The sequence below is a fragment of the Coregonus lavaretus genome, assembly GCF_964263955.1.
Source record: "Coregonus lavaretus genome assembly, chromosome: 35".
In the NCBI taxonomy this organism is placed as follows: Eukaryota; Metazoa; Chordata; class Actinopteri; order Salmoniformes; family Salmonidae; genus Coregonus; species Coregonus lavaretus.
Window position 1 is genome coordinate 2,270,156 of NC_140022.1, and position 134,014 is coordinate 2,404,169.

General features: G+C 44.9%; 6 protein-coding genes across 8 annotated transcripts; 5 read left to right on the top strand and 1 right to left on the bottom strand.

Annotated features, from left to right (window-relative positions):
• Nucleotides 1–4,781: 4,781 nt before the first annotated feature.
• On the top strand, nucleotides 4,782–12,697 carry LOC311109576 (uncharacterized protein). The gene is made up of 10 exons (XM_084152499.1): nucleotides 4,782–6,011; nucleotides 6,788–6,841; nucleotides 7,199–7,297; nucleotides 7,401–7,508; nucleotides 7,734–9,795; nucleotides 9,924–10,013; nucleotides 10,102–10,173; nucleotides 10,317–10,406; nucleotides 10,495–10,566; nucleotides 11,118–12,697. The coding sequence occupies exons 1-10, from the start codon at nucleotides 5,925–5,927 to the stop codon at nucleotides 11,324–11,326; spliced, it is 2,943 nt and encodes a 980-aa protein (XP_084008625.1). The 5' UTR covers nucleotides 4,782–5,924; the 3' UTR covers nucleotides 11,327–12,697.
• A 35,494-nt stretch (nucleotides 12,698–48,191) lies between these two features.
• On the bottom strand, nucleotides 48,192–73,243 carry LOC311109659 (coiled-coil domain-containing protein 81-like; the record flags this gene model as incomplete). Its single annotated transcript, XM_084152615.1, is given in 15 exon segments — nucleotides 48,192–48,330; nucleotides 52,479–52,604; nucleotides 52,856–53,082; nucleotides 57,946–58,024; nucleotides 58,265–58,434; nucleotides 58,891–58,998; nucleotides 59,796–59,942; nucleotides 60,194–60,305; nucleotides 64,607–64,724; nucleotides 65,262–65,307; nucleotides 65,309–65,437; nucleotides 65,701–65,960; nucleotides 67,545–67,698; nucleotides 72,864–72,925; nucleotides 73,168–73,243. Coding segments are annotated over 15 exon segments (1,953 nt in total).
• Nucleotides 73,244–73,661: 418 nt separating this feature from the next.
• On the top strand, nucleotides 73,662–79,803 carry LOC311109508 (sperm microtubule associated protein 1-like; the record flags this gene model as incomplete). The annotated part of the gene is made up of 2 exons (XM_084152427.1): nucleotides 73,662–73,956; nucleotides 79,646–79,803. The coding sequence occupies 2 exons, from the start codon at nucleotides 73,662–73,664 to the stop codon at nucleotides 79,801–79,803; spliced, it is 453 nt and encodes a 150-aa protein (XP_084008553.1).
• A 6,728-nt stretch (nucleotides 79,804–86,531) lies between these two features.
• LOC311109509 (interleukin-18 receptor 1-like) lies at nucleotides 86,532–94,044 on the top strand (the record flags this gene model as incomplete). The annotated part of the gene is made up of 10 exons (XM_084152428.1): nucleotides 86,532–86,719; nucleotides 86,950–87,136; nucleotides 87,833–88,001; nucleotides 88,728–88,793; nucleotides 89,737–89,863; nucleotides 90,240–90,370; nucleotides 90,760–90,909; nucleotides 91,572–91,724; nucleotides 92,847–93,031; nucleotides 93,801–94,044. 10 exons carry the CDS (start codon nucleotides 86,532–86,534, stop codon nucleotides 93,981–93,983), a joined length of 1,539 nt encoding a protein of 512 aa, XP_084008554.1. The 3' UTR covers nucleotides 93,984–94,044.
• A 9,204-nt stretch (nucleotides 94,045–103,248) lies between these two features.
• LOC311109510 (sperm microtubule associated protein 1-like) lies at nucleotides 103,249–104,444 on the top strand (the record flags this gene model as incomplete). The annotated part of the gene is made up of 2 exons (XM_084152429.1): nucleotides 103,249–103,543; nucleotides 104,287–104,444. 2 exons carry the CDS (start codon nucleotides 103,249–103,251, stop codon nucleotides 104,442–104,444), a joined length of 453 nt encoding a protein of 150 aa, XP_084008555.1.
• Nucleotides 104,445–107,664: 3,220 nt separating this feature from the next.
• On the top strand, nucleotides 107,665–117,696 carry LOC311109705 (interleukin-18 receptor 1-like). Of its 3 annotated transcripts, none has more exons than XM_084152669.1 (12): nucleotides 107,665–107,970; nucleotides 108,259–108,310; nucleotides 108,871–109,096; nucleotides 109,326–109,512; nucleotides 110,530–110,698; nucleotides 111,324–111,389; nucleotides 112,121–112,247; nucleotides 112,626–112,756; nucleotides 113,146–113,295; nucleotides 113,830–113,982; nucleotides 114,913–115,097; nucleotides 115,868–117,696. In XM_084152669.1, exons 2-12 carry the CDS (start codon nucleotides 108,268–108,270, stop codon nucleotides 116,048–116,050), a joined length of 1,620 nt encoding a protein of 539 aa, XP_084008795.1. In that variant the 5' UTR covers nucleotides 107,665–107,970; nucleotides 108,259–108,267; the 3' UTR covers nucleotides 116,051–117,696. The 3 variants fall into 3 exon arrangements, with proteins under 3 accessions (XP_084008795.1, XP_084008797.1, XP_084008796.1); XM_084152671.1 differs by having other exon boundaries at nucleotides 107,685–107,970; nucleotides 108,256–108,310; nucleotides 108,818–109,096; XM_084152670.1 differs by having other exon boundaries at nucleotides 107,685–107,970; nucleotides 108,256–108,310.
• Nucleotides 117,697–134,014: the final 16,318 nt, after the last annotated feature.

Consider the following 134,014-nt stretch of genomic DNA (forward strand, 5'->3'; position numbering starts at 1 on the left):
CTATGGACAGATACTCCAATCTCCGCTGTGGAGCTTTGCAGCTCCTTCAGGGTTATCTTTGGTCTCTTCGTTGCCTCTCTGATTAATGCCCTCCTTGCCTGGTCCGTGAGTTTTGGCTTGTCAGGTTTGTTGTGGTGCCAGGTTCTTTCAAAAAAAAAAAAAATGGATTTAATGGTGCTCCGTGGGATGTTCAAAGTTTGAGATATTTTTGTATAACCCAACCCTGATCTGTACTTCTCCACAACTTTGTCTCTGACCTGTTTGGAGAGCTCCTTGGTCTTGCATGGTGGTGCCACTTGCTTAGTGGTGTTGCAGACTCTGGGGCCTTTCAGAACAGGTTTATATATACTGAGATCATGTGACAGATCATGTGACACTTAGATTGCACACAGGGTGACTTTATTTAACTAATTATGTGACTTCTGAAGGTAATTGGTTGCACCAGATCTTATTTAGGGGCTTCATAGCAAAGGGGGTGAAAATATATGCACGCACCACTTTTCCAAATGTTTTATTTTTTTTCACTTTACCAATTTGGACAATTTAGTGTATGTCCATTCCATGCAATCCAAATAAAAATCGATTTAAATGACAGGTTGTTCTATGACGATGAGGGGAGATGCATATGTGAGTCTCGAGCTAATCGGACCATGGATATAAGAAGGCTTTCCCCTGAACACAACTTAATTGCACTCCTGACATCATACTTGAGTATTGAGCCAATAGCAGCATCTATATACACTGCTCAAAAAAATAAAGGGAACACTAAAATAACACATCCTAGATCTGAATGAATGAAATAATCTTATTAAATACATAGTTGAATGTACTGACAACTAAATCACACAAAAATTATCAATGGAAATCAAATGTATCAACCCATGGAGGTCTAGATTTGGAATCACACTCAAAATTAAAGTGGAAAACCACACTACAGGCTGATCCAACTTTGATGTAATGTCCTTAAAACAAGTCAAAATGAGGCTCAGTAATGTGTGTGGCCTCCACGTGCCTGTATGACCTCCCTACAACGCCTGGGCATGCTCCTGATGAGGTGACGGATGGTCTCCTGAGGGATCTCCTCCCAGACCTGGACTAAAGCATCCGCCAACTCCTGGACAGTCTGTGGTGCAACGTGGCGTTGGTGGATGGAGCGAGACATGATGTCCCAGATGTGCTCAATTGGATTCAGGTATGGGGAACGGGCGGGCCAGTCCATAGCATCAATGCCTTCCTCTTGCAGGAACTGCTGACACACTCCAGCCACATGAGGTTTAGCATTGTCTTGCATTAGGAGGAACCCAGGGCCAACCGCACCAGCATATGGTCTCACAAGGGGTCTGAGGATCTCATCTCGGTACCTAATGGCAGTCAGGCTACCTCTGGCGAGCACATGGAGGGCTGTGCGGCCCCCCAAATAAATGCCACCCCACACCATGACTGACCCACCGCCAAACCGGTCATCATGGAGGATGTTGCAGGCAGCAGAACGTTCTCCACGGCGTCTCCAGACTCTGTCACATCTGTCACATGTGCTCAGTGTGAACCTGCTTACATCTGTGAAGAGCACAGGGCGCCAGTGGCGAATTTGCCAATCTTGGTGTTCTCTGGCAAATGCCAAACGTCCTGCACGGTGTTGGGCTGTAAGCACAACCCCCACCTGTGGACGTCGGGCCCTCATACCACCCTCATGGAGTCTGTTTCTGACCGTTTGAGCAGACACATGCACATTTGTGGCCTGCTGGAGGTCATTTTGCAGGGCTCTGGCAGTGCTCCTCCTGCTCCTCCTTGCACAAAGGCGGAGGTAGCGGTCCTGCTGCTGGGTTGTTGCCCTCCTACGGCCTCCTCCACGTCTCCTGATGTACTGGCCTGTCTCCTGGTAGCGCCTCCATGCTCTGGACACTACGCTGACAGACACAGCAAACCTTCTTGCCACAGCTCGCATTGATGTGCCATCCTGGATGAGCTGCACTACCTGAGCCACTTGTGTGGGTTGTAGACTCCGTCTCATGCTACCACTAGAGTGAAAGCACCGTCAGCATTCAAACGTGACCAAAACATCAGCCAGGAAGCATAGGAACTGAGAAGTGGTCTGTGGTCACCACCTGCAAAACCAGTCCTTTATTGGGGGTGTCTTGCTAATTGCCTATAATTTCCACCTGTTGTCTATACCATTTGCACAACAGCATGTGAAATTTATTGTCAATCAGTGTTGCATCCTAAGTGGACAGTTTGATTTCACAGAAGTGTGATTGACTTGGAGTTACATTGTGTTGTTTAAGTGTTCCCTTTATTTTGTTGAGCAGTGTATTAAGAATGGGCTTAGGCCCCATAAAGTTCATAAACAAGATGGGCTTGGCCACCCCACCATCATACTTGAGTCTTTAGCCAACCGCAATATATATATTAGTGTTGGTCTTAGGCACTTATAAAGTCTGTAAGTCACAGCTCTAGGATCAGTTCAAATCAAATCAAATCAAATCAAATTGTATTGGTCACATGCGCCGAATACAACAGGTGCAGACATTACAGTGAAATGCTTACTTACAGCCCTTAACCAACAGTGCATTTATTTTAACAAAAAAGTAAAAATAAAACAACAACAAAAAAAGTGTAGAGAAAAAAAGAGCAGAGGTAAAATAAAATAACAGTAGGGAGGCTATATATACAGGGGGGTACCGGTGCAGAGTCAATGTGCGGGGGCACCGGCTAGTTGAGATAGTTGAAGTAATATGTACATGTGGGTATAGTTAAAGTGACTATGCATAAATAATTAACAGAGTAGCAGCAGCGTAAAAAGGATGGGGTGGGGGGGCAGTGCAAATAGTCCGGGTAGCCATGATTAGCTGTTCAGGAGTCTTATGGCTTGGGGGTAAAAGCTGTTGAGAAGTCTTTTGGACCTAGACTTGGCACTCCGGTACCGCTTGCTGTGCGGTAGCAGGGAGAACAGTCTATGACTAGGGTGGCTGGAGTCTTTGACAATTTTGAGGGCCTTCCTCTGACACCGCCTGGTATAGAGGTCCTGGATGGCAGGAAGCTTGGCCCCAGTGATGTACTGGGCAGTACGCACTACCCTCTGTAGTGCCTTGCGGTCGGAGGCCAAGCAGTTGCCATACCAGGCGGTGATGCAACCAGTCAGGATGCTCTCGATGGTGCAGCTGTAGAATTTTTTGAGGATCTGAGGACCCATGCCAAATCTTTTCAGTCTCCTGAGGGGGAATAGGCTTTGTCGTGCCCTCTTCACGACTGTCTTGGTTTGTTTGGACCATGATAGTTCGTTGGTGATGTGGACACCAAGGAACTCCATATCGTGTTAACATTAGTCACAAATATCTGACTTCAGTATAGTCTATAGCGGTTTCTTCATTAAGACTTATACAGTGGGGAGAACAAGTATTTGATACACTGCCGATTTTGCAGGTTTTCCTACTTACAAAGCATGTAGAGGTCTGTAATTTTTATCATAGGTACCCTTCAACTGTGAGAGACGGAATCTAAAACAAAAATCAAGAAAATCACAAAGTATGATTTTTAAATAATTAATTTGCATTTTATTGCATGACATAAGTAACATAAGATCACCTACCAGCCAGGAAGAATTCCGGCTCTCACAGACCTGTTAGTTTTCTTTAAGAAGCCCTCCTGTTCTCCACTCATTACCTGTATTAACTGCACCTGTTTGAACTCGTTACCTGTAAAAAAGACACCTGTCCACACACTCAATCAAACAGACTCCAACCTCTCCACAATGGCCAAGACCAGAGAGCTGTGTAAGGACATCAGGGATAAAATTGTAGACTTGCACAAGGCTGGGATGGGCTACAGGACAATTGGCAAGCAGCTTGGTGAGAAGGCAACAACTGTTGGCACAATTATTAGAAAATGGAAGAAGTTCAAGATGACGGTCAATCACCCTCGGTCTGGGGCTCCATGCAAGATCTCACCTCGTGGGGCATCAATGATCATGAGGAAGGTGAGGGATCAGCCCAGAACTACACGGCAGGACCTGGTCAATGACCTGAAGAGAGCTGGGACCACAGTCTCAAAGAAAACCATTAGTAACACACTACGCCATCATGGATTAAAATCCTACAGCGCACGCAAGGTCCCCCTGCTCAAGCCAGCGCATGTCCAGGATGCTTTTCTGCAAAGGGGACAGGACGACTGCACCGTATTGAGGGGAGGATGGATGGGGCCATGTATCGCAAGATCTTGGCCAACAACCTCCTTCCCTCAGTAAGAGCATTGAAGATGGGTCGTGGCTGGGTCTTCCAGCATGACAACGACCAGAAACACACAGCCAGGGCAACTAAGGAGTGGCTCCTTAAAAAGCCTCTCAAGGTCCTGGAGTGGCCTAGCCAGTCTGCAGACCTGAACCCAATAGAAAATCTTTGGATCTTTGGAGGGAGCTGAAAGTCCGTATTGCCCAGCGACAGCCCCGAAACCTGAAGGATCTGGAGAAGGTCTGTATGGAGGAGTGGGCCAAAATCCCTGCTGCAGTGTGTGCAAACCTGGTCAAGACCTACAGGAAACATATGATCTCTGTAATTGCAAACAAAGGTTTCTGTACCAAATATTAAGTTCTGCTTTTCTGATGTATCAAATACTTATGTCATGCAATAAAATGCAAATTAATTACTTAAAAATAATACAATGTGATTTTCTGGATTTTTGTTTTAGATTCTGTCTCTCACAGTTGAAGTGTACCTATGATAAAAAATTACAGACCTCTACATGCTTTGTAAGTAGAAAAACCTGCAAAATTGGCAGTGTATCAGATACTTGTTCTCCCCACTGTAGTTGGCTTATATGTTTGACTTGGTGGAGTGGAGCAGAGAGGGGGATGGGAGGCTGATCATTGATTGGCTGTAGTGTAGAGTGTGTCATACAATGTATCAAAATTCCAACTGCTAGCTCAAATTCTCACTCAAATGTACCACTAATATGAAAATCTTCCACAGACTGTCTTGCAGACTACTATGCACTGACAAAACATTTAGTGTTACAAATCATAGCTTAACATTAAAATATGTGATTTCAAATGACTAAATTAAGTTCAGACAGGCCTGTAATGTGCTCTCTAACATAAACATAAACTGTGTTGTTGCTGTAGACCTTTTCACAGATATAGGAGCAGTTGATCTCCACAGAATGTTAGCAGCCACTAATATCTGACTTCTGTATAGTCTATAGCGGTTTCTTCATTAAAACTTCTATTTGGCTTTAATGTATGACTTGGTGGAGTGGAGCAGAGTGGGGGAAGGGAGCAGAGAAGGGGATGGGAGGCTGATCATTGATTGGCTGTAGTGTAGGGTGTGTCATACAATGTATCAAATTTCCAACTGCTAGCTCAAATTCTCACTCAAATGTACCACTAATATGAAAATGTTCCACAGACTGTCTTGCAGACTACTATGCACTGACAAAACATTTAGTGTTACAAATCAAAGCTTAACATTAAAATATGTGATTTCAAATGACTAAATTAAGTTCAGACAGGCCTGTTATGTGCTCTCTAACACAAACATAAACTGTGTTGTTGTCAACCATTTCACAGATCTAGGATCAGTTGACCTCCACAGAATGTTAACATTAGCCACAAATATCTGACTTCTGCAGAGTGCACAAAAGTACCAAACTACCAAAAGTTTCACAGGTCAACACATCTCTGCCCAGGGTTGCCATGTATGCATTTTTTTGTTGTTTATTGAGGTACTTTGGAAACTTTGCCGCAGGTGAAAAGTTTTGGTCGCTGGGTGCAAGTTTTTATACTACTTCTATATTGCAACTACCAACATGGCATTTAAAAAAATCTATTAATTTCCCTGTAATCTGCTGAAATTGTGCTAGTTTTCAGGCTTTGAAGGCAGGTTTTGCGTTGACTTCCTAGAAATTCGTAATTGATCTGGCAAGCCTGTCTCTGCATGAGCACAATCACCTCTAAAGTAGCTGTGCAGCACATTTTTAAGGAACAGGAGGATGGTTGCAGATGTTTGAATTCATGCAAGAAGGTAAGCTATTAACTAAACTGCTAACCAATAGTTTAGCTAAAATTGAATTTGTATTTGGTGTATTGGCAAGCAATGCATGTTCCCGTTGTCTTTATTATTAATTAGTTAATGTTAGCTCACATATGTCTTTCGGTGGAATCCAACATGCATTGACAATGTTGTGTCAGATGTACTGCGTCATGACAGATTGAAATTGGTAGGCTTATCCAAACAATTCATACATATGCAATTGTTACTTTGCATGTTTCTACCTTATACTTATTTACTGCTTGCTAAGGGTTAGCGTGCTAGCTAACGGTTAGCGTGCTAGCGATGCTAACGATGCTAGCTTCTTTTTTTTTGTATGATGCTAGCTATGGTGGCAAGCTAGCTAATAAGTTTAGCATAATTGGTAAACATGTCTTTGATTCAGAATACATCAATACATTGTGGTTAACCCAATGTTACATGCATTGGAAAATAAAATTGCTAATGTAACTTGAATTGGTTTACAAGCTAGCTAGAAAAGCCAGTTCATTTTCATCTGTTTTGTCAAGCTATAAGCCTGCATGTGTGCTAAAATATTTAATTAAATCCCCTCATTAAATTAATATATTTAAGTTGCACCTGTTTTTTATAGCCCTTACCCAAAGACCATTTTTTCCGTTGGAATAATTTGGATGAAAATAAGAAATATGTGAAAGAAAATAAGAAATAAGTGACCAGATTGTGTTATTGAAAAGCATGGACATTCACATATTCACATATCTCCTTATTCCCTACACTCATTTTTAAAGATCGAAAACAAAATGGAAGATAAGAGTCCAGGAACATACAAAGCAACCAATGCGGTATGTTTTAAGGCTTAGCCTAGTTTTTTCTGCTTCGCCTAGTATTTAGAGTATGCTTGCCTTGCTTTAGCCAAACCACTCAAACTGATTCTCTTTTAGTCTATCCATAAAAGCAGATTCAGTTTCAGTTGTATCCAGGAACTTGCATAATCTGCTTATGTTATGCTTATGCTTGCTGTTTTACCTTGAAAGTAGTCTTAAAAAAGGAAATTGTAACAGATGTTTGTTGGACCTCTATTAGTCAATGATATCAGTCATTGGTGTCCCCCAGCCCATCCCCGATGTTGTGTGCAGAGCAATCATGTCATTCTATTAAGTCTCAACTATTCTTTTTGTAACTTGTCTTCCTTTACAAAGGCACTGCAGAGGCTAAGAAGACGCATGGAAACTCTAAAGAAACATCATTCAACTTGTGAGGCCAGATTTGAAAAGGAAATTATAAATCCAGAAGCTCAGGTTTGTCAATTGTTTAGAGTGAGGATACTGGGGATGGTTGAATCGTTATAATATCCTATTGCCTAATTTGCACATGACTAATATCATTTTATTGTATCCTTAGATGTCAGACACTGAGGTTGCCAGTACCTCTGAGGCTGCCAGTACCGCTGGGTCGAAAGTCCATGTGTTGGATGATGCACCGCCATTGATCAGAACAGACAGCATATTCGTAAGTTAAAGTGTCATTCAACACCAGCACATACTGTAAGTTCTTGTGAATCAGCTTTGTAAATCAAAGATGGGCAAGTCTGCACTTTCATCCTATATTCATTGTATTATAACAAAATCTAAATTAGAGGAGCACAGAGCCATAACTAATCAAAATGTGCCGGTGTCCAAATACTTTCTGTGTTATCTGTCTAGTTATCCAATATACTTTTTTTCTTCAATACAGTTGACCAAAGCTATGCTTGGATACAAGACTGATGACTCAATAACCAGCATTGACAACAGTGAAGATGATTATGTCCCAAGGTCATCAGAGGAAGACGATTCCGCTGAATTTTCAGAACCAAAGACAAGGGTGGACAGCAGTAAACACGATGATCTAGTCTCAGAGGGAGACAGTTCAGATAAATTAGCGGGTGTCAAGAGAAAGAAGCAATACAAGAAGACTATCAAGAGATGCAGAAGTTCCTCAGAAGAAAACAGCTCAAATGGAGAATCAGAACTCAAGAGAATGAAGCGATACGAAAATACTTATAAGAGATGTACTAGTTCCCCAAAGTCGAACACTAGCAGTGAATCATTGCTTGTAATGAATGTCTCAGAAGTAGATGGATCCAAAAAGTACCACCAAAAAAAGCACTTCTGTCTGTTTTGTGAGCAACCGCAATCCAAAATCGCCCGTCATTTAGAACATAAACATGGGGATGAAATGGAAGTAGCTACTGCACTTCAGTTTGCAAAGAAGTCAAAAGCTAGGAGACTTCAGCTGAATCTCCTTCGCAAGAAGGGGAATCGGGCACACAACATTCAGGCACTTAAAGAAGGAAAGGGGGTTTTGGTACCATGTAAGCAAACAAGTGATGACAAGAGCAATCACCAGGACTATCAGCATTGTTTTGCCTGCCATGGGCTCTTTAAACGCAAATCTATGTGGAGGCATGTGGCAAGGTGCACACTAGCACAAAATGTTCGTAAGGAGATGCCTGGCAAAACCAGAATCCAGGCACTCTGTGCTAGTGCTCAACCGGTTGCTAAAGGAGTCAGCGAGAAGGTCTGGAAACTTGTGAGTAACATGGCTCAAGATGATGTAGCCCATGCAGTAAAAGAAGACAGATACATCTTGGCATTGGGTGAAAAAATGTACAACAAGAAAGGGGAGAACCCCTCACAACACCAGCACATTCGTCAAACTTTGCGAGAACTAGGGAGACTCGTGATTAAAGGTAGAAAGGTGACACCACTGAAAAAGATGAAGGATTATATCAACCCACAACACTTCCACCACATCATAAAAGCTGTCAAAGAAGTGACTGGCTTTGATGAAAAGACAAACAAATTTGAAAAAGCAACCTTGGCCACAAAGCTTGGGCAAAGCATCCAGAAAATTGCAGACGTCATGGAGGGTGAAGCTCTTATTACCCAGAATGAAGAAAAGTTGAAGCTAGTCCGAGACTTCCAAGGCATCTACCGTCTTCGCTGGAATGAAATGATCTCTTCTGCTGCATATCGTACACTTGAACAGAGGAAATGGAACGCACCGCAGCTTATTCCATTAGCAGATGATGTTAAAAAAATGCACATGTACTTAGATGAAAAGCAGAAACAATACTACAACCAACTGTGCGATGAGAAAACCTCAAGAAAATGGTGCAATCTAGCAAAAGTGATACTGGCTCAGATTATTATCTTCAACAGGAAAAGAGAGGGAGAGGTGTCAAAGATGTCTGTGGCAACATTTCACTCCAGGGACAAATCCCCACTTAACAAAGATGTTGCAGTGGCGCTAACAGAGGTTGAGAGACTGCTCTGTGCGCATTTTGAACGCATCGAAACCTGTGGGAAGCGTGGCAGGAAGGTGCCTGTAATCCTCACTCCAGTGATGGTGGAATCTTTAGAGCTGCTTATCAAAGAGCGGTGCTCATGTGGAGTGAGCGAAGGTAATATCTACTTATTTGCCAGGCCAGGATATGATACACATTTTCGAGGGAATGACTGCATCCGCGTCTATGCCAAACAATGTGGTGCCAAGTTACCTGAAGCATTGTCATCAACTAAACTACGAAAACAGGTTGCCACCCTCTCCAGAGTGTTAAATCTCAATGATACAGAACAGGACCAGTTTGCTGACTTCTTGGGTCACGACATTCGGATTCATCGAAAGTTCTACCGTCTTCCAGAGGGAACGCTTCAGTTGGCAAAAATAAGTAAAATACTGATGGCGTGTGAACAGGGCAGATTGGCAGAGTTCAAGGGGAAAACTCTGGATCAAATAACCATCAGTCCCAGTGGTAAGTTTACCCCCAGTGTTTAGTTTAATGGCAAAATGTTTACACTTTGATTTGTTTTGCGCAGATTTAGCTTGCCTCAATTTATCATTCTTCCTTTGGCTGTCTTTTACAAACTGTTATGTCTGAAGAAATGGATGCTGCAGCCACTGATTGCGCATCAGAGAGTGACTCTGAGAGAGAGGAGTCGTCTGAAAAATCCTATGAAGGAAATCTGACAGGTATGCCTATACCTTATATACACATGGACCTATTCTTAATTACAATGTACTGTTCAAAAATGACATGTTTTCCACTGATATTTTCCAGGAGAGATGTCAGCAATTCAGGCCAAAAGGCCAATGACCAAGGGAAAGCTGGGACAAAAGAGAGGCCCACACGGTAAGCATGTTTCCTGCTGCCTTCATTCAGTGCATTTTCACTCTGGCAAAAAATGCTGACTCTTATTTGTTATGCACTGATTTAACTTGCCTCAATTTACCATTCTTCTTTTGGCTGTCTTTTACAAACTGTTATGTCTGAAGAAATGGATGCTGCAGCCACTGATTGCGCATCAGAGAGTGACTCTGAGAGAGAGGAGTCGTCTGAAAAATCCTATGAAGGAAATCTGACAGGTATGCCTATACCTTATATACACATGGACCTATTCTTAATTACAATGTACTGTTCAAAAATGACATGTTTTCCACTGATATTTTCCAGGAGAGATGTCAGCAATTCGGGCCAAACAGCCAATGACCAAGGGAAAGCTGGGACAAAAGAGAGGCTCACACGGTAAGCATGTTTCCTGCTACCTTCATTCAGTGCATTTTCACTCTGTAGTGTCAACTTATGGCTGTACTGTGCTGGTCCAGATCAATTCTGTCTTCATCAGTTAGTGTATTTCCAACCATGCCAGCACAGAACGGTTGAGTTTGGATTGTACACAAGTCAAGACATTAGATCTGGAATTAGTGTGTCAGGATAGATGATAACACAGAAGGATTACCACACTTTAGATTGATTTTCTTGGAGGTAGGGAACTTGATTGAATACGTATTGCTTTTATTAGAAGGTTTACATTGCAAACAGATTGTTGGGTTTAGATTCCATACAGATTGAGTCTGCCTTGATGTCAGCATTGCACATTCTTCTCTCACACGCTTATCTATGTAGTTATTTAGTTAGGATTGTTAGCTTAACTTCATCACACTCTGAATATATATCTGCAACCTTGTAGAGTTAATAGAAAGAGAGGTTCAAGTTCATTGTAGTCAACCTTTTAATAAAAAATAAAAAAATGTGTGGCATAATGTAGTCATGTATAATGCAATCTCTTTCCAAAGGTGCCAAAGGAACAAAAAGGTATTGGTCGACAATAGAGGTGGATGCAGTTGAAGATTCCTTGATGAATTTTATCAGAATGGGAAAAACGCCTGGAAAACAAGACTGTGAGAAATGCATTGCTGCTTCTCCCCAAGCACTAGTAAACAGGGACTGGAGAGCGGTGAAGTTCTATGTACACAACAGAATAATTGCAGATCAGAGAAAATAAGTGTAGACTAGGGTTCTGCTCTATCCAAATTTTCATTTCTTATATAGTAGCTAGCAACTGAATGTCACTTTTGTTTTCTTTGGGTTTCTTAGCTTGTATTACATTGGAGAAATTAAGGTTCTTAAATGGTTATTCCTTAGTTCTTAAGGTTCCTGAGAGAACTCGGTTCTGCTTTATTTTAAGTTCTTATGAATGTTTCATATTTACAGTTGAAGTCGGAAGTTTAAATACCCCTTAGCCAAATACATTTAAACTCAGTTTTTCACAATTCTTGACATTTAATCCTAGTAAAAATTCCCTGTCTTAGGTCAGTTAGGATCACCACTTTATTTTAAGAATGTGAAATGTCAGAATAATAGTTGAGAGAATGATTTATTTCAGCTTTCATTTCTTTCATCACATTCCCAGTGGGTCAGAAGTTTAGATCCTACCAAAAATGAATTGAGTGTATTGCCTTTAAATTGTTTAACATTTCGGGTAGCCTTCCACAAGCTTCCCACAATAATTTGGGTGAATTTTGGCCCATTCCTCCTGACAGAGCTGGTGTAACTGAGTCAGGTTTGTAGGCCTCCTTGCTCGCACACGCCTTTTCAGTTCTGCCCACAAATATTCTATAGGATTGAGGTCAGGGCTTTGTGATGGCCACTCCAATACCTTGACATTGTTGTCCTTAAGCCATTTTGCCACAACTTTGGAAGTATGCTTGGGGTCATTGTCCATTTGGAAGACCCATTTGCGACCAAGCTTTAACTTCTTGACTGATGTCTTGAGATGTTGTTGGTGTTCTTCGGCTTGCAAGCGTCCCCCTTTTTCCTCCAAACATAACGATGGTCATTATGGCCAAACAGTTATATTTTTGTTTCATCAGACCAGAGGGCATTTCTCCAAAAAGTACGATCTTTGTCCCCATGTGCAGTTGCAAACCGTAGTCTGACTTTTTTATGGTAGTTTTGGAGCAGTGGCTTCTTCCTTGCTGAGCGGCCTTTCAGGTTATGTCGATATAGGACTCGTTTTACTGTGGATATAGATACTTGTGTACCTGTTTCCTCCAAAATCTTCACAAGGTCCTTTGCTGTTCTTCTGGGATTGATTTGCAATTTCCGCACCAAAGTACGTTCATCTCTAGAAGACAGAACGCGTCTCCTTCCTGAGCGGTATGACGATTGCGTGGTCCCATAGTGTTAATACTTGCATACTATTGTTTGTACAGATGAACGTGGTACCTTCAGGCGTTTGAATATTGCTCCCAAGGATGAACCAGACTTGTGGAGGTCAATTTTATTTTCTTCTGAGGTCTTGGCTGATTTATTTTGATTTTCCCATGATGTCAAGCAAAGAGGCACTGAGTTTGAAGGTAGGCCTTGAAATACATCCACAGGTACACCTCCAATTGACTCAAATGATGTCAATTAGCCTATCAGAAGCTTCTAAAGCCATGACATCATTTTCTGGAATTTTCCAAGCTGTTTAAAGGCACAGTCAACTTAGTGTATGTAAACTTCTGACCCACTGGAATTGTGATACAGTGAATTATAAGTGAAATAATCTGTCTGTAAACAATTGTTGGAAAAATTACTTGTGTCATGCACAAAGTAGATGTCCTAACCGACTTGCCAAAACTATAGTTTGTTATCAAGACATTTGTGGAGTGGTTGAAAAACAAGTTCACCTTTGGAGTGACTAAGGTTCTCCTGAATACTTCAAGGGTTTTTCAAGTTTGGAAGCCTGCTGATGACTTTGAATGTTAGACAAAAATAAAAAACATTTTCCTAAACTATTCATCTGTTACTTGGATATATTGAATCCATTACTGAAATGGTTGTTCCAGTTTAAATACTTTACAGAAAAACTACACTAGAGCCGTTGCGTTGCCATCCGTGTCGCATCATTGTGGCATTCTACCTGCTACACTAGAAACAAACCAAAATCGATTTAAATTTAAACTTGTTACAGTTTTTCTCAATTGCTTACAAACAAATACTTGTACTTGAGACACAATGACCACAACATGTAACTCATGCACCAACCCCCTGAACCAATTCTGCTAAACTACAAGCACAATTCCTGCTTTACACTCAAATTGCAGTTCTACAACACACTTTTTTCAAAACACTACACACAAATCTTTGCATTTGGCACAATTTTCATACAGAAAATCTATTGTTTTCACAATGAACACACTGCCATTCAAATATGCACACTGACTCATCACATGGGCAAACACCCGTCACACAGTTTTACAATTAGCAATCAGAGATTTAGCATAAAAGGGCAACAGGTGAGCTCTTCTGTTTTGGAGCAATGGATGCCAATATTGGAAACAGCGGCAGAGCCAGAGGAGTGCGAGTATGAGGAGGAGGACGGGGAGGACGAGGACGAGGACGAGGAAGGCCAAGGACCGTAATCTCTGATGAGATCCGAGCCACTTTGGTTGATCATGTGGTCAACCATGGTCTAACAATGAGGGAGGCTGGGCAAAGAGTACAGCCAACTTTGAGCAGGTGCAGTGGAGCACCGGTTCATCTTCATTGATGAGGTTGGATTCAACCTCACAAAAAGAAGAAAGAGGGGAAGGAATATCATCGGCCAGCGTGCCATTGTTCAAGTCCCTGGCCAGCGCGGAGGGAACATCACAATGTGTGCAGCGATTACCCACCACGGCGTCATCCATCACCATGCTACCCTTGGCCCCTACAACACCGCCCATCTGATCACATTCCTACACAACACACTCATTCCACCAGATCAGGTAGATGGCCCAGAGCAGCTCAGGTACGTTGTCATTTGGGACAACGTAAGTTTCCACAGGGCTGCTCTGGTTCGTAACTGGTTCACTGCCCACCCACGCTTTTTAGTTGTTTATCTCCCTCCATATTTTTTTCTGCCTGGAGATGGAAAGTGTATGACCGAAATCCACAAACGCGTATACCTCTTCTCCAAGCTATGGAAGACGCATGTGGAGATATAGCAGCTGATGCTTTTCATTGCTGGAATCGCCATGCTAGGCGATATATCCCCCGCTGCTTGGCCAGGGAAAACATTGCTTGTGATGTGGATGAGGTGCTGTGGCCAGACCGCAACAGAAGAGAGGATGCAGCATATTTATTTTGTAATTTTGTAATTTATTTTTAACTGTAACTGTATACATTAAATTATTCTGTTTTGTATGTAAACCACTGTATGTATAACTTTGTGTTGGTTGGGAATGGGATGTACACTGTGTACATTGTTTTTGTGGGAAAAATGAAATATATTTGTTACCGTGTATTTGTGTGTTCTGAGTATAAAAACAATATTCTCAAATATTTTACAACACACTTATGTATGTACTGTCTGTAGTAATGGCAACACTGAACCAAAAAAAGGCCTAAGTCATTATGATGAATGGAGAAGAAGTGTTTTCCATTCATCATAGTGTTTTACATTGAGCACATCAGTGTTCAACTGGTTCTTATAAATGTCTATTCATATGATGGTTTGTGTGTGTCATTTGAAAACAAAATACAATTTTGATAAGAAATAACATGGTTTTGAATGTAAAGTTTCATTTTGCTGGAGAATTGATGGGTTTTTCCCATTGTGTGTGTGTTTTTTGATTTGTGTGTAGAGTTCTGAGAATATGAGGCATGCTTTCAGAAAATGTGTGTAAACAATCGAGAAAAACTGTAATTATTGTACGCTTCCTTTAGGCGCAACGCAGGCAGTTGGATGCTTTCATAGATTTCATAGGCGGCATTCCCTTCATGGCTGATGGCAATGCATTATAATGCAATGTACGGTCTCAATTAGGTGGTAAAATTTCAAGTGTACTTTTTTCAAGGAGTAAGTCACTTTAAGTGATTTCCTGATTATAGATTTTTTTTCAAACTCATGAGTGTAATTTCTGTGCTCCTATGATGTCTGGAAAGCATAGCCCTCAAAAGGTAGGTATTTAAGAGGGGTCCTTAATTGGTTACAAATACAAGACTGTGTGTGTGTGTGTGTGTGTGTGTGTGTGTGTGTGTGTGTGTGTGTGTGTGTGTGTGTGTGTGTGTTTATCTGTGTGCTCAGTCTCAGAGCTCTCTCTGGCACAGCTAGACTTCCAGCATAGTTTGTCCATAAACAGGCATGAGACGCATCATCATCATCATCACCATCATCATCAGGAGACCCAGACGCTGCTCTTCTCTTTAATCATCCCTTATGACTCACTCACTTGTTTATGACCTCTTTATGTGGTCTTTATTTTCATAGGTAGTCGTCGTTGCCCTTCAATACCTGGACTAAAGACATACACAACAGTTTTTAAGGAACACATTTCTGATATTCAAATCAGTGAGTCTTTAGATTAGATTTGTAATGTTGGACACTCAGTTGTTTCTGCCAGAACCAGCACCTTGTTGTCTAGGAGACACCCTGCTGCCTTTGCACAGGGCCACGCCCACATGACATGTTGTGGATAGGAATGTGAGAAATGAAATGGTTCAAATCAAATCAAATTTTATTTGCCACATGCGCCGAATACAACAGGTGTAGACCTTACAGTGAAATGCTTACTTACAAGCCCTTAACCAACAATGCAGTTTTAAGAAAAAAAGTGTTAAGTAAAAAATAGATAAGTAAAAAATAAAAAATAAAAATAATTAAAGAGCAGCAGTAAAATAAAATAACAGTAGGGAGGCTATATCCGGGGGTACCGGTACAGAGTCAATGTGCGGGGGCACCGGTTAGTCGAGGTAATTGAGGTAATATGTACATGTGGGTAGAGTTAAAGTGACTATGCATAGATAATAAACAGAGTAGCAGCAGCGTAAAAGAGGGGGGACAATGCAAATAGTCCGGTAGCCATGATTAGCTGTTCAGGAGTCTTATGGCTTGGGGGTAGAAGCTGTTAAGAAACCTTTTGGACCTAGACTTGGCGCTCCGGTACCGCTTGCCGTGCAGTAGCAGAGAGAACAGTCTATGACTAGGGTGGCTGGAGTCTTTGACAATTTTTAGGGCCATCCTCTGACACCGCTTGGTATAGAGGTCCTGGATGGCAGGAAGCTTGGCCCCAGTGATGTACTGGGCCGTACGCACTACCCTCTGTAGTGCCTTACGGTCGGAGGCCGAGCAGTTGCCATACCAGGCGGTGATGCAACCAGTCAGGATGCTCTCGATGGTGCAGCTGTAGAACTTTTTGAGGATCTGAGGACCCATGCCAAATCCTTTCAGTCTCCTGAGGGGGAATATGCTTTGTCATGCCCTCTTCACGACTGTCTTGGTGTGTTTGGACCATGATAGTTTGTTGGTGATGTGGACACAAAGGAACTTGAAGCTCTCAACCTGTTCCACTACAGCCCTGTCGATGAGAATGGGGGCGTGCTCAGTCCTCTTTTTTTTCCTGTAGTCCACAAACATCTCCTTTGTCTTGATCATGTTGAGGGAGAGGTTGTTATCCTGGCACCACACGGCCAGGTCTCTGACCTCCTCCCTATAGGCTGTCTCATCGTTGTCTGTGATCAGGCCTACCACTGTTGTGTCATCGGCAAACTTAATGATGGTGTTGGAGTCGTGCCTGGCCATGCAGTCATGGGTGAACAGGGAGTACAGGAGGGGACTGAGCACGCACCCCTGAGGGGCCCCCGTGCTGAGGATCAGCGTGGCAGATGTGTTGTTACCTACCCTTACCACCTGGGGGCGGCCTGTCAGGAAGTCCAGGATCCAGTTGCAGAGGGAGGTGTTTAGTCCCAGGGTCCTTAGCTTAGTGATGAGCTTTGAGGGAACTATGGTGTTGAACGCTGAGCTGTAGTCAATGAATAGCATTCTCACGTAGGTGTTCCTCTTGTCCAGGTGGGAAAGGGCAGTGTGGAGTGCAATAGAGATCATCTGTGGATCTGTTGGGGCGGGATGCAAATTGGAGTGGGTCTAGGGTTTCTGGGATAATGGTGTTGATGTGAGCCATGACCAGCCTTTCAAAGCACTTCATGGCTACAGACGTGAGTGCTACGGGTCGGTATTCATTTAGGCAGGTTATCTTAGTGTTCTTGGGCACAGGGACTATGGTGGTCTGCTTGAAACATGTTGGTTTTACAGACTCAGTCAGGGACATGTTGAAAATGTCAGTGAAGACAATTGCCAGTTGGTCAGCGCATGCTCAGAGTACACATCCTGGTAATCCGTCTGGCCCTGCGGCCTTGTGAATGTTGATCTGCTTAAAAGTCTTACTCACATCTGGATGAGCGTTTTCCTGTTTGCTTATGGCCTTATACAGCTCATTGAGTGCAATCTTTGTGCCAGCATCGGTTTGTGGTGGTAAATAGACAGCTACGAAAAATATAGATGAAAACTCTCTTGGTAAATAGTGTGGTCTACAGCTTATCATGAGATACTCTACCTCAGACTAGTGTTGTATCGCGTCGATGCTGGTACTTATTGCTGTCAAACAAAGAGTCCGCTTAGGCTGCACTTTGATTATAAGTTTTATTTATATCACAAGATTTCAGCATAAGTTTACAGACCTGCAGTGTCTGGAGAAACAGTGTCCCAAATTAATCTGTCTGTTCCAACCCCCTCTGCCTCCAGCATATACTTATAAACAATGCAAAAATATGGGTTGCTCCCTCTGCTGTCCAATCACCTGTCTCCCCTGGGGCGTCACCCTACAAATGGCTACTTTTGAACTAAAATAAACATCCTTTCAGTTCCGCTAAAAAACATTAACAAAGACATAATCCTAATACACTACATTCCCCCCTTCGAGACGAACTAAAAGTCTCGAAAACAAACAAAACAGGATTATGACAAGTAACAATTTATCTTATTGAGTATCTTTAACATTAAACCAAAAAACATTTTTCTCTAGAGTGTAAATACCTTTCTATGAAATATGAACAAATCTTTATGGAGTGTGAGAGCGAAAAACTGTCTGGCAGCCATCTTTCCAGATTTCCATCCATCAATCAAGACAGTAAAATTCTCTCACGGTCCCTCTGCCCCAGGCAACCACCTAGGTACTCCCGATGTATTCATAAATCTTTATCAATGCATTTGAAACTATGATGCAATTAAATACACATGAAAGCCCCAGCAAACAAAATACTATCCAAAATGTCCACTCTAAGGCTGGTCAACCCATCGGACCCTACAGTGGATCTCTCCCTGCCTAGACTCCCTGTCCCTAAGCATTCACGAAATAAACAAAAACATCTAAGATCCCCACATGTATCCAATAATCATCAAATATCATTCTACAAAAATTAATACCTAAGAAAATGACACACATTATGTATTACACATGCAAATATGTCTATATTTCATTGCAGACACTGGAATGTAGTCCACTACACTTAATCTCCTCCGTAGTCTCCTCTTCCAATGCATCTTCGATGATGGAATCGGAATCTTTCCACACCTTCCTTGTTCCATCTCCTCCAGTCATTCTCCTTTCATATTGTCCCTTCATATTGTCCTTGTTTGAGTATTTCAATCTCTACATATTCCCCCAAATGCTTCTGGAAGAAAAGAAAAGACCAAACAGTATCTTTTGCAAAACAAACACTTTCAAATTAAAACATCAATATCAACTAAGAATATAAAAATTATATATGTCAACTAAGAATATAAAAAATGAAATATCAACTAAGAATATAAAAATGATATATAAATGATGTATGAATCACATTATCCTATTTCCCCCCCTTTGATTCATAACATCATACTAAAATCACACTAATATTGAAAAAAAAATTGAAAAATGATCAAATAATCAAAAAGGATATTTATCCATTAATACTCCATCCAGACCCCCTTGTCCATCTTCATCCAGATCAGGAACAGTCAACAACGGCATCTGAGTGTTGTCTCCCGGCATCACTACTCCAACCCATCTTAATATCATAGCTTTCGCAAAGGTCAGTAACAAAGTACAAAAGCAAAACATCACACACAGCGCTATCAGAGCTGCAACTAAAATCTGAACCATCACTGCTCCTACTGGGCCTAACTGATCTTGCAACCAACTCTTCGCTGACCATCCAGCTCCTTCAGATCTACCAAACGCATCCCTTATATTCTTCAACGCATCTATAACACTCGTGATATTATCGGAACTATCTGGGATCTAAGTATAACAATCATCCCCCGTCAGATTCATAGCCAAACATAAGCCACCTTGTTTTGCTAAAATATAGTCAAGAGCCATGTCATGTTTCAACAGCGTCAGTCTGTGACTTCTTTGAGTATTTGACAGAAGGTTAAACCCTCTTATTGTTTCATTCGCAAACCCCTGCAAAGTATAGGTAATATTATCAATATGATCTGCCAAAAATGTTACACCATACCATGGAAAAAGTCCCAGTCCCCACTTCTCTCCTAGACTTATCCTCCAATGGTAGGCTTCAAGACTATGAAATGTCGCCATGTCTCTTTTCACCCTATTTTCAACCCTAGCTTCAGATTTATCTGTGTCCGGTGCTACCCCTCTTTTAATGGTAAAAGCCTCATATGGAAGCTTCAACGTTGACATGTAACAACATCCTGTCCATCCATAGGGTAATAATATATATGCTTTATCACTACAAACCCACCAAATATCTCTAAAATTCCCAATAGTCACATTGCCAGGCAAAAGCTGATCTTTCACCATCAAAGTCCTGCTCTTCTTACTAACTGGTAAATAAAAAGTTACATTATATTTGTCATCTCTAACCTTATGTTCATGCTTACCCAAAGTCATCATATAATCATCACAATCTGATATTCCCATGAACATACCCTTTCCATCATATGTTTTATTAGAACAAAAACAACTTTTAGATCTCACTGTCACACCCTGGCTCTGGGACTCTATATGTTGAGCCAGGGTGTGTGCATTTCTATGTGTTCATTTTCTTTGTTTGGGTTTCTAGGTTGTCTATGTCTATGTTTGCATGTGTGACTCCCAATCAGAGGCAACGAGTGTCAGCTGTCGGCTGGTTGTCTCTGATTGGGAGCCATATTTAAACTGTGTGTTTTCCCTTGGGTGTTGTGGGTTTTTGTTCCTTTACGGTCATTGTTACTGTGGACTTCACGAGTCGTCTATTGTTTTGGTTTTTGTGCGTTATTAAAATAAAGTCAATCATGTTCGCTCAACACGCTGCGTATTGGTCTACTTCACTACAAGACGACCGTGACACTCACTGCTTTCACCTCCAATGCTTCAGGGTTCGCTGTTACCTGATTTTCCTTACCATCTTACAAATTCACATAGGGTAATTCATTTAACCAAGAACACCTAAACCTAGGCCTAAACAAATGTTTTGACAATGACATTACTTTATCTGTTCTGGAATTCTCAACAGACATGGACCCTCAAGATTCCTCACTGATCTTACAGAATGAGCTAGCTGCTGGAACCAAAGATTCCTACCTGCCCATCCATCTTTAATTTTCACAACAGAAGAATCAAACCCATATGCCTTCCATTTAGTTTCTCTCTTCCCTAACGAGCGGTACTGATCAGATACCTCTCCTTGTCTGTCATTAAAATCAAAGACCTCATCCTGTACCTCCATGATAGTATCCTTCACTATTTCAGATGAATCTATATTGTTCTCTACCACTATCTGCTCTCCTATTTTAACCCTATCCTTACTACCATTGACAGCACTCTCCATCCGTATCATTTCAGAAAAGTTGTTGTTTGTGTCTGTGTCATACTTCCTACATTTGTTATTGCCGTCGTACCATTAATCCCTTTCAAAGTTACCATTAAAGTAGTTGATTTAGTTGATGTATTAACACCCTTAACTACTTCTAGTGGGAAAGCTACCGATATCCTCTGTGTATTATTTACTGTTGGAGTGACTACTGTAATATACTTCTCCTGAACTCCTTTGGTGACTGTGGAAGCTTCAACAGACTTCAACTCTTCCATTATAAGCGTCACTTTACGAATTACATAGCCTTTTAACCAATAATTCTTAACCGGAACAAATTTTAATGCTTGCACTAGATAAGTACACATATATTCTCCCTGATCTTTCTCTGTAACATTACACAAAATAAGTGAACAATCACTCATAACCCTCTTCCACTTCATATTGTTGTACCAAATATACTTCCTTTGACTAGGTTCAACAGCTTCTACATCTGGTCCTGATAACAATACTTCTTCTCCATAATTATCTCTCCATGTGGGAGGAACGTCCCCTCTCCACTCCATCTCTCACATCTACAATGAAGATGAGCTGGATCACTCATCCTAACCCTAATAACAGTCTTTTCCTCTAAAATTGGTGCTGGAGCTATTGGTTCCCTTGTAATCAAATGCGATATATTTATGGCTTTAATAACTATCAATGTTGAAAGAGTTAAATTGCTTCTCACTGTTGTTATAATAGACTGAAGTGTTAATGCCCTTGTTGTTACTTCATCCATTCTCCCTAAGACTTTTAACTCCTTACTTGTATTTCCATCTATCACCACTAGTTCTCTCTCTCTTCCTACTAACTAACATTGAAACTTAGCTTACTCTCCTAGAGTTCTTTCAACCCTAGTTTTTCTTAACTTTTTAATCTAATCTTTTCTCCTAACTTTTAAAAACCTTTTTCCACTGATTTATTCACAAAATCCCTTTACCACCAATTTTAGAATATGTGATTGGGAAGTCCCCACCTGCTTCTGACTTCTTCACACACAGACTTGGCAAACGACTAAACATCTTTTAGCCTAGTCTGAAATTTCCTTCCCCTCTTGGTGTGGGAATGTAACCAAGAATAACAGTCACCCCTTTTAACTTTATTTTTGAGACAGATTGTCTAATAGGCAGTCTAATAGATTATCATCCTTCCTATGATATTATCTTCAAGCAAATATGATTCCCAAAAACCCTATTCTTTTAAAATCTTCTACCAGACAGCCGTTTAGTGTACATCTTATTGTACAGTTCAATTTACACCATGCATCTCTTCCCAACAATGCAATAGGTATATGTTCTAATATTAGTATGTCTATTTTAATTTGTCTTTGATTTTTATAGCAGAGCCCAATTGGTTCCTTAAGAGTAATCAGCTGTTTTACTACCTCAAATCCCTATCCTAATTAGTTAATTTTACATAATGAGATGTTTAACCTCTTTAGGCTCAACACAGATACAAGCTTTTCCACTATTCACCTCTCCTAGTCCTTTGTTTTTACTTCAATTGTTAGATATTTTCTCTTCTTCTCTAATCGGTGCTATCAGCTGACACCCCCCTTCGTATCTTCTAGGCACTCTAGAATCCTTTAAGGGTTCACCTAGAGAACAGGTGATCTTCACTTGCTCTTTTATCTTCCTCAGAAATGTCCTCTGTTGTTTTCTCCTTGCGCATTGCATTAACAGGTAAAGTGACCAACCTGTCCATAATTATAACAGTCTTCTGGAGATTGCTGGAAGTATGGCTTAACTCTTCCTCCTCCTAAGCCTTCTCGTCCTCTTCCTCTCCAATTCTGTGTCTGTCCAGAAACTGGCTGTGGATATGAAACAACTGGTACCGCCATTGGTGGCTGATACAATTGCATTTGACCTTGTTCAGTTGAAGCTATGGCAGTGATTGTTGATTTGGTTCACTCTGATTCTTCATAACCAAAGCTTGTTTCTTCTCCACCAGTTGTATTTGATTGAGTTTTCTGAGAGTTTCTTGGTCCTGCTCTTTCTTGTTGTTGACATATCAGTATTCTTCAAAAGGTTATATTCTAAGTTCTGTCCTCGAAATATCATCTTCCATCATCTTCTTACTTTTCTTCAGCTTCTTGGCCTCAATGTATTCTTCTCCTCCAATTCTTGGCATCCTTTTCTCAGCAGTTTTCCTTCTCTTCTGTATCTTCATCTTTATCTTCCCGAACCTCATTCTTCTCTTAGTTTCCAGACATCTCGGTTTTTCTTACTTCTGGAGTTTTGGATTCATTTTTATTGTCATTTCTGCTTGTCCTCTATCTATTATTCGCTCATCTTCATCTCTGATGCAATAATCACCCTCCTGGCTGATCACTGGAAGCTGAGGATAAACATCCCCAAGCTCTACTTCCTTCTCATAAGGTGGCGGTCTTTTTGCTGAATCCGTATGTGAGAAAGGTGTACTAACTTCTGCCATTAGTTTTTCTGTCGCCTTTCCTTGTTTCACAATTTTCTCTATACCTTTGTTTATCTTATCGCTGGAATCTTTTATCAGTTTTTGTTTGAGAATGAAGGACAACTTAAGAACACCCAGCTCTCTGTCTCTTTTCTTTACGTAGTTCCCTTTTTTCCCCTTCTTTTGAGCTGCTTTATGAATTGACAGAAGCACTTTCATTATGTTGATGACGTCAGGGTTAAGATTCCCTCTACTAGCTATGGTTTGTTCAATGTCAGGCCAACTTTTGTTTCATTTGCTGGATAACCTAGCAATACTTTAGTTAAAGGATTACTATTTTGTACTATATCAACAGGTGTAATTACCTTCATAGCCTTGATGTCGTTTTTCCCCATTGTACCAACCCTTTTATATTCCTTTATTGTGAATTATTTTATTTCAGACTATATAGCCTATGGCTTCCCCCCTTTAATTATTAATATAAACTAAATCAATCAACAAAAATATGAATATTAAAAATTCTATTAAAAAATATATATATATATTTTTTTTTTTAAATTAAAATAAATCAATTAAAAATTCAATAAAAAAATTATGAATAATGAAAAACAGCTAGATTTTTTATTTCAAATCCTATTTTACCAATTTATCAATTAGTGGCTATTTTACCACAACCCATCCGGAAAGTAAATGCAAGTAGTCAACTTCAGACTACAATACCCATAAACCCCCTTGCTTTATAAGCACCCAATTATCTTAATTTTACAGAATAATGTCAGTCCTCGATTCCCAACACAACTCCAATCAATCCAAGTGATGCACAGAAACTCCAAAATGCAAATTTTATTCAAATTGATCAGTCTGTTGCCAAGCCTCTGTGAAATTGTCATAACATCAAATATCCTGTAGGGGAAGATTTTGTAAACAGAACAGTACCAAAACCTTTTTGACTCGATCCTCGGTCGCGTCACCCCTTGTCACGTGACGTACACGCCAGCCCCTCCTCTCTTTCTCTCTCTCTCTCTCCTCTCGTCCTATCGTTCCTTTTTCCTCTCATATGACAAAAGAGCATAGAAACAGACAAGAATTTAAAGTTTATACATTCACTGAGTTATTTCCAGCATTCAATATTCCACTCACATTCGCTCCAATAATTAACTCAGGAATAAATAGCTCAGTAACATTTTTATTTATTTTAATCCGTCATTTTATTTTATTTATTTTAATCCGTCAACATATATCTAATTTATAAATTCAATAGATCTCAACAAATAGTTTCATTTTCAAACAACAGCCGACGTAACACCCAGACCATTCCATTCATTTCCAAATCTCTACGTCGCCTGTGTTCGTTTCTCCCCGCAGCACCCCAGTGTAACAGAAGTATGACCCATTTACCCAAAATCCCCCGTGTTGTAGTTTTAGTAAACAACGTGTTGTAGTCTAGTGCCGTAAAACAAACGTGTCATAATCTAGTGCCGTAAACTCCAACGTGTTGTAGTGTAGTGTCGTAAAATTAAACGCATGCGCAATACATTCAACGATACGATTTCCAGACAACAGAACGTTAGCATTCTGCTACAGCTCCTCTCTTTTACCCCTTATAGTCAAACAATAACACTTAACAGAGCTCACAACGCATAGAACCTGAATTCTACACACACAAACATAATTTAAGAGGCTTTATTCCATCGCAATGGCCCTCTAAGGTCACACGTTAGCATGCAACACAATTAGCATTTAGCATTAGCATTTAGCCTTAGCATGTATCTACCCTGTGGCATGTGACAATGTAACCTGCATTGTGCCTAAATTATTTTTCCTTTACCACTAACTTTATGCTGCCGTGAGTTCATGGAAATCCTATGAGAGGTTACATCAAACAAAATGCTTCGTCAACCACCCGCTGAGCGGTAACATGCAATAGAATATATTCCAAAAACCCCAGTCCCAGACTGACCTCAAACACCTAATGCGTTAGAGGATTTTATGGCCCATCCTATGATGGCCTCGTTTCGAGGTCTTTTCAGATTCACAATGCCCTAATTTTGTATATGTATATCTGCCTTTAATATCTGCCTTTAATATCTGCCTTTTTATATCTGCCTTTTACTACCATCGATTGCTCTAGACTTCCTATTGAAGCCTATTTCTTCTCCTTTTGCGCCGTTCACCAATGTAACCCAAATTTAGAATAATTATTACAGACCCCTTAGTCGACAGCAACAAAACCACATCTACCCAAGTAATTTACATGGTACACCTTCACTAGCGCACATCCATAAGCCAGCCAACCAACTAACGCCCAATAATTTGTGAGAAATCTCACCTTAGCCGGCTTGAGCGGTAGTCACCCCGCTGCTCATGAATGAAACAAAGGGAAGATGCAGACCAATCCCGGACGAGCCCCCATTTGTCGTATCGCGTCGATGCTGGTACTTATTGCTGTCAAACAAAGAGTCCGCTTAGGCTGCACTTTGATTATAAGTTTTATTTATATCACAAGATTTCAGCATAAGTTTACAGACCTGCAGTGTCTGGAGAAACAGTGTCCCAAATTAATCTGTCTGTTCCAACCCCCTCTGCCTCCAGCATATACTTATAAACAATGCAAAAATATGGGTTGCTCCCTCTGCTGTCCAATCACCTGTCTCCCCTGGGGCGTCACCCTACAAATGGCTACTTTTGAACTAAAATAAACATCCTTTCAGTTCCGCTAAAAAACATTAACAAAGACATAATCCTAATACACTACACTAGCAAAACCTCGAGACTTCCTTAGTATTAGATTTTATGCACCAGCTGTTGTTTACAAATATACACAGACCGCCACCCCTTGTCTTACCGGAGTCAGCCGTTCTATCCTGCCGATGTAGCGTATATCCCGCAAGCTGTATGTTATCCATGTCGTCGTTCAGCCACGACTCGGTGAAACATAAGATATTACAGTTTTTAATGTCCCGTTGGTAGGATATTCTTGATCTTAGGTGTCCATTTTGTTTCCCAATGATTGTACGTTGGCTAATAGGATTGATGGAGAGGCAGATTACTCGCTCGCCGTCGGATCCTTACAGGGCACCCCAACCTACGTCCACGATATCTCAGTCTCTTTTTCATGCAAATGACGGGGATTTGGGCCTTGTCGGGTGTCTGTAGAATATCCTTCGCGTCTGACTCATTGAAGAAAAAATATTCTTCCAATACGAGGTGAGTAATCGCTGTCCTGATATCCAGAAGCTATTTTTGGTCATAAACATTATGTACAGAATAATTTACAAATAACGTGAAAAAACACACATAATAGCACAATTGGTTAGAGGGCCGTAAAACGCCAGCCATCTCCTCTGGCGCCATCTTGTTGAAGCAGCAACATGAACATACAGAGATGCGGCTGAGTCCGTGACAAGAGCACTGACGCTGCAAGGTGATGGAAGACATCATGAACACACAACTCTTCTCTGCCAATGATCTCCCGTGGCTTCAGCTGTTGTCCTGTCTATTTAAATGATCTGATGTGGGGCCTCCCGAGTGGCGCAGCGGTCTAAGGCACTGCATCGCTGTGCTAGAGGCGTCACTACAGACCCGGGTTCATTCCTGGGCTGTGCCACAACCGGCCGTAGCCAGGAGTCCTATAGGACGGCACACAATTGGCCCAGCGTCGTCCGGGTTAGGGGAGGGTTTGGCAGGGGTGGCTTTACTTGGCTCATCGCGCTCTAGCGACTCCTTGTGGCGGGCCGGGTGCCTGCAGGCTGACCCCGGTCGGCAGTTGAACGGCGTTTCCTCCGACACATTGGTGCGGCTGGCTTCCGGGTTAAGCTGGCGGGTGTTAAGGAGCGGGGTTAGGCGGGTCATGTTTTGGAGGACGCATGACTCCACCTTCACCTCTCCCGAGCTCGTTGGGGAGTTGCAGTGATGAGACAAGATTAAAATTGGGGAGAAAAAGGGGGGTAAAATACAATGAAATAAATAAATTAATGATATGATGTGATCTCCCCTGGGTTCAGCTGTTGTTCTGTCTGTTTAAATGATATGATGTGATCTCCCCTGGGTTCAGCTGTTGTTCTGTCTGTTTAAATTAAGACGTGGGAAGCAAGCCCATGAGCAGGAACTCCCTGATACACTGGACGGAGAAAGAGAACAGGGAGGAGGAGAGGGAAGGAGGCCATGATCACCCCTCACAGGAGACAGAACAGTGAGGATGAAGGAGGTATAGTTGATTGTGTGTGTGTGTGTGTGTGTGTGTGTTTTGATAGGTAGGTTGTGGACTGGAGCGGGGGCCACAGACAGGAAAGGTGTTGTCTGTTTGTGTATATCCATTAGGGTGTTCTGTATATCCCACCATTAGGATCTCAGGAAGTGTATTTCCATGTGGAACTGGAAGTGTTTGCTTCTATAACTGACATTACATCCCAAATGGCATCCTATTACCTATATAGTGCACTACTTTTGACCTGAGCCCTGTGCCCTGGTCAAAAGTAGTGCACTATATAGGGAATAGGGTACCATTTGGAATGCAGACTGTTTCTGACACTGTTGTAGCCACGGGGAGTGTTGAGGCACACCGTTAGGGAGCTCTGGGAACAGGGACCCCGGCTCCGGCCCCTGGCCCTAGGCTCTCAGATCTGTTAGACTATGGGGACCTGATACACACACACACACAGATCTCTGAGGGATTTTACAGGGACCTGACAGCTCATGGATCTGTAACAGCTGTTCTCAGAACTGTGTTCACAACACTAATAGAACACAGATGATACTGTAATATGATTGGAGGATAACATGTTGGCTTGATACACTGTTGGTTCTGTTTCAAATCAGGCCATTTCTTCAGAACTTGGAACTTGGAATTTGGAATCCACTTACATGGGAATGGAATGGAACAGAGTGTGTTAATTACTGTAATCAATGATTAGCCTAAGCTTCCAACATGGTATCCTCTGAATGACAGTTGTTTGTCTATTGATGTTACAATGAACCCTATAAGGGCTTCTTCCCAGCATTCTACTGTAAAGGTCAAGCGAGGAGAAATGTCCGAGTGGAGCTTTCATAAGCTTTGAGAACTTAAGCTGAGACAAGCGGTCTTTTACAAGCTGAGACAAGAAGTTGTTGTTGGGAAAGAAGTCAAAGTAGAGCTTTATAAAGTTGAGACAATAGTTTGTTGTTATTCTTTTAATGTTTAGAGGAGAAGTGCATCAGTGATTGGTGTTTACATAGTTCAGAGTGATTTGCTGTTACACTTAGTGCAGTTCGCAGTCTGTCATAATGTTTACATTCTGTCATATTGTTTACATTCTGTCATATTGTTTACATTCTATCATATTGTTTACAGTCTGTCATATTGTTTACAGTCTGTCATATTGTTTACAGTCTGTCATATTGTTTACAGTCTGTCATAATGTGTCACGATCGTCAGGGTAAGGAGTAGACCAAGGAGCAGCGTGATGAACAAACATGACTTTAATTAGTTAAAGCACGAAACAAAACAAGAAACGACTCGTGACGTCCACGGTATCAATGACCGAACACGGAACAAAAACCCACAACCACAAAGGGAAAACATACAGTTAAATATGGCTCCCAATCAGAGACAACCAGCCAACAGCTGACACTCGTTGCCTCTGATTGGGAGTCACTCAGGCAAACATAGAATACAACAAACTAGAATGAACACCAACACAGAAATACACACATAGAAATGAACACACCCTGGCTCAACATAATGAGTCCCAGAGCCAGGGTGTGACAGTACCCCCCCCCTAAAGGCGCAGACTGCGACCGCGCCTCAACTAAACAAACCAGGGGAGGGCTGGGCGGGCATACCTCCTCGGCGGCGGTTCTGGCTCCGGCCTTGACCACCACCCTCCAATACACCCCCCATAGTGCCCCTGGTCCAGTCTGGCCCCGCCGGCTGGAGCAGGACTGGACTTAACAGGAGCGATCCTTACCAGGCTGTCGACTCGCACCCCTGGCTTGGTGCGTGGAGGAGGAACGGGCCTTACCAGGCTGACGACGCGCACCCCTGGCTTGGTGCGTGGAGGAGGAACGGGCCTTACCAGGCTGACGACTCGCACCCCTGGCTTGGTGCGTGGAGAAGGAACGGGCCTTACCAGGCTGACGACGTGCACCCCTGGCTTGGTGCGTGGAGGAGGAACGGGCCTTACCAGGCTGACGACTCGCACCCCTGGCTTGGTGCGTGGAGAAGGAACGGGCCTTACCAGGCTGACTTCACGCACCCCTGGCTTAGTGCGAGTGGCAGGAACAGGCCGGACCGGGCTGGCGACGCGCACCGTAGGTTTGGTGCGAGTGGCAGGAACAGGCCGGGTCGGGCTGGCGACGCGCACCGTAGACTTGGTGCGGGTGGCAGGAACAGGCCGGACCGGGCTGGCGACGCGCACCGTAGGTTTGGTGCGAGTGGCAGGAACAGGCCGGGTCGGGCTGGCGACGCGCACCGTAGACTTGGTGCGGGTGGCAGGAACAGGCCGGGTCGGGCTGGCGACGCGCACCGTAGACTTGGTGCGGGTGGCAGGAACAGGCCGGACCGGGCTGGCGACGCGCACCGTAGGTTTGGTGCGAGTGGCAGGAACAGGCCGGGTCGGGCTGGCGACGCGCACCGTAGACTTGGTGCGGGTGGCAGGAACAGGCCGGACCGGGCTGGCGACGCGCACCGTAGGTTTGGTGCGAGTGGCAGGAACAGGCCGGGTCGGGCTGGCGACGCACACCGTAGGCTTGGTGCGTGGAGCAGGAACAGGCCGGGCTGGGCTGTCGACGCACACCGTAGGCTTGGTGCGTGGAGCAGGGACAGGCCGGACTGGGCTGGCGACGCACACCGTAGGCTTGGTGCGTGGAGCAGAGACAGGCCGGGCTGGGCTGGCGACGCACACCGTAGGCTTGGTGCGTGGAGCAGGGACAGGCCGAACCGGGCTGTGGAGACGGATAGGAGGCCTGGAGTGAAGAGCGGCCACCACCCGTCCTGGCTGAATGCCTACCCTCACACACTCTGTGTGAGGCATCCGCTCAGGACGTACAGTGCGGTGAACCCCTGGCCTGGTGGCCTTCTGGATCTGCCCCCTTTTCTCCTCCGTCAGCCCCGTCGTCCATGCCGTGTGCCCCCCCCTAAAAAATTTCTGGGGTTGCCTCACGACCGTCCGACGACGACCCTGATCACGCCGTTGCTCCTCTCTCCGTCGCCTTTCCACTGTCTCACTCCATGGCCGGCGATCCATCCCGGCCAGGATTTCCCCCCAAGTCCAGGACCCTTTACCGTCCAATATCTCCTCCCATGTCCAGGCTGCCTGCTCCTGGACACGCTGCTCCTCTTTCGCCAGGGCCTTTCCCGGCGCTTCCTCCCATGTCCACCCCAAGGGCTGCCCCTGGACACGCTGCTTGGTCGTTGCATGGTGGGTTTTTCTGTCACGATCGTCAGGGTAAGGAGTAGACCAAGGCGCAGCGTGATGAACAAACATGACTTTAATTAGTTAAAGCACGAAACAAAACAAGAAACGACTCGTGACGTCCACGGTATCAATGACCGAACACGGAACAAAAACCCACAACCACAAAGGGAAAACATACAGTTAAATATGGCTCCCAATCAGAGACAACCAGCCAACAGCTGACACTCGTTGCCTCTGATTGGGAGTCACTCAGGCAAACATAGAATACAACAAACTAGAATGAACACCAACACAGAAATACACACATAGAAATGAACACACCCTGGCTCAACATAATGAGTCCCAGAGCCAGGGTGTGACATAATGTTTACAGTCTGTCATATTGTTTACAGTCTGTCATATTGTTTACAGTCTGTCATAATGTTTACATTCTGTCATATTGTTTACAGTCTGTCATATTGTTTACAGTCTGTCATATTGTTTACAGTCTGTCATATTGTTTACAGTCTGTCATATTGTTTACATTCTGTATTATTGTTTACAGTCTGTCATATTGTTTACTGTCACACCCTGGCTCTGGGACTCTATATGTTGAGCCAGGGTGTGTTCCTTCTATGTGTTCTATTTCTATGTTGGGGGTTCTAGGTTGTGTATTTCTATGTTGGCCTGAGTGACTCCCAATCAGAGGCAACGAGTGTCAGCTGTTGGCTGGTTGTCTCTGATTGGGAGCCATATTTATACTGTCTGTTTTCCTTTTGTGTTTGTGGGTTCTTGTTCCGTGTCGGTCATTGTTACCGTGGACTTCACGAGTCGTTTATTGTTTTGTTGTTTCGTGTGTGCACTCTAATTAAATAAAGTAAACATGTTCGTTCATCACGCTGCGCATTGGTCTACTCCTTACGATGATCGTGACAGAAGAACCCACCAAGACAGGACCAAGCAGCGTGAAGAGGAGAGAGGATGGACCTGGGATCAGTGGAGTAGGAGTCTCGACTGGGCCCAGCCAAGTGAAGAGCAGAGAGGCTGGTCTATGGAGCAATGGATGAAGAGTCTCGACTGGGTCAAGCCGGGTGAGCAAGAGAGGGGCTTGACGTGGAAGGAGAAGGGCGAAAGGCTGGCGAAGAGTATGGAGACCTGGTCCACGGGTAGGAAAGAACCCCAGAACATTTTTAGGGGGGGGCTCACGACGTCGGGGAAGCAGGAGGCCGCGATAGAGCGGTCCAGCGGGTTGGCAGAGGAGGCCGCCAGGTTACGGGGGCCACTGGTCGAAGAGGGGATGGAAGGTGTAGAGGCACGGCGAGAGGTACTGGGGTGTGTTACCAGTCCGGTCCGGCCCGTTCCAGATCCCGGTGTAGGGCCAGTGGTGTGTGTCCCCAGTACGGTCCGGTCTGTTCCTGCTCCCCGCACCAAGTGTATGGTGCGCGTCGCCAGCCCAGCCCGGCCTGTTCCTGCCCCTCGCACCAAGCCTACGGTGCGCTTCGCCAGCCCGGCTCGGCCCGTTCCTGCCCCTCGCACCAAGCCTACGGTGCGCTTCGCCAGCCCGGCTCGGCCCGTTCCTGCCCCTCGCACCAAGCCTACGGTGCGCTTCGCCAGCCCGGCTCGGCCCGTTCCTGCTCCCCGCACCAAGTCAGTGGTGCGCTTCGTCAGCCCGGCTCGGCCCGTTCCTGCTCCCCGCACCAAGTCAGTGGTGCGCTTCGTCAGCCCGGCTCGGCCCATTCCTGCTCCCCGCACCAAGTCAGTGGTGCGTTTCGTCAGCCCGGTTCGGCCCGCTCCTGCTCCCCGCACCAAGTCAGGGGTGCGTTTCGTCAGCCCGGTTCGGCCCGCTCCTGCTCCCCGCACCAAGTCAGGGGTGCGTTTCGTCAGCCCGGCTCGGGCCGTTCCTGCTCCCCGCACCAAGTCAGTGGTGCGTTTCGTCAGCCCGGCTCGGGCCGTTCCTGCTCCCCACACCAAGCCAGTGATGTGCGTCGTCAGTCCGGCACAGCCCATGCCTGTTCCACTGGTGCCTGGTTCAGCACGGGTCAGCTGCTTCACGCCGGAGCTAGAGCAATCCGCTCCACCAGTGTGCAGTCCAGCTCCGGTCAGCAGGGCCAGACCGGACCAGGGGTACTTTGGGGGGTTAGAGAGGGAGTGGGGAGCATGCCCGGAGCCGGATCCGCCGCCAAGGCGGAGTGCCCACCCGGTCCCTCCCCTGTGGTATTTAGTTGGCGCGGTCGGAGTCCGCGCCTTTAGGGGGGGGTACTGTCACACCCTGGCTCTGGGACTCTATATGTTGAGCCAGGGTGTGTTCATTCTATGTGTTCTATTTCTATGTTGGGGGTTCTAGGTTGTGTATTTCTATGTTGGCCTGAGTGACTCCCAATCAGAGGCAACGAGTGTCAGCTGTTGGCTGGTTGTCTCTGATTGGGAGCCATATTTATACTGTCTGTTTTCCTTTTGTGTTTGTGGGTTCTTGTTCCGTGTCGGTCATTGTTACCGTGGACTTCACGAGTCGTTTATTGTTTTGTTGTTTCGTGTGTGCACTCTAATTAAATAAAGTAAACATGTTCGTTCATCACGCTGCGCATTGGTCTACTCTTTACGACGATCGTGACATTTACAGTCTGTCATATTGTTTACAGTCTGTCATTGTTTACAGTCTGTCATATTGTTTACAGTCTGTCATAATGTTTACAGTCTGTCATAATGTTTACAGTCTGTCATATTGTTTACAGTCTGTCATATTGTTTACAGTCTGTCATGTTGTTTACAGTCTGTATTATTGTTTACAGTCTGTCATATTGTTTACAGTCTGCCATATTGTTTACAGTCTGTCATATTGTTTACAGTCTGTCATAATGTTTACAGTCTGTCATATTGTTTACAGTCTGTCATATTGTTTACAGTCTGTCATATTGTTTACAGTCTGTATTATTGTTTACAGTCTGTATTATTGTTTACAGTCTGTCATAATGTTTACAGTCTGTCATAATGTTTACAGTCTGTCATATATGTAGTCCTCTGTAGCTCAGCTGGTAGAGCACGGCGCTTGTAACGCCAAGGTAGTGGGTTCGATCCCCGGGACCACCCATACACAAAAAAAATTATGCACGCATGACTGTAAGTCGCTTTGGATAAAAGCGTCTGCTAAATGATATATTATTATATTGTTTACAGTCTGTCATATTGTTTACAGTCTGTCATAATGTTTACAGTCTGTCATATTGTTTACAGTCTGTCATATTGTTTACAGTCTGTCATATTGTTTACAGTCTGTTATATTGTTTACAGTCTGTCATAATGTTTACAGTCTGTCATAATGTTTACAGTCTGTCATATTGTTTACGGTCTGTCATATTGTTTACAGTCTGTCATAATGTTTACAGTCTGTCATATTGTTTACATTGTATTATGTTGTGTCTGTGTCACACCGTGCTCAGCTCTAATCAAGTGGGTTAGAGTGATGCCTCTGACCATTGCTGCTTGAGTAACTGATCGGATATCGAACCCGGTTCATCTGCGCGCCACAAGACTATCTTAAGGGGAAAGGGGGATACCTAGTCAGTACCACTGAATGCATTCAACTGAAATGTGTCTTCCGCGTTTAACCCAATCCCAAAGGTGCGAGGGGCTGCCTTAATCGACATCCACATCATCGGCACCCGGGGAACATTGGGTTAACTGCCTTGCTCAGGGGCAGAAACGACAGATTTTTACCCTGTCAGTTCGGGGATTCTCATAACCAACTAAGCTAAAGCCTAGGAATTATCTCAGCGGGTTATCACAAGTCTTTAGGTCTCAGACAAGGTTACTCATCATGCGAGAGTGGGTTCACCAAACCACTTCCGTTACCCTTGGTCATGTCCAGGTCAGGGCAAGACAAGGCAGGACAGGACAGGGGTGGAAGGTTGATGGTGGGCTGACGGTAGGTGTTGTATGGCGTGTGTGTGTAGTGAACTGTGTGTTCTGCTGTCGTTGTGGTGAAACATCTGGAGTCCTTAATAAACTAACAGCCAAACAGAGTCTGTACTGCCAGGAAAGCTGGAACATCGATTTGATCTGCTGCCCTGGGAAACTGGAACTGCACACACCTCTCTCTCTCTCTCTCTCTCTCTCTCTCTCTCTCTCTCTCTCTCTCTCTCTCTCTGTCTCTCTGTCTCTCTCTCTCTCTCTCTCTCTCTCTCTCTCTCTCTCTCTCTCTCCTCCTTGTAACTCCCTCCTGACTGGCTGACTTACTGCAAATTGAGAAATTATGTGAGTAAACTCAAGAAAAAGAAGAAGAAACTGTATTATGAAGCCAAGATCAATGATATAAAGAATAGCCACTCCTATCTGTCATATCTTTAATCTGGGCCTAGAGGAAAGTCTTTGTCCTCAGGCCTGGAGGGAAGCCAAAGTCATTCCGCTACCCAAGACTGGTAAAGAGGCCTTTACTGGTTCAAACAGCAGACCTACAGTGAGGGAAAAAAGTATTTGATCCCCTGCTGATTTTGTACGTTTGCCCACTGACAAAGAAATGATCAGTCTATAATTTTAATGGTAGGTTTATTTGAACAGTGAGAGACAGAATAACAACAAAGAAATCCAGAAAAACGCATGTCAAAAATGTTATAAATTGATTTGCATTTTAATGAGGGAAAAAAGTATTTGACCCCTCTGCAAAACATGACTTAGTACTTGGTGGCAAAACCCTTGTTGGCAATCACAGAGGTCAGACGTTTCTTGTAGTTGGCCACCAGGTTTGCACACATCTCAGGAGGGATTTTGTCCCACTCCTCTTTGCAGATCTTCTCCAAGTCATTAAGGTTTTGAGGCTGACGTTTGGCAACTCGAACCTTCAGCTCCCTCCACAGATTTTCTATGGGATTAAGGTCTGAAGACTGGCTAGGCCACTCCAGGACCTTAATGTGCTTCTTCTTGAGCCACTCCTTTGTTGCCTTGGCCGTGTGTTTTGGGTCATTGTCATGCCGGAATACCCATCCACAACCCATTTTCAATGCCCTGGCTGAGGGAAGGAGGCTCTCACCCAAGATTTGACGGTACATGGCCCCGTCCATCGTCCCTTTGATGCGGTGAAGTTGTCCTGTCCCCTTAGCAGAAAAACACCCCCAAAGCATAATGTTTCCACCTCCATGTTTGATGGTGGGGATGGTGTTCTTGGGGTCATAGGCAGCATTCCTCCTCCTCCAAACACGGCGAGTTGAGTTGATGCCAAAGAGCTCGATTTTGGTCTCATCTGACCACAACACTTTCACCCAGTTCTCCTCTGAATCATTCAGATGTTCATTGACAAACTTCAGATGGGCCTGTATATGTGCTTTCTTGAGCAGGGGGACCTTGCGGGCGCTGCAGGATTTCAGTCCTTCACTGCGTAGTGTGTTACCAATTGTTTTCTTGGTGACTATGGTCCCAGCTGCCTTGAGATCATTGACAAGATCCTCCTGTGTAGTTCTGGGCTGATTCCTCACCGTTCTTATGATCATTGCAACTCCACAATGTGAGATCTTGCATGGAGCCCCAGGCCGAGGGAGATTGACAGTTCTTTTGTGTTTCTTCCATTTGCGAATAATCACACCAACTGTTGTCACCTTCTCACCAAGCTGCTTGGCGATGGTCTTGTAGTCCATTCCAGCCATGTGTAGGTCTACAATCTTGTCCCTGACATCCTTGGAGAGCTCTTTGGTCTTGGCCATGGTGGAGAGTTTGAAATCTGATTGATTGATTGCTTCTGTGGACAGGTGTCTTTTATACAGGTAACAAGCTGAGATTAGGAGCACTCCCTTTAAGAGTGTGCTCCAAATCTCAGCTCATTACCTGTATAAAAGACACCTGGGAGCCAGAAATCTTTCTGATTGAGAGGGGGTCAAATGCTTATTTCCCTCATTAAAATGCAAATCAATTTATAACATTTTTGACATGCGTTTTTCTGGATTTTTGTTGTTGTTATTCTGTCTCTCACTGTTCAAATAAACCTACCATTAAAATTATAGACTGATAATGTCTTTGTCAGTGGGCAAACGTACAAAATCAGCAGGGGATCAAATACTTTTTTCCCTCACTGTATCAGCTTGCTGCAAGCTCTTAGCAAACTGTTGGAAAAAATTGTGTTTGACCAAATACAATGCTAATTCTCTGTAAACATATTAACAACAGACATGTACTGCATTGACAAAAATGACTGATGATTGGTTGAAATAAATTGATAATAATAAGATTTTGGGAGCTGTACTGTTAGATTTCAGTGCAGCCTTTGATATTATTGACCATAACCTGTTGTTGAGAAAACGTACGTGTTATGGCTTTTTAACCTCTGCCATATCGTGTATTCAGAGCTATCTAATCTAATAGAACTCAGATGGTTTTCTTTAATGGAAACTTCTCTAATTTCAAACATGTAAAGTGTGGTGTACCACAGGGCAGCTCTCTAGACCTTCTACTCTTTTCTATTTCTACCAATGACCTGCCACTGGCATTAAACAAAGCATGTGTGTCCATGTATGTTGATGATTCAACCATATACGTCTCAGCAACTACAGCTAGTGAAGTCACTGAAACCCTTAACAAAGAGTTGCAGTCTGTTTTGGAATGGGTGGCCAGTAATAATCTGGCCCTGAACATCTAAAACTAAGAGCATCGTATTTGGTACAAATCATTCCCAAAGCTCTAGACCTCCGCTGAATCTGGTAATGAATGGTGTGGCTGTTGAACAAGTTGAGGAGACTAAATTACTTGGTGTTACCTTAGAATGTAAACTGTCATGGTCAAAACATATAGATTCAATGGTTGTAAAGATGGGGAGAGGTCTGTCCGTAATTGATGCTCTGCTTTTTTGACACCACACTCCACAAAGCAAGTCCTGCAGGCTCTGGTTTTATCTTGATTATTGTCCAGCCATGTGGTCCAGTGCTGCAAAGAAAGACCTAGTTAAGCTGCATCTGGCCAGAATAGAGCCACACCTCTTGCTCTTCCTTGTAATCAGAGGGATAATATTAATATTATGCATGCCATAGTATTTTTCTTGTTTTTATAAGAAATATGAATGTGTTGGAAATTCCAAATTGTTTGCATAGTTAACTTACACACAGCACTGACACACACACTTACCCCACCATACATGCCACAAGGGGTCTTTCACAGTCCCCAAGTCCAGAACAAATTCAAGGAAACGTACAGTATTATACAGAGCCATGAGCGCATGAAACTCCCTTCCATTTTATATAGCGCAAGTGAACAGCAAACCTGATTTCAAAAAACAAATAAAGCAACACCTCACGGCACCACGCCTCTCCCCCATGTGACCTACTTGTAGTGTGTACAGTGCCTTGCAAAAGTATTCATCCCCTGTCACGATCGTCAGAGTGAGTGGACCAAGGCGCAGCGTGATGAACGAACATACTTCTTTATTTAATGAATGCACGAACAACAAAACAATAAACGATACCGTGACGTCCTATGTTGAACACAACAAACACGGAACACACCGAAAGGAACACGATCCCACAACTATTGTGGGAAAACAGCCTGTATAAATATGGCTCCCAATCAGAGACAACCAGCAACAGCTGACACTCGTTGCCTCTGATTGGGAACCACTCTGGCCAACACAGAAATATTGTATTTCTGTGTTGGCCAGAGTGGTTCCCAATCAGAGGCAACGAGTGTCAGCTGTTGCTGGTTGTAGAATATCGACATAGAAACACAACACATAGAAAATACACACCCTGGCTCAACATATAGAGTCCCAGAGCCAGGGTGTGACAGTACCCCCCCCTAAAGGCGCGGACTGCGACCGCGCCTCAACTTAGACCAAACAGGGGAGGGCTGGGTGGGCATTCCTCCTCGGAGGCGGTTCCGGCTCCGGGCTCGCCCACCACCCTCCAATAATCCCCCCGTAGCGCCCCTGGTCCGGTCTGGCCCCGCTGGCTGGAGCTGGACTGGACATCGTAGGAGCGGATTGCTTAAGCTCCGGTGTGGAGCAGCTGACCAGTACCTGACCAGGCACCGGTGACCCAGGCACGGGTTGTGCCGGACTGACGACGCGCACCCCTGGCTTGGTGCGTGGAGTAGGAACGGGCCGGACCGGGCTGACGATGCGCACCCCTGGCTTGGTGCGTGGAGCAGCAACGGGCCGGACCGGGCTGACGATGCGCACCCCTGGCTTGGTGCGTGGAGCAGGAACGGGCCGGACCGGGCTGACGATGCGCACCCCTGGCTTGGTGCGTGGAGCAGGAACGGGCCGGACCGGGCTGACGACGCGCACCCCTGGCTTGTTGCGTGGAGCAGGAACGGGCCGGACCGGGCTGACGACTCGCACCCCTGGCTTGGTGCGTGGAGCAGGAACGGGCCGGACCGGGCTGGCGACGCGCACCATAGGCTTGGTGCGAGTGGCAGGAACAGGCCGGGCCAGGCTGACGACGCGCACCGTAGGCTTGGTGCGAGGAGCAGGAACAGGCCGGGCCGGGCTGGCGACGCACACCGTAGGCTTGGTGCGAGGAGCAGGAACAGGCCGGGCCGGGCTGGCGACGCACACCGTAGGCTTGGTGCGAGGAGCAGGAACAGGCCGGGCCGGGCTGGCGACGCACACCGTAGGCTTGGTGCGAAGGGCAGGAACAGGCCGGGCCGGGCTGGCGACACGCACCGTAGGCTTGGTGCGAGGAGCAGGAACAGGCCGGGCTGGCGACGCACACCGTAGGCTTGGTGCGAGGAGCAGGAACAGGCCGGGCCGGGCTGGCGACGCACACCGTAGGCTTGGTGCGAGGAGCAGGGACAGGCCGGGCCGGGCTGGCGACGCACACCGTAGGCTTGGTGCGAGGAGCAGGAACAGGCCGGGCCGGGCTGGCGACGCACACCGTAGGCTTGGTGCGAGGAGCAGGAACAGGCCGGACCGGGCTGACGACTCGCACCGTAGGCTTGGTGCGAGGGGCAGGAACAGGCCGAGCCGGGCTGGCGACGCACACCGTAGGCTTGGTGCGAGGAACAGGAACAGGAACAGGAACAGGCCGGACCGTACTGGGAACACACACCACTGGCCTTAAACGGGGATCAGGAACGGGCCGGACCGGACTGGCAATACACCTCAGTACCTCTCGCCGTGCCTCTACAACTTCCTTCCCTCCTCTCGCCAATGGCTCCCGTAACCCGGTGGCCTTCTCTCTTCGTCTCCCATTTCGCCCTGTGGCAGCCTCCTGCTGCCCAGTCGCCCATGCCGTGTGCCCCCCCCTAAAAAATTTCTGGGGTTGCCTCTCGTCCGTCCGACGACGACACTGTTGACGCCGTTGCTCCTCTCTCGCCAGGGCCTTAATCCTCGCCCATGGCCCTTTGCCCCCGAGCATGTCCTTCCAGGACCACGATTTGCCCACCTGGGCCATCGCCAACCTCTCCAGCTCCTTTCCCGGCGCTTCCTCCCATGTCCAGGCCGCCTGCTCCTGGACACGCTGCTTGGTCCTGGTATGGTGGGATCTTCTGTCACGATCGTCAGAGTGAGTGGACCAAGGCGCAGCGTGATGAACGAACATACTTCTTTATTTAATGAATGCATGAACAACAAAACAATAAACGATACCGTGACGTCCTATGTTGAACACAACAAACACGGAACACACCGAAAGGAACACGATCCCACAACTATTGTGGGAAAACAGCCTGTATAAATATGGCTCCCAATCAGAGACAACCAGCAACAGCTGACACTCGTTGCCTCTGATTGGGAACCACTCTGGCCAACACAGAAATACAATACATAGAATATCGACATAGAAACACAACACATAGAATATACACACCCTGGCTCAACATATAGAGTCCCAGAGCCAGGGTGTGACATCCCCCTTGGTATTCTTCCTGTTTTGTTGCATTACAACCTGTAATTTAAATGGATTTTTATTTGGATTTCATGTAATGGACATACACAAAGTAGTCCAAATTGGTGAAGTGAAATGAAAATAATAACTTGTTTCAAAAAATTAGAACAAATAAATAACGGAAAAGTGGTGCGTGCATATGTATTCACCCCCTTTGCTATGAAGCCCCTAAATAAGATCTGGTGCAACCAATTACCTTCAGAAGTCACATAATTAGTTAAATAAAATCCAGCTGTGTGCAATCTAAGTGTCACATGATCTGTCACATGATCTCAGTATATACTGTATACACCTGTTCTGAAAGGCCCCAGAGTCTGCAACACCCCTAAGCAAGGGGCACCACCAAGCAAGCGGCACCATGAAGACCAAGGAGCTCTCCAAACAGGTCAGGGACAAAGTTGTGGAGAAGTACAGATCAGGGTTCGGTTATAAAAAAATATCTGAAACTTTGAACATCCCACGGAGCACCATTAAATCCATTATTAAAAAATTGAAAGAATATGGCACTACAACAAACCTGCCAAGAGAGGGCCGCCCACCAAAACTCACGGCCCTTGGCAAGGAGGGCATTAATCAGAGAGGCAACAAAGAGACCAAAGGTAACCCTGAAGGAGCTGCAAAGCTCCACAGCGGAGATTGAAGTATCTGTCCATAGGACCACTTTAAGCCATGCACTCCACAGAGCTGGGCTTTACGGAAGAGTGGCGAGAAAAAAGCCATTGCTTAAAGAAAAAAATAAGCTAACACGTTTAGTGTTCGCCAAAAGGCATGTGGGAGACTCCCCAAACATATGGAAGAAGGTACTCTGCTCAGTTGAGACTAAAATCGTGCTTTTTGACCATCAAGGAAAACGCTATGTCTGGCGCAAACCCAACACCTCTCATCACCCCGAGAACACCATCCCCACAGTGAAGCATGGTGGTGGCATCATCATGCTGTGGGGATGTTTTTCATCGGCAGGGACTGGGAAACTGGTCCGAATTGAAGGAATGATGGATGGCGCTAAATACAGGGAAATTCTTGAGGGAAACCTGTTTTAGTCTTCCAGAGATTTGAGACTGGGACAGAGGTTCACCTTCCAGCAGGACAATGACCCTAAGCATACTGCTAAAGCAACACTCGAGTGGTTTAAGGGGAAACATTTAAATGTCTTGGAATGGCCTAGTCAAAGCCCAGACATCAATCCAATTGAGAATCTGTGGTATGACTTAAAGATTGCTGTACACCAGCGGAACCCATCCAACTTGAAGGAGCTGGAGCAGTTTTGCCTTGAAGAATGGGAAAAAATCCCAGTGGCTAGATGTGCCAAGCTCATAGAGACATACCCCAAGAGACTTCCAACTGTAATTGCTGCAAAAGGTGGCTCTACAAAGTATTGATTTTTGGGGGGGGGGGTGAATAGTTATGCACACTCAAGTTTTCTGTTTTTTTGTCTTATTTCTTGTTTGTTTCACAATACAAAATATTTGTCATCTTCAAAGTGGTAGGCATGTTGTGTAAATCAAATGATACAAACCCCCAAAAATTGTAACCCCCTCCTGTCTCCTCCTTGTCACCCCCTCCTGTCTCCTCCTTGTAACTCCCTCCTGTCTCCTCTTTATAACTACCTCCTGTCTCCTCCTTGTAACCCCCTCCTGTCTCCTCCTTGTAACCCCCTCCTGTCTCCTCCTTGTAACTCCCTCCTGTCTCCTCCTTGTAACTCCCTCCTGTCTCCTCCTTGTAACTCCCTCCTGTCTCCTCCTTGTAACTCCCTCCTGTCTCCCTCTTGTAACTCCTTCCTGTCTCCTCCTTGTAACTCCCTCCTGGCTCCTCCTTGTAACTCCCTCCTGTCTCCTCCTTGTAACTCCCTCCTGTCTCCTCTTTATAACTACCTCCTGTCTCCTCCTTGTAACCCCCTCCTGTCTCCTCCTTGTAACCCCCTCCTGTCTCCTCCTTGTAACTCCCTCCTGTCTCCTCCTTGTAACTCCCTCCTGTCTCCTCCTTGTAACTCCCTCCTGTCTCCTCCTTGTAACTCCCTCCTGTCTCCTCCTTGTAACCCCCTCCTGTCTCCCTCTTGTAACTCCCTCCTGTCTCCTCCTTGTAACTCCCTCCTGTCTCCTCCTTGTAACTCCCTCCTGTCTCCTCCTTGTAACTCCCTCCTGTCTCCCTCTTGTAACTCCTTCTTGTCTCCTCCTTGTAACTCCCTCCTGGCTCCTCCTTGTAACTCCCTCCTGGCTCCTCCTTGTAACTCCCTACTGTCTCCACCTCATATCCCCCTCCTCTATCACCCATGTTCTCCCTCCTCCTCCTCTCTGCCCCTCATACTCCCTTACTTTCTGAGTGGAGTGACCTGATGCAATGCTAGAGAGAGAGAGAGAGAGAGAGAGAGAGAGAGAGAGAGAGAGAGAGAGAGAGAGAGAGAGAGAGAGAGAGAGAGAGAGAGAGAGAGAGAGAGAGAGAGAGAGAGAGAGAGAGAGAGAGAGAGAGAGAGAGAGAGAGAGAGAGAGAGAGAGAGAGAGAGAGAGAGAGAGAGAGAGAGAGAGAGAGAGAGAGAGAGAGAGAGAGAGAGAGAGAGAGAGAGAGAGAGAACCCTACTGCCAGACTTTCCCTGACTTGTCAATAATTGTTGTGTTTGGCCATGTAGGGTAACTGTCATTGTATATACAAAGTCACTGGAGAGTTAGTGGAGAGTGTGGGGTTTGATCATATGAAAAGCATATGGCGGGTTTTCAGTTTGACTTCATATTGAGGTTGCCTGTGTTTATTCACCAGCCAGTGCATAACGAGATGGCTTAATTGGAACGTCAAAGTAGTCCTCCTTATTCTGATGACACACGCGCGTGCATGCACTCACTCACCAACTCACACACACACACACCTCATGATTCAGTTCGAGGAGGGCTTTTGTTATTCCACCAATTATATACTGTATCCATGTACTGTTCCTCTTATACGATGTATAGAGATATGAGCATCTGGAAAATATGCATCCAATATATAAATCTAACCCATTATTACAGTATAATATTTAATGTACAGCATACATCACCTCCCAAGCCTTCAACAGCATTTCAGAGGGCTGCCTTCAACAGAGTTTCAGAGGGCTGCCTTCAACAGAGTTTCAGAGGGCTGCCTTCAACAGGGTTTCAGAGGGCTGCATTCAACAGGGTTTCAGGGGACTGCCTTCAACAGGGTTTCAGAGGGTTAACTTCAACAGGGTTTTAGGGGGCTGTCTTCATCAGGGTTTCAGAGGGCTGTCTTCAACAGGGTTTCAGTGGGCTGGTTTCAACAGGGTTTCAGTGGGCTGGTTTCAACAGGGTTTCAGTGGGCTGGTTTCAACAGGGTTTCAGAGGGCTGTTTTCAACAGGGTTTCAGAGGGCTGTCTTCATCAGGGTTTCAGGGGGCTGTTGCAGTGCAGTCAGGATGAAAGGAATATAGTGATACAACATGTCCATGGGTCGACTGGATCATATGACTAATGATTGTGTTTACTGGTCTCAGAGCACACAGGAAAAGAGATCAGTGATTTAAGCGGGGGAGAAGGGGGTTATCCCCATGTCTCATACTGATGTAGGATCTTAATTTGAACCAGTTTGCTACAGCAGGAAAATAATCCTGCAGCAACAGGAAATGTGAATTATTATGTAGATGACAATTAATGGAAATGTATGTAGGGGCTGATACATTTTTTATTAGGCCAAATCAAGTCTGAAATTGTAACGTATATGTCGGGAGTCAGATAGCAGGTGCAGAAGGTGAGTTTTAATACAGAAAAGATACAAAAGAACAAACATAGGACGCGTACTGAACGTGAGAGAAAAACCAATAACACCTAAGCTCTGATGACAACTGAGGGCTAAATAAAGGGGAGTAATCAGGGAGGTGATGAAGTCCAGGTGTGCGTAATGATGGGTTGCCAGGACCGGTGGTTAGAAGACAGGCGACGTTGAGCGCCGGAGAGGGGGAGTGGGAGTAGATGTAACAGAAATGGCAAAGTGGAAATGGCAAACTTTATAAGCCTTTTTCACACTCAAATACACTAGATGTTTGCATTTCCTGCTAAAATTCTCAGCAACAAAATAGTGATCAAATGAAGATCCTACATCTGTAGATAGGGCGCTGCCCTGCGGCTGCCTTCTGCTCCAGCCTGTCCAGCCTGTTGTATACAGTTGAAGTCGGAAGTTTACATACACCTTAGCCAAATACATTTAAACTTAGGTCAGTTAGGATCACCACTTTATTTTAAGAATGTGAAATGTCAGTATAATAGTAGAGATAATGATTTATTTCAGCTTTTATTTCCTTCATCACATTCCCAGTGGGTCAGAAGTTTACATACACTCAATTAGTATTTGGTAGCATTGCCTTTAAATTGTTTAACTTGGGTCAAACGTTTCGGGTAGCCTTCCACAAGCTCCCCACAATAAGTTGGGTGAATTTTGGCCCATTCCTCCTGACAGAGCTGGTGTAACTGAGTCAGGTTTGTAGGCCTCCTTGCTCGCACACGCTTTTTCAGTTCTGCCCACACATTTTCTATAGGATTGAGGTCAGGGCTTTGGGATGGCCACTCCAATACCTTGACTTTGTTGTCCTTAAGCCATTTTGCCACAACTTTGGAAGTATGCTTGGGGTCATTGTCCATTTGGAAGACCCATTTGCGACCAAGCTTTAACTTCCCGACTGATATCTTGAGATGTTGCTTCAATATATCCACCTAATTTTCCTTCCTCATGATGCCATCTATTTTGTGAAGTGCACCAGTCCCTCCTGCAGCAAAGCACCCCCACAGCATGATGCTGCCACCCCCATGCTTCACGGTTGGGATGGTGTTCTTCGGCTTGCAAGCCTTCCCCTTTTTCCTCCAAACATAACGATGGTCATTATGGCCAAACAGTTCTATTTTTGTTTAATCAGACCAGAGGACATTTCTCCAAAAAGTACGATCTTTGTCCCCATGTGCAGTTGCAAACCGTAGTCTGGCTTTTTTATGGCGGTTTTGGAGCAGTGGCTGAGCAAGGATGAACCAGACATGTGAAGGTCTACAATTTTTTTCTGAGGTCTTGGCTGATTTCTTTTGATTTTCCCATGATGTCAAGCAAAGAGGCACTGAGTTTGAAGGTAGGCCTTGAAATACATCCACAGGTACACCTCCAATTGACTCAAATGATGTAAATTAGTTTCTAAAGCCATGACATCATTTTCTGGAATTTTCCAAGCTGTTCAAAGGCACAGTGTATGTAAACTTCTGACCCACTGGAATTGTGATACAGTAAATTATAAGTGAAATAATCTGTCTGTAAACAATTGTTGGAAAAATTACTTGTGTCATGCACAAAGTAGATGTCCTAACCAACTTGCCAAAACTATAGTTTGTTAACAAGAAATGTGTGGAGTGGTTGAAAAACAAGTTTTAATGACTCCAACCTGAGTGTTTGTAAACTTCCGACTTCAACTGTATGTGTGAGTGTTTATCGGAGGGGTTGGGAAAAAAGCAGAACACCAATTTCCATCCCATATGGACTAATAAAGTATATCGTATGTCTCAGTGTAACTAGCTATAGTTCTGGTGAGTGCCGTGGGCCTGGGACCAGAGACGCATGTTTCAGGGAGGATCTCCGTCTTGTTCTATTAGTCCTAGGGGATGAGGCAGGAAGCAAACACGTGCACACAATCAATCAACTATACGGACACTACCACAAGCGCACACATACTTTCTGTTTATTTTTCATGCACATACTATAGGTTCCACACAACTCCTAGTGTGTGTAAAGATAGCTGGGAGTGTGAGAGGACTGGGAAAGAAGAGACTGATACAGAGAGTCCACTAACTAACAAGCTAAAATAAACTCTTCTTGAACTTCAGCAGAACATCCATCATAGAGTACGTCCCAAATGAAACCCTATTCTCTTTTATAGTGCACTACTTTTGACCAGGACCCACACTGCGCTGGTCAAAAGTAGTGCACTATGTCGGGAATAGGGTGCCATTTGGGATGCAGCCATACTCTGTGTAAAGGAGCCGATACATGCACTTCTCTCCCTCATTCACTCCCTGCAGTCTTTTATCCTCCCTCTCTCCCTTCTGCACCTCTCCTCCTTAACTTTACTCCATCCCTCCATCCCTCCCTCCCTCCATCTCTCCATCCCTCCATCCCTCCACCCCTCCATCCCTCCATCCCTCCATCCCTCCCTCCATCCCTCCATCCCTCCATCCCTCCATCCATCCCTCCATCCCTCCATCCCTCCCTCCCTCCCTCCCTCCCTCCATCCCTCCATCCCTCTATATATCTTCTATTATCTCTCGTTAACAGTCGTCCTCTAGATCTTCTGCTCTATCACGCCCCCTAGTGTTTGTTGTACGTCATCACAGACTGGTTGGCCAGTTTGTTCACCAGAGAGAAGGGTAACCAGGTAAGAGATGAGTCCACAGCCAAAGTGTCATTTTGTTGACCGACAGGATTGGTCAAGCTGCTTTGCAATCAATCAAAGGTGACAAAACACACACACATAGCAAAACACACACACATAGCAAAACACACACACACATAGCAAAACACACACATGATCGGGGTGAAAAATACAGAAGTGCAGAAGAATACACTCATGAAGGCTACAAGTGTTGTACACACCATGACGATTAACACATGCACTCAAGTAGCCTACAAGCACAAACATATTCAAGTATTATCCTTCACAGATTGGTGTTTATTTTATAGGAGTAAGTCTAAGATTTGTAGACTTCTGAGGATTGTTCAAGTCCGAGTGGGCTTGGTGGTCATCCACCATCAGGTAAGACCCAGGTGGTTTGTGGTCTTGTGGTTCAGGGTTGGGGTCAATTCTATTTCTATGAAGTACACTGAAATTCCAACTCCAATTATCTTCAATGCTTTTCAATTAGGAACATTTTGGATTTGGAATTTGGTTTACTTTCCGAATTGACTGGAATTTAAATGGAATTGACACCAAGCCTGTTGCGGTTACACCATGAGGTCTACATCATGAGATCTACCAGCCTGGTCTCAGAACAAAATGTATTATATTTCACTAAAATCCGTGCCACTCCAATAAAACATCTCTCTCTTTTTTACATATATTTTTCTGATATGTTACTTTACGTTAGGTTACATTAAATTGGCATACGTTACGTTTGGTATGACAGTAGGTTACTTAAGGCAACGCAAATGTCTAGCAACCCAAAGGTTGCGTGTTTGAATCTAATCACGGACAACTTTAGCATTTGAGCTAATTAGCAACTTTGCAACGACTTACTACTTTTTTGCTACTTTTCAACTACTTAACATGTTAGCTATCCCTTCCCCTAACCCTAATCCTAACCTTAACCCTTTAATCTAACTCCTAACCCTCACCTTAACCCCTAACCTAATGTAGCAGGTTATGCTAAAGCAGTCAAATGTAATATATCATACTAAACGGGGCAAAGGAAACTGGTGCGATCAAGACGTAGGATACTATACGTCCTACTATTCGTATTATATTGTACGACCACTATTACGTTGGTAAGCCAATGTAATGTAACCTAACGTATCATACTAAATGGAGTGGCATGGATTGTAATACGTTTGCTCTGAGACCAGGTTGCAGCGGTCTACACCATGAGGCGAGAGCCAGGCATGTAGTGAGACTCTTTCCAGATGTTTGTCTCTCCACAGTTCTCTGTCTTCCTCTTGCACTGGTAACAGCGGCGGTACTGCTCACACTGGTCAATCAGCAGACTGCTCCCAGACCTGACAGAGACATTAGAGATCAACATCAGAATGTGGTGGTACAGACAGCAGATGTCAACTACAGTGCATTCGGAAAGTATTCAGACCCCTTGACTTTTTCCAAATTTTGTTACGTTACAGCCTTATTCTAAAATGGATTAAATTATTTTTTCCCTCATCAATCTACACACAATACCCCATAATGACAAAGTGAAAACATGTTTTTAGAAATTTTTGCAAAAAACTGAAATACCTTACTTACAGAAGCATTCAGACCCCTTGCTATGAGACTTGAAATTGAGCTCAGGTGCATCCTGTTTCCATTGATCATCCTTGAGATGTTTCTACAACTTGATTGAAGTCCACCTGTGTTCAATTGATTGGACATGATTTGGAAAGGCACACACCTGTCTATATAAGGTCCCACAGTTGAGAGCTCCGAGACAGGATTGTGTTGAGGCACAGATCTGGGGAGGCGACCAAAAAATGTCTGCAGCATTGAAGGTCCCCAAGAACACAGTGGCCTCCATCATTCTTAAATGGAAGAAGTTTGGAACCACCAAGACTCTTCCTAGAGCTGGCTTCCCGGCCAAACTCAGCAATCGGGGGAGAAGGGCCTTGGTCAGGGAGGTGACCAAGAACCCGATGGTCACTCTGACAGAGCTCCAGAGTTCCAATGTGGAGATGGGAGAACCTTCCAGAAGGACGGAAGCCACTCCTCAGTAAAAGGCACATGACAGCCCGCTTGGAGTTTGCCAAAAGTCACCGAAAGGACTCTCAGACCATGAGAAACAAGATTCTCTGGTCTGGTGAAAACCAAGATTGAACTCTTTGGCCTGAATGCCAAGCGTCACATCTGGAGGAACCCTGGCACCATCCCTACTGTGAAGCATGGTGGTGGCAGCATCATGCTGTGGGGATGTTTTTCAGCAGGAGGGACTGGGAGACTAGTCAGGATCGAGGGAAAGATGAACAGAGCAAAGTACAGAGAGATCCTTGATAAAAACCTGCTCCAGAGCGCACAGGACCTCCGACTGGGGTAAAGGTTCACCTTCCAACAGGACAACGACCCTAAGCACACAGCCAAGACAACGCAGGAGTGGCTTCGGGACAAGTCTCTGAATGTCCTTGAGTGGCCCAGCCAGAGCCTGGACTTGAACCCGATCAAACATCTCTGGAGAGACCTGAAAATAGCTGTCCAGCGATGCTCCCCATCCAACCTGACAGAGCTTGAGAGGATCTGCAGAGAAGAATGGGAGAAACTCCCAAATACAGGTGTGCCAAGCTTGTAGCGTCATACCCAAGAAGACTCGTGGCTGTAATCGCTGCCAAAATTGCTGCAACAAAGTACTGAGTAAAGGGTCTGAATACTTATGTAAATGTGATAGTTCTGGGGTTTTTTTAAAGAAAGTTGCAAAAAATAAAATAAAAACTGTTTTTGCTTTGTCATTATGGGGTATTGTGTGGATTGATGAGGGGAAAAAACAATTTAATCCATTTTATAATAAGGCTGTAACGTAACAAAATGTTGAAAAATAAAAGGGTCTGAATACTTTCCGAATGCTATTATGATAGTGATCGACTCAATCAGCCGGTCCCAAATCACTACCCTTTTCTCCCTCTTGACCCTAACCCCCGATGCTAGCATGTCTGAAGGGTCTATCTAAACAGTGTAGTGGTGTATCTGAAGGGTGTCAGTGGGTGCTGTAGGTGGGTGTGGTGCAGGAATCAGATGCAGGACGCAGAAAAATAAGTCCAATAGACTTTAGTGAAAAGCACACTCAAAATAACGAGTCAAACGCCCGGAGGCGAGAAAGTCCGCACACAGGCGAAAACCAAAAGGCGCACAAAACAGTGCGTAAATAACCTCCTAACACAGAGGAGGAAAATACGAAATGCACAAGGCAACAGTAGCGCACAAACACGACAGCGAAACAATCACACACAAACACAGACACACACAACGAGAACTAAATAGAACACTAACGAGGACTAACTAGACACAGGTGTACAACATCAAGACCAAACCAAACGAACATGAAACATAGATCGGTGGCAGCTAGTACTCCGGAGACGACGACCGCCGAAGCCTGCCCGAACCAGGAGGAGGAGCAGCCTCGGCCGAAACCGTGACAAAGGGTCTGTCTAAACAGTGTAGTGGTGTATCTGAAGGGTCTGTCTAAACATTGTAGTGGTGTATCTGAAGGGTCTGGATAGATATAAACAGTGTAGTGGTATATCTGAAGGGTCTGGATAGATATAAACAGTGTAGTGGTGTATCTGAAGGGTCTGGATAGATATAAACAGTGTAGTGGTGATATGAAGGGTCTGGATAGATATAAACAGTGTAGTGGTGTATCTGAAGGGTCTGGATAGATATAAACAGTGTAGTGGTGTATCTGAAGGGTCTGGATAGATATAAACAGTGTAGTGGTATGTCTGAAGGGTCTGGATAGATATAAACAGTGTAGTGGTATATCTGAAGGGTCTGGATAGATATAAACAGTGTAGTGGTATATCTGAAGGGTCTGGATAGATATAAACAGTGTAGTGGTGTATCTGAAGGGTCTGGATAGATATAAACAGTGTAGTGGTGTATCTGAAGGGTCTGTCTAAACAGTGTAGTAGTGTATCTGAAGGGTCTGTCTAAACAGTGTAGTGGTGTATATGAAGGGTCTGGATAGATATAAACAGTGTAGTGGTGTATCTGAAGGGTCTGTCTAAACAGTGTAGTGGTGTATCTGAAGGGTCTGGATAGATATAAACAGTGTAGTGGTATATCTGAAGGGTCTGGATAGATATAAACCGTGTAGTGGTGTATCTGAAGGGTCTGGATAGATATAAACAGTGTAGTGGTGTATCTGAAGGGTCTGTCTAAACAGTGTAGTGGTGTATCTGAAGGGTCTGGATAGATATAAACAGTGTAGTGGTGTATCTGAAGGGTCTGGATAGGTATAAACAGTGTAGTGGTGTATCTGAAGGGTCTGGATAGATATAAACAGTGTAGTGGTGTATCTGAAGGGTCTGGATAGGTATAAACAGTGTAGTGGTGTATCTGAAGGGTCTGGATAGGTATAAACAGTGTAGTGGTGTATCTGAAGGGTCTGGATAGGTATAAACAGTGTAGTGGTGTATCTGAAGGGTCTGGATAGATATAAACAGTGTAGTGGTATATCTGAAGGGTCTGGATAGGTATAAACAGTGTAGTGGTGTATCTGAAGGGTCTGGATAGATATAAACAGTGTAGTGGTGTATCTGAAGGGTCTGGATAGATATAAACAGTGTAGTGGTGTATCTGAAGGGTCTGGATATATATAAACAGTGTAGTGGTGTCCCTGAAGGGTCTGTCTAAACAGTGTAGTTGTGTATCTGAAGGGTCTGGATAGATATAAACAGTGTAGTGGTGTATCTGAAGGGTCTGGATAGGTATAAACAGTGTAGTGGTGTCTCTGAAGGGTCTGGATAGGTATAAACAGTGTAGTGGTGATATGAAGGGTCTGGATAGATATAAACAGTGTAGTGGTGATATGAAGGGTCTGGATAGGTATAAACAGTGTAGTGGTGTATCTGAAGGGTCTGGATAGATATAAACAGTGTAGTGGTGTATCTGAAGGGTCTGGATAGATATAAACAGTGTAGTGGTGTATCTGAAGGGTCTGGATAGGTATAAACAGTGTAGTGGTGTATCTGAAGGGTCTGGATAGATATAAACAGTGTAGTGGTGTATCTGAAGGGTCTGGATAGATATAAACAGTGTAGTGGTGTATCTGAAGGGTCTGGATAGATATAAACAGTGTAGTGGTGTTTCTGAAGGGTCTGGATAGATATAAACAGTGTAGTGGTGTATCTGAAGGGTCTGGATAGATATAAACAGTGTAGTGGTGATATGAAGGGTCTGGATATATATAAACAGTGTAGTGGTGTATCTGAAGGGTCTGGATAGATATAAACAGTGTAGTGGTATATCTGAAGGGTCTGGATAGATATAAACAGTGTAGTGGTGTATCTGAAGGGTCTGGATAGGTATAAACAGTGTAGTGGTGTATCTGAAGGGTCTGGATAGGTATAAACAGTGTAGTGGGAAAGCTTCCACCATATTGTTTCCACCTTACAGATCTGTAAACATGGAAGGGTTAGGGCTAACCCAGGTTGGGATTTGAGTACATTACCTGATGAATTCCTTCTCCTCTCGGTCTCGGTGGCGTTTCAGGTCAGCGCTGTGTCTCCAGGTCTCCTCCAGCGAGGCCCGCAGGTTATGTAGCTTCTCAAAGCGGTTGATATGGTCGTTTATCAGTCTGCCAGGAGAGAGAGGGAGGGGAAATATAGAAACAGAACATATGTAAAAGACATCTCATATAAAATGGCCTTTAACCTTTAACCTTGAACCATTGCACATAACACTTTTTTCTGCCTTCTCATTTTATTCACTCACTTTCTGAATTTCAAGTGGAGAATTTCACCCTCCCCACTCCCCCGTCTCTCCATTACTCCCTCTCTCTCCCTTTCCCCACACCTCTCTCCCCCCCTGCCTCCCCCTTCCACTCACTCCTTCCTGTTCCTGTTGAGCATCTCTCTCTCGTTCTTCTGTTTGGTGCAGCGGTTAAGGAGCTGCTCTTTTCTCTTGTTATTAGCCGTGGTCAGCTGTTCCTGGTAGACCTTCTCCGCCCGCTGCCTCTGCTCTGACAGCCCAGCAGGGGTACAGTCCAGCTGGCCGAACACAGGGCCGTCCGAGTCGGGCTGGTGCGCTGGGAGGCCCGTGCCCTGGCACTCCACCTGGTAGATACGTTAGTTAAATAACATCAGTTAGATTTGTGGAGCATCAAGATCATCAGATTACCTTTCTACTCAACCTGGGTGAAGATTACAATCACGGAGGAGCTCACAACTACTGGAAACTCATCTGTCATCTAAAACTACTGGAATCTCTCCTTTCATCTCAACTATGCCTCCCTGTTCTCGGTTAAGATCCATTAGATTAGCAGAGCATGAAGATCACCAGTGTGCTGGGATTGTTTTCTACTCAACCTGGACTAGAAATAGACACCACAGAGGAGCTGGACTACTGTTCAACCTGGACTAGACATAGACACCACAGAGGAGCTGGACTACTGTTCAACCTGGACTAGACATAGACACCACAGAGGAGCTGGACTACTGTTCAACCTGGACTAGACATAGACACCACAGAGGAGCTTGACTACTGTTCAACCTGGACTAGAAATAGACACCACAGAGGAGCTGGACTACTGTTCAACCTGGACTAGACATAGACACCACAGAGGAGCTGGACTACTGTTCAACCTGGACTAGAAATAGACACCACAGAGGAGCTGGAGTACTGTTCAACCTGGATTAGATATATACACCACAGAGGAGCTGGACTACTGTTCAACCTGGACTAGAAAAAGATACCACAGAGGAGCTTGACTACTGTTCAACCTGGACTAGAAATAGACACCACAGAGGAGCTGGACTACTATTCAACCTGGATTAGACATAGACACCACAGAGGAGCTGGACTACTGTTCAACCTGGACTAGAAATAGACACCACAGACGAGCTGGACTACTGTTCAACCTGGACTAGAAATAGACACCACAGAGGAGCTGGACTACTGTTCAACCTGGACTAGAAATAGACACCACAGACGAGCTGGACTACTGTTCAACCTGGACTAGAAATAGACACCACAGAGGAGCTGGACTACTGTTCAACCTGGACTAGAAATAGACACCACAGAGGAGCTGGACTACTGTTCAACCTGGACTAGAAATAGACACCACAGAGGAGCTTGACTACTGTTCAACCTGGACTAGAAATAGACACCACAGGGGAGCTGGACTACTGTTCAACCTGGACTAGACATAGACACCACAGATGAGCTGGATTACTGTTCAACCTGGACTAGAAATAGACACCACAGAGGAGCTTGACTACTGTTCAACCTGGACTAGACATAGACACCACAGAGGAGCTTGACTACTGTTCAACCTGGACTAGAAATAGACACCACAGAGGAGCTGGACTACTGTTCAACCTGGACTAGACATAGACACCACAGAGGAGCTGGACTACTGTTCAACCTGGACTAGAAATAGACACCACAGAGGAGCTGGACTACTGTTCAACCTGGATTAGATATATACACCACAGAGGAGCTGGACTACTGTTCAACCTGGACTAGAAAAAGATACCACAGAGGAGCTTGACTACTGTTCAACCTGGACTAGAAATAGACACCACAGAGGAGCTGGACTACTGTTCAACCTGGACTAGACATAGACACCACAGAGGAGCTGGACTACTGTTCAACCTGGACTAGAAATAGACACCACAGAGGAGCTGGAGTACTGTTCAACCTGGATTAGATATATACACCACAGAGGAGCTGGACTACTGTTCAACCTGGACTAGAAAAAGATACCACAGAGGAGCTTGACTACTGTTCAACCTGGACTAGAAATAGACACCACAGAGGAGCTGGACTACTATTCAACCTGGATTAGACATAGACACCACAGAGGAGCTGGACTACTGTTCAACCTGGACTAGAAATAGACACCACAGACGAGCTGGACTACTGTTCAACCTGGACTAGAAATAGACACCACAGAGGAGCTGGACTACTGTTCAACCTGGACTAGAAATAGACACCACAGACGAGCTGGACTACTGTTCAACCTGGACTAGAAATAGACACCACAGAGGAGCTGGACTACTGTTCAACCTGGACTAGAAATAGACACCACAGAGGAGCTGGACTACTGTTCAACCTGGACTAGAAATAGACACCACAGAGGAGCTTGACTACTGTTCAACCTGGACTAGAAATAGACACCACAGGGGAGCTGGACTACTGTTCAACCTGGACTAGACATAGACACCACAGATGAGCTGGATTACTGTTCAACCTGGACTAGAAATAGACACCACAGAGGAGCTTGACTACTGTTCAACCTGGACTAGAAATAGACACCACAGAGGAGCTGGACTACTGTTCAACCTGGACTAGACATAGACACCACAGAGGAGCTGGACTACTGTTCAACCTGGACTAGACATAGACACCACAGAGGAGCTGGACTACTGTTCATCCTGGACTAGACATAGACACCACAGAGGAGCTGGACTACTGTTCAACCTGGACTAGAAATAGACACCACAGAGGAGCTGGACTACTGTTCAACCTGGATTAGACATAGACACCACAGAGGAGCTGGACTACTGTTCAACCTGGACTAGAAATAGACACCACAGAGGAGCTGGACTACTATTCAACCTGGACTAGAAATAGACACCACAGAGGAGCTGGACTACTGTTCAACCTGGATTAGACATAGACACCACAGAGGAGCTGGACTACTGTTCAACCTGGACTAGAAATAGACACCACAGAGGACCTGGAGTACTGTTCAACCTGGATTAGATATAGACACCACAGAGGAGCTGGACTACTGTTCAACCTGGACTAGAAAAAGATACCACAGAGGAGCTTGACTACTGTTCAACCTGGACTAGACATAGACACCACAGAGGAGCTGGACTACTGTTCAACCTGGACTAGAAATAGACACCACAGAGGAGCTGGACTACTGTTCAACCTGGACTAGACATAGACACCACAGAGGAGCTGGACTACTGTTCAACCTGGACTAGACATAGACACCACAGAGGAGCTGGACTACTGTTCAACCTGGACTAGAAATAGACACCACAGAGGAGCTGGACTACTGTTCAACCTGGACTAGAAATAGACACCACAGAGGAGCTGGACTACTGTTCAACCTGGACTAGAAATAGACACCACAGAGGAGCTGGACTACTGTTCAACCTGGATTAGACATAGACACCACAGAGGAGCTGGACTACTGTTCAAACTGGACTAGAAATAGACACCACAGAGGAGCTGGACTACTGTTCAACCTGGACTAGACATAGACACCACAGACGAGCTGGACTACTGTTCAACCTGGACTAGAAATAGACACCACAGAGGAGCTGGTGTCAAGGTGTGCTGGATGTGGAAGGTGCGGGAATCAGGCGCAAGACACAGAAGCTTCGTACAACAGTCTTTAGTGATTAAATACGAGCAAAAGTGCCCGGAGACGAGCGATACGCACACAGGCGTAAACAAACAGGAAAAATACATAAGCGCACACAAAGTGCGAAAACCTCTCCTAACACACAAGGAGGGAAAACCAATACCGACACGTAGACAGGACGCTCAATAACACACAACACATGACTAACAAAACGAGAACTTATAGGACACATAATCAACGCTAACTAACCACAGGTGTACAACAATCAGACAAAAGCAAACGAACATAGAAACATACAACGGTGGCAGCTAGTACTCCGGGGACGACGACCGCCGAAACCTGCCCGAGCAAGGAGGAGGAGCAGCCTCGGCAGATTCCGTGACAGCTGGACTACTGTTCAACCTGGACTAGAAATAGACACCACAGAGGAGCTGGACTACTGTTCAACCTGGACTAGAAATAGACACCACAGAGGAGCTGGACTACTGTTCAACCTGGACTAGAAATAGACACCACAGAGGAGCTGGACTACTGTTCAACCTGGACTAGACATAGACACCACAGAGGAGCTGGACTACTGTTCAACCTGGACTAGAAATAGACACCACAGAGGAGCTGGACTACTGTTCAACCTGGACTAGAAATAGACACCACAGAGGAGCTGGACTACTGTTCAACCTGGACTAGAAATAGACACCACAGAGGAGCTGGACTACTGTTCAACCTGGACTAGACATAGACACCACAGAGGAGCTGGACTACTGTTCAACCTGGACTAGAAATAGACACCACAGAGGAGCTGTTCTGCATGTTGTTCCTCCTCTCCTCCTTTATCTCTCTGTTGTTCGTCTTTATGTAGTTCATGTCTAGCTCGACTATCCTTCTTTACCATGCATTTTACCTCCTCTTCCTCCCCATTTCTCCTTCCTCTTTCCCTCCCTCTCTATCCCTTCCCTTCTTTATCTTAAACCTCTCCATCTGTCTCCCCTCCCCTCCCCTCCCTGATCTGGTAGGTCTGGTAGGTCTGGTCTGGTAGGTCTGGTATGGTAGGTGTGGTCTGGTAGGTCTGTTTTGATAGGTATGGTCTGGTAGGTGTGGTCTGTTCTGGTAGGTATGGTATGGTAGGCGTGGTCTGGTAGGTCTGGTTTGGTAGGTCTGGTCTGGTAGGTCTGGTAGGTCTGGTCTGGTAGGTCTGGTCTGGTAGGTATGGTCTTGTAGGTATGGTCTGGTCTGGTAGGTCTGGTAAGTATGGTCTGGTAAGTCTGGTCTGGTGGGTCTGATCTGGTAGGTCTGGTCTGGTAGGGTCTGTTATGTTTGGTCTGGTAGGTCTGGTCTGGTAGGTCTGGTAGGTAGGGTCTGTTAGGTCTGGTGTGGTAGGTCTGGTAGGTAGGGTCTGGTAGGTATGGTCTGGTAGGTCTGGTAGGTAGGGTCTGTTAGGTCTGGTCTGGTAGATCTGGTAGGTAGGGTCTGGTAGGTCTGGTCTGGTAGGTATGGTCTGGTAGGTCTGGTCTGGTCTGGTAGGTCTGGTAGGTCTGGTCTGGTAGGTATGGTCTGGTAGGTTTGCTATAGAATATATGGTAGGATAGCCTCTTACCTGTATATCCAGGGCTTTCTTGTAGCAGCTAGTGTTCTTCTGTTTCAGGTGGAGTTGCTGGGACTTATGCAAGGTGATTCTGTGACACACAACAGCTATTCACACACTGTAGAAACTGAGCAATAGGCTGTACAATGACCACAGCCTTCTGTATGTACAGCAGAGACCACAGGCCTGTTTACATGGCTGCATGGCAACAAGTGCACTTCCTCTTAGACAAACATATTGATGTGGCACCCTACTCCCTTTATAGTGCACTGAAGAGCCCTGGAGAAAACAGAGTAGTGCACTACACAGGGAATGGGGTGCCATCACCTACTCCTGTGCCAGCTGGACCTGGTGTAGCAGGTCGATGAGCTCCTGATCCTGCTGAGTCATGCTGACCTGGTCCTCCCTCCACTCCACCTGGGCCCGCAGATCCTTCATGTAGCCGCGCTGCTTATGGACCCTGGGAGGGGTGAGGGGACGGCCCCCGAAGATGTACGAACCCTGTGGGGGGGAGGAGGTGTGTGTGAGTGGGGGGGTTCAACATCATCACAACATCATTAATTGATTAGTTTACACCAGGGCTGCCCAACCCTCTTCCTGTACATCTACCGTCCTGTGGGTTTTCAGTCCAACCCTCTTCCTGGAGATCTACCATCCTGTGGGTTTTCAGTCCAACCCTAATTTAACACACCTGATTCTACTTATTAGCTGCTCAACAAGACCTTAACTAGCTGAATCAGATATGCTAAATTAGGGTTGGACTGAAAACCTACAGGACAGTAGATCTCCAGGAAGAGGGTTGGGCAGCCCTGCTTTAGACCATTGGCTAAGTGTTGCAACTGTGCATAGACCTATGCATGCTAAATGCAGCAACTGAAAAGCCGTGAACCATTTGAACTCTAGAACATTTAAACCCCCTGAGGAAGAGTGTGCTGATTGGACAAGGCCTGGGCTCACATGGAAGTGGGAGGAGCGAGCAACCTTCTTCTCCTTCATGGCTTCAGACACTCCCAGGTTGAACGCTGCCACCTTCTGGTTGTTCTCACGTTTCTCCAGACGGTCCGCCTAACACACACACACACACCACATCACAGATACACACACACACCACATCACAGATACACACATCACCACACCATATTTTTTTACATTTACATTTTTAGTCATTTAGCAGACGCTCTTATCCAGAGCGACTTACAGGAGCAATTAGGGTTAAGTGCCTTGCTCAAGGGCACATCGACAGATTTTTCACCTAGTCGGCTCGGGGATTAGAACCAGCGACCTTTCGGTTACTGGGACAATGCTCTTAACCACTAAGCTACCTGCCGCCCATATCACAGATACACACACACACACGCCACATCACAGATACACACACACACGCCACATCACAGATACACACACCACAACACCACATCACAGATACACACACCACAACACCACATCACAGATACACACACACACACGCCACATCACAGATACACACACACACACACCACATCACAGATACACACACCACCACACCACATCACAGATACACACACACACACACGCCACATCACAGATACACACACCACCACACCACATCACAAATACACACACACACACACACACACAGAGGGACCACACACAGGCTCAGTGTCACCTCACTACTGAGTTTAATCTGACTACTGAGTTTAATCTGACTACTGAGTTTAATCTGACTGCAGGACTAAAACAGAAGTACAAATGCAGACTTTCCCTTGGTTTGTAGTCCAGGACTATTCTGTCTATTTATCATTCCAAGACACAGAATAAAAGACAACATGTAACATGTTCCTCATCTCATGGTCAGAGCATCATCAGAGTGGTGTTGGCCTCACCTGCTCCCTCTGCAGGTAGCACTGGTCTCTGCGCTGCTCGTTGAGCAGTAACACCCTCTCCTCCTCCTGCTGTTCCCTCAGCCTCTCTTCTGCCAGGTAATGGGGGATGTTACGCTGGGCACGCTGCATGCACAGGTAACACAACTCCTATAGGAAGGATAGGGGATGTTATATACACAGGTAACACAACTCCTATAGGAAGGATAGGGGATGTTATACTGTATACACAGTTAACAACTCCTATAGGGAAGGATAGGTGATGTTATACTGTATACACAGGTAACAACTCCTATAGGGAAACACACAGTTATTGATTGATTGATGAATTGATTGATTGATTTATACCCCTCACACACACTCACAAAAGCAGAGTGTCCGGCACACACACACACACACACCTGTCCAGCCCGGTTGTGGTCGACACAGGGAACGTCCAGGTGAGAGTCCCCCCTCTTCACCTTCCCCTGCTTCAGAGCAGCGCCCTGCAGTGGTAGGATAGACACTGTGGACCTACAGGACAGCAGGTTGGAAACAGATAGCAGTCCTGGGTTATCTTTCAGCTCAGGGGCTATTCGACCGCAGTCCTGGGTTATCTATTCCCATAGTGCACTACGTTTGACCAAAAGTAGTGCACTATATAGGGAAAAGGGTGCCATTTGGGATGCAGACAGTGTCTGTATGGACGGAGGAACGTCCAGAGGGGTTTAGTTTCAGAGCCCAGGGCCACGGGGCCGCTGTGGGGGGTACAGGGCAGGCCAAACCTCAGGGCCCTCAGCTCAGGGCTCACTGGCTGAATGATCAGGTGGTGACAGGTGAGGGACTGTCCCACACAGGGAGCGCTGCATCATTCATGGAGCTACTGCCCCAGGACAGTAACACAAGTACCCTCTCCTAGACTCCTGCAGATTGCCCAGGGGTGCGTTCCAATAATAGCTCCTGCGAAACTTGTTCACTACCCATAAATCTAAAAGCATTGAGTTGGAGGCATGGGGCTAGTGGGAGTTTCCACCATATTTCGTACACCAGTCTTTTCCTTTCAAATCAGTGAAGGGAAGTGAACAAGTGCACACTTTGGGAGGAAGGAGAGATCATTTGGACATAGCCTAGGTATTGGGTCAGAGAGCTAACACAAGTCTTCAGGTCTTAGTCAAGGCTACTCATTGAATTTAACTTATTTTTGGGTCATAGAGCTAATGCAATTCTTCAGGTCTCATACCAGGTTACTCACTGAATTTAACTTATTATTGGGAAAAACATATACAACTAGATATACAGTTGAAGTCGTAAGTTTACATACACTTGGGTTGGAGTCATTAAAACTCGTTTTTCAACCACTCCACAAATTTCTTGTTAACAAACTATAGTTTTGGCAAGTCGGTTAGGACATCTACTTTGTGCATGACACAAGTAATTTTTCCAACAATTGTTTAGAGACAGATTATTTCACTTATAATTCACTGTATCACAATTCCAGTGGGTCAGAAGTTTACATACACTAAGTTGACTGTGCCTTTAAACAGCTTGGAAAATTCCAGGAAATGATGTCATGGCTTTAGAAACTTCTGATAGGCTAATTGACATCATTTGAGTCAATTGGAGGTGTACCTGTGGATGTATTTCAAGGCCTACCTTCAAACTCATTGCCTCTTTGCTTGACATCATGGGAATATCAAAATAAATAAGCCAATACCTCAGAAAAAGAATTGTAGAGCTCCACAAGTCTGGTTCATACATGGGACAAAGATCTTACTTTTTGGAGAAATGTCCTCTGGTCTGATGAAACAAAAATATAACTGTTTGGCCATAATGACCATCGTTATGTTTGGAGGAAAAAGGGGGAGCTTGCAAGCCGAAGAACACCATCCCAACCGTGAAGCACGGGGGTGGCAGCATCATGCTGTGGGGGTGCTTTGCTGCAGGAGGGCCTGGTGCACTTCACAAAATAGATGGCATCATGAGGAAGGAAAATTATGTGGATATATTGAAGCAACATCTCAAGACATCAGTCAGGAAGTTAAAGCTTGGTCGCAAATGGGTCTTCCAAATGGATAATGACCCCAAGCATACTTCCAAAGTTGTGGCAAAATGGCTTAAGGACAACAAAGTCAAGGTATTGGAGTGGCCATCACAAAGCCCTGACCTCAATCCTATAGAACATTTGAGGGCAGAACTGAAAAAGCGTGTGTGAGCAAGGAGGCCTACAAACCTGACTCAGTTACACCAGCTCTGTCAGGAGGAATGGGCAAAAATTCACCCAATTTATTGTGGGAAGCTTGTGGAAGGCTACCCGAAATGTTTGACCCAAGTTAAACAATTTAAAGGCAATGCTACCAAATACTAATTGAGTGTATGTAAACTTCTGACCCACTGGGAATTTGATGAAATAAATAAAAGCTTAAATAAATAATTATATCTACTATTATGGTGGTCCTCTGTAGCTCAATTGGTAGTGAATGGCACTTGTAACGCCAGGGTAGTGGGTTCGATCCCCGGTACCACCCATACGTAAAAAGGTATGCAAACATGACTGTAAGTCGCTTTGGATAAAAGCTAAAACAGGGAATTTTTACTAGGATTAAATGTCAGTAATTGTGAAAAACTGAGTTTAAATGTATTTGGCTAAGGTGTAAGTACATTTCTGACTTCAACTGTACATTGGATCCCTAGAGGATAGCACTTAGAAGTGCTGATTAAAACACTTGTTTCCAAACTGGTTTTCTGTTACATTATGCAATCCGCCGTAGGCTGGGAGTGGGGTGTTGTGATACTGTCCTGGATTAACAGGTTTAGAGGAGAGACCAACCAGGGTGTTGTGATACTGTCCTGGATTAACAGGTTTAGAGGAGAGACCAACCAGGGTTTTGTGTTACTGTCCTGGATTAACAGGTTTAGTGGAGAGAACAACCAGGGTTTTGTGTTACTGTCCTGGATTAACAGGTTTAGAGGAGAGATCAAGCAGGGTTTTGTGTTACTGTCTTGGATTAACATGTTTAAAGGAGAGACCAACCAGGGTGTTATATTACTGTCTTGGATTAACAGGTTTAGAGGAGAGACCAACCAGGGTTTTGTGTTACTGTCCTGGATTAACAGGTTTAGAGGAGAGACCAAGCAGGGTTTTGTGTTACTGTCTTGGATTAACAGGTTTAAAGGAGAGACCAAGCAGGGTTTTGTGTTACTGTCTTGGATTAACAGGTTTAGAGGAGAGACCAACCAGGGTTTTGTGTTACTGTCCTGGATTAACAGGTTAAGAGGAGAGACCAACCAGGGTTTTGTGTTACTGTCTTGGATTAACAGGTTTAGAGGAGAGACCAACCAGGGTTTTGTGTTACTGTCTTGGATTAACAGGTTTAGAGGAGAGACCAACCAGGGTTTTGTGTTACTGTCTTGGATTAACAGGTTTAGTGGAGAGAGCAACCAGGGTTTTGTGTTACTGTCCTGGATTAACAGCTTTAGAGGAGAGACCAACCAGGGTCTTGTGTTACTGTCTTGGATTAACAGGTTTAGAGGAGAGACCAACCAGGGTTTTGTGTTACTGTCTTGGATTAACAGGTTTAGAGGAGAGACCAACCAGGGTTTTGTGTTACTGTCTTGGATTAACAGGTTTAGAGGAGAGACCAACCAGGGTTTTGTGTTACTGTCTTGGATTAACAGGTTTAGAGGAGAGACCAACCAGGGTTTTGTGTTACTGTCTTGGATTAACAGGTTTAGAGGAGAGACCAACCAGGGTTTTGTGTTACTGTCTTGGATTAACAGGTTTAGAGGAGAGACCACCCAGGGTTTTGTGTTACTGTCTTGGATTAACAGGTTTAGAGGAGAGACCAACCAGGGTCTTGTGTCACTCACTATCCTGGGACATGTCCCAAATGGCACGCTATACCCTGTGTAGTGCACTACTTTTGACGAGGGCCCTACATAACATATGGAATAGGGTGCCATTTGGGATGCAACCTATTTATGTGTGGTGATCTCGTTCATTCACCATGGTCAGTAGGAGATGAGGTTAGCAGTGAGGCGACAATAGCTGGGGTTAGCATTGAGACCAACAATAGCTGGGGTTAGCAGTAAGGCCTACAATAGCTGGGGTTAGCATTGAGGCCGACAATAGCTGGGGTTAGCATTGAAGCCGACAATAGCTGGGGTTAGCAGTAAGGCCTACAATAGCTCGGGTTAGCAGTGAGGCCGACAATAGCTGGGGTTAGCATTGAAGCCGACAATAGCTGGGGTTAGCATTGAGGCCGACAATAGCTGGGGTTAGCATTGAGGCCGACAATAGCTGGGGTTAGCAGTAAGGCCTACAATAGCTGGGGTTAGCATTGAGGCCGACAATAGCTGGGGTTAGCAGTGAGGCCGACAATAGCTCGGGTTAGCAGTGAGGCCGACAATAGCTGGGGTTAGCATTGAGGCCGACAATAGCTCGGGTTAGCATTGAGGCCGACAATAGCTGCGGTTAGCAGTGAGGCCGACAATAGCTGGGGTTAGCATTGAGGCTGACAATAGCTGGGGTTAGCATTGAAGCCGACAATAGCTGGGGTTAGCATTGAGGCCGACAATAGCTGGGGTTAGCATTGAGGCCGACAATAGCTGGGGTTAGCATTGGGGCTGACAATAGCTGGGGTTAGCATTGAGGCTGACAATAGCTGGGGTTAGCATTGAGGCCGACAATAGCTGGGGTTAGCATTGAAGCCGACAATAGCTGGGGTTAGCATTGAGGCTGACAATAGCTGGGGTTAGCATTGAGGCCGACAATAGCTGCGGTTAGCAGTGAGGCCTACAATAGCTGCGGTTAGCAGTGAGGCCGACAGTTACAGTACCTGTCAGTGTTGGTCTCTGCTGGAGGTCTGGGCTCAAGGTCATCAGTGAGAATGATCCCGTTAACCTTGGCTGGGCCCAGGGTTTGTCTGGATCTGGACCGCGGAGTCACCGGGGATTCTGGGTACACATGGTAACATAACAATAGGGGAGAGAAATAGATGTTCTGGGATACGCCCCTAAATCTAGATCATGTTATATTAGTTTATCTTTGTCTCCAACACAGGGTTATCAAGGTCAAGGGAGCCCAACACAGGGTTATCAAGGTCAAGGGAGCCCAACACAGGGTTATCAAGGTCAAGGGAGCCCAACACAGGGTTATCAAGGTCAAGGGAGCCCAACACAGGGTTATCAAGGTCAAGGGAGCCCAACACAGGGTTATCAAGGTCAAGGGAGCCCAACACAGGGTTATCAAGGTCAAGGGAGCCCAACACAGGGTTATCAAGGTCAAGGGAGCCCAACACAGGGTTATCAAGGTCAAGGGAGCCCAACACATATCTCTCACCAGAGACGTTATGCCCATTTAAACCCCTCAATCTGATCAAGATATACACTGAATTCATCCAAAGCAATTGAATAAGGCCATCAGTTGAATTTGGCCATAAAAACCCTTTAAGGTTTTAAGAGGACCAGATTACACCACTGTCTCTCCCTCACCACCATTCTCCTGCTTCCTGTCTGAGTTTGTCTGAACCTGGGCTAGGGGCCTCCTCTCCCCAGTCCTTCCCCCGCTGCTCGGAGGAGATCTTAGGGAGGATGATGGTGTTGCTGGTCCCTGGTCCCTGTATACTGGATCCTCTCCCAAACAGGAGAGAGTTGCTGGTGCCAGGTCTCTGGGATAGAGAGTGGAGTAGGGAGGATTGACATCAACACAAATACAAACGCAGATGCACTTGTACAATCATACACACCTGCTCTCTCTCTGTGTTTCTCGCATGCACGCACACACACACAGACAAACACACACAAACACACACATACTGTACACACACACACATACTGTACACACACACACACACACACACCCTACCGCCACCCAATCCCCATCCCCCACACACACACTATCTACATTACATATCTAATCCACCCTACTGACATTGGAGAGAGCCCGGAGCAGCTTCCCGCTGCCGTCCATGGCGGTGACAAAGTCGTGGTAGAACTTCATCTTGACTTTGCTCTGGCAGAACGACAGCTCTCCGATGGCGTGGACGGTGAAGAGGACTGAGCGTCCGGCGGCAACGGCTCTCAGCAACACCAGCAGAGTCTCTCTCACACAGCCCTCCACCACGTGACGCTCAAACGGGCTCTCCACAGACAGGGCTGTGAAGTTGAGCTGGACCACTGGCACGTCCCCTGCTGTGATGACAGATGGATGGCACACATTCCTAGTGCTAGTGTAATGGGCGGCAGGTAGCTTAGTGGTTAAGAGCGTTGTGCCAGTAAACGAAAGGTCGCTGGTTCTAATCCCCGAGCCGACTAGGTGAAAAATCTGTCGATGTGCCCTTGAGCAAGGCACTTAACCCTAATTGCTCATGTAAGTCGCTCTGGATAAGAGCGTCTGCTAAATGACAAAAAAAAATAAGAAATAATAATAATTAACCCGCTTGTCTGAGACCTGAAGAGTTGTGTTAGTTATCCAAGTTAAAGCTATAGGCTTTAGCTCATCGGGCTAACACAGTCGTTCATAGACAGACAACCTGGGTTGGATATGGATCAGGCACACCAAGATGTCTATCTCTATTCCATTCCCAACAGGCTCTCCACAGACAGACACATTAACACCAAGATATCTATCTCTATTCCATTCCCAACAGGCTCTCCACAGACAGGGCTGTATAGTTGAGCTGGACCCTGCAGTGATGATGGATGGCACAGGCACACACACGGAAATGCAATGACTAGAACGGACGGACGGTTATTGTGTTGTTCCTGCTAAAAGCAACACCTGGATCTAGACACACAGGGTTTTCTCATTCATTCCCTTTCATCATACTGTTTCTATGGGACACATTGCTGGTCTCAGTGTAACATACTGTTTCTATGGGACACATTATACCAGTGTAACATACTGTTTCTATGGGACACATTGCTGGTCTCAGTGTAACATACTGTTTCTATGGGACACATTATACCAGTGTAACATACTGTTTCTATGGGACACATTGCTGGTCTCAGTGTAACATACTGTTTCTATGGGACACATTATACCAGTGTAACATACTGTTTCTATGGGACACATTGCTGGTCTCAGTGTAACATACTGTTTCTATGGGACACATTATACCAGTGTAACATACTGTTTCTATGGGACACATTGCTGGTCTCAGTGTAACATACTGTTTCTATGGGACACATTATACCAGTGTAACATACTGTTTCTATGGGACACATTGCTGGTCTCAGTGTAACATACTGTTTCTATGGGACACATTGCTGGTCTCAGTGTAACATACTGTTTCTATGGGACACATTGCTGGTCTCAGTGTAACATACTGTTTCTATGGGACACATTGCTGGTCTCAGTGTAACATACTGGAAGTGGTTCATTAAACAAACCACATTTATGGGATGATTAACATTTAAACCGCTTTCCTGGGACCTGAAGAATTGCATTCGTTCCCCAAGTTAATGCCTAGGCTTTAGCTCAGCGGGCTATCAGAACAATATTGTATAGCACACAGACACACAACTCAGGCTTGATATCTGCGGTCGCTCACATAAGCGCGCCAGCATTGACAGAAGATGTCTTGTGTGTGTCTGTGTGTGTTTGCGTGTCTGTGTGTCTGTGTGTCCGTGTGTGTGTGTGTGTCTGTGTGTCTGTGTGTCTATGTGTCTATGTGTGTGTGTGTATTGTATGAGTGTGTATTGTGTATGTGTGTGTGTGTCTGTGTGCGTACTCATGTGTGTGTGTGTGTGTGTGCTTGGCCCATCGCCACTCACCTGCAGACAGCGGTTTGACCTGCTTGAGGCCGTGTGACTGGGACAGCTTCTCAGAGAGCAGGAAGATGGGTCGCTGGATCAAAACAAACTTGTTGCCTACGTCCAGCTTCTGCTGAGAGAAGGTGAAGGTTCCCAGGCCTGGGATGTAGACCCCCTGGACAGACAGACAGACAGACAGACAGACAGACAGACAGACACAAACAACAAGTTCTCAACCAGTTCTCCTAGACCTGATGATGACTATAGCTGAAGGACGTCATGGTAACGCCTCTACTATTTATGATATGTCATGTTCACTTTCCTAATGCCTAGCCTAACTTTCCTCAGAGCTGAAAGATTTCTTAATCTCACTGAAAATCAGGCCATAGAATAGTTGCCAGCTTCAAATCTATGTTACATGTAAAATAGTCCAATTTCAGAGTTTATAGTCATCCTCTATGACCAGGGGAGTCGCCACACACAATACACACACACACACACACACACAATACACACTCACACACAATACACACACATAATATACACACACAATACACACACACACAATACACACACACACAATACACACATAATACACACACACACATTATACACACACACAATACACACTCACACAATACACACACACACATAATACACACACACACACAATACACACACACATACACACACACACACATAATACACACACACACACACACACATAATACACACACACACAATATACACACACACACACAATACACACACACAATACACACACACACAATACACACACACATACAATACACACACACACACACACACACATAATACACATACACACACACACATAATACACACACACACAATACACACACACACACACACACACATATTACACACACACAATACACACTCACACAATACACACTCACACAATACACACTCACATAATACACACACACACACAATACACACTCACACAATACACACACACACACACAATACAAGACCAAAAATGTAAAGTAAGCAACAACAAAAAGAGTTGACTGAAATCATTCCAATCCCAATTAAAATGCAACAGCTGTTTACCGTATTGGCTGACTGGCTGGCTTTACTGGCTGACTGGCATCGCTCAGAGAGCAGCTGGCACCCTGTGCCCTTTTCCTCTCACTTTCAGAAAGCAGAGACAGTGCCCGTTTTCTTTGCCAGTCAGCCGTTTAGGCAGTGCGCCGATTGCTTTGAGATTGATGTCGGCATTTGAACTCGGCCTTGTAAGCCTTGTTGTAATCTGATAGCCAGGGGTTAATTGAATTGGGAATTGGGAGGTGAGGGAGCCGTCGTTTTTTTGGTGACCATTCGAAATCAAAAGCTATTTTATTGCTATTAAAATATAGGCTGTGATAGTTGTAGGCCTAATTGATATTTGTATTCATTTGCCCTGTAGGCTAGTGCAATTTTGGTTTCATGTATTGCTATGAAAATAAACACAACTGAACAACTTGTTATTTAGAGCATTTCCCTAAAATACATGTCCTGTTATTGGCTTCAAAGACAATAACAATTGTAGGCTATAACAAATGTACATTGTCATACAGTGAGTGAATGATAATTGACATAACGTCTTGCTGTAGACCTACTTCATCGTCCCTTCCTGTAGCCTACCTGCCTCTGGCATCATGCATTTCCACCTCTCACTCTATCAATCTTGCTTGTCCATCTTCCTCAATTAAAATGAGATATTTTTACAGATCCATCTTGTTGGCAAAACGTCATTAAATATTGCTAACTTATTTAGCTTTAGTGAAGATGTAAGGTTGTTTTTTAACTATAATAAACACCCAGATAATCCAACTGCTCAAGCAACATAATAGTTCACGGGAGGGAAAATGCGGGAGCGGCCCCTTCTTTGGCTACTACGTTGCAATCAATATTCTCGGAGCCCCCTTGTTGATACAATGTTTCAATATTCGCAGAATGTTTCCCTTCCCTGGCGATGAATTAAAATGCAAAAATGAACTGGGCGCACACATGAGGAACATCTCTGAATGCAACGCAACGAGACAATGTTGGTGGGAAACACACGAGACAATGACACTGTCATGGTACACTGTAGGCCTCGCCGTTCCACAAGGGTGGCTTCATACAGCCTATAGCGGGGATCGGCAAACCTTTTTCATGTGGAGCGCCAATTTACAATTGATCCTACCATTTCTAAAGATCTGCGTACCAGTTATGATTTTCATATATGCATTGTAGGCTATCTAACTGTGCCCAAAACACTTCGAACTGCCCACAAACGAAATAATTACATTCAGTGCATTCGGAAAGTATTCAGACCTGTTCCAGATTTTGTTACATTACAGCCTTATTCTAAAATTGATTACATTTCCCTCATCAATCCACACACAATACCCCATAATGACAAAGCAAAAACAGGTTTTTAGAAATGTTTGCCAATTTATATATGTTTTACTGAAATATTACATTTACATAAGTATTCAGACCCTTCACTCAGTACTTTGTTGAAGCACCTTTGGCAGCGATTACAGCCTCGAGTCTTCTTGGGTATGATGCTAGAAGCTTGGTACACCTGTATTTGGGGAGTTTCTCCCATTCTTCTCTGCAGATCCTCTCAAGCTCGGTCAGGTTGGATGGGGAGCGTCACTGCACAGCTATTTTTAGGTCTCTCCAGAGATGTTCGATCGGGTTCAAGTCAGGGCTCTGGCTGAATCACTCAAGGACATTCAGTCACTTGTCCCGAAGCCACTCCTGCGTTGTCTTGGCTGTGTACTTATGGTAGTTGTCCTGTTGGAAGGTGAACCTTCGCCCCAGTCTGAGGTCCAGAGCGCACTGGAACAGGTTTTCATCAAGGATCTTTCTGAACTTTGCTCCGTTCATCTTTCCCTCGATCCTGACTAGTCTCCCAGAAAAACATCCCCACAGCATGATGCTGCCACCACCATGCTTCACCGTAGGGATGGTGCCAGGTTTCCTCCAGACGTGACGCTTGGTATTCAGGCCAAAATGTTCAATCTTGGTTTCATCAGACCAGAGAATCTTATTTCTCATGGTCTGAGAGTCCTTTAGGTGCCTTTTGGCAAACTCCAAGCGGGCTGTCATGTGTATTTTACTGAGGAGTGGCTTCCCTCTGGCCACTATACCATAAAGGCCTGATTGGTGGAGTGCTGCAGAGATAGTTGTCCTTCTGGAAGGTTCTCCCATCTCTACAGAGGAACTCTGGAGCTCTGTCAGAGTGACCATCGGGTTCTTGGTCACCTCCCTGACCAAGGCCCTTCTCCCCCAATTGCTCAGTTTGGCTGGGCGGCCAGCTCTAGGAAGAGTCTTGGTGGTTCCAAACTTCTTCCATTTAGGAATGATGGAGGCCACTGTGTTCTTGGGGACCTTCAATGCTGCAGAAATTTTTTGGTACCCTTCCCCAGATCTGTGCCTAGACACAATCCTGTCTCGGAGCTCTACGGACAATTCCTTCGACCTCATGGCTTGGTTTTTGCTCTGACATGCACTGTCAACTGTGGGACCTTATATGGACAGGTGTGTGCCTTTCCAAATCATGTCCAATCAATTTAATTTACCACAGGTGGACTCCAATCAAGTTGTAGAAACATCTCAAGGATCATCAATGGAAACAGGATGCACCTGAGCTCAATTTCGAGTCTCATAGCAAAGTTTCTGAATTCATATGTAAATAAGATATTTCTGTTTTTGCTTTGTCATTATGGGGTATTGTGTGTAGACTGATGAGAAAAAAAATATCTAATCCATTTTAGATTAAGGCTGTAATGTAACAAAATGTGGAAAAAGGGAAGGGGTCTGAATACGTTCCGAATGCACTGTAGCTGGCTGCTAGACAGAGGCGCTGTCCATTCATCACTCCGTCACGGAGCTCCACAATGCCTGTACCGAGGCGCTGTCCATTCAGCGGTGCTGAATCACGGGCGTGGCCTTAGCACCCTTTAAAAAGGCATGTGTAGATTTTCCTTTTGTATTTCGTGATTTTCGTCATTCTTTAGTCGAGTTTCTCTTCATGCGTCCCTGTCGATTGTAAGCCTACTGTGAGTAAGTCTGATGTAGGCTATGCCTTTTATTTCAATGCCAGTGGAGTAAAGTACTTAAGTAAAAATACTTTAAAGTAGTACTTAAGTCGTTTTTGGGGGGTATCTGAACTTTACTTTACTATTCATATTTTTGACTACTTTTACTTTTACTCCACTACATTCCTAAAGAAAATAATGTACTTTTTACTCCATACATTTTCCCTGACACCCAAAAGTACTAGTTACATTTCGAATGCTTAGCAGGACAGACATTTTTTCCAATTCACACACTTATTAAGAGAACATCCCTGGTCATCCCAACTGTCTCTGATCTGGCGGACTCACTAAACACAAATGCTTCAATTGTAAATTATGTCTGAGTGTTGGAGTGTGCCCCTGGCTATCCGTAAAATAATAAAACAAGAAAATGGTGCCCTCTGGTTTGCTTAATATAAGGAATGTAAAATGAGTTATACTTTTACTTTTACTTTTGATACTTAAGTATATTTTAGCAATTACATTTACTTTTCATACTTAACTGTATTTAAAACCAAATATTTTAGACTTTTACTCAAGTAGTATTTTACTGGGTGACTTTCACTTTTACTTGAGACCTTTAAACCTGATATTGCAGTGATAATTAATGGTGTTCCACAGACCTTTAACCCTGATATTGCTGTGATAATTAATGGCGTTCCACAGACCTTTAACCCTGATATTGCTGTGATAATTAATGGCCGTTCCACAGACCTTTAAACCTGATATTGCTGTGATAATTAATGGCCGTTCCACAGACCTTTAAACCTGATATTGCTGTGATAATGAATGGCCATTCCACAGATCTTTAAACCTGATATTGCTGTGATAATTAATGGCCATTCCACAGACCTTTAAACCTGATATTGCAGTGATAATTAATGGCCTTTCCACAGACCTTTAAACCTGATATTGTGGTGATAATTAATGGCCGTTCCACAGACCTTTAAACCTGATATTGCTGTGATAATTAATGGCCATTCCACAGACCTTTAAACCTGATATTGCGGTGATAATTAATGGCCTTCCACAGACCTTCAAACCTGATATTGTGGTGATAATTAATGTCTGATGTCATTTAGTTTGTTTTTGCTATTCTTCAATTAGCATTTTAGAGTTTTTAAATGAAATGCAGTAAATGTGCTTCAACCTCCTAAAAAAATCCTACTTTGCCATACCCTAGGTTTAGCTGAACGGACTGACCACTGACTATGGCTATGGCTACTTTCTGAAGTGCTCTCACCTTTTGCAAGGTCATCTGTCTCTCCACGAAAGATGACACGTTTGACCAAATGCTGTCAACGTCTGGAATAAAGGGGAACATTTTCAGACTGATTTTCAGAAAATAAAAATTGCTTATATAGCTAAATGCTTAAAAAATGTAGCATAAATCAAATGACATGCACACCTTGATTGTAAATTGCACAAAGTTTGCAAACAAATGCGCATAGCCTAGGTGTTGTTATGATGCTGCAAGGTGGGCTATATATTAGCGTATATTTTCTACAGTACAATAAAATAGGCTAGAAAGTGGGTTCTGTCCTGACCGTTTTCTGAGAGCTGAGAGATGGTTGGAAAGGAGTTCCTCTCCGCCTCCGACACCACGGACAGCAAGTCGGTCATCTTGACAATTAGAGGAAGTGTTGCAAAAGATCTTTAAAAAAAAGAAAAGAGAACTAGAATTGTTTCAGCTCAATCCACGGACTTCCAGATTCGGCTCAATCCACCCATTTCCAGACAGCACATTACAGTGCGTCTCCTCGGGTGATAAATCTCGATGGGAAATACACCCGTGCGCGCAACTCCAACACTGACCTTGTTGCTACGAGCGACGTCACAATAGACCCACTTGCACCCCCCGCAGCGACAGGCGCTGGGGCCAAAGTTTAGCCCTGCAGATTAGAAACACCGTTTATTTTTACTTTAGCATGTATTCTAAAAGCAAATAGGTCTAATTCTAAAAGGCTCTATGCCTAATTTTTATATATTGAATGTGGACTAATTGTATATATTTTGTAATTGCAGAGTTGCATTGCCTAAAATGAATCACTCCGGGCCTGAGAAGCGCGAGCAGATGTTCGTGCTCGACTGCATCGCCGTCAGTTCGGTTGCGCTCGGATACGAACACATGCGCCCCCGGCTCTGGTCGGTGCTCCCCCAGTACGACGCACGCAACGACCCCCACGCTGCGCGCTACACGACCATCCCGTCCGTGCAGAGGGTCCTGCAGAAGACCATCCCGTCGGTGCAGAGGGTCCCGCAGAAGACCGAGAACAAGGAACCGAAGAGCGCCGCTGCCCAAAAGTCCCTAGACCTGAGGAACACTTCCGGAGCAGGTAGGCTATTCTATTCTATTCTAGTATATTCTATTCTATTCTAGGCTATTCTATTCTATTCTAGGATATTCTAGGATATTCTATTCTATTCTATTTGATTGTATTATATAGGCTGTTCTATTCTATTTCATTTTTTATTTGCATTCAATGGGATTCATAATATGTCCTGTTTGACATCAAATTGTCACGGATTCTGCCGAGGCTGCTCCTCCTCCTTGTTCGGGCAGGCTTCGGCGTTCGTCGTCCCCGGAGTACTAGCTGCCACCGTTGAATGTTTCTATGTTTGATTGCTTTTGTCTGTCTGTTGCACCTGTGTCCGTTTGTGTCTATTGTGTGTCCTATAAGTTGCCTGTTTGGTGTTGGTTAGTTTGTGTGTTGTTATCCGCCTGTCCGTTAGTGCTGCGTGTTTTTCTCTGTTTATTGTTTTATTGGTTTACGCACAGTTTGCGTAATCGCTTGCCTCTGTTTATTGTTGAGGCCGTTCATTGTATTGTGCTTTGGTTTGCACTAGTAAACTTTGTTGGACTAAGCTTCGGTGTCCTGCGCCTGACTCCCACACCACATTAACCTCAGCCATTGACAGAACAACTCACCATCATGGAGTCAGCAGGAGCAGCGGCGGCCCCCAAGTCGCTGGAGGATCGGATCAGCGACCAAGACACCATGATCCGGCAACTTGGGGCCGCCATGAACGAGGTGTCCAACACGCTGCGCCGATTGGTTACGGGAGAGGTGCCCACGCCTTCGCACACCTTACCATCACCATCGGCCAGTCCTCCTCTCCCAGCACCGGAACCCAGTGGCATTCGGCTCTCGCTCCCGAGGGCATATGATGGTTCTGCAGCCGGGTGTCAGGGGTTCCTCCTGCAGGTGGAACTCTACCTGGCCACCATACACCCGGCGCCCTCGGGATACGAGAGCGTCTCCGCCCTCATCTCCTGTCTATCCGGCAAGGCGTTGGAGTGGGCCAACGCCGAATGGAGGGGAATAGACGCCGCCACCATCACCTACGCGGAGTTCTCCCGCCGCTTCAGGGCTGTGTTCGATCATCCACCTGAGGGGAAGGCGGCGGGGGAGCGTCTGTTCCACCTCCGACAGGGGAAGAGGAGTGCACAGGAGTTCGCCCTGGAGTTCCGGACTCTAGCGGCGGATGCGGGGTGGAATGAGAGGGCCCTCATCGACCATTACCAGTGTAGCCTACGAGAGGACGTTCGTCGTGAGCTGGCCTGCAGGGACACCAACCTATCCTTCGACCAGTTGGTGGACATTTCCATCCGTCTCGACACCCTGCTGGCTACCCGCAGACGTCCCGAGTGGGGGTCGTCCATTCCACCCTCCAGCACCTCCGAGCCGGTTCCCATGGAGCTCGGGGGTGCTGGCGCTAGGGAGAGGAGGAGAGAGAACCCGAGGGGGGCCGTCCCCTGCACCAACTGTGGCCGTGGAGGACACACTGCGGCTAGGTGCTGGGGAGGGTCTCCTGGGAGAGGGGACAACAGGTCACGCACTGGGGAGTCATTTCAGGTGAGTAGGCGTCCCACTTACCCAGAGCTCTCTGTTGGTCACTTGTGTATACCTGTGCGATTTCCACAGGTGGCACCTCATTCCCAGCATAAGGCGCTAGTAGATTCAGGCGCAGCTGGGAACTTTGTTGATCGTGAATTTTGTTATAGGTTAGGAATTCCCCTTCGGCCGGTAGAAGCCCCCTTTCCTGTTCATGCCCTAGACAGCCGGCCGCTGGGGTCGGGGTTGATCAGAGAAGTCACAGCACCACTTAAGATGACGACGCAGGGGGGTCATGAGGAGATCATTCAGTTTTATCTGATCGACTCTCCTGCGTATCCCGTGGTGCTGGGGCTTCCCTGGTTAAGCGCCCATGATCCTACCATTGCGTGGCAACAGAGGGCTCTTATGGAGTGGTCTGCCCAGTGTGTAGGGAGATGTCTAGGTGTTTCCTTAGGGGCGACCTCGGTGGAGAGTCCGAACCAAGTGCCCGCAATGCGCATTCCCCCTGAATATGAGGATTTAGCACTTGTGTTCAGCAAAACGAGGGCAACACGGCTACCACCTCATAGACAGGGGGATTGTGCGATAGATCTCCAAACAGGAGCGGCACTTCCGCGGAGCCGTGTGTATCCCCTGTCTCAAGAGGAGACCGCGGCTATGGAGACTTACACAGGGACACGCGGCTATGGAGTCCTTGGCACAGGGATACATACGGTCCTCCACTTCCCCGGTTTCCTCGAGTTTCTTCTTTGTGAAGAAGAAGGACGGGGGTTTGCGCCCGTGTATTGATTACCGTAGTCTCAATCAGATCACGGTTAAGTACAGTTACCCTCTTCCTCTGATTGCGACTATGTCATTACGCGGAGCGCGGTTCTTCACAAAGATAGATCTCAGGAGCACGTACAATCTGGTGCGCATTAGGGAGGGGGATGAATGGAAAACAGCATTTAGCACCACCTCGGGTCATTACGAGTATCTCGTCATGCCATACGGGTTAATGAATGCTCCTTCAGTCTTCCAATCCTTTGTTGACGAGATTTTCCGGGACATGCATGGGCAGGGTGTGGTAGTATACATCGACGACATCCTAGTGTACTCTTCTACACGAGCCGAGCATGTAGCCCTGGTGCGCCGAGTGTTGAGGAGGCTGTTGGAGCATGACTTGTATGTCAAGGCAGAGAAATGCTTGTTTTTCCAGGAGTCCGTCTCCTTTTTGGGTTATCGATTGTCCGCGTCTGGTGTGAAGATAGAGGTTGACCGTGTGTCGGCCGTGCGTAATTGGCAAACTCCAACCACTGTAAAAGAGGTGCAGCAGTTTTTGGGTTTTGCTAATTACTACCGGAGGTTTATCCGGGGCTTTGGACAGGTGGCAGCTCCCATTACGTCCCTGCTAAAGGGGGGTCCGGTGCGTTTGCAGTGGTCAGCTGAGGCGGACAGGGCATTTGTTAAACTAAAGAACCTGTTCACTTCGGCTCCGGTGCTGGCGCATCCGGATCCCGCTTTACCATTCCAAGTTGAGGTAGACGCGTCCGAGGCCGGTATTGGGGCAGTCCTATCGCAACGGTCCGGCACGCCACCTAAACTCCGCCCCTGTGCGTTCTATTCTAAGAAGCTCAGCTCGGCGGAGCGTAATTATGACGTAGGGGACAGGGAGCTGTTAGCTGTAGTCCAGGCCCTAAAGGTGTGGAGGCATTGGCTTGAGGGGGCTCAACACCCTTTCCTCATTCTGACTGACCACCGTAACCTGGAGTACATCCGGGCAGCTAGGAGACTAAACCCTCGTCAGGCTAGGTGGAACATGTTCCTAACCCGGTTTGTTTTTAAGATCACATACATCCCAGGGTCCCAGAACGGTAAGGCAGATGCCCTGTCCCGGCGGTATGACACAGAGGAGAGGTCCATTGAGCCTACTCCCATACTGCCGGAGTCTTGTTTGGTGGCTCCGGTGGTGTGGGAGGTAGATGCGGAGATCGAGCGGGCACTGCGTACCGACCCTACTCCCCCAGAGTGTCCGGTGGGGCGGACGTATGTTCCGCTCGAGGTTCGTGACCGCCTTATTTATTGGGCTCATACATCACCCTCCTCTGGACATCCAGGTATTGGCCGGACAGTGCACTGCCTTAGCGTGAAATACTGGTGGCCAACGTTAGCTAGGGATGTGAGGGTGTATGTCTCCTCCTGCTCGGTGTGCGCCCAGTGTAAGGCGCCTAGACATTTGCCCAGGGGAAAGTTACATCCCCTGCCCGTTCCACAACGACCATGGTCCCACCTCTCGGTGGATTTTGTGACAGACCTTCCCCCCTCCCAGGGGAATACCACTATTTTGGTCGTTGTGGATCGGTTTTCCAAGGCCTGTCGTCTCCTCCCAATGCTGGGTCTCCCTACTGCCCTACAGACCGCTGAGGCCCTATTTACCCACGTTTTCAGGCACTATGGGGTGCCCGAGGATATAGTGTCTGACCGAGGTCCCCAGTTCACCTCCAGAGTCTGGGGGGCGTTCATGGAACGCTTGGGGGTCTCGGTGAGCCTTACCTCGGGTTACCACCCAGAGAGCAATGGGCCGGTAGAACGAGTCAACCAGGATGTGGGTAGGTTTCTGAGGTCCTATTGCCAGGGCCGGCCGGAGGAGTGGTCAAGGTATATCCCATGGGCAGAGATGGCACAGAACTCTCTCCGCCACTCCTCCACCAATCTAACACCTTTCCAGTGTGTTTTAGGGTATCAGCCGGTTCTGGCACCATGGCACGAGAGCCAGATCGAGGCTCCTGCGGTGGATGAGTGGATTCGGCGCTCGGAGGAGACGTGGGACGCTGCACATGTCCATCTGCAGCGGGCCATCCGTCGACAGAAGGCGAGCGCCGATCGCCACCGCAGTGAGGGACCGGTATACGCACCGGGAGATCGAGTCTGGCTCTCGACTCGAAACCTGCCCCTCCGCCTGCCCTGCCGGAAGCTGGGTCGGCGGTTTGTGGGACCCTTTAAAGTCCTGAGAAGATTGAACGAGGTGTGTTACAGGTTACAACTGCCTATTGATTATAAGAATATTAACCCCTTGTTCCATGTGTCTCTTCTCAGGCCGGTGGTAGCTGGTCCACTCCAGGAAGATGAGATAGGAGAGACACCTCCGCCCCCATTGGACATCGAGGGGGCTCTGGCGTACAGGGTCCGGACCATCTTGGACTCGAGACGCCGGATGAGTGGTCTCCAGTATCTCGTGGAGTGGGAGGGGTACGGTCCGGAGGAACGGTGCTGGGTGCCTAGGAGGGACATCCTAGATCCATCCCTCCTGACTGAGTTCCACCGTGGTCATCCCACGCGCCCGGGTCCGCGTCCTCCTGGCCGTCCCCGAGGCCGGGGTCGGCGCACGGCTGGAGCCGCGCGTCAAGGGGTGGGTACTGTCACGGATTCTGCCGAGGCTGCTCCTCCTCCTTGTTCGGGCAGGCTTCGGCGTTCGTCGTCCCCGGAGTACTAGCTGCCACCGTTGAATGTTTCTATGTTTGATTGCTTTTGTCTGTCTGTTGCACCTGTGTCCGTTTGTGTCTATTGTGTGTCCTATAAGTTGCCTGTTTGGTGTTGGTTAGTTTGTGTGTTGTTATTCGCCTGTCCGTTAGTGCTGCGTGTTTTTCTCTGTTTATTGTTTTATTGGTTTACGCACAGTTTGCGTAATCGCTTGCCTCTGTTTATTGTTGAGGCCGTTCATTGTATTGTGCTTTGGTTTGCACTAGTAAACTTTGTTGGACTAAGCTTCGGTGTCCTGCGCCTGACATCACATTAACCTCAGCCATTGACACAAATTAGATCCACAGAATCAGAGAAATAAGTTTACATTTACATTGTATATTTTGGTCATTTAGCAGACTCTCTTATCCACAGCGACTGTATATACAGATTGTGGCTTTTCTGGCCACCGTGGGGAAATAATCAATGCATGCCATTGCTTTCTTTGACCTATCGAATTAAGGATGGGGGAGATAGGCCTATAGGCTATGTGAAGTGACAAACAGTTGGAGGACACTGAGGAATAGGTTACAGTTATATTCTGAAGAAACTATTCTATTCTATTCAATAAATCAAGGTACTTTTATTTAGCCGTAGACCTACATGGGATTCATAATCTATCCTGTTTTACATAATCATCATTGCTCAGAGTCACTGGTATAGGCTATCTTGTCTCTGCACCGGACAGGTCATTCCCGAGAGCAGGTGAGCAACCACAGTGGTCTCATGTCGGACATCAAGCCGCTGATAGGCTACAACGGGCGGTTTGGGTTTCGGCGCAACACGCCCAACCTCCGGCGGAACCCGTCCAGCTTCGGAGAGGTGACCACGTTTCAACTCTATTGAGTCCAACGGCCGAAAAGGCATCATCATCATGTGAAGTTCCAATGAGCAAAAATAAATGCGTCCACAGAATGCCACCCTCTAACTTTATGTCATTATTTATGCCTTTATATCTCAGCCTAACCCTAGGGTGATAGCTAATAAAACAATAATCATATTTTGTTCAAAGACTGCTATAGCCTACATTCACAGACAATGGATTTCAGGTAGCACCATTGATGTACATTATATATACAAAAGTATGTGGACACACCTTCAAATTAGTGGATTTGGCTATTTCAGCCACACCCGTTGCTGACAGGTGTATAAAATCGAGCCATGCGATCTCCATAGACAAACATTAGCAGTAGAGTGGCCATACTGAAGAGCTCAGTGACTTTCAACGTGGCACCGTCATAGGATGCCACCTTTTCAACAAATCAGTTTGTCCAATTTCTATACTGCAAGAGCTGCCGCAGTCAACTGTAAGTGCTGTTATTGTGAAGTGGAAACGTCTAGGAGCAAAAACAGCTCAGCCTCGAAGTGATAGGCCACACAAGCTCACAGAACGGGACCGCCGACCGCTGAAGTGCATAGTGCATAAAAATAATCTGTCCTCGGTTGCAACACTCACTACCGAGTTCCAAACTGCCTCTGGAAGCAACGTCAGCACAATAATTGTTCATTGGGAGCTTCATGAAATGGCAGAGCAGCTGCATAAAAGCCTACGATCACTATGCACAATGCCAAGTGTCGGCTGGAGTGGTGTAATACTTGCTGCCATTGGACTCAGGAGCAGTGGAAACACGTTCTCTGGAGTGATGAATCACGTTTCACCATCTGGCAGTCTGACGGACGAATCTGGGTTTGGTGGATGTCAGGAGAACGCTACCTGCGCCAATGCATAGGGCCAACTGTAAAGTTTGGTGGAAGAGGAATAATGGTCTGGAGCTGTTTTTCATGGTTCGGGCTAGGCCCCTTAGTTCCAGTGAAGGGAAATCTTAATGCTAAAGCATACAATGACATTCTAGATCAGGGGTGTCAAACGTACGGCCTGCGGGCCGGATCAGGCCCGCAAACGGGTTTAATCCGGCCCGCGAGATGATAAAAAAATAAATAATAATAATAAATAAAAATAAAAATTTTTTTTTTTTTTTTTTTGTAAAGTATAAAAATGCGCTGCAATTTTTCTATAAAATAAACTGCTGTTCCAATTGCGTCCACTGGATGGCGCAATAGCAATTGTGTTAAGCAAGCAAATTGTTTATACCGGGGCGGAGCAAGTAGGTCAAGCACGTGCAGCCAATGAGCTACTTTGTTTTGCCCGCGATATTTATTACGGCTTCTACTTTTAACATTATGTGCTTTGGCACCCTCATTGCCCCAATATGTCTCTGTCAAAAAAGAGAAAAGTGGACGCAGAGTGCAGAGTGTTCCAAGAAAAATGGTCATCCTATTTATTCACGGAATTGAATGGGAAAGCTGTATGTTTGGTGTGTTCAGAGCATGTTGCAGTGCTGAAAGAATATAACCTTCGTCGTCACTATGTGAGTCTTCATGCCGACAAATATGACAACTTTCAAGGACAGCGGAGATGAGAGAAGGTGAATGAACTGTTGGCGGGTCTGAAGAAACAGCAGTCTGTGTTTACTCACAGCCGAGACATCAGTGACGCTGCAGTGAAAGCTAGCTACCTCATTGCTAATGAAATCGCAGTGGCTTCAAAACCATTTAGTGAGGGTGAATTTGTAAAAACATGCATGATGAAGGCAGCGGAGATTGTGTGCCCTGAAAAGCGGCAGGCTTTTGCAAATATCAGCCTGACAAGAAACACAGTTGCAGACAGGATTTCCGATCTTTCAGTGGATTTGGACAGCCAGTTGAAGCAAAAAGTAAAGTCATTTATTGCGTTTTTGGTTGCAATTGATGAAAGCACGGACATTACAGATGTTGCACAACTGGCCATTTTCATCCGCGGAGTTGATGACACATTGACCGTCACCGAGGAGTTCGTGGAGTTGGTGCCGATGACAGATACAACGACAGCAGCTGATATTTTTACCGCACTCGTCGGCGCGCTGGACAGGGTGGACTGGTCCCGCGCTGTCAGCCTGGCTACAGATGGTGCGCCCTCAATGATCGGGAAAAAAGCAGGCGTTGTGACAAAGTTCAGAGAGAAAGTGCAATCTGCAAATGGAGGACGTGATTTTTTGACTTTTCACTGTATTTTGCACCAGGAGGCTTTGTGTTGCAAGTCATTAAAGATGGATAACGTCATGAAGGTGGTCATCCAAACTGTTAATTTCATCCGATCCAGAAGCCTGAATCACCGTCAGTTTGACAGCCTTCTCAGAGAGAAAGACCACATCTATGGCCTGCCATACCACACTGAGGTAAGATGGTTAAGCCGAGGTGCTGTGCTGAGGCGTTTCTTTGATTTACGAGAAGAAATTGAACAGTTCATGGAAGAAAAGGGCAAACCAGTGTTAGAATTTCATTCCGCAGAATGGATGCAGGACCTTGCATTTATGGTGGATGTTACAGAGCACCTGAATAACTTGAACAAACAGCTGCAAGGGCGCAACAAAGTTGTCACGCAGTATTATGACAGCATACGTTCTTTCAAGTTGAAGCTGTCATTGTGGGAGACGCAACTTGCCGGTGGTGATGCAGCTCACTTCCCCTGTCTGAAAAATGTGTGCGCGACCCAACATGTGGCAGACATGAAGCGGTTCAAAGATAAAATAACGGGACTGTTACGGGAGTTTGAGCAACGCTTTCAGATTTATGTTTATGTTTTTATGTTGATATGCTATTGTTTTTAATTGATTTTATTTGTATATTTAATCTATTCTTGACTCTGTGGTTCTTGCACTTGTTTGGGGAACAGGATTTCATTATTTTTATCTACATTTCTGCCTGAGAAATGACACCCTGATATAGTTCTGTGATCTGTGATATACTTCTGTGAATCACTGAGGCATTGTGTGTTTGTGTGTTCTTTGTCCTCAGAACTTTCAAATAACTTGAGGTGTTTTATGATTAATATTGATGTTGTGCTTTTGGACACTGTCCTCAGGCTCCAGCTTTATGTTTATATGTTTTTATGTTGATGTGCTATTGTTTTTAATTGATTTTATTTTATTTGTATATTTAACCTATTCTTGACTCTGTGGTTCTTGCACTTGTTTGGGGAACAGGATTTCATTATTTTTATCTACATTTCTGCCTGAGAAATGACACCCTGATATAGTTCTGTGATCTGTGAAACAGTTCTGTTAATCACTGAGGCATTGTGTGTTTGTGTGTTCTTTTTCTTTAGAATTTTCAAATAAACTTGACGTGTTTTATGATTAATAGTGATGTTGTGCTTGTACTATTTTGGACACACTGTCCTCAGGCTCCAGCTTTATGTTGTATGTTGATCGTATTAAAACAAAGAAAACAATCTGAAGTTGTTGTTTTTAAGTTATATATACCATGATTTTTCCGGTCCGGCCCACTTGGGAATAGATTTTCCTCCATGTGGCCCCTGAGCTAAAATGAGTTTGACACCCCTGTTCTAGATTATTCTGTGCTTCCAACTTTGTGGCAACAGTTTGGGCTAGGTCCTTCCCTGTTTCAGCATGACAATGCCCCAGTGCACAAAGTGAGGTCCATACAGAAATGGTTTGTCGAGATCGGTGTGGAAGAACTTGACTGGCCTGCACAGAGCCCTGACCTCAACCCCATCGAACACCTTTGGGATGAATTGGAACACCGACTGCGAGCCAGGCCTAATAGCCCAACATCAGTGCCCAACGTCACTAATGCTATTGTGGCTGAATGGAAGCAAGTCCCTGCAGCAATGTTCCAAAATCTAGTGGAAAGCCTTCCCAGAAGAGTGGAGGCTGTTATAGCAGCAAAGGGGGACCAACTCCATATTAATGCCCATGATTTTGGAATGAGATGTTGAACGAGCAGGTGTCCACATACTTTTGGTAATGTAGGGTATTAGTTTACTATCACTAACAAGGTTTCCATCCAAACTTTTTATGCCAGTAAAGTAGGCAACAACAAAAAAGGACAGGCCTGATGGAAACAGATTTTTTTTTGGTAAACTTTCCAAATGCCCACAAAACAAAATATGCTAGACAAGGTGGGATCTTTTTGTGTCAGTAAAATGAATTATGCGAGAAATGTCATGGGGACGCTTTTATGAGCAAATATTGATATAATAACCATCATGTCAAAATAAATGGAGTCAGCTATGACATGTTGTGTGGTCCTCCCATTATGACTAGTTGGGAAAGCATGCAATTTATTAGGCTACAGATGAAATAAGTTATGATTAATTTCTTGCTTTTATCCATAATGATCTCATCATTTAGCCTACCTGCCCAGCCTACCCCATCTGTTGGCTAGAGCGCACGTGCCAAGACCAGAGTAGGTACATTTGCTATTTAACTCAACAGTTTTTGTGACAAAACTATCTGTAGAGTTGAAAATGTGATGGAAACACATTGAACTTCAGATTTTAATTAGATACATGAAAACGCACTGCTTTTCATCCAGAAGTCTGTTTGGTGGAAACACCACTGGTGGGGTACTGTGCAAACAGTACGGATTTTTATGGGGATTTTTTTATTATGCTAATTAAAGGTAACTCTCGATCCACGATATAGCAGGGGATGAAAAGCCATAACACATACATTTTTGATCGATAATGTCCAAAACTGCAGTGAAGTCTAACCAAACATGATGATCGATGCTTGACTGCTGTTTGACAAATAACACTTTTATCTGCGAACTGTTGGCTAGAGCGCATGTGCCAAACACCGAGTAGGCACATTTGCTATTTTATGCAACAGTTTTTGGCAAATCTATTGGTAGAGTTGAAAATGCGATGCAAACACATTGAACTCTAGAATTTTTTTCAGTACCTTCAAACTTGAGGGAAAAACATTTTATGTGCACTACGTCATCACATACTGATTTTTATCCTAAACAAGACAGTTTGGTGGAAATACACCACTGGTGGGGAAAGGCGCATGTTTTCTTTATGTTTCTTTATGCCTAGACACCAGCATTTCTGGGAAATCACGAAAGTATTACGTCAAGCCTGGGCAAGTCTCCATAAAGCACTTGCAATTTCACTAGAATCAGAGTGTTTCACTTTGATATCTTCCAGTCAGTAGGCTAAATCTTCGTCAGCGTGTAGCATGCAAATAGGCCACTAAATTGAGTCAATAGCTTTATTCACTCGGTCTATTTGACTGTAGATTATAGGAGGAGCAATGTGAAATATAATATAACATTAATATAGATATTCCAATTCATACCGAGAACGAAATTGATATTCTAAAGTGAAAAGGGAAGTAGCCTAGAACAGAAAGCGTGACTTGAGTTTCTGTTAATGGTCTGCGAAAATACACAGTACTCGGAATCTTGGAATTTACCTCCACACTCGCAGCTGAGTAAGTTATTAATTGTTGTATTGTAGGCTAGTCTTATTCTATATATAGTCATACGACCTGCTATAACATAATACTATTATGCTGATCTGGTAGTACCTGTTTATATTTTTGTAAATACTATTATGAAAAGTTCTCTTAAGTTTCTCCGCAATATACAGGCTGTCTTTAAATAAATATATATATATATATATATTGCCTGCCATTCATGGGGCTTTTTCCCCAATGACTTTCTCTCACTGTGTCTGTTTGTCTGTTTGTCTGTGTGTGAATTAAGAAGATGGTGAAGATGAACCCACTGTTTATGATCCTCCTCCTCTCCACATCCTTAGGTATGTTAGAATGAGCAGGTTACACATGTTTTATAAGTAACATTTGATGAGAATCCTGCCCTAGAAACTGGTGATAGCCAACCAAAGGACAATTTTTACAACAAACCTTTCACCATTAATTGTTGTACTATTGAGCACCCTCTAACAATTTGAAGGTTGTTGTGAAATGTTTATTTGTACCGCATAAAATATTTGTACAGTACATTTAGGCTACCCTATATAGTGCACTACTTTTGACCAGGGACCATGGCACCCTGTTCCCTACATAGTGCCCAATGGGGAGCCCTGGTCAACAGTAGTGCACTATATAGGGAATAGGCTGCCATGGACCCTGGTCAAAAGTAGTGCCCTATATAGGGAATAGGGTGTCATGGACCCTGGTCAAAAGTAGTGCACTATATAGGGAATAGGGTGTCATGGACCCTGGTCAAAAGTAGTGCCCTATATAGGGAATAGGCTGCCATGGACCCTGGTCAAAAGTAGTGCCCTATATAGGGAATAGGGTGCCATGGACCCTGGTCAAAAGTAGTGCCCTATATAGGGAATAGGGTGCCATGGACCCTGGTCAAAAGTAGTGCCCTATATAGGGAATAGGGTGCCATGGACCCTGGTCAAAAGTAGTGCTCTATATAGGGAATAGGGTGCCATGGACCCTGGTCAAAAGTAGTGCCCTATATAGGGAATAGGCTGCCATGGACCCTGGTCAGAAGTAGTGCTCTATATAGGGAATAGGGTGCCATGGACCCTGGTCAAAAGTAGTGCTCTATATAGGGAATAGGGTGCCATGGACCCTGGTCAAAAGTAGTGCCCTATATAGGGAATAGGGTGCCCTCCGTCCTCCACTGAGATGGTCTATCTTGGATGTTCTTCCACAGAGCTGGTCAGAGGAGGCTGTTCGTCATGTGACGCTCCTCCATCTCCATGTAAGTTGTGTGTCCAACGTCCTGTTTATGTCCGGGAGGGAGAAATGGCAGTGCTGCAGTGCCCGCTGCGGACCACCAGTGCAGGGCACAGGGAGGGGAACCTGACCCTGGCATGGCGCAACCACTCTGGGCCTGGGGAGCTGCAGGAGCCTGTGGTGTGGAGGTCTGAAGACACTCTCATCATCTTGAGGGTCTCCCCCAACGAACAGGGGTCCTACTCCTGCTCACTGCTGTATGTCTGTCACTTACACATCTAGATGGCCTTTTATTGTCCGTTTTATCAATCATACTTTTGTTCTTCAATTGTCTTCTCCTTCCGTCTGATGTATTTTATTTTATTTTATTTTATTCTGTTGATTGATTGATTGAATTAATGGTTGATGGTTTGATTGATTGGTTGATTGAATGATCAATTGCTTGATTGATTGATTGATTGTCATATCTTTCTCTGGACCGTTGCAGCAATGCCAGTGGCCAGCCCCTGAGGACAGCGTGGTTTAACATCACATTGTTCTCTGGCCAGTGCTACACAGACATGGATGTGTATCCATCAACTTGCTATCTGGGAGAGTCCTGCGGAAAGTATACATGCACGTCGGACCACAGCATCCCACAAAACTTCACCAAACTGAAATATACGTGGTACAAGGTATGGCTTCTTCTTTTCTTTGTCCCCCTCCTCCACTAGTTGGCAAAGTAGTAGTAAATATTCAGTGATGGTGAGTTTCCACTAGTTCTACTTACTTGCCTTTGGTTAAAACGAAAGACATATGTCATTACGTCTGCTTGAGGAGGTGTGTTTTCCCCCTAGCCGTTGGCAAAGTATTATTGAATAGTCTGTTGAAGGTGATTTATTCCACTAGACAAAAAGCCACAGGGTATTTCCCTGTTATATCATGTTTTCCCCTAGCCTGGGTGGCTGTCCTAGCTAGCGTAGGGGCCAGCATCAATGTTTTAGTTCACCAGTCAGTTTTGCGACTAGCGTCAATAGACAGGCTTTGAATTACCAGTTTATTACCAGTTTATTACCAGTTTATTGCCCGTTTATTACCTGTTTAGTACCTGTTTATTACCTGTTTAGTACCTGTTTATTACCTGTTTATTACCTATTTATAACATGTGTATTAATCACATTAATTTATAAAGTCACTAAGTGCTTATACAGAAACCCAGCCTAAAACCCCAACCAGCAAGCAATGCAGATGTAGAAGCACGGTGGCTAGGACAAACTCCCTATGTAAAACATGTGTATTACCTGTTTATTGCCTGTTATTACCTGTTTATTACATGTTTATTGCCTGTTTATTACCTGTTTATTACCTGTGTATTGATTAATGTATTGTAGAACTGTGACACAGAGTTACCCTCTGACTTTGGCGATGGATACCTGGAAAGTGCTACTGAGAGTGACAGTGGTTACTATACCTGCACTTCATACTATACATACAACTCAAACCTCCATGCTGGACAGGTGTTTACCTTGTCCAAAACCATGGAGCGGACAATTAAACAAGGTAGGAAGCTACTGTACAGTACTGTATATCAGGGTTGGGGTCAATTCATTTCAATTCCAGTCAATTCAGAAAGTAAACCAAATTTCAATTCCAATTCAAAAATGTTACTCATTGTAAAGCATTGAAGAGAATTTGAATTTGAATTTCAGTGCAATTCCTAAATCGACTGGAATTTAAATGGAATTGACTCCAACCCTGCTGTATGGTTTTGGACTTTCTGACCTTTTGCAAAGATACCTTGAAATGTATTTGTCAATTAAGATTTATTCAATGTTTGGTTGATCTGAATCTGGATTCTAGGGGAAAGCTAAAGTCAATGCAAGAACAAGGATCTGTAACTTTTGCCCATAGTTATGGTTTATTTTGTTCAAAACAATTGATAGAAAGTGAATGTATTGTTCCCTTTTAACTACATTCATGTTTGTGTTTTAACTACATTCATGTTTGTGTTTTAACTGCAGTGCTATTTCTGTTTTAACTACAGTGATATTTCTGTTTTAACTACAGGGATATTTCTGTTTTAACTACAGTGATATTTCTGTTTTAACTAGTGATATTTCTGTTTTAACTACAGGGATATTTCTGTTTTAACTACAGTGATATTTCTGTTTTAACTACAGGGATATTTCTGTTTTAACTAGTGATATTTCTGTTTTAACTAGTGATATTTCTGTTTTAACTACAGGGATATTTCTGTTTTAACTAGTGATATTATTGTTTGTACAGGAAGTTCCCATTTAAAGCCAAAGATCATTAGCCCTCAGGATGGGGAGTTTATTGAAGTACATATGGGTGAGTTCCTCTACCTATCTGTATGGGTGTAAATCAGCGTTTTCAGTCAAGTGTGTGTGCGTGTGTGTGTGCGCGTGCGCGTGCGTGTGTGTGTGTATGTGTACCTGCATGTGTGTGTATGCAATATCCATGTGAATTATGTTTTGTGTTTGATCTACATTCTAGAATGTTCAGTAACACTTTACTGAAGGTGTACAGGTCTAATGCTTTATGATTAATTCATAAGGCGTTGTAAGCCTTGTTACAACAAGTAAAATACATTATAAGTAACTGTATGCTCTAAGTCAGGGATGGGCAACTTGTGGCCCGGGCCCAAGGATCAACCCCCCCCCCCCCCCCCCCCCCTCACACACACCTTTTGGGGGACTCAGTCGGGGTCTCAACTTACTGTTGCGAGATAGAACAGTAGAATATACAAAAAGCAATTTCAAAATGTGGTTGTGCATCAACAGTTTTTATCTTGTTATGCCAGTCACTGATAGTCACTCAGTTAGCCCATGTCAGCTAACATTTTATAGATTGGTAAATTAGTCTAACGGCCAACTATCTTATCTAAACTTAGTAATCATGGTTCAGATAAGTTCAGATTATTTGTAGCCTTCACCCCCATCAGAGTTTCCCATCCCTGTGGCCTTCACCCCCATCAGAGTTGCCCATCCCTGTAGCCTCCACCCCTATCAGAGTTTCCCATCCCTGTGGCCTTCACCCCCATCAGAGTTGCCCATCCCTGTAGCCTCCACCCCCATCAGAGTTTCCCATCCCTGTGGCCTCCACCCCCATCAGAGTTTCCCATCCCTGTGGCCTTCACCCCCATCAGAGTTGCCCATCCCTGTGGCCTTCACCCCCATCAGAGTTGCCCATCCCTGTGGCCTTCACCCCCATCAGAGTTGCCCATCCCTGCTCTAAGTAAAGTGTTAGTGAATGTTGTGTGTGTTTTCTCCAGGATCCACTGTGGTGGTGGTCTGCAGGGCTGTCCTGTCCTCTGAATTTGACTCCTTCCACTGGATGGAAAACATATCTTTTGTGGAGGAGAACATGGAGGCCCTACCAGTGTTTTACAATACTTCACAGTGAGCATGTACAGTCACTACAGAAACGACCTGGGTTCAAATACTATTTAAAATCTTTCAAATACTTTGAGCGCTTCCTTCAGCCTGCCTGGAGCACTTTTGTGACTATTCTATTGGTTCCGTTGTGCAAGGAAAGCCCAATCAAGCCCAGATAAAGGATGTGAAATATGCATTTACAGCAAACGGCATAGTCGCTGAACAGTAGACAAGTATACTATCATGAGATTGATTGATCATTTGATATGATGACATCAGCTTTTTTTTCCTTCTGAAGACTATTTCCCTGGTTTATCAGCCCAGTTACTCATCCCTCTAAAACGAGTAAAGAAACGCGGTTCTCCACAGTTAACGCAACACACTTGACTGTTTCCTCCAGAGAGAATGGCCATCACCTGGTATCGCTGGTGATCAGGCAGGTGTCCGAGGAGCAGCTGTGGAACAGATACACCTGTAAATTGGAGTCTCCATCTGGGACCTCCAACGTCTCTATCACCTTCAAACAGAGGAGTAAGTCAAGCATCCTCTTAAAGGGACATTTCAACACTTATCTACTGAATAATGAGTATGAGGTAGATTATTATTTTATGTCCCATTAAAAGGCACAGTCTTTGCTTTCCAATCATTACAAATATTACAGAGTCTGCCTTTATCAAACTCTACTGGCCATTTCACAGAACCCTCTCTTCTGCTCTTAGGTTACCATGACCTTTAATCAAGAAGAGTTTATTATCACTTCTGTGTGAAATTCTAATGATTATCTCAGATTTCTTTCCTCCAGTTTCTCTTTCCGCTGTACAGTAACAGCTGTTTGATATTATCAGGTTTATTTGTGTGTATGTGCGTGTGTGCGTGCGTGGCCGTGTGTGTGTTCATGTGTATTTCATGGCCTCCTTTAGGTCCACCCCAGTTTCACTTCCTGGTGCTGGGTATAGTAGGGGTCTTTGCCGTGACGGTGGTGGTGGTGACTGTTGTCTATGTCAAGCTGAAGGTGGACATCATTCTGTTTCTCAGAGATGATCTGGGTTGGCATCATCACAACACCGCTGGTGAGAATAATGCCTTGCACCAAACATGCCAATGTCACATTGAAACAGTCTTGTTGTAGATCGTGTTTCACCACATGATTTTGATTAATTGTGTTATTTCAGATGGGATGTGTTATGACGCCTATGTGCTGTGCTATAAGGTCTATGTCCTGTGCTATAATGCCTATGTCCTGTGGTATGTCTGTCCTGTGTTTATAATGTCTATGTCCTGTGTTATAATGCCTATGTCCTGTGTTATAATGTCTATGTCCTGTGTTATAATGTCTATGTCCTGTGTTATAATGTCTATGTCCTGTGTTATAATGCCTATGTCCTGTGTTATAATGCCTATGTCCTGTGTTATAATGTCTATGTCCTGTGTTATAATGCCTATGTCCTGTGTTATAATGTCTATGTCCTGTGTTATAATGTCTATGTCCTGTGTTATAATGCCTATGTCCTGTGTTATAATGTCTATGTCCTGTGTTATAATGCCTATGTCCTTAGTTATAATGCCTATGTCCTGTGTTATAATGTCTATGTCCTGTGTTATAATGTCTATGTCCTGTGTTATAATGTCTATGTCCTGTGTTATAATGCCTATGTCCTGTGTTATAATGTCTATGTCCTGTGTTATAATGTCTATGTCCTGTGTTATACTGTGTCTGAATGGTGTGTTTCAGATGGGAAGCGTTACGATGCCTATGTGTTGTGTTATAAGAGTGACTCAGAGTCAGGCGTCAGTGAGGAGGACAGGCGTCAGGTGGAGGAGGTGCTGGAGGAGGAGTATGGCTACAGCCTGTGTCTCTACGACCGTGACGTGCTCCCTGGGGAGGGTGAGTCAGTCCACTGTCCTCACATCGGTCCTCATACTGGTGTGTGTGTGTGTGTGTGTGTGTATGCACTGTTCTTGTACCTATTCCTGTTTCTGCTCCTTTATCTGTACCCGTTCCTGTTCCTGTTCCTGTTCCTATACCATTTCCTGTTCATGTTTCTGTTCCTGTACCTGTTCCTGTACCTGTTCCTGTTTCTGTTCCTGTTCCTGTACCCATATCCGTACCTGTTCCTGTTCCTGTTCCTGTTCCTGTTCCTGTACCTTTACCTGTTCCTGTTCCTGTACCTGTATCCGTTCCTTTACCTGTACCTGTTCCTGTACCTGTTCCTGTACCATTTCCTGTTCCTGTTCCTGTACCCGTTCCTGTTCCTGTTTCTGTTCCTGTTCCTGTTCCTGTTCCTGTTCCCATTCCCGTACCCGTTCCTGTTCCTTTATCTGTTCCTGTACCCATTCCTGTTCCTGTACCTGTTCCTGTTCCTGTTTCTGTTCCTGTACCATTTCCTGTGTCTGTTCCTGTTCCTGTACCCATATCCGTACCTGTTCCTGTACCCGTTCCCATTCCCATTCCCGTACCCGTTCCTGTTCCTGTTCCTGTTCCTGTACCTGTTCCTGTTTCTGTTCCTGTACCATTTCCTGTTTCTGTTCCTTTTCCTGTACCCATATCCGTACCTGTTCCTGTTCCTGTTCTTGTTCCTGTACCTTTACCTGTTCCTGTTCCTGTTCCTGTTCCTGTACCCGTATCCGTTCCTTTACCTGTACCTGTTCCTGTACCTGTTCCTGTTCCTGTACCTGTTCATGTTACCGTTCCCGTTCCCATTCCTGTTCCTATTCCTGTTCCTGTTCCTGTTCCTGTACCTGTTCCTGTACCTGTTCCTGTACCCGTTCATGTTACCGTTCCCGTTCCCGTTCCCGTTCCTGTTCCTGTTCCTGTACCTGTACCTGTTCATGTTACCGTTCCCGTTCCCGTTCCTATTCCTGTTCCTGGTCCTGTACCTGTTCCTGTACCTGTTCCTGTACCCGTTCATGTTACCGTTCCCGTTCCCGTTCCCGTTCCTGTTCCTATTCCTGTTCCTGTTCCTGTTCCTGTTCCTGTATCAGTACAGTATGTGCTATGTGTTTCCAGCGGTGGCTGAGGCGGTGCTGGGGTGTATAGAGCAGAGCCGGAGACTGATCCTGGTGCCCAGCAGCCTGGGGCTGAACCCAGGGCAGGACAGCCAGTATGGTCTGCTCACTGGGCTCCATGCTGCACTGGTGGAACGGCAGACCTGGCTAGTCCTCATCCAAACAGAGTCAGCCCCAGACAGCCAGGTAGTTATGCCTATGGACGAGTTATGCCTACAGTGCCGTGCAAAAGTATTCATCCCCCTTGGTATTCTTCCTATTTTGTTGCATTACAACCTGTAATTTAAATGGATTTTTATTTGGATTTCATGTAATGGACATACACAAAATAGTCCAAATTGGTGAAGTGAAAAATAAAATAAAAACTTGTTTCAAAAAATTCTAAAAAATAAATACCGGAAAAGTGGTGCGTGCATATGTATTCACCCCCTTTGCTATGAAGCCCCTAAATAAGATCTGGTGCAACCAATTACCTTCAGAAGTCACATAATTAGTTCAATAAAGTCACCTGTGTGCAATCTAAGTGTCACTTGATCTGTCACATGATCTCAGTATATATACACCTGTTCTGAAAGGCCCCAGAGTCTGCAACACCACTAAGCAAGGTGCACCACCAAGCAAGCGGCACCATGAAGACTCCATTTCCTTTCAAACTGCTTCAACTCCATTTCCTTTCCAAAGCAGACTAGAAACACTTTGTATTTTTCCACTTTTGCAATTGGTTGTGCTTGTTTGTTTTTAGTGTTTTTTCGAGAATCTATTTTGTAATGAAAAGCACTATAAGCTAAATGAGTGATTGTAGTGACCTTAACACAACACCTAGTGATCTCGTCAAGGGGTTCAGATCTCTTGGTGTAACAACTAAGCTGTTGGGTTGGCAGTCGGTGTTCCTCCGTTCAAGTCCCGGTCGGGGCTACCCCCCAAAATCCGCTACATTATTCTGTATTATTTTTAGGTGGATCTGGAGCTGGACTCCCTCCCTGAGGCCCTGCGGCTGCTGGCCCAGTCAGGACACACCGTCACCTGGAGGGGCTCCCACTCCAAACCCCTCTCCTCACCCTTCTGGAAGGAGCTGCGCTACCGTATGCCTGCCAGGACCAGACGGCGCCCCCTGAAGGATGGTAGGACCATTCTGTGATTATATAGGCTCCAGGGCAGGGTTTGGGTTCAGTCAATTCACAAAGTAAACTGAAATTCAAAATGAAATAATAGCATCTATTGAAATTGAATCTCTTTATTTATTTTATTTATTTATTTATTTTTACTTCAAATTGACCCCAACCCTGCTCCGGGGTCAAGTTTCCTCAAGGTACAGAGCTAGGATCAGCTTCCCCTCCCCCAATCCTCAACCATTAGTGGGGACAATGCTAAACTGACCCAAGGTCAGCATCTAAGGCCAACTTCACCCTACTCCGATTATACTGTATATTAGGACAAGATGGGGGAATGTTATACCATAACATTATTATGTAGATCATGTTATTACAACAGAATCCTCCAGACAGCCTATAGACCTGTTACCCTGAAAGATGAGTGAAATAAATGCATCTAACGTGATTAATGTGCAATTATTACCTACATGAGTGAAATCGTTTATTTGTATTTTTTAAAAGCAGCTTTTCTGTGTTGGAATGGTGCTGCCGTACCCCAGCAACAGAATGGTGTGGGCGTATACTGGTCATTAAAAATATTCATGCGAATAGACCGCTGATTGGCAATGAGCTCAGCCAATGAGCCAACATGACATCATGTTCTATGAGGCAATAGCAAGTGGTGTATTTGAGATATAGGTTTGAGGTGGGGGGTTTTGTGGGGGGTTTCTCAAATGTATGCTTTGGCCACAAATATGAGTATACGACATTATTTGGTTATGAGTTAATGGAATATTAACTTTTAAAAGTGAGATTTTCACTGGACAGTTACTTTAAGACCCATTGACTTCCATTCAAAACTACCACGGCATGCTCTGCTTGTCCAGTGGACAGAAGAATTGTCTTTCTCGCTCTACCTGTTTCTCTCTGTTCCCAGTCGGGGGCCAGACCCCCCCCAAAAAACGTTCATTGATTCAAGGAAAGACCACACGCACAGCAGCAAGTCACACCTGAATGTACGTACACTCCCCAGAAACATGAAACAGAAGTGACATAGAGAAGAAATGCATGAATTCCTTGGCCCTGATATTTCATAGGGCTGTATGTAGGAGTCTGCTATGATAAGAATCACAATCGAATCCCCAAGTACATTTACATGAACCATGAATTTGACCTGGTGAAAGATGCTTACAACTATAAACAGAATGTCCAGACAGGATATATAGATGAAGAATTTACACATTATCCACATGATATGAGTACGGTAGATGGGGTTATAACAGGTATTGATGAAGTCATTTATGACTGATTAAATGTGTCTTGTTTTGTGTTTACTTATTTTGTGTTTTAGTTCTGTTTTATCTAGACAGTAGTAGTCCCCAATGTGGACATTTCTTATTGTGTTTTCATTGAGCCTTTATTTGGGTATTTAAGCCTGGGCATAAAATGTGCATAGGGACTATGGGACCTGGTCCAAAGTAGTGTACTATATGGGACACAGCCTCTCTGATTCTGTCAACAGATGTCAAACCAAGTCTTGAGAGGCTGTGCCAAAGCCTGTATCATTCATTACAGAACATATCTGTCCACCCTACTCTGTTTGCCATGTAATGGTCTGTATACTCACCACTGTTCCGTATTACTAATGTATTGACACTGGGCTTCAATAAATGTTTTACACTTGCAACAAAGACGACTAATTGGTGAGTTCTTCGGGGAGGAAAATACTACAATTTATAAATTCAAGTGAAACGCTGTCTTCTCTTACATCACAGATCAGCCTTGCATACTTACACAGACACACTTCACACTCCGGCTACCTACACCCACAGATGCACAGAAACCCACAGATGGTGTGAACTCTAGCAAAGTAGATCTCTTCATCTAACCAGGAAATGGATGTTGCCATATAGGAAACTGGTGGTCATGTTATAATAATATAATGCCATTTAGCAGACGCTTTTATCCAAAGCGACTTAGTCATGCGTGCATACATTTTTGTGTATGGGTGGTCCCGGGGATCGAACCCACTACCTTGGCGTTACAAGCGCCGTGCTCTACCAGCTGAGCTACAGAGGACCACATGGTGCATCTCTGAAGGGAACCTGTATCAGATATAATTGGTTTCCAACCATCTAAGAGGCAAGCTGCACAGACTAGTGTGCTATTGGAGAACAGGTCAGTGGAATTCAGGGAAGCTAGCTCAGATACGTCCCTCCTCTTTTACTAGGAGAGCAAGGGACTGGCTGAGCTATTTGTCTGGTTTTAGATTGGTGAAAGAGCTTCTGTTTCCAGGAAACCCAGATCCTTCTGACAGTTACGACACGCAGTGGTGGGTTTGATATTGGAATGAATGAAGTGGTGCGGAGGGATGCACACTGGACCGTCACTGGCTTTAGCAATCATCACATGTTTTCTGCAGAGATACTTCTGTGAAAGTGGCTGGGTCAAGGAAGAAGGTACTTATCTTTATTATCAAAACAACATTAATAGATTTGACCAGGTAGGTATTCCATGTGCATACAGACCTATCATATGCCTTCAGTATTAATTACATTATACATACATCTGTGTGGAATGAGAGATGTCTGTCTTGTGTGACACGTGTAGGTTTGAAGCCAGGCTCAGAGACAGGCTACAAGGCTTTCTCTGGGGAGGGGTTTGTCATGCAATGTACTAAGCCACAGTCCGCCGGTCTCTGTGAGCGCCTTTACAACATCACAGCCAGCTCTGAGGAAGCTGATTGGTCGAGGGCCGAGGGGGAAACCAATAGAGACAGAGATTTCCTCAGAGACGACGGGGCTGTGACAGGACGGGGGAACGCGCTCTGGTTCTCTACCGTTACTGCAAATGACTCTGGGAAGTACGCATGCCACACAGGGTAGGTAGCCTGTATTGACTCTCTTTGGGTAGGCCCCCTCTCTGTTTCACAGGGTAGGTAGGTTATTGACTGTCGTTGGGTAGGCCCCCTCTCTATTTCACAGGTTAGGTAGCCTGTATTGACTCTGTTTGAGTAGGCCCCCTCTCTATTTCACAGGGTAGGTACCCTGTATTGACTCTGTTTGAGTAGGCCCCCTCTCTATTTCACAGGGTAGGTAGCCTGTATTGACTCTGTTTGAGTAGGCCCCTCTCTCTGTTTCACAGGGTAGATAGCCTGTATTGTTTGGGAAGGTAGTCTGTATTGACTCTGTTTGGGTAGGTAGTCTGTATTGTTTGGGTAGGCCCCTCTCTGTTTCACAGGGTTGGTACCCTGTATTGACTCTGTTTGGGTAGGCCCCTCTCTGTTTCACAGGGTAGGTAGCCTGTATTGACTCTGGGTAGGCCCCTCTCGCTATTTCACAGGGTAGGTAGCCTGTATTGACTCTGTTTGGATAGGCCTCTCTCTGTTTCACAGGGTAGGTAGTCTGTATTGTTTGGGTATGCCCCTCTCTCTGTTTCACAGGGTATGTAGCCTGTATTGACCCTGTTTGGGTAGGCCCCTCTCTCTGTTTCACAGGGTAGGTAGTCTGTATTGACTCTGTTTGGGTAGGCCCCTCTCTCTGTTTCACAGGGTAGATAGTCTGTATTGTTTGGGTAGGTAGTCTGTATTATTTGGGTAGGCCCCTCTGTTTCACAGGGTAGGTAGTCTGTATTGACTCTGTTTGGGTAGGCCCCTATCCATCTGTTTCACAGGGTAGGTAGTCTGTATTGACTCTGTTTGAGGAGGCCCCTCTCTCTGTTTCACAGGGTAGGTAGTCTGTATTGACTCTGTTTCACAGGGTAGGTAGTCTGTATTGTTTGGGTAGGCCCCTCTTTCTGTTTCACAGGGTAGGTAGCCTGTATTGACTCTGGGTAGGCCCCTCTCGCTATTTCACAAGGTAGGTAGCCTGTATTGACTCTGTTTGGATAGGCCTCTCTCTGTTTCACAGGGTAGGTAGTCTGTATTGTTTGGGTAGGCCCCTCTCTCTGTTTCACAGGGTATGTAGCCTGTATTGACCCTGTTTGGGTAGGCCCCTCTCTCTGTTTCACAGGGTAGGTAGTCTGTATTGACTCTGTTTGGGTAGGCCCCTCTCTCTGTTTCACAGGGTAGGTAGTCTGTATTGTTTGGGTAGGTAGTCTGTATTATTTGGGTAGGCCCCTCTGTTTCACAGGGTAGGTAGTCTGTATTGACTCTGTTTGGGTAGGCCCCTATCCATCTGTTTCACAGGGTAGGTAGTCTGTATTGACTCTGTTTGAGGAGGCCCCTCTCTCTGTTTCACAGGGTAGGTAGTCTGTATTGACTCTGTTTGGGTAGGCCCCTCTATCTGTTTCACAGGGTAGGTAGTCTGTATTGACTCTGTTTGAGGAGGCCCCTCTCTCTGTTTCACAGGGTAGGTAGTCTGTATTGACTCTGTTTGGGTAGGCCCCTCTATCTGTTTCACAGGGTAGGTAGTCTGTATTGACTCTGTTTGGGGAGATCCCTCTCTCTGTTTCACAGGTTAGGTAGTCTGTATTGACTCTGTTTGGGTAGGAGTCCTGCCTCTGGAATCATGCATTTCCACCTCTCACTCTATCAATCTTGCTTGTCCATCTTCCTCAATTAAAATGAGATATTTTTACAGATCCATCTTGTTGGCAAAACGTCATTAAATATTGCTAACTTATTTAGCTATAGTGAAGATGTAAGGTTGTTTTTTAACTATAATAATCACCCAGATAATCCAACTGCTTAAGCAACATAATTCTTCACGGGAGGGAAAATGCGGGAGCGGCCCCTTCTTTGGCTACTACGTTGCAATCAATATTCTCAGCGCCACCTTGTTGATACAATGTTTCAATATTCGCAGAATGTTTCCCTTCCCTGGCGATGGATGAAAATGCAAAAATGAACTGGGCGGGCGCACACATAAGGAACATCTCTGAATGCAACGCAACGAGACAATGTTGGTGGGAAGCACACGAGACAATGACACTGTCATGGTACACTGTAGGCCTCGCCGTTCCACAAGGGTGGCTTCATACAGCCTATAGCGGGGGTCGGCAACCTTTTTCATGTGGAGCGCCAATTTACAATTGATCCTACCATTTCTAAAGATCTGCGTACCAGTTATGATTTTCATATATGCATTGTAGGCTATCTAACTGTGCCCAAAACACTTCGAACTGCCCACAAACGAAATAATTACATTCAGTGCATTCGGAAAGTATTCAGACCTCTTGACTTTTTCCACATTTTGTTACATTACAGCCTTATTCTAAAATTGATTACATTTCCGTCATCATTCCACACACAATACCCCATAATGACAAAGCAAAAACAGGTTTTTAGAAATGTTTGCGAATTTATATATTTTTAACTGAAATATTACATTTACATAAGTATTCAGACCCTTTACTCAGTACTTTGTTGAAGCACCTTTTGCAGAGATTACAGCCTCCAGTCTTCTTGGGTATGACGCTACAAGCTTGGCACATCTGTATTTGGAGAGTTTCTCCCATTCTTCTCTGCAGATCCTCTCAAGCTCGGTCAGGTTGGATGGGGAGCGTCACTGCACAGCTATTTTTAGATCTCTCCAGAGATGTTCGATCGGGTTCAAGTCAGGGCTCTGGCTGAATCCCTCAAGGACATTCAGTCACTTGTCCCGAAGCCACTCCTGCGTTGTCTTGGCTGTGTACTTAGGGTAGTTGTCCTGTTGGAAGGTGAACCTTCGCCCCAGTCTGAGGTCCTGAGCACTCTGGAACAGGTTTTCATCAAGGATCTTTCTGTACTTTGCTCCGTTCATCTTTCCCTCGATCCTGACTAGTCTCCCAGAAAACATCCCCACAGCATGATGCTGCCACCACCATGCTTCACCGTAGGGATGGTGCCAGGTTTCCTCCAGACGTGACGCTTGGTATTCAGGCCAAAATGTTCAATCTTGGTTTCATCAGACCAGAAAATCTTGTTTCTCATGGTCTGAGAGTCCTTTAGGTGCCTTTTGGCAAACTCCAAGCGGGCTGTCATGTGTCATTTACTGAGGAGTGGCTTCCGTCTGGCCACTATACCATAAAGGCCTGATTGGTGGAGTGCTGCAGAGATAGTTGTCCTTCTGGAAGGTTCTCCCATCTCTACAGAGGAACTCTGGAGCTCTGTCAGATTGACCATCGGGTTCTTGGTCACCTACCTGACCAAGGTCCTTCTCCCCCAATTGCTCAGTTTGGCTGGGCGGCCTGCTCTAGGAAGAGTCTTGGTGGTTCCAAACTTCTTCCATTTAAGAATGATGGAGGCCACTCTGTTCTTGGGGACCTTCAATGCTGCAGACATTTTTTGGTACCCTTCCCCAGATCTGTGCCTAGACACAATCCTGTCTCGGAGCTCTACGGACAATTCCTTCGACCTCATGGCTTGGTTTTTGCTCTGACATGCACTGTCAACTGTGGGACCTTATATGGACAGGTGTGTGCCTTTCCAAATCATGTCCAATCAATTTAATTTACCACAGGTGGACTCCAATCAAGTTGTAGAAACATCTCAAGGATCATCAATGGAAACAGGATGCACCTGAGCTCAATTTCGAGTCTCATAGCAAAGTTTCTGAATACATATGTAAATAAGGTATTTCTGTTTTTGCTTTGTCATTATGGGGTATTGTGTGTAGACTGATGAGAAAAAAATAATCTAATCCATTTTAGATTAAGGCTGTAATGTAACAAAATGTGGAAAAAGGGAAGGGGTCTGAATACTTTCCTAATGCACTGTAGCTGGCTGCTAGACAGAGGCGCTGTCCATTCATCACCACGTCATGGAGCTCCACAATGCCTGTACCGAGGCGCTGTCCATTCAGCGGTGCTGAATCACGGGCGTGGCCTTAGCGCCCTTTAAAAAGGCATGTGTAGATGTTCCTTTTGTATTTCGTGATTTTCGTCATTCTTTAGTCGAGTTTCTCTTCATGCGTCCCTGTCGATTGTAAGCCTACTGTGAGTAAGTCTGATGTAGGCTATGCCTTTTATTTCAATGCCAGTGGAGTAAAGTACTTAAGTAAAAATACTTTAAAGTAGTACTTAAGTCGTTTTTGGGGGGTATCTGTACTTTACTTTACTATTCATATTTTTGACAACTTTTACTTTTACTCCACTACATTCCTAAAGAAAATAATGTACTTTTTACTCCATACATTTTCCCTGACACCCAAAAGTACTAGTTACATTTCGAATGCTTAGCAGGACAGACATTTTTTCCAATTCACACACTTATTAAGAGAACATCCCTGGTCATCCCAACTGTCTCTGATCTGGCGGACTCACTAAACACAAATGCTTCAATTGTAAATTATGTCTGAGTGTTGGAGTGTGCCCCTGGCTATCCGTAAAATAATAAAACAAGAAAATGGTGCCCTCTGGTTTGCTTAATATAAGGAATGTAAAATGAGTTATAGTTTTACTTTTACTTTTGATACTTAAGTATATTTGAGCAATTACATTTACTTTTCATACTTAACTATATTTAAAACCAAATATTTTAGACTTTTACTCAAGTAGTATTTTACTGGGTGACTTTCACTTTTACTTGAGACCTTTAAACCTGATATTGCAGTGATAATTAATGGCGTTCCACAGACCTTTAAACCTGATATTGCTGTGATAATTAATGGACATTCCACAGACCTTTAAACCTGATATTGCTGTGATAATTAATGGCGGTTCCACGGACCTTTAAACCTGATATTGCTGTGATAATTAATGGCCATTCCACAGACCTTTAAACCTGATATTGCTGTGATAATTAATGGCCATTCCACAGACCTTTAAACCTGATATTGCTGTGATAATTAATGGCCGTTCCACAGACCTTTAAACCTGATATTGCTGTGATAATTAATGGCCATTCCACAGACCTTTAGACCTGATATTGTGGTGATAATTAATGGCCTTCCACAGACCTTCAAACCTGATATTGCGGTGATAATTAATGCCTGATGTCATTTAGTTTGTTTTTGCTATTCTTCAATTAGCATTTTAGAGTTTTTAAATTAAATGCAGTAAATGTGCTTCAACCTCCTAAAAAAATCCTACTTTGCCATATGCTAGGTTTAGCTGAACGGACTGACCACTGACTATTGCTATAGCTACTTTCTGAAGTGCTCTCACCTTTTGCAAGGTCATCTGTCTCTCCACGAAAGATGACACGTTTGACCAAATGCTGTCAACGTCTGGAATAAAGGGGAACATTTTCAGACCGATTTTCAGAAAATAAAAATAGCTTATATAGCTAAATGCTTAAAAAATGTAGCATAAATCAAATGACATGCACACCTTGATTGTAAATTGCACAAAGTTTGCAAACAAATGCGCATAGCCTAGGTGTTGTTATGATGCAGCAAGGTGGGCTATATATTAGCGTATATTTTCTACAGTACAATAAAATAGGCTAGAAAGTGGGTTCTGTCCTGACCGTTTTCTGAGAGCTGAGAGACGGTTGGAAAGGAGTTCCTCTCCGCCTCCGACACCACGGACAGCAAGTCGGTCATCTTGACAATTAGAGGAAGTGTTGCAAAAGATTTAAAAAAAAAAAAAAAAAAGAGAACTAGAGTTGTTTCAGCTCAATCCACGGACTTCCAGATTCGGCTCAATCCACCCATTTCCAGACAGCACATTACAGTGCGTCTCCTCGGGTGATAAATCTCGATGGGAAATACACCCGTGCGCGCAACTCCAACACTGACCTTGTTGCTACGAGCGACGTCACAATAGACCCACTTGCACCCCCCGCAGCGACAGGCGCTGGGGCCAAAGTTTAGCCCTGCAGATTAGAAACTCCGTTTATTTTTACTTTAGCATGTCTTCTAAAAGCAAATAGGCCTGTATAATGACTTTGAGGATCCCTTCCGAGTTGAATCCAGATAGTTCATGTCATGAAAATTGTCCCTGTGTTTCTGAGAGCGATGTAATCAAGAATGGTAGATGAGCAATTGCGCATTGGCATCCCTCTTATGGAGATATTCTCACTGCCCCCCAGCGATGTCTATTGAAACGTAATAAAGCGCTACATTTGCGTCATTCAGCAGGCTTTTGAAGTAATGTGTAAACGACCACATTGGCAGGTGCACAACTGACCGGGGGAGTGAGTGTTGATTTTACGTGCTTTTGCTGTGATTGTTCATGTGAGTGTTTTGGCCAATTCATGTCCCTCCATAAATTAATGTTCCTCCATAAGTCTAACACACACTGCACAGTTAGGCCCGAATCTGACCAGCTTTTTAAATAGTTTTATTGTAGTAGCCTAGTCTAATTCTAAAAGGCTCTATGCCTCATTTTTATATATTGAATGTGGACTAATTGTATATATTTTGTAATTGCAGAGTTGCATTGCCTAAAATGAATCATTCCGGGCCTGAGAAGCGCGAGCAGATGTTCGTGCTCGACTGCATCGCCGTCAGTTCGGTTGCGCTCGGATACGAACACATGCGCCTCCGGCTCTGGTCGGTGCTCCCCCAGTACGACGCACGCAACGACCCCCACGCTGCGCGCTACACGACCATCCCGTCCGTGCAGAGGGTCCTGCAGAAGACCATCCCGTCGGTGCAGAGGGTCCCGCAGAAGACCGAGAACAAGGAACCGAAGAGCGCCGCTGCCCAAAAGTCCCTAGACCTGAGGAACACTTCCGGAGCAGGTAGGCTATTCTATTCTATTCTAGGATATTCTATTCTATTCTAGGCTATTCTATTCTATTCTAGGATATTCTAGGATATTCTATTCTATTCTATTCTAGGATATTCTAGGATATTCTATTATATTCTAGGAAATTATATTCTATTCTAGGATATTCTATTCTATTCTATTCTATTCTATTCTAGGATATTCTATTCTATTCTATTCTATTCTATGATATTCTAGGATATTCTATTCTATTCTAGGATATTCTATTCTATTCTATTTGATTGTATTATATAGGCTGTTCTATTCTATTTCATTTTTTATTTGCATTCAATGGGATTCATAATATGTCCTGTTTGACATCAAATTAGATCCACAGAATCAGATAAATAAGTTTACATTTACATTGTATATTTTGGTCATTTAGCAGACTCTCTTATCCACAGCGACTGTATATACAGATTGTGGCTTTTCTGGCCACCGTGGGGAAATAATCAATGCATGCCGTTGCTTTCTTTGACCTATCGAATTAAGGATGGGGGAGATAGGCCTATAGGCTATGTGAAGTGACAAACAGTTGGAGGACACTGAGGAATAGGTTACAGTTATATTCTGAAGAAACTATTTTATTCTATTCAATAAATCAAGGTACTTTTATTTAGCCGTAGACCTACATGGGATTCATAATCTATCATGTTTGACATCATCATCATTGCTCAGAGTCACTGGTATAGGCTATCTTGTCTCTGCACCGGACAGGTCATTCCCGAGAGCAGGTGAGCAACCACAGTGGTCTCATGTCGGACATCAAGCCGCTGATAGGCTACAACGGGCGGTTTGGGTTTCGGCGCAACACGCCCAACCTCCGGCGGAACCCGTCCAGCTTCGGAGAGGTGACCACGTTCCAACTCTATTGAGTCCAACGGCCGAAAAGGCATCATCATCATGTGAAGTTCCAATGAGCAAAAATAAATGCGTCCACAGAATGCCACCCTATAACTTTATGTCATTATTTATGCCTTTATATCTCAGCCTAACCCTAGGGTGATAGCTAATAAAACAATAATCATATTTTGTTCAAAGACTGCTATAGCCTACATTCACAGACAATGGATTTCAGGTAGCACCATTGATGTACACTATATATACAAAAGTATGTGGACACACCTTCAAATTAGTGGATTTGGCCATTTCAGCCACACCCGTTGCTGACAGGTGTATAAAATCGAGCCATGCAATCTCCCCAGACAAACATTGGCAGTAGAATGGCCTTACTGAAGAGCTCACTGATTTTCAACGTGGCACCGTCATAGGATGCCACCTTTCCAACAAGTCAGTTTGTCCAATTTCTGCACTGCAAGAGCTGCCGCAGTCAACTGTAAGTGCTGTTATTGTGAAGTGGAAACGTTTAGGAGCAACAATGGCTCAGCAGCAGTGGTAGGCCACACAAGCTCACAGAACAGGACCGCCGACCGCTGAAGTGCATAGCGCATAAAAATCATCTGTCCTCGGTTGCAACACTCACTACCGAGTTCCAAACTGCCTCTGGAAGCAACATCAGCACAATAATTGTTCATTGGGAGCTTCATGAAATGGCAGAGCAGCTGCATAAAAGCCTACGATCACTATGCACAATGCCAAGTGTCGGCTGGAGTGGTGTAATACTTGCTGCCATTGGACTCAGGAGCAGTGGAAACACGTTCTCTGGAGTGATGAATCACATTTCACCATCTGGCAGTCTGACGGACGAATCTGGGTTTGGTGGATGTCAGGAGAACGCTACCTGCGCCAATGCATAGGGCCAACTGTAAAGTTTGGTGGAAGAGGAATAATGGTCTGGAGCTGTTTTTCATGGTTCGGGCTAGGCCCCTTAGTTCCAGTGAAGGGAAATCTTAATGCTACAGCATACAATGACATTCTAGATTATTCTGTGCTTCCAACTTTGTGGCAACAGTTTGGGCTAGGCCCTTTCCTGTTTCAGCATGACAATGCCCCAGTGCACAAAGTGAGGTCCATACAGAAATGGTTTGTCGAGATCGGTGTGGAAGAACTTGACTGGCCTGCACAGAGCCCTGACCTCAACCCCATCGAACACCTTTGGGATGAATTGGAACACAGACTGCGAGCCAGGCCTAATAGCCCAACATCAGTGCCCAACGTCACTAATGCTATTGTGGCTGAATGGAAGCAAGACCCTGCAGCAATGTTCCAAAATCTAGTGGAAAGCCTTCACAGAAGAGTGGAGGCTGTTATTTACATTTACATTTACGTCATTTAGCAGACGCTCTTATCCAGAGCGACTTTCAAATTGGTGCATTCACCTTATAGCCAGTGGGATAACCACTTCACAATTTATTTATTTTTTTTTTGGGGGGGGGGGTTGGGGTAAGTGAGGGGTGGAAGGATTACTTTATCCTATCCCAGGTATTCCTTAAAGAGGTGGGGTTTCAAATGTCTCCGGAAGGTGGTGAGTGACTCCGCTGTCCTGGCGTCGTGAGGGAGCTTGTCCACCATTGGGGTGCCAGAGCAGCGAACAGTTTTGACTGGGCTGAGCGGGAACTATGCTTCCGCAGAGGAAGGGGAGCCAGCAGGCCAGAGGTGGATGAACGCAATGCCCTCGTTTGGGTGTAGGGACTGATCAGAGCCTGAAGGTACGGAGGTGCCGTTCCCCTCACAGCTCCATAGGCAAGCACCATGGTCTTGTAACAGATGCGAGCTTCAACTGGAAGTGGAGTGTGCGGAGGAGGGGGGTGACGTGAGAGAACTTGGGAAAGTTGAACACCAGACGGGCTGCGGCATTCTGGATAGCAGCAAAGGGGGACCAACTCCATATTAATGCCCATGATTTTGGAATGAGATGTTGGACGAGCAGGTGTCCACATACTTTTGGTCATGTAGGGTATTAGTTTACTATCACTAACAAGGTTTCCATCCAAACTTTTTATGCCAGTAAAGTAGGCAAAAAAAAAAAGGACAGGCCTGATGGAAACAGATTTTTTTTGGTAAACTTTCCAAATGTCCACAAAACAAAATATGCTAGACAAGGTGGGATCTTTTTGTGTCAGTAAAATGAATTATGCGAGAAATGTCATGGGGACGCTTTTATGAGCAAATATTGAAATAATAACCATCATATCAAAGTAAATGGAGTCAGCTATGACATGTTGTGTGGTCCTCCCATTATGACTAGTTGCAATTTATTAGGCTACAGAAGAAATAAGTTATGATTAATTTCTTGCTTTTATCCATAATGATCTCATCATTTAGCCTACCTGCCCAGCCTACCCCATCTGTTGGCTAGAGCGCACGTGCCAAGACCAGAGTAGGTACATTTGCTATTTAACTCAACAGTTTTTGTGACAAAACTATCTGTAGAGTTGAAAATGTGATGGAAACACATTGAACTTTAGATTTTAATTAGATACATGAAAACGCACTGCTTTTCATCCAGAAGTCTGTTTGGTGGAAACACCACTGGTGGGATAATGTGCAAACAGTACGGATTTTTATGGGGATTTTTTTATTATGCTAATTAAAGGTAACTCTCGATCCACGATATAGCAGGGGATGAAAAGCCATAACACATACATTTTTGATCGATAATGTCCAAAACTGCACCGAAGTCTAACCAAACATGATGATCGATGCTTGACTGCTGTTTGACAAATAACACTTTTATCTGCGAACTGTTGGCTAGAGCGCATGTGCCAAACACCGAGTAGGCACATTTGCTATTTTATGCAACAGTTTTTGGCAAATCTATTGGTAGAGTTGAAAATGCGATGCAAACACATTGAACTCTAGATTTGTATTCCCTACCTTCAAACTTGAGGGAAAAACCACATTTTAGGTGCACTACGTCATCACATACTGATTTTTATCCTAAACAAGTCAGTTTGGTGGAAACACCACTGGTGGGGAAAGGCGCATGTTTTGTTTATGTAGATTTTATCAAATCTTCATGACAATCTGTCGCCAATTCGATGTTAACCTAGCAAGTGTCTGGGTCTGCTCTGCTCTGCTCAAACACAGACAGAAGGCGGCGCCAACAGCCTAGACACACCAGGATTTCTGGGAAATCACGAAAGTATTACGTCAAGCCTGGGCAAGTCTGCATAAAGAACCTGCAATTTCACTAGAATCAGAAAGTTTCACTTTGATATCTTACAGTTAGTATGCGTGTAGCATGCAAATAGACCACTAAACTGAGTCAATAGGTTTATTCACTCGGTCTATTTGACTATAGATTATAGGAGGAGCCATGTGAAATATAATATAACATTAATATAGATATTCCAATTCATACCGAGAACGAAATTGATATTCTAAAGTGAAAAGGGAAGTAGCCTAGAACAGAAAGCGTGACTTGAGTTTCTGTTAATGATCTGCGAAAATACACAGTACCCTCGGATTCTTGGAATTTACCTCCACACTCACAGCTGAGTAAGTTATTAATTGTTGTATTGTAGGCTAGTCTTATTCTATATATAGTCATAAGACCTTCTATAACATAATACTGTTATGCTGATCTGGTAGTACCTGTTTATATTTTTGTAAATACTTTTATGAAAAGTTCTCTTAAGTTTCTCCGCAATATACATTCTTTATATATATATATATATATATATATATATATATATATATATTACCTGCCATTCAGGGGGCTTTTTTCCCCACTGACTTTCTCTCACTGTGTGTGTTTGTCTGTTTGTCTGTGTGTGAATTAAGAAGACGGTGAAGATGAACCCACTGTTTATGATCCTCCTCCTCTCCACATCCTTAGGTATGTTAGAATGAGCAGGTTACACATGTTTTATAAGTAACATTTGATGAGAATCCTGCCCTAGAAACGGGTGATAGCCAACCATAGGACAATTTTTACAACAAACCTTTCACCATTAATTGTTGTACTATTGAGCACCCTCTAACAATTTGAAGGTTGTTGTAAAATGTTTATTTGTACCGCATAAAATATTTGTACAGTACATTTAGGCTACCCTATATAGTGCACTACTTTTGACCAGGGACCATGGCACCCTGTTCCCTACATAGTGCCCAATGGGGAGCCCTGGTCAACAGTAGTGCACTATGTAGGGAATAGGCTGCCATGGACCCTGGTCAAAAGTAGTGCCCTATATAGGGAATAGGGTGTCATGGACCCTGGTCAAAAGTAGTGCACTATGTAGGAAATATGCTGCCATGGACCCTGGTCAAAAGTAGTGCCCTATATAGGGAATAGGGTGCCCTCAGTCCTCCACTGAGATGGTCTATCTTGGATGTTCTTCCACAGAGCTGGTCAGAGGAGGCTGTTCGTCATGTGACGCTCCTCCATCTCCATGTAAGTTGTGTGTCCAGGTCCTGTTTATGTCCGGGAGGGAGAAATGGCAGTGCTGCAGTGCCCGCTGCGGACCACCAGGGCAGGGCACAGGGAGGGGAACCTGACACTGGCATGGCGCAACCACTCTGGGCCTGGGGAGCTGCAGGAGCCTGTGGTGTGGAGGTCTGAAGACACTCTCGTCATCTTGAGGGTCTCCCCCAACGAACAGGGGTCCTACTCCTGCTCACTGCTGTATGTCTGTCACTTACACATCTAGATGGCCTTTTATTGTCCGTTTTATCAATCATACTTTTGTTCTTCAATTGTCTTCTCCTTCCGTCTGATGTGTTTTATTTTATTTTATTATGTTGATTGATTGATTGATTGAATTAATGGTTGATGGTTTGATTGATTGGTTGATTGAATGATCAATTGCTTGATTGATTGATTGATTGTCATATCTTTCTCTGGACCGTTGCAGCAATGCCAGTGGCCAGCCCCTGAGGACAGCGTGGTTTAACATCACAGTGTTCTCTGGCCAGTGCTACACAGACATGGATGTGTATCGATCAACTTGCTATCTGGGAGAGTCCTGCGAAAAGTATACATGCACGTCGGACCACAGCATCCCACAAAACTTCACCAAACTGAAATATACGTGGTACAAGGTATGGCTTCTTCTTTTCTTTGTCCCCCTCCTCCACCAGTTGGCAAAGTAGTAGTAAATATTCAGTGATGGTGAGTTTCCACTAGTTCTACTAACTTGCCTTTGGTTAAAACTAAAGACATATGTCATTACGTCTGCTTGAGGAGGTGTGTTTTCCCCCTAGCCGTTGGCAAAGTATTATTGAATAGTCTGTTGAAGGTGATTTATTCCACTAGACAAAAAGCCACAGGGTATTTCCCTGTTATATCATGTTTTCCCCTAGCCTGGGTGGCTGTCCTAGCTAGCGTAGGGGCCAGCATCAATGCTTTAGTTCACCAGTCATGGATGGTGCGGCAAAAACAACTCTCAGTTTTGCGACTAGCGTCAATAGACAGGCTTTGAATTACCTGTTTATTACCAGTTTATTACCAGTTTATTGCCCGTTTATTACCTGTTTAGTACCTGTTTATTACCTGTTTAGTACCTGTTTAGTACCTGTTTAGTACCTGTTTATTACCTATTTATAACATGTGTATTAATCACATTTATTTATAAAGTCACAAAGTGCTTATACAGAAACCCAGCCTAAAACCCCAACCAGCAAGCAATGCAGATGTAGAAGCACGGTGGCTAGGACAAACTCCCTGTGTATTACATGTGTATTACCTGTTTATTACCTGTTTATTGCCTGTTTATTACCTGTTTATTGCCTGTTTATTACCTGTGTATTACCTGTTTATTACATGTGTAATACCTGTTTATTGCTGTTTGTTGCCTGTTATTACCTGTTTATTACATGTGTATTACCTGTTTATTACCTGTTTATTACCTGTTTATTACCTGTTTATTGCCTGTTATTACCTGTTTATTACATGTGTATTACCTGTTTATTACATGTTTATTACATGTGTATTACCTGTTTATTACATGTGTAATACCTGTTTATTGCCTGTTTATTGCCTGTTATTACCTGTTTATTACATGTTTATTGCCTGTTTATTACCTGTTTATTACCTGTGTATTGATTAATGTATTGTAGAACTGTGACACAGAGTTACCCTCTGACTTTGGCGATGGATACCTGGAAAGTGCTACTGAGAGTGACAGTGGTTACTATACCTGCACTTCATACTATACATACAACTCAAACCTCCATGATGGACAGGTGTTTACCTTGTCCAAAACCATGGAGCGGACAATTAAACAAGGTAAGAAGCTACTGTACAGTACTGTATATCAGGGTTGGGGTCAATTCATTTCAATTCCAGTCAATTCAGAAAGTAAACCAAATTTCAATTCCAATTCAAAAATGTTACTCATTGTAAAGCATTGAAGAGAATTTGAATTTGAATTTGAATTTCAGTGCAATTCCTAAATCGACTGGAATTTAAATGGAATTGACTCCAACCCTGCTGTATGGTTTTGGACTTTCTGACCTTTTGCAAAGATACCTTGAAATGTATTTGTCAATTAAGATTTATTCAATGTTTGGTTGATCTGAATCTGGATTCTAGGGGAAAGCTAAAGTCAATGCAAGAACAAGGATCTGTAACTTTTGCCCATAGTTATGGTTTATTTTGTTCAAAACAATTGATAGAAAGTGAATGTATTGTTCCCTTTTAACTACATTCATGTTTGTGTTTTAACTACATTCATGTTTGTGTTTTAACTACAGTGATATTTCTGTTTTAACTGCAGTGCTATTTCTGTTTTAACTGCAGTGATATTTCTGTTTTAACTACAGTGATATTTCTGTTTTAACTACAGGGATATTTCTGTTTTAACTACAGGGATATTTCTGTTTTAACTGCAGTGATATTATTGTTTGTACAGGAAGTTCCCATTTCAAGCCAAAGATCATTAGCCCTCAGGATGGGGAGTTTATTGAAGTACATATGGGTGAGTTCCTCTACCTATCTGTATGGGTGTAAATCAGCGTTTTCAGTCAAGTGTGTGTCCGTGTGTGTGTGTGTGTGTGTGTGTGTGTGTGTGTGTGAGAGTAATACGTGTTAGCCTTCTCCAGAAGGTATGCAATATCCATGTGAATTATGTTTTGTGTTTGATCTACATTCTAGAATGTTCAGTAACACTTTACTGATGGTGTACAGGTCTAATGCTTTATGATTAATTCATAAGCCGTTGTAAGCCTTGTTACAACAAGTAAACTACATTATAAGTAACTGTATGCTCTAAGTCAGGGATGGGCAACTTGGCCCAGGCCCAAGGATCCCCCCCCCCCCCCCCCCCCCCCCTGATAGAACAGTAGAATATACAAAAAGCAATTTCAAAATGTGGTTGTGCATCAACAGTTTTTATCTTGTTATGCCAGTCACTGATAGTCACTCAGTTAGCCCATGTCAGCTAACATTTTATAGATTGGTAAATTAGTCTAACGGCCAACTATCTTATCTAAACTTAGTAATCATGGTTCAGATAAGTTCCGATTATTTATAGCCTCCACCCCCATCAGAGTTGCCCATCCCTGTGGCCTCCACCCCCATCAGAGTTTCCCATCCCTGTGGCCTTCACCCCCATCAGAGTTGCCCATCCCTGTGGCCTTCACCCCCATCAGAGTTGCCCATCCCTGCTCTAAGTAAAGTGTTAGTGAATGTTGTGTGTGTTTTCTCCAGGATCCACTGTGGTGGTGGTCTGCAGGGCTGTCCTGTCCTCTGATTTTGACTCCTTCCACTGGATGGAAAACATATCTTTTGTGGAGGAGAACATGGAGGCCCTACCAGTGTTTTACAATACTTCACAGTGAGCATGTACAGTCACTACAGAAACGACCTGGGTTCAAATACTATTTAAAATCTTTCAGATACTTTGCCCGCTTCCTTCAGCCTGCCTGGAGCACTTTTGTGACTATTCTATTGGTTCCGTTGTGCCAGGAAAGCCCAATCAAGCCCAGATAAAGGATGTGAAATATGCATTTACAGCAAACGGCATAGTCGCTGAACAGTAGACAAGTATACTATCATGAGATTGATTGATCAGTTGATATGATGACATCAACTTTTTTTTCCTTCTGAAGACTGTGTTTCCCTGGTTTATCAGCCCAGTTACTCATCCCTCTAAAACGAGTAAAGAAACGTGGTTCTCCACAGTTAACATAACACACTTGACTGTTTCCTCCAGAGAGAATGGCCATCACCTGGTATCGCTGGTGATCAGGCAGGTGTCCGAGGAGCAGCTGTGGAACAGATACACCTGTAAATTGGAGACTCCATCTGGGACCTCCAACGTCTCTATCACCTTCAAACAGAGGAGTAAGTCAAGCAGCCTCTTAAAGGGACATTTCAACACTTATCTACTGAATAATGAGTATGAGGTAGATTATTATTTTATGTCCCATTAAAAGGCACAGTCTTTGCTTTCCAATCATTACAAATATTACAGAGTCTGCCTTTATCAAACTCTACTGGCCATTTCACAGAACCCTCTCTTCTGCTCTTAGCTTACCATGACATTTAATCAAGAAGAGTTTATTATCACTTCTGTGTGAAATTCTAATGATTATCTCAGATTTCTTTCCTCCAGTTTCTCTTTCCGCTGTACAGTAACAGCTGTTTGATATTATCAGGTTTATTTGTGTGTATGTGCGTGTGTGCGTGCGTGGCCGTGTGTGTGTTCATGTGTATTTCATGGCCTCCTTTAGGTCCACCCCAGTTTCACTTCCTGTTGCTGGGTATAGTAGGGGTCTTTGCCGTGACGGTGGTGGTGGTGACTGTTGTCTATGTCAAGCTGAAGGTGGACATCATTCTGTTTCTCAGAGATGATCTGGGTTGGCATCATCACAACACCACTGGTGAGAATAATGCCTTGCACCAAACATGCCAATGTCACATTGAAACAGTCTTGTTGTAGATCGTGTTTCACCACATGATTTGGATTAATTGTGTTATTTCAGATGGGATGTGTTATGACGCCTATGTGCTGTGCTATAATGTCTATGTCCTGTGTTATAATGCCTATGTCTTGTGTTATTATGTCTATGTCCTGTGCTAAAATGCCTATGTCCTGTGTTATGTCTATGTCCTGTGTTATAATGTCTATGTCCTGTGGTATGTCTATGTCCTGTGTTATAATGTCTATGTCCTGTGTTATAATGTCTATGTCCTGTGTTATAATGCCTATGTCCTGTGTTATAATGCCTATGTCCTGTGTTATAATGCCTATGTCCTGTGTTATAATGTCTATGTCCTGTGTTATAATGCCTATGTCCTGTGTTATAATGTCTATGTCCTGTGTTATAATGCCTATGTCCTGTGTTATAATGCCTATGTCCTGTGTTATAATGTCTAAGTCCTGTGTTATAATGTGTCTGAATGGTGTGTTTCAGATGGGAAGCGTTACGATGCCTATGTGTTGTGTTATAAGAGTGACTCAGAGTCAGGCGTCAGTGAGGAGGACAGGCGTCAGGTGGAGGAGGTGCTGGAGGAGGAGTATGGCTACAGCCTGTGTCTCTACGACCGTGACGTGCTCCCTGGGGAGGGTGAGTCAGTCCACTGTCCTCACATCGGTCCTCATACTGGTGTGTGTGTCTCTGTGTGTGTGTGTGTGTATGCACTGTTCTTGTACCTATTCCTGTTTCTGTTCCTTTATCTGTACCCGTTCCTGTTCCTGTTCCTGTTCCTATACCATTTCCTGTTCATGTTTCTGTTCCTGTACCTGTTCCTGTTCCTGTTTCTGTTCCTGTACCATTTCCTGTTCCTGTTCCTGTTCCTGTACCCATATCCGTACCTGTTCCTGTTCCTGTTCCTGTTCCTGTACCTTTACCTGTTCCTGTTCTTGTACCTGTATCCTTTCCTTTACCTGTTCCTGTACCTGTTCCTGTACCATTTCCTGTTCCTGTACCCGTTCCTGTTCCTGTACCCGTTCCTGTTCCTGTACCTGTTCCTGTTCCCATTCCCGTACCCGTTCCTGTTCCTTTATCTGTTCCTGTACCCATTCCTGTTCCTGTTCCTGTTCCTGTTCCTGTACCATTTCCTGTGTCTGTTCCTGTTCCTGTACCCATATCCGTACCTGTTCCTGTACCCGTTCCCATTCCCATTCCCGTACCCGTTCCTGTTCCTGTTCCTGTACCTGTTCCTGTTTCTGTTCCTGTACCATTTCCTGTTCCTGTTCCTGTTCCTGTACCCATATCCGTACCTGTTCCTGTTCCTGTTCCTGTTCCTGTACCCGTATCCGTTCCTTTACCTGTACCTGTTCATGTACCTGTTCCTGTACCTGTTCCTGTACCTGTTCATGTTACCGTTCCCGTTCCCATTCCTGTTCCTATTCCTGTTCCTGTTCCTGTACCTGTTCCTGTACCTGTTCCTGTACCCGTTCATGTTACCGTTCCCGTTCCCGTTCCTCTTCCTATTCCTGTTCCTGTTCATGTTCCTGTTCCTGTATCAGTACAGTATGTGCAATGTGTTTCCAGCGGTGGCTGAGGCGGTGCTGGGGTGTATAGAGCAGAGCCGGAGACTGATCCTGGTGCCCAGCAGCCTGGGGCTGAACCCAGGGCAGGACAGCCAGTATGGTCTGCTCACTGGGCTCCATGCTGCACTGGTGGAACGGCAGACCTGGCTAGTCCTCATCCAAACAGAGTCAGCCCCAGACAGCCAGGTAGTTATGCCTATGGACGAGTTATGCCTACAGTGCCGTGCAAAAGTATTCATCCCCCTTGGTATTCTTCCTATTTTGTTGCATTACAACCTGTAATTTAAATGGATTTTTATTTTGGATTTCATGTAATGGACATACACAAAATAGTCCAAATTGGTGAAGTGAAAAATTTAATAAAAACTTGTTTCACAAAATTCTAAAAAATAAATACCGGAAAAGTAGTACGTGCATATGTATTCACCCCCTTTGCTATGAAGCCCCTAAATAAGATCTGGTGCAACCAATTACCTTCAGAAGTCACATAATTAGTTCAATAAAGTCACCTGTGTGCAATCTAAGTGTCACATGATCTGTCACATGATCTCAGTATATATACACCTGTTCTGAAAGGCCCCAGAGTCTGCAACACCACTAAGCAAGGGGCACCACCAAGCAAGCGGCACCATGAAGACTCCATTTCCTTTCAAACTGCTTCAACTCCATTTCCTTTCCAAAGCAGACTAGAAACACTTTGTATTTTTCCACTTTTGCAATTGGTTGTGCTTGTTCGTTTTTAGTGTTTTTTCGAGAATCTATTTTGTAATGAAAAGCACTATAAGCTAAATGAGTGATTGTAGTGACCTTAACACAACACCTAGTGATCTCGTCAAGGGGTTCAGATCTCTTGGTGTAACAACTAAGCTGTTGGGTTGGCAGTCGGTGTTCCTCCGTTCAAGTCCCGGTCGGGGCTACCCACCAAAATCCGCTACATTATTCTGTATTATTTTTAGGTGGATCTGGAGCTGGACTCCCTCCCTGAGGCCCTGCGGCTGCTGGCCCAGTCAGGACACACCGTCACCTGGAGGGGCTCCCACTCCAAACCCCTCTCCTCACCCTTCTGGAAGGAGCTGCGCTACCGTATGCCTGCCAGGACCAGACGGCGCCCCCTGAAGGATGGTAGGACCATTCTGTGATTATATAGGCTCCAGGGCAGGGTTTGGGTTCAGTCAATTCACAAAGTAAACTGAAATTCAAAATGAAATAATAGCATCTATTGAAATTGAATCTCTTTATTTTTATTTATTTTTTATTTATTTTTTACTTCAAATTGACCCCAACCCTGCTCCGGGGTCAAGTTTCCTCAAGGTACAGAGCTAGGATCAGCTTCCCCTCCCCCAATCCTCAACCATTAGTGGGGACAATGCTAAACTGACCCAAGGTCAGCATCTAAGGCCAACTTCACCCTACTCCGATTATACTGTATATTAGGACAAGATGGGGGAATGTTATACCATAACATTATTATGTAGATCATGTTATTACAACAGAATCCTCCAGACAGCCTATAGACCTGTTACCCTGAAAGATGAGTGAAATAAATGCATCTAACGTGATTAATGTGCAATTATTACCTACATGAGTGAAATCGTTTATTTGTATTTTTTAAAAGCAGCTTTTCTGTGTTGGAATGGTGCTGCCGTACCCCAGCAACAGAATGGTGTGGGCGTATACTGGTCATTAAAAATATTCATGCGAATAGACCGCTGATTGGCAATGAGCTCACCCAATGAGCCAACATGACATCATGTTCTATGAGGCAATAGCAAGTGGTGTATTTGAGATATAGGTTTGAGGTGGGGGGTTTTGTGGGGGGTTTCTCAAATGTATGCTTTGGCCACAAATATGAGTATAGGACATTATTTGGTTATGAGTTAATGGAATATGAACTTTTAAAAGTGAGATTTTCACTGGACAGTTACTTTAAGACCCATTGACTTCCATTCAAAACTACCACGGCATGCTCTGCTTGTCCAGTGGACAGAAGAATTGTCTTTCTCGCTCTACCTGTTTCTCTCTGTTCCCAGTCGGGGGCCAGACCCCCCCCAAAAAAACTTTCATTGATTAAAGGAAAGACCACACGCACAGCAGCAAGTCACACCTGAATGTACGTACACTCCCCAGAAACATGAAACAGAAGTGACATAGAGAAGAAATGCATTAATTCCTTGGCCCTGATATTTCATAGGGCTGTATGTAGGAGTCTGCTATGATAAGAATCAGAATCGAATCACCAAGTACATTTACATGAACCATGAATTTGACCTGGTGAAAGATGCTTACAACTATAAACAGAATGTCCAGACAGGATATATAGATGAATAATGTACACATAATCCACATGATATGAGTACGGTAGATGGGGTTATAACAGGTATTGATGAAGTCATTTATGACTGATTAAATGTGTCTTGTTTTGTGTTTACTTATTTTGTGTTTTAGTTCTGTTTTATCTAGACAGTAGTAGTCCCCAATGTGGACATTTCTTATTGTGTTTTCATTGAGCCTTTATTTGGGTATTTAAGCCTGGGCATAAAATGTGCATAGGGACTATGGGACCTGGTCCAAAGTAGTGTACTATATGGGACACAGCCTCTCTGATTCTGTCAACAGATGTCAAACCAAGTCTTGAGAGGCTGTGCCAAAGCCTGTATCATTCATTACAGAACATATCTGTCCACCCTACTCTGTTTGCCATGTAATGGTCTGTATACTCACCACTGTTCAGTATTACTAATGTATTGACACTGGGCTTCAATAAATGTTTTACACTTGCAACAAAGACGACTAATTGGTGAGTTCTTCGGGGAGGAAAATACTACAATTTATAAATTCAAGTGAAACGCTGTCTTCTCTTACATCACAGATCAGCCTTGCATACTTACACACACACTTCACACTCCGGCTACCTACACCCACAGGTGTGAAAATTCTAGCGAAGTAGATCTCTTCATCTAACCAGGAAATGGATGTTGCCATATAGGAAACTGGTGGTCATGTTATCACATGTTGCATCTCTGAAGGGAACCAGTATCAGATATGATTGGTTTCCAACCATCTAAGAGGCAAGCTGCACAGACTAGTGTGCTATTGGAGAACAGGTCAGTGGAATTCAGGGAAGCTAGCTCAGATACGTCCCTCCTCTTTTACTAGGAGAGCAAGGGACTGGCTGAGCTATTTGTCTGGTTTTAGATTGGTGAAAGAGCTTCTGTTTCTAGGAAACCCAGATCCTTCTGACAGTTACGACACGCAGTGGTGGGTTTGATATTGGAATGAATGAAGTGGTGCGGAGGGATGCACACTGGACTGTCACTGGCTTTAGCAATCATCACATGTTTTCTACAGAGATACTTCTGTGAAAGTGGCTGGGTCAAGGAAGAAGGTACTTATCTTTATTATCAAAACAACATTAATAGATTTGACCAGGTAGGTATTCCATGTGCATACAGACATATCATATGCCTTCAGTATTAATTACATTATACATACATCTGTGTGGAATGAGAGATGTCTGTCTTGTGTGACACGTGTAGGTTTGAAGCCAGGCTCAGAGACAGAGACGTACGGCTACAAGGCTTTCTCTGGGGAGGGGTTTGTCATGCAATGTACTAAGCCACAGTCCGCCGGTCTCTGTGAGCGCCTCTACAACATCACAGCCAGCTTTGAGGAAGCTGATTGGTCGAGGGCCGAGGGGGAAACCAATAGAGACAGAGATTTCCTCAGAGACGACGGGGCTGTGACAGGACGGGGGAACGCGCTCTGGTTCTCTACCGTTACTGCAAATGACTCTGGGAAGTATGCATGCCACACAGGGTAGGTAGCCTGTATTGACTCTCTTTGGGTAGGCCCCCTCTCTATTTCACAGGGTAGGTAGTCTGTATTGACTCTGTTTGAGTAGGCCCCCTCTCTATTTCACAGGGTAGGTAGCCTGTATTGACTCTGTTTGAGTAGGCCCCTCTCTCTGTTTCACAGGGTAGATAGCCTGTATTGTTTGGGAAGGTAGTCTGTATTGACTCTGTTTGGGTAGGTAGTCTGTATTGTTTGGGTAGGCCCCTCTCTCTGTTTCACAGGGTAGGTACCCTGTATTGACTCTGTTTGGGTAGGCCCCTCTCTCTGTTTCACAGGGTAGGTAGTCTGTATTGACTCTGTTTGGGTAGATAGTCTGTATTGTTTGGGTAGGCCCCTCTTTCTGTTTCACAGGGTATGTAGCCTGTATTGACCCTGTTTGGGTAGGCCCCTCTCTCTGTTTCACAGGGTAGGTAGTCTGTATTGACTCTGTTTGGGTAGGCCCCTCTCTCTGTTTCACAGGGTAGATAGTCTGTATTGTTTGGGTAGGTAGTCTGTATTATTTGGGTAGGCCCCTCTGTTTCACAGGGTAGGTAGTCTGTATTGACTCTGTTTGGGTAGGCCCCTATCCATCTGTTTCACAGGGTAGGTAGCCTGTATTGACTCTGTTTGGGTAGGCCCCTCTCTCTGTTTCACAGGGTAGGTAGTCTGTATTGACTCTGTTTGGGTAGGCCCCTCTCTCTGTTTCACAGGGTAGGTAGTCTGTATTGTTTGGGTAGGTAGTCTGTATTTACTCTGTTTGGGTAGGTAGTCTGTATTGTTTGGGTAGGCCCCTCTTTCTGTTTCACAGGGTAGGTAGCCTGTATTGACTCTGTTTGGGTTGGCCCCGCTCTCTGTTTCACAGGGTAGGTAGCCTGTATTGACTCTGGGTAGGCCCCTCTCTCTGTTTCACAGGGTAGGTAGCCTGTATTGACTCTGTTTGGATAGGCCTCTCTCTGTTTCACAGGGTAGGTAGTCTGTATTGTTTGTGTAGGCCCCTCTCTCTGTTTCACAGGGTATGTAGCCTGTATTGACCCTGTTTGGGTAATCCCCTCTCTCTGTTTCACAGGGTAGAAAGTCTGTATTGACTCTGTTTGGGTAGGCCCCTCTCTCTGTTTCACAGGGTAGGTAGTCTGTATTGTTTGGGTAGGTAGTCTGTATTATTTGGGTAGGCCCCTCTGTTTCACAGGGTAGGTAGTCTGTATTGACTCTGTTTGGGTAGGCCCCTATCCATCTGTTTCACAGGGTAGGTAGTCTGTATTGACTCTGTTTGAGGAGGCCCCTCTCTCTGTTTCACAGGGTAGGTAGTCTGTATTGACTCTGTTTGTGTAGGCCCCTCTCTCTGTTTCACAGGTTAGGTAGTCTGTATTGACTCTGTTTGAGTAGGCCCCCTCTCTATTTCACAGGGTAGGTACCCTGTATTGACTCTGTTTGAGTAGGCCCCCTCTCTATTTCACAGGGTAGGTAGCCTGTATTGACTCTGTTTGAGTAGGCCCCTCTCTCTGTTTCACAGGGTAGATAGCCTGTATTGTTTGGGAAGGTAGTCTGTATTGACTCTGTTTGGGTAGGTAGTCTGTATTGTTTGGGTAGGCCCCTCTCTCTGTTTCACAGGGTAGGTACCCTGTATTAACTCTGTTTGGGTAGGCCCCTCTCTCTGTTTCACAGGGTAGGTAGCCTGTATTGACTCTGTTTGGGTAGGCCCCCGCTCTGTTTCACAGGGTAGGTAGTCTGTATTGACTCTGTTTGGGTAGGTAGTCTGTATTGTTTGGGTAGGCCCCTCTTTCTGTTTCACAAGGTAGGTAGCCTGTATTGACTCTGTTTGGGTAGGCCCCTCTCTCTGTTTCACAGGGTAGGTAGCCTGTATTGACTCTGTTTGGGTAGGCCCCTCTCTGTTTCACAGGGTAGGTAGCCTGTATTGACTCTGGGTAGGCCCCTCTCGCTATTTCACAGGGTAGGTAGCCTGTATTGACTCTGTTTGGATAGGCCTCTCTCTATTTCACAGGGTAGGTAGTCTGTATTGTTTGGGTAGGCCCCTCTCTCTGTTTCACAGGGTATGTAGCCTGTATTGACCCTGTTTGGGTAGGCCCCTCTCTCTGTTTCACAGGGTAGGTAGTCTGTATTGACTCTGTTTGGGTAGGCCCCTCTCTCTGTTTCACAGGGTAGGTAGTCTGTATTGTTTGGGTAGGTAGTCTGTATTATTTGGGTAGGCCCCTCTGTTTCACAGGGTAGGTAGTCTGTATTGACTCTGTTTTGGTAGGCCCCTATCCATCTGTTTCACAGGGTAGGTAGTCTGTATTGACTCTGTTTGAGGAGGTCCCTCTCTCTGTTTCACAGGGTAGGTAGCCTGTATTGACTCTGTTTGGGTAGGCCCCTCTCTCTGTTTCACAGGGTAGGTAGTCTGTATTGACTCTGTTTGGGTAGGTAGTCTGTATTGTTTGGGTAGGCCCCTCTTTCTGTTTCACAAGGTAGGTAGCCTGTATTGACTCTGTTTGGGTTGGCCCCGCTCTCTGTTTCACAGGGTAGGTAGCCTGTATTGACTCTGTTTGGGTAGGCCCCTCTCTGTTTCACAGGGTAGGTAGCCTGTATTGACTCTGGGTAGGCCCCTCTCGCTATTTGACAGGGTAGGTAGCCTGTATTGACTCTGTTTGATAGGCCTCTCTCTGTTTCACAGGGTAGGTAGTCTGTATTGTTTGGGTAGGCCCCTGTCTCTGTTTCACAGGGTATGTAGCCTGTATTGACCCTGTTTGGGTAGGCCCCTCTCTCTGTTTCACAGGGTAGAAAGTCTGTATTGACTCTGTTTGGGTAGATAGTCTGTATTGTTTGGGTAGGCCCCTCTTTCTGTTTCACAGGGTAGGTAGCCTGTATTGACTCTGTTTGGGTAAGCCCCTCTCTCTGTTTCACAGGGTAGGTAGCCTGTATTGACTCTGTTTGGGTAGGCCCCTCTCTGTTTCACAGGGTAGGTAGTCTGTATTGTTTGGGTAGGCCCCTCTCGCTGTTTCACAGGGTATGTAGCCTGTATTGACCCTGTTTGGGTAGGCCCCTCTCTCTGTTTCACAGGGTAGATAGTCTGTATTGTTTGGGTAGGTAGTCTGTATTATTTGGGTAGGCCCCTCTGTTTCACAGGGTAGGTAGTCTGTATTGACTCTGTTTGGGTAGGCCCCTATCCATCTGTTTCACAGGGTAGGTAGCCTGTATTGACTCTGTTTGGGTAGGCCCCTCTCTCTGTTTCACAGGGTAGGTAGTCTGTATTGACTCTGTTTGGGTAGGCCCCTCTCTCTGTTTCACAGGGTAGGTAGTCTGTATTGTTTGGGTAGGTAGTCTGTATTTACTCTGTTTGGGTAGGTAGTCTGTATTGTTTGGGTAGGCCCCTCTTTCTGTTTCACAGGGTAGGTAGCCTGTATTGACTCTGTTTGGGTTGGCCCCGCTCTCTGTTTCACAGGGTAGGTAGCCTGTATTGACTCTGGGTAGGCCCCTCTCTCTGTTTCACAGGGTAGGTAGCCTGTATTGACTCTGTTTGGATAGGCCTCTCTCTGTTTCACAGGGTAGGTAGTCTGTATTGTTTGTGTAGGCCCCTCTCTCTGTTTCACAGGGTATGTAGCCTGTATTGACCCTGTTTGGGTAATCCCCTCTCTCTGTTTCACAGGGTAGAAAGTCTGTATTGACTCTGTTTGGGTAGGCCCCTCTCTCTGTTTCACAGGGTAGGTAGTCTGTATTGTTTGGGTAGGTAGTCTGTATTATTTGGGTAGGCCCCTCTGTTTCACAGGGTAGGTAGTCTGTATTGACTCTGTTTGGGTAGGCCCCTATCCATCTGTTTCACAGGGTAGGTAGTCTGTATTGACTCTGTTTGAGGAGGCCCCTCTCTCTGTTTCACAGGGTAGGTAGTCTGTATTGACTCTGTTTGTGTAGGCCCCTCTCTCTGTTTCACAGGGTAGGTAGTCTGTATTGACTCTGTTTGGGGAGGCCCCTCTCTCTGTTTCACAGGTTAGGTAGTCTGTATTGACTCTGTTTGAGTAGGCCCCCTCTCTATTTCACAGGGTAGGTACCCTGTATTGACTCTGTTTGAGTAGGCCCCCTCTCTATTTCACAGGGTAGGTAGCCTGTATTGACTCTGTTTGAGTAGGCCCCTCTCTCTGTTTCACAGGGTAGATAGCCTGTATTGTTTGGGAAGGTAGTCTGTATTGACTCTGTTTGGGTAGGTAGTCTGTATTGTTTGGGTAGGCCCCTCTCTCTGTTTCACAGGGTAGGTACCCTGTATTAACTCTGTTTGGGTAGGCCCCTCTCTCTGTTTCACAGGGTAGGTAGCCTGTATTGACTCTGTTTGGGTAGGCCCCCGCTCTGTTTCACAGGGTAGGTAGTCTGTATTGACTCTGTTTGGGTAGGTAGTCTGTATTGTTTGGGTAGGCCCCTCTTTCTGTTTCACAAGGTAGGTAGCCTGTATTGACTCTGTTTGGGTAGGCCCCTCTCTCTGTTTCACAGGGTAGGTAGCCTGTATTGACTCTGTTTGGGTAGGCCCCTCTCTGTTTCACAGGGTAGGTAGCCTGTATTGACTCTGGGTAGGCCCCTCTCGCTATTTCACAGGGTAGGTAGCCTGTATTGACTCTGTTTGGATAGGCCTCTCTCTATTTCACAGGGTAGGTAGTCTGTATTGTTTGGGTAGGCCCCTCTCTCTGTTTCACAGGGTATGTAGCCTGTATTGACCCTGTTTGGGTAGGCCCCTCTCTCTGTTTCACAGGGTAGGTAGTCTGTATTGACTCTGTTTGGGTAGGCCCCTCTCTCTGTTTCACAGGGTAGGTAGTCTGTATTGTTTGGGTAGGTAGTCTGTATTATTTGGGTAGGCCCCTCTGTTTCACAGGGTAGGTAGTCTGTATTGACTCTGTTTTGGTAGGCCCCTATCCATCTGTTTCACAGGGTAGGTAGTCTGTATTGACTCTGTTTGAGGAGGTCCCTCTCTCTGTTTCACAGGGTAGGTAGCCTGTATTGACTCTGTTTGGGTAGGCCCCTCTCTCTGTTTCACAGGGTAGGTAGTCTGTATTGACTCTGTTTGGGTAGGTAGTCTGTATTGTTTGGGTAGGCCCCTCTTTCTGTTTCACAAGGTAGGTAGCCTGTATTGACTCTGTTTGGGTTGGCCCCGCTCTCTGTTTCACAGGGTAGGTAGCCTGTATTGACTCTGTTTGGGTAGGCCCCTCTCTGTTTCACAGGGTAGGTAGCCTGTATTGACTCTGGGTAGGCCCCTCTCGCTATTTGACAGGGTAGGTAGCCTGTATTGACTCTGTTTGATAGGCCTCTCTCTGTTTCACAGGGTAGGTAGTCTGTATTGTTTGGGTAGGCCCCTGTCTCTGTTTCACAGGGTATGTAGCCTGTATTGACCCTGTTTGGGTAGGCCCCTCTCTCTGTTTCACAGGGTAGAAAGTCTGTATTGACTCTGTTTGGGTAGATAGTCTGTATTGTTTGGGTAGGCCCCTCTTTCTGTTTCACAGGGTAGGTAGCCTGTATTGACTCTGTTTGGGTAAGCCCCTCTCTCTGTTTCACAGGGTAGGTAGCCTGTATTGACTCTGTTTGGGTAGGCCCCTCTCTGTTTCACAGGGTAGGTAGTCTGTATTGTTTGGGTAGGCCCCTCTCGCTGTTTCACAGGGTATGTAGCCTGTATTGACCCTGTTTGGGTAGGCCCCTCTCTCTGTTTCACAGGGTAGATAGTCTGTATTGTTTGGGTAGGTAGTCTGTATTATTTGGGTAGGCCCCTCTGTTTCACAGGGTAGGTAGTCTGTATTGACTCTGTTTGGGTAGGCCCCTATCCATCTGTTTCACAGGGTAGGTAGCCTGTATTGACTCTGTTTGGGTAGGCCCCTCTCTCTGTTTCACAGGGTAGGTAGTCTGTATTGACTCTGTTTGGGTAGGCCCCTCTCTCTGTTTCACAGGGTAGGTAGTCTGTATTGTTTGGGTAGGTAGTCTGTATTTACTCTGTTTGGGTAGGTAGTCTGTATTGTTTGGGTAGGCCCCTCTTTCTGTTTCACAGGGTAGGTAGCCTGTATTGACTCTGTTTGGGTTGGCCCCGCTCTCTGTTTCACAGGGTAGGTAGCCTGTATTGACTCTGGGTAGGCCCCTCTCTCTGTTTCACAGGGTAGGTAGCCTGTATTGACTCTGTTTGGATAGGCCTCTCTCTGTTTCACAGGGTAGGTAGTCTGTATTGTTTGTGTAGGCCCCTCTCTCTGTTTCACAGGGTATGTAGCCTGTATTGACCCTGTTTGGGTAATCCCCTCTCTCTGTTTCACAGGGTAGAAAGTCTGTATTGACTCTGTTTGGGTAGGCCCCTCTCTCTGTTTCACAGGGTAGGTACCCTGTATTAACTCTGTTTGGGTAGGCCCCTCTCTCTGTTTCACAGGGTAGGTACCCTGTATTAACTCTGTTTGGGTAGGCCCCTCTCTCTGTTTCACAGGGTAGGTAGCCTGTATTGACTCTGTTTGGGTAGGCCCCCGCTCTGTTTCACAGGGTAGGTAGTCTGTATTGACTCTGTTTGGGTAGGTAGTCTGTATTGTTTGGGTAGGCCCCTCTTTCTGTTTCACAAGGTAGGTAGCCTGTATTGACTCTGTTTGGGTAGGCCCCTCTCTCTGTTTCACAGGGTAGGTAGCCTGTATTGACTCTGTTTGGGTAGGCCCCTCTCTGTTTCACAGGTAGGTAGCCTGTATTGACTCTGGGTAGGCCCCTCTCGCTATTTCACAGGGTAGGTAGCCTGTATTGACTCTGTTTGGATAGGCCTCTCTCTGTTTCACAGGGTAGGTAGTCTGTATTGTTTGGGTAGGCCCCTCTCTCTGTTTCACAGGGTATGTAGCCTGTATTGACCCTGTTTGGGTAGGCCCCTCTCTCTGTTTCACAGGGTAGGTAGTCTGTATTGACTCTGTTTGGGTAGGCCCCTCTCTCTGTTTCACAGGGTAGGTAGTCTGTATTGTTTGGGTAGGTAGTCTGTATTATTTGGGTAGGCCCCTCTGTTTCACAGGGTAGGTAGTCTGTATTGACTCTGTTTTGGTAGGCCCCTATCCATCTGTTTCACAGGGTAGGTAGTCTGTATTGACTCTGTTTGAGGAGGTCCCTCTCTCTGTTTCACAGGGTAGGTAGCCTGTATTGACTCTGTTTGGGTAGGCCCCTCTCTCTGTTTCACAGGGTAGGTAGTCTGTATTGACTCTGTTTGGGTAGGTAGTCTGTATTGTTTGGGTAGGCCCCTCTTTCTGTTTCACAAGGTAGGTAGCCTGTATTGACTCTGTTTGGGTTGGCCCCGCTCTCTGTTTCACAGGGTAGGTAGCCTGTATTGACTCTGTTTGGGTAGGCCCCTCTCTGTTTCACAGGGTAGGTAGCCTGTATTGACTCTGGGTAGGCCCCTCTCGCTATTTGACAGGGTAGGTAGCCTGTATTGACTCTGTTTGATAGGCCTCTCTCTGTTTCACAGGGTAGGTAGTCTGTATTGTTTGGGTAGGCCCCTCTCTCTGTTTCACAGGGTATGTAGCCTGTATTGACCCTGTTTGGGTAGGCCCCTCTCTCTGTTTCACAGGGTAGAAAGTCTGTATTGACTCTGTTTGGGTAGGCCCCTCTCTCTGTTTCACAGGGTAGGTAGTCTGTATTGTTTGGGTAGGTAGTCTGTATTATTTGGGTAGGCCCCTCTGTTTCACAGGGTAGGTAGTCTGTATTGTCTCTGTTTGAGGAGGCCCCTCTCTCTGTTTCACAGGGTAGGTAGTCTGTATTGTCTCTGTTTGAGGAGGCCCCTCTCTCTGTTTCACAGGGTAGGTAGTCTGTATTGACTCTGTTTGGGTAGGCCCCTCTCTCTGTTTCACAGGTTAGGTAGTCTGTATTGACTCTGTTTGGGTAGGCCCCTCTCTCTGTTTCCTGCCCTTTGATCGGAAGAAGTGAGAGAGGCTTTGGTGGAATGGAGGGATGAGGTGAAGTAGTCTAACTTTCCAAAACATGCCACGTCATTACATGAATTCTCTTTAGGAACAAAGCGCCGTCACAGACAAAGCCAGTACAAATGCTGTTCTTTCTTTGAACAGTTTGCCTGTGTTTGACTCAAAAATAGTTTGCCTATATTTGCCTTTCAAAACACGTGGAAATGAATTTGAATGTGTGTTGTTATTATCACAGCGGTATGGTGTTCCACTTCTATGTGGAGGTGTTGGAGAGGGGCAGCCTGGGGTGCAGGGACCCAGAGGAGAGCAGGGTCACTCTGGTTCTGGGTAAAGGTGGCATGATCCCCTGCCCTGGGATCAAATGTCAGACACAGAGGTCAGAGGTCCCCGCCTCAAACACAGAGGTCACATGGTACAAGGTGATTATTCCAACATATGTTAAAAAAAATTTACAAACACCTACAGCATGGATGGATGGATGGATGGATGGATGGATGGCAGGTTTTACCTGATGTGTGTTTATCTTCAGAATGTAATTATGGTATCATTCCACTTCATCTAAGACTTTACACAAACTCCTAACCTTTAGTAAACAAGTACAAGCCCTACCTGTGTGACTGGTTACACACCTACTCACCTGTGACAGGTCAACACATGCATGGAATAAACAGGCAAACTAATTCATAATGGTTTTACCTAATGTGTTTGTCTTCAGGATGCCAGGCCTGTATGTGAGCAACAGGAAGAGAGGGATATCTCTGTGGAAGACAGGTATATTCTTCGGCTGGGTACTGTCCATGTGAGTGACGCTACAGTGTATTTCTGTGACTACACTTATGAAGACAACGGGATCCCCTGGACAGTCAGGAGATCTGTGAACGTCTCGGTCATACGTAAGTACGGGATGACTGTCGCTGCAGGCTCTTCCAACACACACACACACACACACAAGAGTGTTCAGATGAACGCATGCCCACACACACACACACACACGAGCGTTCAGATGAACGCACGCCCACACACACCACACATACACACACACACACACATTCTAGTAAATTTCACTTTTACCTCCACAGCAGCTGACACCAAAGACCCTCCACGGATGACTTATCCCCATGGCAACGAGGAGACGGTGGAGCTGGGTGAGTGCAGAGCCTGAGGTTGATAGATTTGATGACATCAACGTTTCCTTTCCTGAGGGCAGGTGTATACAGTATGATCCCTGTGTTTCACCAGTTTATGGCTGCATCCCAAATGGCCCCCTATTATTCCCTATATAGTGCACTACTTTTGACCAGAGCCCTATGGGGTAGTGCACTATATAGGGAATAGGGTTACATTTGGGACGCAGTTTATGAGTCCAGTCCTTATATCAACCCTCTATTCCCCAGGGGAGCCTCATACTCTGAGCTGTGAGGTGCAGTTTGGGTTCCAGAGGACCTTTGACCCAGTGGTCCAGTGGTGGATCAGTTCCCATAGCAACCATGAAGGCATGATGAAACTGATGGAGATGGAAGCACAGTGAGTTGGAGCTCTTGTTTTTGCTCGTCATGTAACGTTGTATTCGTGTATTAAAATTAACGATGATTAATTCATGAAACCTTTTCTTTGTCAGGCACCCACCTATCATTCAAATAATAATGTGTATCACTGTAGGCTATGGCTGTGTCCCAAATGGCACCCTATTCTCTAAAATGGCACCCTATTCCCTACATAGTGCACAGTGTACTTTATAGGGAATACAGACAGTGCCACCTTCTGTTTCCTCTCCAGGCAGGTAAGTGAAAGGAGTATTGAAGAGTTAGAGTTCACGGTCACCAGGACAGCTCAGATCCCGGAGGTGACCCAGCTACACCTGGACTCCACCTTCACCTGTCTGGCCCAGAACTCTGTAGGCAACAGCAGCGCCACCATCATGCTGACTAGGAAACCTGCAGGTACCAGCAGCCTACTGATGGGCTGCGTCCCAATAATCTCTCCTTTCTCCCGAAGTGTGCACTTGTTCACTTCCCTTCATGGCTTTTAAATGAAATGACTGTTATATGATAACTCCCTCTGGCCCCTGCCTGGAACAATCCAATGGTTTTACATTTGTGGAGAGTAATGAACAAGTTCACACATCTAGAGGAAGGAGAGATTATTGGGATGCAACCCCAGTCTCTCATTACATCTGATTTGGTTCTGGGTGCCAAGATTAGCCTACCACAAGTGGGATCCATTCAGTTTTTCAATTCAGAAAAAGTATGTAATTTTGCCCTAATATTTTCTATCCTGATTCTTCAAAGCATGAATTGAATTTCCTGAATTCACTGATTCAAAACTGAATGGACCCAAAACCCTGACTTCGTCTGATACTCGGAGAACACTAGCAATGTATTTTTACTTAACCCTATCTTGGCATACTGTTATCTGAGACAACAACGCTCCTATGTGTTGTAATGTGTATTTGTAATGTTGTTTCAGTTTCCCGTGTTCTGGTGATAGGGTGTCCGGTGGTGTGTCTGCTGTTTGTAGCTGGGCTGGGAATTACAGTGCACGTCTACTGGCTAGAGATCTCTATTCTCTACAGAATCTACCGGCCATACAAACAGACCACCACAGGTCAGAAACACATCTCTCTCACACACACACACACACACACACACACAAACACACTGTGGAAACTATTGGTTGATAAGATATGAGAAACACAAATCACAGGAAATCTTCATTTGAAGTTTCCCCTAAAAGGAACAAAATACCAAGTATCTAATGGCTGATATGGCTTCTATCTCCTCCCCTCCCACTCTAACACACACGCATGCAAACACACACTGTCAGATAAAAGCCATCTAGCATCTAGGCAGGCCTTAAATCAAGACTAATCTACACCACACCATGCTCACTGCTGTGGAAGTGACAGTTACACAGGATACATCTAGCTATCAGGAAACTTGACTCAGTAGAACCACAAAACCACACAGAAAGATTGCTGGGTGTTCTGAGGAAGCTAAAGAAGTATTTCCATGTTGTCAGTCCTTTGAAATGAAGTAATAACTGTCACTGTCCTAACTGTCATAACTGCAGTACGATGTGTTGTATTATGTGTTTAAAAAAGGGTTGGGGTCAGTTCCAATTGAAATTATTCAATTCAGGAAGTAACCTGAAATTTTTATTCAATTTTTGAAAAAATAACACCTATTTTCAATGATTCATCAATAAACTGTATTGACCCTGTAACCTGAATATGTCTCTTCTCCCTCCTTCCCTGTATTGACCCTGTAACCTGAATATGTCTCTTCTCTCTCCTTCCCTGTATTGACCCTGTAACCTGAATATGTCTCTTCTCTCTCCTTCCCTGTATTGACCCTGTAACCTGAATATGTCTCTTCTCTCTCCTTCCCTGTATTGACCCTGTAACCTGAATATGTCTCTTCTCCCTCCTTCCCTGTATTGACCCTGTAACCTGAATATGTCTCTTCTCCCTCCTTCCCTGTATTGACCCTGTAACCTGAATATGTCTCTTCTCTCTCCTTCCCTGTATTGACCCTGTAACCTGAATATGTCTCTTCTCTCTCCTTCCCTGTATTGACCCTGTAACCTGAATATGTCTCTTCTCTCTCCTTCCCTGTATTGACCCTGTAACCTGAATATGTCTCTTCTCCCTCCTTCCCTGTATTGACCCTGTAGATGACAAGGAGTATGATGCCTTTGTGTCTTACGTGCCCAGCTCTTCCTCTGAGGAGGTGGGAGGAGGAGGAGGAGGAGGAGGAGGAGGAGGAGGAGGAGGAGGAGGAAGAGGAGTGAGAGAGGAGCCGCTGGAGGTGCTCCTGCCCAGGGTTCTGGAGGGGCAGTGGGGCTACCGCCTCTGTATGCTAGAGAGAGACCTGCTGCCGGGTGGAGGTGAGTTATAGGTTGCATCCCAAATGGCACCCTATTCCCTATTTAGTGTGCTACTAAAAAGTAGTGTACTATATAGAGAAAGAGGGCCATTTAGGACGCAACATAGTCTGGTCCCAGATCAGTTTGTGTTGTAGAGCCAGCCAACGACCATAGGAGTTGGCTATACTGCACAAACTGACTGATCTAGGATCAGGTTATAGTTGAGCAGGCCATATGAATAGAGTAGACTGTAAAACATTGACATTGAATGTACAGTTGGCCTAGAGATGGCAGAAAAGCTTTCAAATGAAATGTCTTTTGAAGGATGTGTGGTTCACAGAGTCACAGTTTGACTGTCAGATTACGACAGTCAGCATATATATCATGTCACCCTGCCAAGCATGACACCTGTGTTGTGTTTGTGTTTGTGTTTGTGTGTGCATGCATGTCTGGTGTGTGTGTTCTGTGCTATAGCATATGCAGAGGATGTGGTGTGGGCGATCCGCAGCAGCAGGAGACTGGTGTGTATCCTGAGTCCTGACTACCTGGCCAGTACTTGTCTGTTTGAACTGGAGACAGGCATCAGAGCCTTACAGCAGGACGCACACCTCAGGCTCATCCTCATCTGGACCAGCCCTAGCACCAGCAGCCCCAACCCCAGGCCTAGCAGTCCCAACCCCACCAACAGCAGGCCTCTATCTCTACCTCTGTCCCACACCCTGGGCCTGGTGGCTCCAGCCTCTCCGCTGCCCCCGGTGGTTCGGAGGGCCATCAGAGTCCTGCCTGCTCTATACTGGACTCCCCAAGACCAAGGAAGGATGATAACTAGATCCAACTCTGGATCACGGTTCTGGAGAGCCCTCCACAAGGCCATGCCAGCTCAGAGTGGGACTGGGACAGACACACGGACACTCTCAGACACCCAGGACAGAGGGACTGTTTTGTAGGCGTTTTAAGTTCTCAACACCTGGGCTGGGTTTCCCAAAAGCATTGTAGCACTAAGATCATCTTAATTCCATTGAAACTAAATAGAGGAAGATGATCTTAGTGCTACGGATGCTTTTGGAAAACTCATTTACATTACATTACATTTACGTCATTTAGCAGACGCTCTTATCCAGAGCAACTCAACCCTGTATACTTTTTTTTTTTTGGGGGGGGGGGGGGGTGTAGTCTAACCGTTATGTTCTGTTCTCAAGAAACTTGACACCTTCTATACATTTTTTTAAGAGGGACTGGTTTCATGCGTGCCACCTGTTGTTTCATGGTTGTTGCTTCTAAGAATGTGTTGTTTTTACCTCCTGGAACCTGGTAACGGATGTGGCTAGAAACACTGCCCCCTGCTGGTGCCATGCTCAATGACAGTTCAGTGGTTCCTGGTAAATAGCAGTCAATGCAGATTCTGGGTGTATTCTTTTTTCAGATCAGCTTTTTTGACAATAATTGGGTGAAAGATCAGAATCCTTAACGCACACCATAGCAAAACGTTTTGCAAACGGAAAAACAAGTTTCTAATTAACAAATTCAGGTAGGTTCCGTCCCTGTTTCGTTTGCTTCTGTTTGTTTCCTAGCTAACACATATACCCAGAAGGTATATTATTTAATTAATCACAAAGAACTGTCAACAAACAAACTACAATACAGAGAAGGACGTAATATATTCGCATAAGCTACAGTGAAAAACAGCTGTTGATAGCTGAATAATTTGTTTCCTTATGTGAAGGAAAAAACACAAGCCTCATGTCTTTCCATTTTGAAAGGCTGTGTATGATAGTGTTGTCTTTCCATTTTGAAAGGCTGTGTATGATAGTGTTGTCTTTCCATTTTGAAAGGCTGTGTATGATAGTGTTGTCTTTCCATTTTGAAAGGCTGTGTATGATAGTGTTGTCTTTCCATTTTGAAAGGCTGTGTATGATAGTGTTGTCTTTCCATTTTGAAAGGCTGTGTATGATAGTGTTGTCTTTCCATTTTGAAAGGCTGTGTATGATAGCGTCCTCATCTCTTCTCATACCCAGTAACGTCATCAAGATTGTCATTGAGACTTTACATTATTTATGCATCTGAAGAATGCATGATACACTGGTATTTGCATCGTGGTTCAATTGCTTTTTTTTGCATAAATATCATTAAACAGACATTTCATTTCAGAATTGAATGTAAGTTTATTGTCCTAATATTAATATTAATACATGTCAACCCCAGGCACAGGAGAAATGGTTCCTGTCTGATCACTCCGTAAAGGTATTACAGACGGTGCATAAATGAGGGAAAGGCAAGGGTTGAAAACCCAGTTAGGACAGTTATAAAGTGATATTCCTAGATGAGACACAAACTATTATTTAGTTGTCTTGAAGTTCCCTTTCCCAAAATGTGTCCTAATTGCTCTTACCTACACCCACTCCGGTCCACTATATAAAAACACACACACACACACACACACACACACAAACTATACGTTTAAAACAAAATAAAAAATATGCTTGATAGCACGAATGTCTCGCCATCATTACATTGCGGTATGTACATTTTTTTACACCATCGTCAACAGACAAATGAAAAAAAAAAAACCTCAACAAGGTGACATCATTCCACACAAAAGCAAACATGGTGTGCAGTTTGACTGTTGTCATAGCAACCCAGTAAGGTCGAGCCCTGCTGGTCCTACTGTGACTAATAACCAATAAGGTGGAGCCCTATTGGTCAGTGTCCGTCTGTGACTTGAGCTTCCTCTCCCAGAGCTTCTGGTGGTCGGAGAATCCCTGCTTCCCCTTGTTGAAGGAGTTGGGGCCTGCTGACGTGGGCGTCTCCCTGTGGTAAACGTAGAGCGAGTTATGTGAGGTAGTGGACCTAAAAGGTTATTGAAACCACTGCGGTCAGAACAGGTGTGTTGACCAAAATGAAAACATCCCATTCATTGGTAGTAGGTCCGCACTCAAGTGACCCATGCAAACACGTGGTCATCGTGTCTGGTTCAAATACACCCAAAATGGAAACCTATTCCATATATAATGCCCTACTTTTGTCCAGAGCTCTCTCCAAAGTGGTCCATATTAGTTCACTAATAGGCAATAGCGTGCCATTTCAGAGAAGCACACTAGGTTGAATACTTGAGATATTGTAAAAACTATTTTGGAGATTATTCAAATATTGTGCTTCTTCTTACCTGCCAATGTTCTTCATCCTCATCTTGGCTTCTGCAGGCATCTCTTCATCACTCTGTCAGAGCAGCAGAGAAAACAGCTGCTATTACAGATCTGTTGTTATAGCACTGGTATTAGCATTGGTGTTTCACAGCATATTAGAGTTTTGTTAGCGTAACCTACTAATCTATTGGGATATCGTTGTGTGTGTGTGTGTAAAGCTGTCTGCATGCTTCCCAACCAAAACAGTTTGTGCATATATTGTGACGATATTTTGTGACGTTTTTGTTCCGTTTTGGATTTCGGTGAAGGGTTTTTCGGTTGTTCGGGTACACACATTTATTTTCTAGAGGCAAGCCGATGTTCGGAGCAGAAGTCT

Bases quoted from the DNA above. Each gene is read 5' to 3' on its own strand.
- LOC311109576 (XM_084152499.1), top strand. From the start codon at position 5,925: ATGAGCACAATCACCTCTAAAGTAGCTGTGCAGCACATTTTTAAGGAA. The intron at 7,509-7,733 runs GTAAGTTAAAGT...TCTTCAATACAG, and splicing joins TCAGAACAGACAGCATATTC to TTGACCAAAGCTATGCTTGG. The intron at 10,567-11,117 runs GTAAGCATGTTT...CTCTTTCCAAAG, and splicing joins ACAAAAGAGAGGCTCACACG to GTGCCAAAGGAACAAAAAGG.
- LOC311109705 (XM_084152669.1), top strand. From the start codon at position 108,268: ATGAACCCACTGTTTATGATCCTCCTCCTCTCCACATCCTTAG. The intron at 109,097-109,325 runs GTATGTCTGTCA...GGACCGTTGCAG, and splicing joins TCCTACTCCTGCTCACTGCT to CAATGCCAGTGGCCAGCCCC. The intron at 112,757-113,145 runs GTAAGTCAAGCA...GGCCTCCTTTAG, and splicing joins TATCACCTTCAAACAGAGGA to GTCCACCCCAGTTTCACTTC.